This window comes from Perognathus longimembris, chromosome 1, assembly GCF_023159225.1.
Source record: "Perognathus longimembris pacificus isolate PPM17 chromosome 1, ASM2315922v1, whole genome shotgun sequence".
Classification (NCBI taxonomy): domain Eukaryota; kingdom Metazoa; phylum Chordata; class Mammalia; order Rodentia; family Heteromyidae; genus Perognathus; species Perognathus longimembris.
In genome coordinates, this window is record NC_063161.1 from 135,747,736 (window position 1) to 135,854,182 (window position 106,447).

At 40.7% G+C, this 106,447-nt stretch overlaps 6 protein-coding genes and 1 long non-coding RNA gene across 8 annotated transcripts; 2 read left to right on the forward strand and 5 right to left on the reverse strand.

Moving 5' to 3' along the window:
* Positions 1–6,996: 6,996 nt before the first annotated feature.
* LOC125346048 (bile acid-CoA:amino acid N-acyltransferase-like) lies at positions 6,997–23,750 on the reverse strand. Its single transcript, XM_048338231.1, has 4 exons — positions 23,540–23,750; positions 20,587–21,103; positions 10,054–10,256; positions 6,997–8,344 (listed from the first exon to the last, which is right to left on the reverse strand). The coding sequence occupies exons 2-4, from the start codon at positions 21,050–21,052 to the stop codon at positions 7,751–7,753; spliced, it is 1,263 nt and encodes a 420-aa protein (XP_048194188.1). The 5' UTR covers positions 21,053–21,103; positions 23,540–23,750; the 3' UTR covers positions 6,997–7,750.
* A 1,112-nt stretch (positions 23,751–24,862) lies between these two features.
* LOC125346067 lies at positions 24,863–42,693 on the forward strand. The gene is made up of 3 exons (XR_007209859.1): positions 24,863–24,875; positions 25,859–25,864; positions 41,756–42,693. It is a non-coding gene; the product is annotated as an uncharacterized LOC125346067 (long non-coding RNA).
* Positions 28,962–33,513, reverse strand: Mrpl50 (mitochondrial ribosomal protein L50). The gene is made up of 2 exons (XM_048338271.1): positions 33,036–33,513; positions 28,962–29,898 (listed from the first exon to the last, which is right to left on the reverse strand). Exons 1-2 carry the CDS (start codon positions 33,212–33,214, stop codon positions 29,511–29,513), a joined length of 567 nt encoding a protein of 188 aa, XP_048194228.1. The 5' UTR covers positions 33,215–33,513; the 3' UTR covers positions 28,962–29,510.
* Znf189 (zinc finger protein 189) lies at positions 34,442–41,566 on the forward strand. Its single transcript, XM_048338247.1, is given in 3 exon segments — positions 34,442–34,469; positions 34,472–34,489; positions 39,796–41,566. Coding segments are annotated over 3 exon segments (1,758 nt in total). The 5' UTR covers positions 34,442–34,456; the 3' UTR covers positions 41,523–41,566.
* Positions 42,694–46,837: 4,144 nt separating the features above from the next.
* Aldob (aldolase, fructose-bisphosphate B) lies at positions 46,838–58,927 on the reverse strand. Its single transcript, XM_048338259.1, has 9 exons — positions 58,772–58,927; positions 55,432–55,553; positions 54,471–54,682; positions 53,606–53,660; positions 52,663–52,823; positions 51,724–51,807; positions 50,344–50,518; positions 49,732–49,931; positions 46,838–47,287 (listed from the first exon to the last, which is right to left on the reverse strand). The coding sequence occupies exons 2-9, from the start codon at positions 55,541–55,543 to the stop codon at positions 47,192–47,194; spliced, it is 1,095 nt and encodes a 364-aa protein (XP_048194216.1). The 5' UTR covers positions 55,544–55,553; positions 58,772–58,927; the 3' UTR covers positions 46,838–47,191.
* A 21,629-nt stretch (positions 58,928–80,556) lies between these two features.
* On the reverse strand, positions 80,557–91,557 carry Pgap4 (post-GPI attachment to proteins GalNAc transferase 4). Of its 2 annotated transcripts, none has more exons than XM_048338289.1 (2): positions 91,380–91,557; positions 80,557–82,548 (listed from the first exon to the last, which is right to left on the reverse strand). In XM_048338289.1, exon 2 carries the CDS (start codon positions 82,472–82,474, stop codon positions 81,263–81,265), a length of 1,212 nt encoding a protein of 403 aa, XP_048194246.1. In that variant the 5' UTR covers positions 82,475–82,548; positions 91,380–91,557; the 3' UTR covers positions 80,557–81,262. The 2 variants fall into 2 exon arrangements, with proteins under 2 accessions (XP_048194246.1, XP_048194256.1); XM_048338299.1 differs by lacking the exon at positions 91,380–91,557 and adding an exon at positions 91,050–91,169.
* LOC125352922 lies at positions 91,448–104,459 on the reverse strand (the record flags this gene model as incomplete). Its single annotated transcript, XM_048348319.1, is given in 5 exon segments — positions 91,448–91,650; positions 96,577–96,664; positions 97,335–97,532; positions 100,040–101,068; positions 101,070–104,459. Coding segments are annotated over 5 exon segments (4,908 nt in total), but the record flags the coding sequence as incomplete, so codon positions are not given.
* Positions 104,460–106,447: the final 1,988 nt, after the last annotated feature.

Consider the following 106,447-nt stretch of genomic DNA (forward strand, 5'->3'; position numbering starts at 1 on the left):
TCTATTCTCACAGAAAGAGTTTCAGTTGGGCAAGTGGTTCTCATTTGTAACTCTAGCTACTCAGACGGTGGAGATTCAGGAGACAAAAGTTTCATACCAATCTTGCTGAAATGTTAGAAAGACTTCCCCACCTACATTCCTATTTTAACCAATAGCTCCTGTAGTCCTACATGCCTGTTACCCATCTATGTGGATAATATAAATAATAGGATCACAGGCTCATATCAACCCATGGGAAAACATGAGAACCTATTTAAAAGTATCTAATACTAAAAGGTTTGGGCATGCACTCCAGTGGCAGAGCACCTGTTTGGCAAATGCAAGATCCTGCGTTCAGACCCCAGTATTGAAATATGGATACTAGATCTAAATGTCTCCATCTTGGTTGGGATCTTGGTGGATGCTAGGGAGTTTCCAAAAACTCTAGAGGTAAAATTCCCCTTCCCCACCCTTACTCCCAGGTAATAGGCATCTGAATTCCTAGAAACAGGAACAGAGACTGGGACAATAAATTCCCAGACCTGCCAGACCTGTATGGCCAACTCAAGAGATTCTGAACTCTCCAGCTCCTTGTGACTCTGCCCCCCAACCTGACCCTAGTTAGGCCCCTCCACCCTGCTGCCATTGCACCAAGCCTCCTGTCTCCTGAGTCTCCTCAGGCCACCACGGTGTCCCTCTCATCTCTCCACTAGAGTTGATCTGGTTTGGTGAGATTACTTTTCTACTGTTTCTTTTCTACCCTCATGGCTCCTAGCCATATTAAGTGCATTTGAGGCTACAAGTTCATGGGAGACACGTGTCCGCTCACAGTCACTGGCTTTCTAATAAAGACACCGGATTCAACCTCTCAAAATGAGGCTTTTCTGTTTCTTACTATTGAATTCCTGTATAACAGTACTACAAAAGAAAAAAAAGTTCCATAGAAAAATGGAAGAGGTAAGGACTTTCCAAAAAGGGAATTACTCATGTGAAACTTTGTATGCACCATTTTTTAAGCTTTATTTTTCTTATAATATTGATTCTTAGTTCAATCCTTAAGGGGACCTGAAATTACTATACCTTCTCAAGAGAGTTTTTAGAAAAATCTTGGTTTTTTAAACCTACTCTTTCACACCATACTCACTCAAGGGGCTAACCATGGCATGCACTTGTAGTTTAGAATAGTGTTTATTTTTAATCATACATTTTGTGATAATGTGTCTAGAAAATATGTTCTGCATCTGAGTTTTAATTCAACCTCACCCTCTTGCTTCTATGCTTGCAATTTTACAATGTAAACAATCTTATTTTGAAAAAGACCTATAGGAAGAAAATAAAACTCAATTAGAAGGTAAAGAGTTATATAGATAAATACAACTAATACAACTAGAAAGAAATGCAAGATGATAAGTTTCAGAAGGTCACAGTCTGAGAAAATCTGTCTTGAAGCCAGAATTTTATTGTCAGATCTCAGGATCAAGATGACTATTGAATGCTTGATGTTTTGTCATTCTGTTTTTCTGGAGGACTTTTCAAATGCATCAATTTATTGATTCTGATTTTTTTCAGAAATTTCCCATGATGCTTATTGCTATTTTGATTCTAAATGTTTGCCATTCACATTACGGTAAATGCAACAACTAAATCAAAGTGAAACATACGAGGTTTAAACACCAAGCCATAAAACAGTCGAACAATTCACTTGATCAGTTAACAGTGGCTGGGAATATAGCCTAGTGGCAAGAGTGCTTGCCTCGTATACATGAAGCCCTGGGTTCGATTCCTCAGCACCACATATATAGAAAAGGCCAGAAGTGGCGCTGTGGCTCAAGAGGCAAAGTGCCACCCTTGAGCACAAAAGAAGCCAGGGACAGTGCTCAGGCTCATGAGACCAAACCCCAGGACTGGCAAAAAAAAAAAAAAAAGAGATCAGTCAACAATGTGTATTCTGAAGACTGCCTCAGATTTCCCAACCAACAAAGACTAGAAATAAGCCATATATGATCAGTAACCTCATAGTCGTTGCACCTGCAACAGGTGCTAAACAAAGGCTCTTTCTTTCACTAGTAGACAATGCAGAGTGTGCCTTCATGAAGGTTTGGTAGAGATTCAAGGAAGAGTTCAGCAGATCACTTTTCTGCAATTGCCCTGTCAAATCTCCGACTTACCAGGCCCATCTATTATCTGTTCTTAATATACCAGTGGAAACAAGAAGAAGCTAGGATTAAAATACACAACACATCAAAGATTTCTTGCCTGTATACCAGTGATTCTCCATCAAGAATCTGAGAATCCCTACGGTCTTACAAAATGCTACTAACTTCTCTTTAAGAGCTTTAAATTGACAACAACATCAACAATAATAATAAAGGAAGAAAAAACACTTTGTGGATTTTGAGAGTTGTGTGGTACTAGCGATCACAATGAAGAGTGATTTAAGCAGCCTTCTTGGTAATTTCTGTACAGGTTTTTAATCCATCTAGCAAACCAATGCTCCTTTGGTTGAGTCTGTTCTAAGTTTCATATCCAAGAAAGAGGAGGTTCTTAAGGATCAGAAAGCAATGCATTCATGGAGAGGCAAGAATAAGCTGATGATTTTTGCCTTTCCTTCCCAAATTTACCTCACATGAATTTTCCTTACATTTAGTAGAATGAGTTAAAGGACTGAACAACCTTTACTGGTGTTAAGCATAAGGAAATTTGCATTCTTGAGACTGTATTATTCTGTACAGGCACTCAGTCACACTCTTGCCATGACTATCACTGAAAATAGTTTGAAAAGCAAAAGAGCATTGTAATAATGTGTAGCTTGTGTAGAATTTCTCTCACTCAATGCTAAATAGTCAGCACTTGCATTTTTTTTAATGTTGGTTGGTCCAATAGGTTGATTTTTTTAACTCAGCAAAGGCAAAGTTTACTCTGTGGAAAGATGAGGAGTCACCAGCCAAAAAGCTGGCAAGCAAGAACACAGATCAGGCAAGCTTTTTCCCTCTTTACTGCAGCTGGCCCTGCCCTTTGAGTTGGTTGCACTCAGGCTAATTTGAAAAGGGTAAGATATATTTTCATAAGTTGCCTATTGAAAGACTTGGAAGTAAGATGAATAGTACACAAGCAATTTCAAAACGTATTCACATCCTCTGCTATTTCTTGAATAATTCTGAGATGTGTCTTCTGAGGCATGTCTTCATTCCATCTAGGAACAAACGCCACATCTCCCACTTTTTTTTTTTTTGCTAAGGGCAAATAATTATTGAATATTTACTAAAAGCTAGCTACTGGATAAATAATAAAGTCTTTTAACTTTTTAGGTCCTTTCAAATTCATTCTTCTCTTGATCCTTACAACAACTTTGTGAATATTTTACAAAGCACAGTTAAGACACAACCTTACATTTCCAATAGAATGATTTTAAAATGTAAATTTAAAATTGAAGAGAACTGAAGAACTAAGGAGAATTCTCATAAGATTACAGATGTATTACCATCTTCTAGTCCACTCCTGAGAGATCATGAACTCAAATATTAATGAAGCTATTTACTGATAGGATTTGCATTATTTCATTGCACATAGTCTAATAGTTTTTTTAATTAGAAAAGTACATTATTAGTTCCAGGAAAAATAATTATATTACAGTAATTTGGCAAGTAAAATGGCTAATTATTTTAGATGGCTATTGGACCTATAACCACCTAGTATCATGAGTTCTAGTCCCTCAGAGAACCTTGTTATTCTTTGCCATGAGAGAAACACAGAACAAAATGAAAACAGCCTCTCCCAGATTCCTGCAAGCAATGATTTCAGAAAATAGGCCATTTTGATTAAACAATGCTACACTCCCCTACCCCCAACCACTCTGAATTTAATTGCAAAGGCAGAATATAGAAAAATGATTTGCTGAGCTTAGATGCCAACTTAGAGGCATGGGGTTCTTACCTTCAATCTCCAATTTTTATCATTCAAAACATCTCAACTTGTTGATGCAAGTTGAAGTGGTCTCCACAGACACCTCCAGCTGATGGCCTTCTGTTTTAGGTCTCAAGTGTTGTTGCAACAGCAGGCACTAGTAAAGACCAGGCAAGCAGAGCCTCTCTAACTCCTTCTCATGCTGTTCAATCTAGAGTTACATAATGCAGTCTAATCTTTCATGAAAAGAAGTTTCCCTTGGCTCCTCCTCTTAGCCCCTGGCTGTATTCTCTTTCACTTTTTATTTCCTTCTCTTCATCTGTCTCTAAATCAGCAGTCTCTTAAGATCCCTCTGTAATATAAAGGGTCCCAATGATCCATCTTTGGAGCAGGGTGAGCAGGTGGCAAAAGATTCACCTGAGGAGTCTATTAGCCAATGATTCTTTTCCCCACACCTTCTGAAAAAGAATTCTGACTTAACATATCTGATATAATTTGCTGGAGGTGTTAAGATATACTATAGTAGATCACACACAAACTCTCTCACATACACACACACATGCACACACGCACACATACATACACATACATCTTCATGATTTCAGGCAAATAACTTTTTTAATCTTATTTATTGTCAAAGTGATGTACAGAGAGGTTCCAGTTTCATACATTAGGCCTTGGGTATATTTCTTGTACTACTTATCAACTACTTTAAATACCTTGATATTTTAAAAGTTCCTTTTAGAGTACTTTTAGAGTAGGTACTATGGTAAAGACTGTTTTCAATTAACACCATTTATTTTCTTTTCCTATTAGGCTGAGTTACATTTTTTCCTCCTTCCTTGCAACGAAGCAAAGCCAAATCACTGATAACTCTCCCATAGAAACTGAGTGTACTTTTGGGTTGCAATAACAAAATATCTTAGAATGGGTAATTTCTAAGTAATACTTATTTCTCACATTTTGGAGTTACCTTCAGCTTTTTTTTTTTTTGCCTATTGTAAGCTGGCCCTGTGTCCCATAAAATACACCATACTGCTATAGTTCATCACAGTGACCTTCACCTTCTATGGTTCTATCTGTATTCTGATGGTTAACACTTAGGTAATTTCTTAAAAGATTGAAGCTTTCTCTACAGCTCTACTCTTCTCTGAAATTTCACCAGAGTCTCAAAGAAAGGTATCTCCATACTCTTCTGGCCTTTATCCATTACCCAGTCCCAAAGCCAATTTCCACATTTTAGTATTTGTTCTAAGAATGCCCTACTTCATACCACTCTCTGTCTAAGTCTGCTCTTTGGCTATAATAAAATATCTCATATATCACAGTAATAGTTCTGGAGACTAGAAAGTCCAAAAGTGCTAGCAGATTCAATGGCTAGTAAAGTTTCTTTCTTTGTTTCATAGATGGCACTTTGCTTCTGCATCTCCCCGTAATGGAAGGAGCAAAACAGCTTCCTTTAACCTTCATATCAGAACAAGAATCCCATCATAACAGCGCAACACTTAGGAGTTAATCATTTACCAAATATCAATATATTGAGGGGTCGGGGAAAGATAGATTTCAACATATGAAATTTAGAAAGACACCAACATAATATCATAGGAGTGGCTAAATTTCATGTTTGAGCCTGTTCCCTACATTTGTGGAACCCAGAGCAAGAATGAAAATGGAGATTTACATATACTATCATGACTATTAATACGTGTATTGGAACTAGGGAAGGGAAAGGGAATACCAGAACCGAGAGGCAAAGGATAAAAAGACAAACCATTGCAAAAGCAATACTTACAAAACCAACTGTAAACCAACTGTACAACTCTTGGCGGGGGAGGGAGAAGGGGAGGGGGGAAGCAGGGGGAAATGAGGGAGAAGGTAACAAGATAAGAAATGTACTTGCCTTATATATGAAACTGTAATCCCTCTGTACTTCATTTTGACAATAAAGAAAAAAATTGATCCATAAAAAAACAAAAGAAATAAACCAATGTGGAAAAGCTAATTAAATATTTAATAATCTTACCTGAAATATGTCTTAAGACAAAAAACGTATTTGGCTATCACTAGAAGTCATTCAATATAAAGAATACACAATATCTATAATACTATCTAGGTGGACTTGTGACGAGTCAGTGTTATGGTTGGAATTTGAGATGTCCCCTGGGAGACTGGTTGCCAGTTGATGGACTTTTGAGAATCAGTGGATTCATCCCTTGATGGAATGATACAATGATGGCATTATTTGAAAGTAGTAGAGACTAGGAGGTGGACAAAGTTGGGGGAAATAGGGCACTTGGGAGTATGGCCCTAAAATATATATGCCTTGTCCCTGCCCTTGTCTCTACAGCTGTCCATACAGCTCTTCCCTCTCTTCTCTCTCAGTCTATCTATCTGTGTCACTGTCTCTCTCTCTCCTTCCTTCTCACTGTGAAATGAACAATATTCTCTGCCCCATGTTCCTACCACCATGATACTGTCTCACCGTGGGCAGGGCCTCCTCACAGCAGAGGAGTCAGCCCACTAGAGACTGAGACCTAACTGTGAGCCCAAATAAATCTCTTGTCTTAGTTGTTTCTCTCAGATATTCAGTCACAGCTAGCAATGTGTCAAGTACGTAATTTACATCTTCAGATTAAATACCGACCGTTTGTGAGAACAGAAGGAAAAGAGTTTAGGCAGACATAGCAGAAGAGGTTCCTCATAAGCCTTCCACTTTGAATTCTTTACTGGCTCACCCATCGTACCTCCAAAATGATCCAAAATGGTTTCTACTGATTCATCTTTACTTATTACCTTTCACTTTCGTTGCAACTCAGTAACTCAGGAATGTTTGAACTACAATTTTCCCTATTGAGAAGATACCTCAAATGTGACCTTGGGTTTTGTCTGTACTCAGAGCCATTGAATTCATTAGGCCTCATGAGCCCAGAAAATATTTTGTGTTGTCTGTAGGTTAAGAATAGTCTTTTACATTTGTAAAATCCTTGAAGAAAAATGCTATTTTTGTGACAAATAAAATTTATACGACAGGAAAACTTTATTGCTCTTAAATAAATGTTTGATTATAATGTAGACACTATCATTCATTACATATTATCCATGCTGCTTTTGTGTTAAAGTATCAAAGAAAGACATAGTAATCTAGACCTCTGGCCTAAAATATTCATTCCTCAGTAGTTTACAGAAAAAAAAAATATGCTGGCTCCTAATTCAGAAAGGCAACTAGTTCCCAATATCATGACTACTTCTCTGAGATTTAATTTTATGGGTCTTGATTCCTCCTTATAATTGTTGAAGATACAGCCTCTTATACATTTTGGAACACAAACATAATTTTGTTAGCTTTCATTAAATTATTGATCCTAAATTATTCAATGATCTCCTAGATGTGTTTACATATTAACTTAAAATACTCAGCTTGAGTTTTATAATAACAATGAAGCAACTATGAAAATACGCGTGTTGTTTTCATGAAGCAATTACAAAAGTATTTTGAAATGTGAGCCATCTATGTATATTTTAATTTGAATTTTAGGAAATGAATGGCATGTAATTGTTTTCCGGTTTGTCTTTATAAGGTTAAGATTTCTGTGATTGATCATTGGTCATCTTTATTCTCTTGGTAATTGCTATGGCTGAGAATTGCTATGCTGACAATATTTAGGGCAGGTTGATGTCTACAAATCTGGGATTGCCAATGTATATTTGGTTAAGTGGAAATCATTTTCCCCTTTCTCAGTCTTTCTGCCTTTTTCTTGTTCTAACCTCTTCATTACCAGAATAGATCAAAGCTATTCCTTCATAAAAAAGAAGACAAGGTGCCAATAAAGACATTTACTTCTCTATTTCTACGGACTCTCTAGTCTTTTCAGAGTTGACTGGGCCCTGCTGGCATGAGGTACTTCCTGAGAAATTTCTGAATCTCCTGCCAAGAATGTTCCTGTGCAGCTGCATGTGGGATAACCTCTCCACCCCAGTGTATGACTGTGGACAAAGAGGAGAGCCTTGAAGCACGGCACAGTGGAGCATAGGGAGGTTCTATCAGATGTCCTGCCCCAGGGTAGGATAGCAAGGTCCAGTTGTTCTTCCCATGTCTCCTCAGTTGTTCTGTGGCTTTCTCAGCATGTACTTTGCTGTTGAGATTCTTATCTTCTTCTCCCACTATAAAGAGGAAATGTCCCTGAGCCTTTTCAATAGGAAGAAAATACCGGCTGTCCTTAAACCCTGTTTCATCATAAACTCGATAATATTCTGTAAATCCAAAGACATCAGTGGATTCCAGGTGTAAACAGAAGGGCGTGGGCTGTAGGATCTTGTCACGGTATATGTGCGGTACGTCAATAATGAAGTTAGGACCATTAATGAGTACAGTGGCTGTGACTTGTTTTAGGTGAATAGCTGCAGAGAGCCCAATCTCTGCTCCTCTGCATATAGAGATTATCCCAACACCTGGGCCCAAAACCTGAAAATAAAATGGAAACAAAATGTGACTATCCTTTAGTTAGGAAATGCACTATCTCAATCAAGAAGTTAAGGTGAGACATGAGAGCAAAGTAAGCAGAAAAACAATTCTCATCTATATATTTATATAAACCATTTCTAGAGTACTGGAATACAGAATTCTGTATTACTGAATATTGAATTCTATGAATTTAAAAAGAAATATTCCTTCAAATATTACAGCCACTATCACACTTTACTAAGATTGTGGATTCAACATTCTGTTTGGTTATGAGTTTAAGGTGCTTCTGAGACATCACAATATAGAAGAGTAAACAAATTAGTATTGTGAACAATGGTCAAGGGGTTACTGATGGATAAACGTGGTTGCACAAAATCTGAGTCTCTAGAGATTCAGAGGAGTGGGCACCTTACAGCAAGAGAAGAGAAAGAAGTTAGGAAGACAGAATATGAAACTTGAACAGAGCTGTTAGCTTGCTTGGTTTCCAAAAAATTCCCAAAGGTGTTTTGTTCAGCTTTTCTTTTATTGTCAGTCATCAAATAAGCACTAGAAAAGGCATAATATCTTATCATTGAGGAATTCTCTGCCAGATGGAGAGATAGGAGAAAGAAAGAAAAGTAGAGATAAGCAGAGGATTACAACTTCTATGACATAAGAATGCATACAAACAGCCTACCAAGGCTTGTGCCAGGAAGTGTGGCATCAAACAATCTTTGGAAGACATAAGCAGTAAGTTGAATTTTCATATAAAATTGGAGCCAATGTTAAGGGATAGTGTTCTGTACTGAATATAGTAGACACTGTTGATCACCCATACAAGACCCATAATTTCAAGGCTAACATGACATACAGACATTTTGAAATAATAGTATACTACTATCAACTATATACCATTATATATGATCAGAACTTATTCTTCCCATTTTACTGAAAATTTTTACCCTTTGTCTAAATGTTTCCATTTTCCTAACTCTTCCTCACTTCTGAAATTTTATGTCTTAATATAGTTATGGCAAGGAGAAATAGAAAAACAATGTCTTTGGCTCTGAAAAATAAAGTAAAAGCAGCTATAATATAAATGAACAAAAACAGTGACTCAAATATATGCAGACTTTAATTCACTTCTGCTCCATGGAAGAACAATAACTTATTATATCTCTGCTACCAAATCTGGAATCTGATTTTCACAGAAGTTACTTAATATGTCTAGGTAGAGAAATAAGAATTTAGAAGTGGTAACGCTGATCATTGTGCAAATATACACATGAACTGACATGTTGAATTAAAAACCCTTTTGTACAACTGTTAAAGGATATGTGACAGCTGGGGATATGGCCCAGTGGCAAGAGAGCTTGTCTCGTATACATGAGGCCCTGGGTTCGATTCCCCAGCACCACATATACAGAAAACGGCCACAAGTGGCACTGTGGCTCAAGTGGCAGAGTGCTAGCCTTGAGCTAAAGGAAGCCAGGGACAGTGCTCAGGCCCTGAGTCCAAGGCCCAGGACTGGCCAAAAAAAAAACAAAAACAAACAAACAAAAAAAGATATGTGAAAAAAAGTGAAATCTGTGCCAATCATTCCTCAGAAGAGATACTGTGAAACACAGTTAAAGTTACTCAGAGCCAAGGAAAGAAATTTTGTTTCCGGTCTATGGTAGTCATTAGGTAGCTAGTTTTGTGACATTTTGAGAGCAGTAATGAAAAATTACCTTAGGATGTCTCAAGAGTAAGTTAGCAGCTTCCTCAAAATACTCCAGATCTACCTTTTCTAGTGGAAAAGGCAGGTCTTCATAGCCATGATAGGCCAAGGCCAAGGCAGCAAAGCCATGACTGGCCAGGAGACTGGCCCGGAATTCAATCAGTCCTCCAATACCACCAAACAAATCAATGACCCCTGGGAATTGGCCCTCTCCTGAAAATATAAAAGAATTAAAACACAAGTAAAAAGCACAGCACAAGTATGAATGAAATATGAAACCACAAGGAAGAAGTGCATCCAAATTTTGAAATGAGTGTATATGTCTTCAAATGGAACCTCCAAAATTTCAACCTTATATCTGGGACAAAAGTGAGATCTACTGACTATATAATGAAACACACTCTCTAGACATTTTCTTAGGAACCATGTCCCTAGACATGTTTAATCCCTGAAGCCAAGGAAAATGGGGCTCATTTCTATAGTTTTGTTCAAAACAAAGCCATAAAAATGCTATGTAACTTCTAAAATACATACAAATAGATTTCAGGAAACCTACCAAAGTCCTGAAATGAGATACTAGATATGGTATGTACATTCCTATGTGCAGTTTACTGATGAGAGATGCTCTAGGGTCTGGAATGTCCCCTCAAAGACATGTGTGTTAAAGCCTTGATCCCAGGGTAGTAGTACTGGTGTGTGCTGGTACCTTTAAGAGTTGAATTCTAATGGGTGACCTTCAGGTCATTGAGAGGATACTCTTTCATGGGGTGGAAGGACCCCAGCCTCTTACTCCTGACTTTTGCTTCTTAGCCACAAGGCAAGCAGGTATTTCCCTACCATACAATCCCACCAGAAGGTGCTGCTTTGCCCAAAGCAATGAGGCCAACCAATTGTGGATGAAGCCTCTACAATTGTGATCTAAAAGTCTCTTTATGTATTGTTTATCTCAAGTATTTGTTACAGTAATAGAAAGGGTCTGTCACACAGGAGGAATCCACAGTTTTAACTTTTCAAATAAATATATGACTTCAATATTTTAAAGTAAGTACACGGACTAAAGCCCAGATGGAGCACTACTCCGTTACCCTTAGCTGACTAAACAGTGAAGGGATCTTCCATCCAAGCAGATGTAAACAATGAATCCTTCATTCAATAACAGAGTATTACTGTATTCCTGGCAGCCCAATACATGGTTAATGAAAGAAAGGCTGTTTAGAGTATCTTTCTACCTACTCTCTGGATGTGTGTGCATGTGTGCGTGCGTGCATGTGTGTGTGTAATATATGTGTGTCAGTATTGGGACTTGAACTCAGTGCTTGGGTGTTGTCCCTTAGCTTTTTTGCTCAAGCCTGTTGCATTACCACTTGAGCCACAGCTCCGCTTCCTCCAGCTTCCTCCATTTCCTCTTTGTAGACGGCTTATTTCCAAAATAAAGAAGTCCACACCCTGAAAGTAATTCATAGTCACTTATGTGAGTCTACTATCTTTGTAAGTGTATTTTCAGTGATATCCATTTAAAAGAGATTTGGGAGATTGCAAGATGGCGCCATCACAATAGGGAGACACCCCAACTCACTCCAACGGAATAGTGAGCTGGGAACTCTGGGAACTCCATCACCCAACACCCCATCAAGAATCCAGCAAACCCAACAACCAGAAGCAACAGAGAAAGACAGGAAATGAAAAGGAACAAAAAAAGAAGAGCCTATAACCTGCACGGAGCTGGAAAATCTCTGGGGTATGCTCCCCCACCAACCGACCCTGGCCCGAACAGGGCTAGGCTGGGAAAGGGGACCCGGTGCCAGCAAACAAACAGCCAAAAAGTCATGCCAGGAGCACAGAGTCCAGACAGCAGGAGCTCCACAGACCCCAGACGGAGCACAGACCAACCAAGACAGACGGTGGCAGCAAGGGACTGGAGCTGCAGGACCGGCCGGCATCAGACGTAAGCAGCAGGAGAACCTGCAGTGCAGATGGGGAGAGCCAGGACCGCCACCACCAAACAACCAATCACCACACCCCAGCACCACAGTCCCAAAAAGCCCACAGCAGTGCGGGACACACACACAACCCAGGACCAGTAAGTTCCCCATTACCCCCCCCACCCCCAAATGGGAGACCAGCTCTAGCAGAGACCCGAAACCTACAAAGAAGCTAGAGCTCCCTCCCTCCCCCTCCCTACCCCGAGGGAATAAAGCAGCCCCATATCTGTCGGTGCTAAGACCTCTGGGAGGACACGGGAACTAACAGAGGAGGAGCAGCACCAAAGCATCCCCCCCAAAGCCCCAGCAGAGGAGCCAGAACCTGGCCGCACCGGCCCCACCCCCTCCCCAGCAGGGGCCCGGGGACTGGTAGGCATTGGAAGCCCCACCTGAGGCACCTGGTCCTCGTGGACTTTTTGAACAACAGTCACAGGCTCGCTGGTGTGCAACACCAGCACAGCAGGGACACCTGGGCCCAAACACATGCCTCTCTCACAGCGGAGGCACAGAGTCTGTGGAGACCGACCCACGCCCAGACACTTGATCCTGCTGGGGTCCATGCATACGGCCCCCAACAGCAAACTCGCGAGAGGGCACAAGCACCCTCCAACAACTCGGGGTAGCACGTCCCCAAAGGAAGCACTAGAGTGCACACACATGTGCCCCCCGGAGGGCCAATGTGGGCCAGCGTGCTAGCCCTCCAGCAGGAGGATCTCCTGCCCAACCCTCCGCAGGAGCGCACAAGCAGGCAAGCTGCAACACCCGCTCTGATAGGCACACCCAGCACAGGTGGGCGGGCTGCCCCTCAACAGCAACATCTGCTCTGACAGGAGCAATCCACACAGGTGGGCAAGCCGCCTCTCAGCAGCAAATCTCAATCTGAGAGGTGAGCTCCTCTGACCAAGGTACTGAGTGGATAAAAGAACCAAAGAAGAGAAAAGCCTCCACGCCACGCTGAATCAGCGACCTGCAAACCCCCACCAGGGGCATGCTAGGGTCAGCACAACACAGCAGCAGGACACTACCCTGCAGAGAAAGACACAGAACCTACCCACCCCCAAGTGCAGTGAGGGTGACCACCCCGGCAACAACCGAGATGGTCACACTCACCCATTGGGCAGTAAGGTTCAACAGCCAAACTCAAACCCAGAGCCAGGACACAAGTCTCCCACTGATGAACCAGCAGGAACCAGCACAAAGCCAACCCAAGGAAGCCACCTACAGATCTCCAGATGTGCAAATCACAAAGAAATATTACAAATTACATGAAAGGGCAAGCCAACTCGCCAGCTCCAAAAAGCAGTACGACCGAAGAGGAGATGGAGAATAAAAAAGCAACTGAGGCTATGATAGCAGAAATGATGGAAAGCCTCAGGAACAAAATCAGAAAACAATTCCAGGAGTTTAGAATGGAAGTCTCGAAGTACCTTCAGGAAGCCAAGAAAGAAAAAATGCAAACCTCCGTTAAAGAAGACCTTAACATCCTGAGAAGTGAAATGCACGAAAAAATATATTTAAAATACAACTCTTTAAAGGAAAAAATTTCCACGATCAGAGCTGATCTGGCAACCATAAATAGCTCCCTGACATCAAATAAACTCCACACTTGAATCCACAGCGCAAAGAATTGACCATATTGAATCCAGAATCTCTCTCTTGGACGATGATGCACCCAACAAAGACCAGAAAATTACCACACTCCATGAAACGGTAGAGCTCCAGGGCAGACTAATCCAGGAGCTAGTGGACAAAGACAAGAGATATAATCTGTGCATAAATGGAATAGAAGAAGGAGCCGAATACCAGAGCAGAGGGCTTCAACATATTTTCAATAAAGTGATTGAAGAAAACTTCCCCAATCTCACAAGGGACCTCACCCAGGTAACCGAAGCCTATAGGATGCCTGGCAGACCAGACCCTAGAAAATCCTCGCCCAGGCACATAATAATCAAGACTTCAGATCTCAAGAATAAAGAGCAAATTTTGAATGCAGCCAAAGCGAAGAAAGAAATATATTACAATGGGAAAAGTATCCGAATAACAGCTGACCACTCCACACAAACCTACCATGCGTGAAGAGAATGGAAGAACACCATCCAAGTTCTACAGGCCAACAATTGCCAACCCAGAATAAGATATCCAGCGAAGCTAGAATTCATATTCGAGGAAAAAAACAGATCTTTCCATAGCAAAAAAGATCTAAAGGAGTATGTGAATAAAAAACCAGCCCTACAGCGAATTCTAAGAGGAACCCCACCCAACAGAAATCGTACAGGACACACAGACAGAAACAGAAAGAAACTACAATAGCTAGAGCCCAGAAAGAGCAGCTCACTAAAGACAAGAAAAAAAAGAGAGGAAAAACAGCCTAACAGGAAAATGGAAGGGGAAAAAACACTCTAATCTTTGATCTCTTTGAATATAAACGGTATAAACTCTCCAATAAAGAGGAGCAGACTGGCAGAGTGGATCCGCAAACAAAAAGTTGCCATCTGTTGTCTACAAGAGACCCATCTTACAGCAAGGGATAAAAACAGGCTCCGAATGAAAGGATGGAGCAAGATCTTCCAAGCAAACGCACCTACCAAAACGGCAGGAGTAGCCATCCTGATCTCAGACAAGCTGGACTTCTCATTAAAATCAACTCAAAAAGACAAAGAAGGACACTACATTTTTTTTCTCAAATTTTTATTATCAAACTGACATACAGAGAGGTTACAGTATCATACGTTGGGCATTGGATACATTTCTTGTACTGTTTGTTGCCTTGTCCCTCATGCCCCCCTCCCTCCCCCCTTTCCCTCCCCCCCCCAGGTGTTCAGTTCACTTACACCAAACAGTTTTGCAAGTATTGCTTTTGTAGTTATTTCTCTTTTTTTACCCTGTGTCTCTCGAATTTGGTATTCCCTTTGAATTTCCTACTTCCAATACCAGTAAACACGGTTTCCAATATACTCAGATAAGATTACAGAGATAGTGTAGGTACAAACATAGGAAGGTGATACAAAACATTATCAATAATAGAAACTACACATACACATAGGACGTTGAAAGTAGTTACAACTGTGATATATCACTTGTTTCCATAACATGGAGTTCATTTCAATTAGCATCATTTTATGTGTTTCTAAGGGTATAGCTATTGGGCCTTGTGATGCTCTGCTATGGCTTGCCTAAACCTGTACTAATTATTCCCAATAAGGGAGGCCATAGAGTCCATGTTTCTTTGGGTCTGGCTCACTTCACTTAGTATAACTTTTTCCAAGTCCTTCCATTTCCTTACAAATGGAACAATGTCATTCTTTCTGATAGAGGCATAAAATTCCATTGTGTAAATGTACCACATTTTCCTGATCCATTCATCTATGGAGGGGCATCTGGGTTGGTTCCAGCTTCTCGCTATGACAAATTGTGCTGCGATGAACATTGTTGTGCTGGAGGACACTACATTTTAATACAAGGAAAAATCCAGAATCAAGACATCACGGTGATAAATGTATATTCACTAAACAAAAGAGGCCCTACATATGTCAAGCAAATTCTCACAGAACTACAGAACAAGATAGACCCAAACGCAGTCATAGTAGGTGACTTTAATACCCCACTCTCTCCAAGAGACAGATCCAACACCCAGAGGATTATCAAGGGAGCTGAAGACCTAAGTAACACCATATCCCAAATGGATCTGACAGATCTATACAGAAACTTCCACCCTACAAAGACCCAATACACCTTCTTCTCAGCAGCCTATGGATCATACTCCAAAATAGACCATGTCATAGCCCACACAAAGAACCTCAGCAAATACAAAAGTATTGACATCATCCCATGTATTATATCTGACCACAGTGGAATAAAGGTAACCCTCAATAACAACAGTTACCACAGAGGCTATACACATTCTTGGAGGCTAAACCCCTCACTGTTATCTAACACTTGGGCCACAGACCAAATTAAAGATGAAATTAATGAATTCATAAGACACAATGACAATGAAAATACATCACAAAGAAACCTATGGGACACAGCTAAGGCAGTACTGAAGGGAAAGATCATTGCCCTCAGCACTCACATTAAAAGAATGGAAGCAGAGCAGGTGAATAAACTCACGAAGAAACTAAAACAACTGGAGAAACAAGAAATGATCGAACCTAAAATGACTAGGAGGAGAGAGATCACAAAGATTAAAGAAGAGATAAATCTGATTGAAAAAAGAAAGACCATTCAACAAATAAATAAGACTAAAAGCTGGTTCTTTGAGAAAATAAATAAAATCGTTAGACCCCTCGCAAGACTTACAAAAAAAAGAAGAGAAGAGACTCATATACATAAAATCAGGGACTCCACTGGAAAAATTACAACAAATACACACGATATTCAAACAATCATAAGGAACTATTTCCAGAACCTGTACTCACTAAAAAACAATAATTTTACAGAAATGGATCAATTTTTAGAGAAGCATAAACTCCCCAAACTGAACTAAGAAGAAATAAATCATCTAAATAAACCAATAACTTACAGCAAGATACAGGGGCTAATCAAGAGCCTCCCAACAAAGAAAAGCCCAGGCCCAGATGGATTCACCAACAAATTCTATAAAACCTTTAGTGAGGAGCTAATACCAATACTCCTCAAACTCTTCCATGAAATAGAAACAGAGGGAGAAATCCCAAACTCATTCTATGAAGCTAATATTATACTCATCCCCAAACCAGGCAAGGACTCAACAAAAAAAGAGAACTACAAACCAATATCACTAATGAACACAGAAGCAAAGCTCCTCAATAAAATATTAGACAACAGGATCCAGAAACTGATCAAGAAAATTATACATCATGACCAAGGAGGCTTCATCCCACAGTCACAAGGATGGTTCAACATCCGTAAATCAATCAATGTAATTCACCACATCAACAGAACTAAAATCAAGAATCACATTGTTATGTCAGTCGATGCCCAAAAAGCCTTTAACAAAATACAACATCCATAGTTATTAAAAGCTCTGGAGAGAACAGGAATAGATGGAACATTCTCAAAACAATAAAAGCCATATACAACATACCAACTGCTAACATCGTATTAAATGGGGAAAAACTAAAATCATTCCCCCTAAACTCAGGAACAAGACAAGGATGCCCACTCTTCCCACTTCTTTTCAATAGAATGCTGGAATCCCTAGCCATAGCAATAAGAAAGAGGAGGACAGCAAAGGATCCACATCGGCAAGGAAGAAATCAAGGTATCCCTATTCGCAGATGACATGATCTTATATCTGAAGGACCCAAAAAACTCAGTACCCAAACTCCTACACTTAATAAACCATTTTGGCAAAGTAGCAAGATACAAAATCAATCCACAAAAGTCAGCAGCTTTTCTGTACACCAGCAATATACAAGCAGAAAAGGAAATTATGGAAATAATTCCTTTTACAGTAGCCAAGAAAAGAATAAAGTACCTAGGGATCAACCTAACCAAAGACTTGATGGACCTATTTAATGAGAACAATAAAAATCGAATAAAGGAAATCAAAGAAGACACAAGGAGATGGAAAGACCTCCCATGCTCACGGGTAGGCAGAATCAATATAGTGAAAATGGCCATATTGCCCAAATTGTTATACAAATTCAATGCAATCCCCATCAAAATCCCAGATACATTCTTCACTGAAATAGAGAAAGCAACCCATAAATTCATATGAAACAGCAAAAGACCTAGAATAGCCATAGCAATTCTAGGCAAAAAAAAAGCAGTGCAGGAGGTATCACAATACCAGACTTCAAGCTCTACTATAGAGCCATTATAACAAAAACAGCCTGGTATTGGTATAAAAACAGACCTGAAAAACCAATGGATTAGAATTGAAGATCCAGAAATAAAACCACACTCTTACAGTCAGCTGATATTCAACAAAGGAGCTAAAGACATACAATGGAATTAACATAGCCTCTTTAACTACTGGTGCTGGGAAAACTGGGCATCCGTATGCAGAAAACTCAAAGTGGACCCTAGCCTATCACCATGCACCAAGATCAACTCAAAATGGATCAAGGACCTCAACATCAGACCTGAATCCTTGAAACTACTGAAGGACAGAATAGGAAAGACGCTAGGACTTATAGGCACAGGAAGGCACTTCCTGAATACAGTCCCAGGGGCACAACAGTTAGGGGAGAGACTCAACAAATGGGACTACTACAAAATAAAAAGTTTCTGCACAGCTAAGAACATAGCCACCAAACTAGAAAGACAGCCAACCATATGGGAAAGGATCTTTACCAACAACAGACAAAAGCCTAATATCTATCATGTACAGAGAACTCAAAAAACTAAGCCCCTCCAAGCCCAGTAAACCAATTAGGAAATGGGCAAAGGAGCTAAAGAGAGACTTCACAAGAGAAGAGATAAAAATGGCAAAGAAACATATGAGGAAATGTTCAACATCCCTGGCAGTAAGGAAATGCAAATAAAAACAACCCTGAGATACCACCTCACTCCAGTTAGAATGGCCTATACTGTGAACTCAGACAACAACAAATGCTGGAGGGGGTGCAGGGAAAGAGGAGCCCTTCTCCATTGTTGGTGGGAGTGCAAATTAGTACAACCACTTTGGAGAACAGTATGGAGGTTTCTCAAAAAGCTCAACATAGACCTACTCTATGACCCAGCCATACCACTCCTAGGCATCTATCCTGAAGAGCAGGTCCCAAGATATCTAAAAGATATTTGCACTTCCATGTGTATCGCTGCACAATTCACAATAGCCAAAATATGGAAACAACCCAGATGCCCCTCCACAGACGAATGGATCCAAAAAATATGGTACTTATACACAATGGAATACTACATAGTGATTAGGAATGGTGAAATATTGTTATTCGCAGGGAAATGGTCAGAACTTGAACAAATAATATTGAGCCAGACAAGCCTAGAACACAGAAAACAAAGGGGCATGACCTCCCTGATATATGACTGTTAAGGAAGGGGGAGGGGGAGACAGTAGAGACCAAGTCTGCGAAATCAAAAACTTCTTGTCAAATGGTATTTCCTACAGGTTTGGGTCAGCGACCCTACATTATGTAACTAAAACCAAACAACTACTCAACATATAAAGGTCAAAAATAGACCTCTCAGTGGATAACAATAGCTCAAAACCTATGTATGTACATTCATATAAGACTATTGTCGACATATTGTCTACTGTCAACATTACATTTAAAGCCCTAGGCAAATTTTCTTTGGCATAGGCCACGTGGCTACTGTATATGTTCTTGGTACACTGTGTATTGTATATATGTCTACCTGACCTAGGGAAGGGAAAGAAAAACAGGGTGTAAGATATCACAAGAAATGTACACACTGCCCTACTATGTAACTGTACCCCTTGTGCACAACACTTGTCAAAATTTTTTGTTTAATTAATAAATAAATTTTAAAAAATAAAAGGAGAGGGGCTGGGGATATAGCCTAGTGGCAAGAGTGCCTGCCTCGGATACACGAGGCCCTAGGTTCGATTCCCCAGCACCACATATACAGAAAACGGCCAGAAGCGGCGCTGTGGCTCAAGTGGCAGAGTGCTAGCCTTGAGCGGGAAGAAGCCAGGGACAGTGCTCAGGCCCTGAGTCCAAGCCACAGGACTGGCCAAAAAAAATAAAAAATAATAAATAAATAAATAAAATAAAATAAAAGGAGAGATTTGGTTAAAGGTGAATTGAGAATTTAAAAAAATTACTTTGAAAAAGAAATAACAAGATAATTTATTTTTATTTAAAATGTCATTTGAGTAAAACAGTAATGACTCTTTTGCCTTTTCTGTAGAAAAGGAGGAGACCTTTACCTGGAAATAAATGCCCCTTGTTTTGCCAGAATATTGAGTTGAGAAATGTTTTGAGACTTTTGAGCTGTGTATGCTTAACCTCTTTCTTACCACATGCATTGCATTCCTCCCTTGTGTGCCCACAGAACAAACACCTGAAGCAAGAGTCCTAGCACATGCAATGTCCCTGAGAGTTAACAAATCACACATTATGAGTCAGCACTTCATCCCAAATTCAAAGGCCTGTAATAACACACAATTTTTTTTTAACAGGAGTGGAATACTAGAGGAACAAAAGTTTGTGCTACTTACTTTGGGTTCTTTTCTTTGACCTTTTACTTTTTGTAACAGATTTTCAGGCCATCACATCATAAACTTCTTGTGTCAACAATGTAATAATATGAAGTGTTGTTTAACAACACAGTGCTGGGACATAGTTGTCCTATCAACATGAGAGCCTTCAGGTAGTCCAGCTTTAATAAAGATAAATTTAGCATAATATGCAAAGTTTTGGAAATCTCAAAAGGAAGGACTCCATGAATTACATGATATCATATCCTTAGACAAACTCTGGAACTAGATGAAATTTATATTTAGAGTGCAACTATTACCACTCTCTTGTTTTGACCTAAAGTGATCTCTAATTTTGAGGGCAGGAAATCAATTCAGCTCAATCCTTGGTAGAATAAGACACTTGAAAGAGGATAAAGATAAGGGCAACAACAACTGGAGTCATTTTACTCACCTGGAGGGAGAAAAAGGGCTCCCCGAAGACGACCTTCCTTTACAAACACCCGTGTGACCCCAGGTGCCACATACCACCTTTCCAAAGTCAGGCTGGCCTTTGGAACCTGGGCAGCTTTTGTTTTTATTGGCAGTTGTGGATCAGAAAGTTTTAATTGTATCTGGAAGGGACTATTCATCACATTTTTCTTCAGCAATCGAGTTAATGGTTTTTCAGGTTTCAAGGACCAGAAAAGACCCATGGGGTGGATGCCCACATAGTCACCTCCAAGGGCAGCATCACGCTCCAAGTCTATTTCACCATATTCGTTGGCCCTATAGTAGGCCCGAGAACGAAACAGGTCCTCCTTCTCATCTTTCACTGATGCATGAAAACACATTGTCTGATAAGGAGTCAGGCCTGTGACGCGGATTCGCACTGGCTCATCCGCAAGAGCACTGAGGGGTGTTGCTGTCATCTGCACCATTTTGGCAGTGTGGCTACTTGGGTGATTCTTCAGAAAGACCTTCAACAAAGCTTCAAAAGAGATAGGAGTAAGGATAAATGAAAAAAGATACTGGTGAAATTGATGGTGAAATAGCAGGGCAATTATACCTTTTAGAATTGTTTTAACTTTCTAACCATTTTATCAAATATCCTGCTATAATCTTAATCTTGCAGTACAAAACATAAGAGATTAAATTGACAATTTTTTAATATTATTTTTTGCCAGTCCTGGTCAAGGGCCAGAACACTGTCCCTGAGCCTTTTTTGTTCAAATATAGCATTCTACCACTTGAGTTATAGTTCCATTTGTGGCTTTTTTGGGGGTGGGGGTGAAGAATTGGAAATTAGAGTCTTATGAATTTTTCTGGCCATGTTGGCTCCAACTGTGATCCTCAAATCTCAGCCTCCTGAGTATCCAGGATTATAGGTGTGAGCCACTAGTGCCTGACCAAATTGATAAATCTTACAACTTGAGGAAGCAGCGATCTATATTCACATGATGATGTCAGTACATCAAAGAAGATATCAGGCATAATGGAAGATAGGACTGAGATGCAGGGTTGAAATCAGAGTGGATTATCACACAGGGACTGAGATGTAGGGTTGAAATCAGAGTGGATTATTGCACATCTCCCTATACAGAAAAGTAGGCTCCATTACCTACCTTCTCTCTGAGTCTTACATACACTATGGAAAGGTTTAACTCCAACAGATCATTTTTTTTTAAAGGCCAAGTCTTTTTAAAAGAATTAAGTAAATGTTAAGAATAATGCTGTTGTGTTTTTCTTCCTATAGAAAAAGTATCCACTGCTTTACACATAGGTTTCACCAAGTCCGAAAGCAAAACTAGAAGCTAATAAGGTCTTTGGGTCTACAATGTCTTACTGATATTTTTATAACCTCTTCCTTTTATAGCTTCACCCTTCAACTTTTGGTATGTGTAAAAAGTCAGAAGATTAGCCACTAACAACCAAACGTAAGAAGACAAACTACAAAATTAAATGTAGTGGGTTGAAGTTGCTGTCTTGGCTTTTGCTACAAATCATCAGATGACTAAGGCTGCTAAGAATCTTAAATGAATTAAGTGACAAGGTACTCATGGGAAACAGGAAATTTTCCTGGCTACATGCTGAGTTTCAATGATGACCAAGTAGCAAAGGAAAAACTCATATAGAGAAAAGAAAGGGGAAATAAACATAAATGTTAATGTAAATTTTTTAATGGATGTGTGGCAGCTGTTTGATGGATTCGAATTCTGACGAACTCCAGCCATGGTGTCTTTCTCCATCTGCCAACTTTTTGTAGAACGTCACTGAGTGTTTATAGATAGCATATCAAAGAAGAGAAAGACAGGCATTGAAGAAATACTTTTTTAAATGGCTGAAATGCCCCCGCCCATTCCACAGTTGCAAGAAACTTGACAAATACAAGGAAAGCACAAACCAAGAAAAATCACAATTCTTGCATTTTAGTCAGAAACTGATCCTATAAAGTAAATCTTAAAAGTAACCAGGGAAAACAGAAACACTACATACAGGAGAAAAATAATATAAATAACATCTTCTCTCAAAATAAAACAGAACAAACAATGAATGGCAGAACACTGAATAGCTTTACTGCCTCCCTGAGTAGCTGGGATTACAGCTATGTGCAGTCAGGCCCAGCTCCTACACATATACATTGAAAGTAGTTAAGCACGAACCTATAAGGAAAGTGCTGGTTAAGAAATGAATTAATAAGGCATTACTTCTGTTTCCTGAGAGGCTTAAGACAAGTGTCCTTACAGCTCAAAAATACTGTTTTATTTGTTATTAATAGTCAAGAAGTTGAATACTTAAGGTTACACAGAATTATACAGGAGCATCAGAGACACAATTCATATCTCCAATTCTTAGTCAAAGTGATTAGTAGTTTAATAGAATTTATCAAGGGTCTACATATGATAGTTATTAGAAGACTTGGTGACTAAACGATTACGTTCTTAAAAAGCTCAGGGTGTAGAATTCTTTCTATACATTAATCTATTTAATCTATTTAAGCCTGAACAGAAAGAAATAAGTTGGAAAGCCATTAATTTTAGTTCATTTGTATTTGCTTTGGTGTTTTCTATCAAAATGATGATTGCTATAAGAAAACATTCCTGAGTTGCATAAGTGGTCTAATAATAATAGTCAGGCTTTAAGAAATATTTTGTAGAGTTTAATTGTAGTAGGTCATTAATCTTACCTTATACTTATCTGGCAAACAAAATATAAACAAGAACACAATTTAGCTTTCCAGACAGATTTTTCTAATATTTTACAAAATATCATTACAAAGAGGGAAACGCATTAATGGATTAGGAAGGATAAAGTGATTTCTGGTACTTACTCCTCAAAGAACATAATTGGAGGTTGGTACTCTCATTATTAGCAAGTTCCTGTCAAAATCCATTCTAAATAAAATCTGAATGAAAAGCCACCCTTACCTGAGCGCCTTCAGATACTCCAAAGCTTTTTGAGTTAGAGAAATCTAGTTGGCTATTAGCAGAAAGACTATACGTCTTTGTAAACTGATAAATTCTAAAAACTAAACAACCTGATTTTAACCTATTTGCAATAATAACAAGAGTCCTAATTACAAACTAAAAACTCAAACTTGTTCTCTTGAGCTTTCTTTCCAGCAAAAGGTTGTCCTTATGTAAAGCCAAAGCTCATGTCTTTTATAGCTTAATAGCACCATAGCACCAGTGTCAACACCCACTCCTTGATCTAGTCTACCATTAACTCTGAAGTTTTAGTGACCTCAGCCCTGTCCTGTTTTTTTATTCTTTTCATTCTGTATCCTCCAAATTTCTTCCTCTTACTCATTTTTCTTTATAAACTAATTTTTGTTTGATCTTTAATTCTTTAAAAAATATGTATATATATTATTGCTATTGTAAAGGTGATATACAGAGGGGTTACAGTTACAAAAGTCAGGTGATGAGTACATTTCTTTTTAAACAGTGTCATCCCTTTCCCTTGCTCTCTCCAAGTTTTTCCCTCTCATCTCCACCCACAAGTTGTACAGTTCATTTCCAACATAGTATCTAGTGAGCACCACCGTAGCATTTGTTTACCCTTTGTCCTATCCTTTCTATGCCCCCCCTTACCCTTGACAAGACAGATAAACTTACAAACAAGACAAAAGGTACAAAAAGCAGGAACAAAGAAAAACTCTGGTTTCCATTTCTTGGAGTTCTTTTCAATAACTATTGAGCCTTTGTGATCCTCTGTTATGAATCTCTGTGTGAATGTCTAGAGACTTGTATATGGCCCCTGTGTAATACATGTGCTGATACGTTTTCTATCTTTTACCATCCAATGTGTTTATTTGTAGATTCCTGCTGGCACTATTTGGGCACCTCTGACCTACAAATAAATAAGTCAAGGCAACACAGGAAAGGGCTATGATTTGCAATGGTTTTTACACTTTGTAGAGGCCTCAGCAACTGGGAACTATAAATGTGGTCACAGTAATGAAAAACAACTACTTTTTCTAGGGCTTGATTCTTCTCTCAGAATTTGAAGATACTTAAATCTAGCAATTCCCACTCTTTTCTCATCTAATTTGCAGGTAGTGAACTAATAAGAAAATGAAAGAACTCTCTCCATTAAAAAAATGAATAAAACCAACAACAAAAAGTCACTTGGGGCTTCGTCTGAAGGAATGGGTAGCACTTAAAAAGTTCAAACCTGAAAAAAGAACTAGTAAGCAGAAAATAAAAGCATCTACTACTGAAACAGAAAATAAATATTAGGAAAAATGTCAGAGAAGTTGCAGTGTTGGAAAGATCAATGAAATAAGCAAATACTACCTGCTAGCCTGACCTAATTAAAACAAGATAGAAAACAAAAATGTACTCAGAATCAGAGAGCTTATCAAGACAGCTGCAATAGACACTAAAAGAAAAAAAAGGACTATTCTGAACACATTTACACCAATTTTGATCACAATTTAGGTTACTGAGTAAATTAATTGAAAAAAATAATACTGAAGAATGGCTTCAGATGAAAGAAAATAGAGTAGTAAAGCTAACTAATAATTTACAACTAGAGAATAATTAAATGAACCGGAACTACTAGATTGGAGATGAAATTGTTTCTGTGTTGCTGGGACAAATCCCCTAGATAAAATGTGGTATATATACACAACAGAATTCTATTTTTCCATCGGAAAGAATGATATTGCCCCATTCGTAAGGAAACGGAAAGATTTGGTCAAAATTATACTAAGAGAAGTAAGCCAGACCCAAAGAAACATAGGCTGCATGGTTTCTTTCATTTGTAATAACTAAAATGTGGCTATAAATCTACAAGTAAACCAAATGGATAGTAAAATACAAATAATTACACCTGGACATAATTAATTAAACAGCAACCTAAACATTCACACAGTGAGAACAAAGGATATTCTTAGGAGAGGGTTGCAAGAGCTCAATAGCTATGTGCATAAGATCACATAAATGATGCTTACTGAAATGAACCCCAAGAAATAGAAGAGGTTTTTTATTATACTGTTTATGGTGTTTTTTTTTTCCCTTTCTATTCTTCTTTGCTTTTGCTGTGATTTATTCACGTCTGTCGCTGTTTTTGATTTCTGTGTCCTTTGTATTTTATATGTTTATCTAATTTGGGAAGGGGAAGCACAGAAATGGTGGGACAAAGAGTAAAGCAAATCAGCCGTGAAGCCCACTAGTCACTACATTGGAAATACAACTTTGGGGAGAAGGAAAGTTGGGAGGAGAAAACTGGGAGAGAATGAGGGAGGGGTTGACACTGTTCAAAAGGAAATGTACTCATTACCTGATTCATGTAACTGTAACCCCTATGTACATCACCTTTACAATAAAGCATTTTTTTTCAATCCCTGAGATTTATTTGTGTATGATTTCAGGCTTCAGCCCATGGTCAGCTGCATTAAAACAATGGAAACCGGGTTCTGTAGCAAAGCAGAACGTAGGGAGCACATAGTAGAACAAAGCCGCTCATTACATGGCAGCCAAATAAGAGGCTGGAGTCCCAGTGTGTGAAGGCTAAGTCCCTAATAACTTGACTTCCTTGCATTAGACCCAAACATCCTACCACTTCCCAATAGTGCCAAATGTTGTTGACCAAGCCTTTAACACATAGCCTTTGGGAACATTTACGATACAAATTGCAACGAATTGCTATTAAGGTCATTACCAAGACTGTTAACATTTTAATATGGGCAGTATATGATTACTGTTACACATCTTAGGATTGATATTTCATGATGACAAGAAGATGCACTGTGCATCAACAATTACACATTAGAATTCTGTCAGGTCAGAAGCTAATCTCACAGGCTACTTTTCAATTCAGAAAACTTTCAAATAAAACCATACCTTTCTACTGTGAAGTAACCTAGTGAAAACATGAAAGGATATAAAAGTAGTTGCAATGCGTTAAGCAAGTGCCACATGCACTGTGCAAGTGGCTCTATCTATATCCCTGCTATTCAGAAGGCTGATATTTGAGAATCACAGCTCAAAGCCAGCCTGGGCAGGAAAGTCCATGACATTATCTCTCATTAACCACTGAAAAGTTGGAAGTGCAGCTATGATTCAAGTGGTAGAGAACTAGACTTATGTAAAAAAGCTCAGGGACAGCACTCAGGCCTTGAGTTCAAGCCCCAGGGCTGCTCTTTCCCCACCCCGCCCCACCCCCACCCCTGCCCCCCAAAGGTAGTCGCGATGACTGAGTTCATGAATTTTTGAGGTACCTACCATTTTGTTTTAGAATTCATAGAATACTTCCTAATGGAATTGGGAGTTGAAGAGGTAGGATCAAGTTGCAGATTTAATCTTTACAGTCAATAAATTTATATAACTTCTGACTAGAAAGGAGTTTTAAGGCATTAAAGAATTTGAAAAGTAGATTAAAAACATAAAAGCAAATGACCAGGGATAATTTAAATATCCAATAATATACTATTAGTTGGAAAGCTGCATAATGTCCAATTATAGAACAATATGCTACTAGTCAAAAAAAATTCTAAGTGCTCATGTGAAGGAATTGTTGGGGGACATGATGCTACAGTAGTTGTTCAGATAGGGAAAAAAAGTATTTCCATTTGAAAATACACAAGAATGTCAAGTGGAATCTAAGGAATGAGATGGTGATGAATCTTTCTGTTTTGTATTTATTGGTTTTGTAAAAAGAATGTGCTGGGGTTTGGTTATTATTGTTTTGTTGTTGTTTCTGCCAGTCCTGGGGCTTGGACTCAGGGCCTGAACATTGTCCCTGGCTCCTTTTGCTCACTCTACTGCTTGAGCCACAGCACCACTTTCAGTCTTTTCTGTTTATGTGGTACTAAGGAATCGAACCCAGGGCTTCATGCATGCTAGGCAAGCACTCTACTACTAAGCCACATTCCCAGCCCCAAGAATGTGCTGTGTTTAATCACAAAAACTGATGTCTTTCTTATACTACTTGAAACATATCGTCTGTATAAGACTGTTTCTATTGGCCATGACTTTTGACCAATTTTGGCTTTTGTAGACATTGAATTTAAAAATTCAATTAAGTACAATTGGTAACTGATACCCCCTTCACATAATCATTGTATAATTAAAATATACAAACCTAAGACATATATGTGGTTGCTTCAGTAAACAAATTAGCAAGCCTACTTTTATTCTTTACAGGAAAACTAAGGGTCATTAATGAAATAACCATTGTACTGGTCTGTAAGCCAAGAATGTCCTTTATAGTTCTGGATGGACATCATTTATTTTAACTGTTGTTTCAGAAAAGGGTACTTTTCTCTTATTTCAACACGAACATTTAGGGCCATGTTACTCAAAATATAAGCAGCATATTATTTAGGCCTTTCTGACATACATAATCTATTCCAGACCTACTCAATCAGTATCCCCAAATGACTCATACATGTTTAAATTTTGGAAAACAATGTCCTAGGCTACAAAGGAGAACTTTCTCTATTAGCAATAAGATGAATTTTGTTGTTTTGTTTTGTGTTTTTAAAGACAAGCCCAAGTTGGACTGGAACTGTAAATCGTCCCCTTCAACCTCTCAAGTGCTGGATTTAGCTATGTGCTTTGAAATCTGGCTTTTGCTATCTACAAAGCCTGTTTTTTGCCCTCATGTCTCCAGTTATAACCAGTTTTCACACCAATCACTTCACTTATTCCTATTTTGCCTTTGCATGGGAAACAAGGCAATTTAATCTTGTAGAGAAAATTCAAATATTCCATGCTGAATCCTGCTCCAAATAGAAGAGAGATAATTATATCAGCTATAATGTCTAAGCTCCAGGGATTTACATAAAGATTTCTGATGTTTTTGAATGAAGTGATTGCCCATGACATTTTATAAGGCATGAGTGTACTGTTACTAATTTTTCCCCAAAATGTTGGAATTTGCCCTTTCCAAAGAAATTACCCAGGGACAAAAAAGAAACGCAATTTTCTTTGCTCTAGTCAATTTTCCTTGAGAACTGTCAGTAGATAAACAATGTAACAAACATCTTCCTGTCTTATTACTCTCTAGTCATTTCTAAAGTCTGAAGAAAAAAACCGTTTTTGGTTTAATCACCAACTTTGTCACTCTGTACCATCTGGCAACATACCCAAATAATTTCCACAAAGGAAGCACATCAAAGTAGACAGATCTGTCACTCTACCTAATAATTCTAAGTAATCTAAGGCCATTTTTTCCCTGAAACTTCCAGCAAAAAATGTTTGAAAAGAAGCATCATGAGAATATGCAATTAAATACAGAATCTTGCATGTTGCTTACAAGGACACTAAACAGTTGCCATATATTCTTACTTTTTACAAATTATAATACTTTACAAATTTCACTTAAAATAAAGATATGACATACTTTAAGAAATTTACTTTAATTCTAAGTGATTAATCATGAGTGCACAGTACATTTTTCATCTATTCAAACAGTAAAGTGACAAAACAACTTTCTAAAATATACTGCATACTTTGACTTTTTAAAATAATCTAATACCTCATTTGTATATGTATTGTAATGTATAATAATTTCATCTTAGATCTAAGGGCCCTAATATGAGGGCATTTTCATGTAACTATTAAGTTTATACCTAGAAAGGGTAAAAGCAACATCTGAATTTGGAATGGCCTCCTATCGTAAACCCAAGTAACAATGTCCTCTTATGAAAATTTTCCATAAATTATTAATGACTTTACTGTATTCAAAAAACAGCTTCAGCAAATGTGAAAAACATGAAAAAAGCCTGCTATTTGTTTGTTGATTCATGATGAGAAAAGAGAAAGCAAGACAAAAATATTACTCTTCTACAGAAAGTTGTTTTATAAAAGGAAAAGTATCAAAAGGTCCAATAAGCATTCAACTTTCTCAGGACAAAATGATATTCAGTGAGTCCATTTTCTGAATTACTCAATAACCCCAGGTGATTTTCAAATTAGGAGGCAAATTGCTGGCAGTAAGTTCATCAAACTTAGAGATATCTTTAACAGGGACTTTATAGAAATCAACAATATCTCTGACTCTGCACATCTGGTGAAGCCTGGAGTTGGGTACTGCATGGCCCAAGTCATCAGCTAAGTGTGCCAGCAGACTGAACTTCACATGACCATCTTCAACGGAGATGTCCTGCCAATCACTAGGAACAGATGAACCCAAAACTTCTTTAAGACGAGATTCCACACGACTCTGGAGATCTTCGGGTGGTGTGTATGCTCGGCTTCGTAAAGGTGGACACACCAGAACAGGTTCTTTTCTTATCTCTTCTACGGGCGCAGCCACCACTGGTTCTTTCTCTTTTCTACAATGTCCAAAAGCAAGCACATCAATCTCTGGTTCACTTTATTAGTGAAGTTAACAGTTGACTGAATTTTGCCCATCAATCAAAATCAGTAAATAATTTGTACATTTACTAGTTTCTGGGCACTGTGGAGAACAGAGAAGCATAAGAGATTAATTCTTTTTCTTGGGAGGCTTATGATTGAATGAGTTAGTACAAACAGAAAACAAGAGATAAGTGCACACTTTATATTCCAGTCCAGTGCAGTGGCTCAGGCTTGTAAATCTAGCAACTCAGGAGGCTGAGATTTGAGGATCCACAGTTCAAAGCCAGTCTGGACAGGAGACTTTTATTTCCAATAAACTATTCAGAAAAAGCTAGCAATGGTGCTATGGCTCAAGTGGTAGCTGTGCTAGCCTTGAGCAAGAGAAACCCAGGGACAGTGTCTAGGCCTAGAGTTCAAGCCTCAGGACTAGCAAAACCCAAAACCAAAACCAAACCAAAATCAAAACCCTAAGAATCAATGTAAGTCATTTTCTCTAGATCCCTAGTTCTCTAATACTTAACTTCAGTATGACTTTCTATAATTACCTCACACTAATTTCCTAGATGCCCTATAGGCCCATTCAAACTAATCTATAGTCCCCCCCCCCCCAAAAAAAAATCTCTATTTTGTTTCCTGATACCATTTGTTAGCTCAAGTTCCATCCTTTTTTGGATGCCAGTATTGTATCATCACCTACAGACAGGTACCTTATTTATCCTTCAAGTCTATCACATTATCTTCCAAGAAAAACCAAAGTGATTCCCTCAATCAAATATAAATTTCTTAGATCTTCTCTTTGTATCACTTTATATTGCTCAAAGAATACATTTCAAAGATATCACAAGTTCTATTTTTTATTTACATTCTCCTTCTCTTACAAGATTAGGATTTCTTTGAGTTAAATAGTTTTACACTTTGGACTAAACAATTCTTGTTGTAGGGGGCCATCCCATTTGCTGTAAGCTGTTTGCTAGCATCTCTGGCCTCTATTAGATGCTAGTAGTACTCTTATGCGCACGTGTATACACACACATATACACACACACAATAATGAAAACCAAAAGACACTGCCAATGATCCTAAGTGAGCAACACTGTCTCAAATTGAGACAATGGTGATTGAGCCATGGTTATATAAGTTCCTGATAGAGACTTGTTTTACTGATTTGAGGGCAGTGAAAAGGGATCTGCCTGTCATATCATTTAAATGCTTAATATAATGTCTGTGAACTACCTAGGGAGTCCTGTTTCCTATGGCTTTGGCATCTGACAGGAATTAATCATCTCTATAGAGATCTGGGAAACAAGAAATGAAATGATGTCTGGTCAAGAATACCACTGTTAATAATAACAATAATAATTCTTCCTTTCCTACTTAAATGATTTCTGTTTATGTGGGAAGCATTAAAAAAAAAATCAGTACAAAGCTGGCCCAAAGGAAAAACTAGGAAACGACCAGAAAAAGCTAAAAGCAAAAGGCTCAGATTGCATAACACCAGTTTGGCAAGTAAAAGGGTCTGCATTCAAACGACAATATTGCCAAAATTATAATTGATATAAATCCAACAGAGTATTAAAAAATAGAAAAAAGCAAAGCCAAAAAAAACTGAGTTGTTTGAAAACACGACAGCTGATAACCCCTGTTTAACTTAAATAAAATCAAAACTGTAAAAGGAAATATAATAGATGCCTCAGAAATATAAGGTACTATAAGGAACACACACCCACATTCCCATTTTTGAGACAGGGTCTCTTTTGCCTTTTTGCCTTGGTCTCCAGGGTGCTGAGATTACATGTGTGAACCATCACACCTGGCTTAGTTATCTTTTTAAATGCTCTAATTTTCCACATAATTTACTACTTAAAATTTGTACTCTGTATTTGGTCATTTTCCTCCCTCTACTAGCACATAGGAGGTCTAAGATTTGGTCTAATTAGCCACTCTATCCTTCACCTAAACTACAGCCTGGCATAGAGTCAACACTAAATGTTGGAAATAGTGAACAAAATAAACTTGTAGACTTGGAAAACAATAACAAACATAAGTGTGTAGACTTAAAAGGTAATAAGTAACAAACACTGACCAAACGAGAAGAGAGAGAGGAGGCTAATACATGAGCTGATGACAAAAATCCTTCTGGACTGCTAAAACTAATTATGAGATTCCATCATATGTTTAGATACCCTTAAAAATTAGGTAGGTCAAATGCCTTTACTTTCGACTGACACCATGCAATGCAGTGGGGAAAAAATAGTAGATAATAAATTAGGACCAAACTCTGTCCTTTCTAATTTTGGGAAAATACTTTTCTGTGGCAAGCCTCAGTTTCCTCACCCAGAAGAGAAAGGGCTTTCATTCCCCGGCTGCACCCTGACGTTTAGGAAAAATACCCTCCCACACTAATGGAGGTAGGAAGGGGGAGCAACTAAAGTCACATTCAATGTACGATATGTAAAAACTGAACTATGTAACGTGAGGGTAAGCATGCGGGGATGGGGGAGGGTGAAGAATAATGAATGGAAGGGGTGACAATGTTCCACACGCATCGTACTCCTAACCTGACTTATGAATTGTAACCTCTTGGCACCAACTACTTAATCATAAGATTTTTTTTTAAAGAAGAAAGAAGCCCTTGCAGGAAAGGCTTTGTGGAAACGATATCAACACACAACCTGGGGAGCTGCGCGGCCTGGCGCAGCCCACCCGAGAAAAGACTCCGGCAGGGCCAGCCTGGACGGAAAGCGCAGTAGGCCCAGCGCGTTCACCGCGCCCGTTTGGGCAGCTGCCCGTTCCAAACCAGAGGTCTGGGCTGGCGCACGCGCACACGCGGCCAACGCTGTCCGCTTCATAAACCGATACCTGAGATGGAAGGAAAAAGGGAACCCTGTTTCGGGACGGAGGGGAGGTGACTGTGGTCAGCCACTACCAGAGACCCCCGCTGAAGCTTCTGATCTTGGAACCCCAATCCACTTGACCTCCATCAGCCTAGGGACCCGCGACCCAATCTTACAGGGCACGGCACGGCCCTCAGATCTCGTCCCTCACTTTTCTCCTTCCTCTCTTTACTCTTAATGAACGTAAGCCACAGGGGAGAAAAATCCTCAAGCTTTACCTGGATAGAGACCAAAATTCTCTGCGTGTGGCTCCCAAGAATATCCGCGTCAAGTCTCTCCCAGCAATGCCGGAGACACAAAACGCCGCCATCTTCAATGACAGCCTAAACCTTGACCTCCCCCTCAAGCGCGATCTGTCTCTCAGCCAATCGGGTGCAAGTTTAGTAGCAGAGGCCATCGTCCTCCACCCTTTGCACGCTGGGAAGTGTAGTCTCTGCGGCCATTTCGGAGGCTTGGCCACCTCGTACCCTCAGGGCATGATGGGAGTTGTAGTTGGAGGGCGTCCGGGGAAGGTTTCTGGGTGACGCCTTCTGGTCCGGGGGCGGACTTCGGTCACGGCGCTGCTTGTCTGTGAGGAGGAGGGTGAGGCGCTGAAACTGGCAACTGGGAGGAGGCTCTAAGGAGGCCTGAAGACGGCCCAACCCAGTAAGGGGAGGGCCTCGAGGGCGGAGGAGAAGCGCGTCCGAGATGCAGCTGGGAACGTGACCGCTCCGGGGACTGAGGTACGACCTGGCTGGCCACCGTCGAGGAACCTCGTCCTGGTTGGGCCTAATTTCCTGCAGCCTGCAAGGCCCCACCAGAGTGTCCTTTCCGTGCGGACGCCCCTCTACGCTGGCCGGGAGATGTCCTCCCCGAACCCCCCGCTGGAGCCAAAGGTAAGTCTAGGGAAGCCCCGTTATCTCGCCACTTAGCCTGGGACGGCTAGGCCGAGTCCTCCCCCTTTGCTGCTCCACATCTCCTGATAGCGAGTGCGCCTCCGGGTCCCCGCCTCCCTCTCTCCGGGTGCTCTGGGGTACGGTCTATTTGCAGATCGCCCACCAGCGCTCCTGTACATTCCAGAGCGTCTCGATATATCGTCTGGAGAAAATTAGCATCGCTCCAAGCTAGCTCTCATTTGTGAGCTTCTCCAGGTGAGCCTTGGTTTGTTTTGTTTTTTTCTGGACCTCCTATTGTCTTCTGTGCCTGTCGATGATGCCTGAACCCAAAAGGTAGGTGCTTAGAGAACCTGATGGATTTGAAGCGGCTTGTACTCCAGTGAGAATACAGTCCGGGAGCAGGGGAGTGAGATAAGGGAAACTTAGAGGCCTTGGGGGCAGTTTACTAAAATGTAAATGTTAGGGTATAAGTATTAAACCCCCAAGACTTTATCCTTAGGCTTTTTACTTCAGAGGACAGGGTTCTAACCCACTTAGCCCTCTTGTCAGTTCCCAGTATTGGGCACCTTTTGGCCTTCTTGGTTCACACATTTCTTCTAGCCTCCTGGCCATAGTAGTGAAAGTACCCTTGAGACAGTAGGAACTGACTGCAGAAACCGTACTGTTTCAGGGGATGCTGACATTTGAGGATGTGGCTGTGTTTTTTTACCCAGGAGGAGTGGGTGTATCTGGACCCATCTCAGAGAAGCCTGTATAAAGATGTCATGATGGAGAATTATGAAACCTGGTCTCATTGGGTAAGGATGTGCTATTTCCCTAAGTAAAATATCTGAGAAGTTATTAGAGCTCAGACCCAGAATGCTTAGACCAGGGCTATTATCCAATCTGCTTTGTTTCAGAGCTCTGATTCAAATCCTTCAGCCATAAATTGTTTCCATGACTCTCTTGTTTCTAGCTTCCTTGCAGTGACCAAGATGTATGCTTTTCTGGCTTCCTGTATTCATAATCTCATTCCCATGTTGCTCTGTACTTTCCCTCCTGGCACATCCTCCTACTGTTTTCCTCCCACCCCTTTTCACTCTGCCTTCTGGAGCCCCTGTTCCTCTTCACACAGTGTTCCTTACCCTTCCTGCCCTTAACTAAAGCTTGGCACTTTTCCAAGGACATCACTTCTTTGGCAGTCCTTCAAGTAGGGGCTGCTTATTCTCTCACATCCTCCTCCTTCCCCATCTTTTGTCTCAAAGCTGGAAGGGCGAAGTCATTGTTCTACCAGTTCTTCTGTGCTGTTCCCAAAGCATTAGTTTTCCACCTTCAAACAAAACCTCTCCTTTGAAGCCCCAGCAGTTTTGCTCAACCCACTGAATTTCTTTTCACCATCATCTGCCATAAACTTTGTCTTTGGTCCTTCACATATAACTTTATCACATTTCAAAATCTTTTCTACTTAACCCTCAACATCACTGACCCAGTCAATTCTTGAGCCTCAGTGGATCTGGATCATATGAATGTCAAGGAACCTGCTTTCCACATGGATTTAACTACTCCGAGTTAATAAGGTCCTCATTTTTTTCATAACAGGCAAATCTGAAGTGGTCATTTTCTGACCACTTATTTATTGACTGACCCTGTGTTTTCTGCCCCTGGTTTGCTTACTACAGTCTAACAATCTATTTCTCCTATACCCTTACACTAAAACCTATTCCTTCACTATGTGCTTCTTACCCCTTGATGTGTCTGGTTTTGCACCAGGGTGTCAATCCTTTTCTCACTTGACCTCCCATCTAAATTACCAGCATAGCATATTGCCATCTGCTATCTGCCATGCTATTCTGCAGAATTCAAATCCTGTCCTTATAAAATCTACCCCTTAGTAGCCTTATGACTATGAGCCCATTACTTCACTCTTCTGTGCCTCAATATCACAGATAGATTGATCGATCGATCGATAGATAGATAGATAGCACCTCTTAGGGTTATTATCAGCATTAATTAAATTAATATATGTATAGCACTTAGGACATTGACTAGTATGTCCTAAGAACAATATAAATATTGATTACTCTTTTCATGTTCTGTGTTAAATTTCAAATTCAATATCTCTTACCTAGATTATTAGCCTTAAACCAGCCTCTGGCTACCAGTCTCCCTTTGTCTTCACATATTCGGTTACCAAAGTATTAATTAATTGCCTGGAATTTGGGCTTCTTATAGCTATAAAGCACAAAAATTTTAGCACCAGTGGCTCACCTGTAATGCTTGCTACTCAGGTGACTGATATCTGAGGACCGAAGTTCAAAGCCAGCTCAGGCAGGATAGTCTGTGAGACTCTTATCTCCAGTTAACCACTAGAAAACTGGGAAGTGGTGCTGTGGCTCAGGTGGTAGGGTGCTAGCCTTGAGCAAAAATGAGCTCAAGGATAGTGCCCAGTCCCAGAGTTCAAGCCCTATAATCGACCAAAACAACAAGACAAGAGGACAAAAATGTTAATTTCTTCTACTGGGGCAAAATACAATATAGCTTTGTCATGGCTTTTATGTCTCTCCTGTTATTTTTTTTACAACACCTTAATCTTCAGCCATATCAGTTGATGATTTTTTTAATTACAATATGCCCATGGTTTCTGTGAGTTACTGCTGGCCTGTCCATACATATAGTATCCTGGTTGATGGAACCAGACCAGTTCCAGCCCTCCTGCTGGAGTATATGTGAATATGATGTGGACAAAGGCATGGCAGTGAGCTCATCTATGATCTTGTGCTTTTAAGCTCTGTTCCCCCACACACACCTATTTTTTTTTTTTGTCAGTTGTGGGGCTTGAACTCATAGTATGAACACTGTCCTGAGCTTTTTTCAAAAAGCTCGAGGCTAACACTACCACTTGAGCCACAGTGCAACTTCTGGATTTTTCTGAGTATTTTCTTAGAGATAAGGAATGTCTCAAGGACTTTCCTGCCTGGGCTAGCTTTGAAATGCAATCGTCAGATCTCAGCCTCCTGAGTAGCTAGGGGCACCAAGGTAGGCTCTCTTCTTTATTTCAACTTTCTACCAATACAATTTTCCATCATCTTAACCCAATCTTGTTCTGTCTCACACAGTATATCTACTTCCACATTACCGTTTCCTTTCCTACTCTCTACTCTAAGCTACCATATTACAAGAACTGTTTAAAGATTGCTTAAAGTTAACTCAACCTAACTTAATCCAACGGTGTGTCTTATGGAACATATGATCATAATTATAGCTGAACAGCAAAAGAGGACTAAAAGCAGAAACTGAATCAATCTGAAGAAGTCAGCTTATTCTGCTTTAGACTGCTCTGAGAAACTGCTGTAGACTAGGTGGTTTAAGTAGCACATTTTTATCTCACAGTTCTAGAGGCTGGGAAGTCCAAGATCAAGATACTGTCAGACTTGATTCCTGGTGAGAGCCCTCTTCCTTACTTGAAGATAGCTTCCTCCTTTCTTTGTCCTCACATACCAGCAGTAGAGCAAGAAGAGCATACTTGTCTTTATTTTGCTTCGAAGCATTGATGATTCCCATCATATGGACCCTACCCTCATGATCTTATCTAAACCTAGTTACCTACCAAAAGTCTCATCTCCAGATACTGACACATTGGGGCTCAGGGCATCTACATGAATTTTCAGAAGAGATACAACATTCCACTCATAGCACTCTATGCTGTTTTTTTCCCCTTAGCAGAATATTCTTTCCTTCTTATGACCATATATTTCTGTCATTTTAGTTTCTATATTGTGGCTAGATTTCAATTCTGGGCATGTTCAGATTTACCTAGGTATTTTAGTTCTCTCTGAAGAGATTCAATTTTAGCCACTGCCTACTGTAGATAAATTAGGTATGATCACAGAAACAAGCACATCATAATAAAGTCCAGGTCTAACAGATAGGTCATTTCAGTGCTGCTCTGTATGAAAGCCTACATTCATTTTCTTCATCTTCCTGTTCCGTTTACCTATTTATTTTTGTCCGGTGTCATTACTTTATTACTTGGGTAGCATTTTATATCTGGCATCATTCTTTAGTATTCCTTTTTAAGGTGTATTTAACCAGTTGCTTGTATTTTCTGGTTCACAGATTCTTGTTTGTTGTTTGTTTACCTGGTTCATATGATTTTGATAGAAATGTTAGCTTCATAGAATAGTTTGGTAAGAAATGTGCTTACAATAGTAATGTTATAAGAGACCTCTTGAATGGCTGGATCTACAGGTATACACCAGCATTTCTGATTAGATCTGTACATTCCTTGTTATGTTCATTCCTGTGCTTACAGTTTTTGTTAATACTGTAAGTACCATATTTTATTTTCCTATAATATTTACTTTTTATTTTGGTGGCAAGATTTTTATCTTGTTGCTATTTTATTTCCATTTGATTAAGAAAGTTTAGGTAGCCATTCATGGTATCATCAAGTAGTGACAAATTTGTCATAGCTCTTTGATTAAACAGCCCCTCCCTCCAAACAACACCTACTATATAAAGACTTTTCCCTTCTCACCAGGAACTTACAGTCCAGATGGAGAGACAAAAACAAACAGTAAGTGCAGTGGAGCTGGTACTGGGATGTAAAGGATGTATATGGACATAAAGCTGAGTAACAGTTACATAACTAGTTGTCAAAGGAACAGAAATAGACAATGAAACTAATTACAGGAGGTCAAAGAAATAGGGAGCAAATTAAAACACTGTAAACAAAACAAAACAAAAAATTGAGGATGATCCAACAGTGTCAGATGCTGCTGAAGGTAATAAGGACTGAAAATTTCCCATTGTATTTGTTGATTTGATAAGATGTGTCCCTGTGTGGTATAATCAGATTTTGTAATAGTATGCAAAATAAATTGAGAAAATATTGGACATAATAAGGAGGAAATAGACTATCACCTAAAAACTTCTTTTCAAAGTTTGGTTTTCATCAAGAAAAAGATTTCAGGTTGAAAATAATAATACAGATAATAATAATTATCTGTATGATAATAGGAATGTATAACTGGAAAATGTAGGTTGAGAAAAGTTGGAAACAGTATTTGAACAACTGCTCATAGGGAAATGGAATCTGGAAAGAGGTAGATGTAGTAATGTTGGATGTGAGTGAAATCTACATGTACTGTTGAAGATAATGTTATAGATAGGGGCAAAAAGTTAAGGAAGTTCTTTTATCCTTTGTTTATTATGTGAAACAGTCCACAAAAGGCAATTTGGGAAGGAACATTGGATAGGCAAAGAATAAATCAAGGTTCTAAGTAACTGCTTAGTAATTCCTGTCAATTATCAGCTTTAAGACACCATGTCACTTCAAGGCTTTATATTTTTGAGACATTTTATATTTAGGAGCTACTTTTAATTTATTGTCATATAATGTTTATTAAACATTCGTTGTAGTTGGTAAGGTACTTCATATCTTACCTTTGCATGTTGGCTCATTACAGTGTCTATATGCTTTAAATGGTTAGCGAATAGATTCTGACTTCTTTTCCCTTGGTTCTTTGTCTTTTATCCTTCCAAGATCCTGTAATTGGTTCCTTTCTGTCAATTATTTGGTCTGCTCACATCCCAGAAATGCTTTCTCATCCTAAATTTTCCTGAACCTGATGGGTTTTTTCTTCATTACTGTTTTTCCTTGATATTCCCACCACTATGTGTTTTGCTTTATTTTTCTTTCATTCACCCATGTTACCTAGCATAATTCCTGTGGATTTCACAACCCATCTGCTTAACTCTTCTTACACCTACTCTTATTTTATGGCTCCTAAACACTTTTCATACACTTCTCAAAAAATTTCTTGTTCTCTTAATCAGATAACTAAAAATATCAAATGGTGATATTAAGCCAGATAAAGTGGTACATGCCTATAGTGCCAGCTCCTCATCTGCAAGATGATTTGGTGAGCCTAGGAGCTTAAGGCCAGCCAGCATGAACTCTTTGATGGGTGAACTAGTTGAATCCTCATAATGATACTCTGAGTAGTAAACTACCTAGTGAGATTCAGTCAATTAATTTATCTTGGTTACCTTATTCTTCTAATAGTTTGTCATTTCCATTAAAGAACTTGGCTGATAGATATTTTATTTACAAATGTTCCAGATGTTTTGAACAGAGATAAAGATGAAGAGCCAATTGTGAAACAAGAAATTGAAGAAATTGAGGAAGATGTGGAACCACAAGGTGTAATAGTTACAAGAATAAAAAGTGAAATTGAGCAAGATTCCATGGACCAAGAAACCTTTGAACTTGTAGGTAGGTTAGATAAACAAAGAGGGATCTTCTTATGGGAAATACCACGGGAATCTTTGACCCAGGAACAGAAAATATTCAGAGAAAACACTAATATTATCCATAAGAGACCAAACTCAGAAGAGAAATGCCATAAATGTGAAGAATGTGGAAAGAGTTTTGTCCGCAAGGCCCATTTCATTCAACATCAAAGGGTCCATACTGGTGAGAAACCTTTTCAGTGCAAGGAATGCGGGAAAAGTTTTAGTCGAAGTTCATTTGTTATTGAACATCAGAGAATTCACACTGGGGAAAGGCCCTATGAGTGTAATTACTGTGGGAAAACCTTTAGTGTGAGCTCAACCCTTATTAGACATCAGAGAATCCACACTGGAGAGAGACCCTATCAGTGTAATCAGTGTAAACAGAGCTTCAGCCAGAGAAGGAGCCTTGTTAAACATCAAAGAATTCATACTGGTGAGAAACCCCACAAATGTAGTGACTGTGGGAAAGCCTTCAGTTGGAAGTCACACCTGATTGAGCATCAAAGAACTCACACTGGTGAAAAGCCTTATCACTGTACCAAATGTAAGAAAAGCTTTAGTCGAAATTCATTGCTTGTTGAGCATCAGAGAATTCATACTGGGGAAAGACCCCATAAGTGTGGTGAATGTGGGAAAGCCTTTAGGCTAAGTACATACCTGATACAACACCAAAAAATTCACACTGGTGAGAAGCCTTTTCTTTGTATCGAATGTGGAAAAAGCTTCAGTCGGAGCTCCTTTCTTATTGAGCATCAGAGGATCCATACTGGTGAACGACCTTATCAGTGTAAAGAATGTGGGAAAAGTTTCAGTCAACTTTGCAACCTTACTCGTCATCAGCGAATTCACACAGGAGACAAGCCTCATAAATGCGAGGAATGTGGAAAAGCCTTTAGTAGAAGCTCAGGGCTAATTCAACATCAGAGAATTCACACTAGGGAGAAGACTTACCCATACAGTGAAACTAAGGAAAGTTTTGGTCCAAATTGCAGTCTTGTTATACAGCAGGAGGTCTATCCTAAGGAAAAATCTTACAAATGTGATGAATGTGGGAAGACATTTAGTGTTAGTGCTCATCTCGTACAACATCAAAGAATCCACACTGGTGAAAAACCCTACCTGTGCACTGTTTGTGGGAAAAGCTTCAGTCGGAGCTCCTTTCTTATTGAACATCAGAGAATCCACACTGGCGAGAGACCCTATCTGTGCAGACAGTGTGGCAAAAGCTTCAGTCAGCTTTGTAATCTTATTCGACATCAGGGTGTTCATACAGGTAATAAGCCCCATAAATGTGAAGAATGTGGGAAGGCCTTTAGTCGGAACTCAGGTCTTATTCAACATCAGAGAATACATACAGGGGAGAAACCATATAAATGTGAGAAGTGTGACAAAAGTTTCAGTCAGCAGCGCAGCCTTGTCAACCATCAGAAGATACATGCAGAGATGAAAACTCAAGAAACCCATGAATGTGATGCTTGTGGTGAAGCCTTCACTTGCCGTATTTCTCTAATTCAGCATCAGAAATTACATACTGCATGGATGCAGCAAATGTAGAGAAATAAATAGTTTCGATTAAATTTGAGACTAACTAAAGTGCAGTTTTTAGTGTGGCTCAATGTGGGTCAGATTTAGTAATAATGCAAATTTTCCTTGACCTCAGGCAAGATCCTCTGAGTAACTACTCGTGGGCAATTGACTTGCAGTTGCTCTTTGCTTTCATAATCATGGGGAAAGATGAAGCATCTTTCTTCCTGTAACCAGTCATTCAGCAGACAAGTTAAACCCAGGTGCCAAGCATTTGGGAGGGTGTCCTGAAGGAGAGAGTTGAGTCAGAGTGGGGGATCTTGTAAGCTGTTAGAAAACTAAGAATGATGGTTTAAAAGAGCTCTCATCTCATATGACGATTCCTCGGTTCCACTAGAATGTTTGGCTATTCATGGTAAATCCAAGTGATTACGCATAGGCATGTGTATATTGTCAGGCAAAGCATAGATATTTTGAAACCAGTATACAAAGCTTTTGGTTCTTCAAGTCAGTTGTTTGGCGTGTGGGTTAATGCCCCATGCTTTGTGGTTCCCAGATCAATGAACTGAGTGCATCATTAATTTCACATGTTAAGAGTATATGATAAGAAACCTACAAGTATGTTATCAAGGAATCGTTGGGAGTGCCTTTCCCCCCATAACCTCCTCCTCCCAAAAAACTGGGGAAATTACTGTTCTTTTGTGTCCTCCCATCTGTGAAAAATGTCCGTAATACTCTATGAATAAGCTTACTCATTCACACCAGGAGCATGTGAAATTGTACATATTTTGAATACCAAGAATTAGAAATATGAACACATGAAGCTTATACTAGAAAGCTGAGATATTTTTGGTATTGCTTCAAATTTTTTGGTAGATTTTTGCATGCTATTTTAAAATCCTGGTTGTAGGACTTCCCTCAATAGTTGTTATAAACCTAGTACTTCATGTGTTTTAATCATTAAAATATGTTTTGGTTTTTGTTCTGCTTAATATTTGTTACTTTAATATTAAAATCAGTCCTATCAAATAACATTGCTGAGATGTTTAAATTAGATACAAAATTTGACAGTAATTGCTCTTATTTGTTAGGTCTGAAACTAGGTGTGTGTGTGTGTGTGTGTGTGTGTGTGTGTGTGTGTGTGTGTGTTTACCTGGGGACTGGTGGATCACATCTGTAATCAACCCTAGGTACAAAGGAGGCTGAGGATTACAGTTCAAAGCCATCCCAGGCAGGACCCTGAGACTCTTATCTCCAATTAGCCACCAAAAAAGCCAGAAATAGAGCTATAGCTATAGTGGTAGAACTTGAGCCTTGAGCAAAAAAAGAAACTAAGGGACATCACTCACACCTTGAGTTTAAGACAGTACTAACACACACACACACACACACACACACACACACATACACACACACACAAAGTCCAGTTTAGTTTCTGAGTATAGAATTCTAGGCCTTTAAGCTTTATAAATTTCCAATGCTTTGATCAGATGACATCTTTTTCCTATATTCCAGCAATTCTAAAACTTGTCTCTGAATTTCCATGTTTATGCATGGATATAAGTGTGGAAGTATATTACATACATAACAGTCTATGTGCACTCCCTTAGTTAAAATTACTCAGGAATACATTTAAGGCTTCAAAAGAAAACTTGTCAGCCAGTGAAAAATAACAAACCACCTGATTCAATAAAATTGTCTACCTACCCTAGTTGTATTTACCAGTGGTTCCCAGACCACAGTCTTAAGTAATAAATGAATTCCCTAGACCTGTTCTCAAGATTTTAAAGAAACTTAATGCAAAGTGTGTTTTCAGTTGAGACACACTGATATATTTGTCTTTCACTGGAATTATCTTGTTTAGGAGAAACTCTGGTGCTTTTTTTAAAAAAAATACTTGACCACAAATTTGAGGCTATAGTTGTATGGCATACTCATATTAGAATTACATAATTTTAACAAATTTTTTAGCAACCAAGGGTGTGAATTTGGAATGACAACTGAAAACTCCAATAGCAGTAGACAACTCTTAATTATATGTTTCATTCATTGCTTATTAAAAACATAGCCAAGGGGCTGGAAATATGGCCTAGTGGCAAGAGTGCTTGCCTCCTACACATGAAGCTCTTGGTTCGATTCCCCAGCACCACATATATGGAAAATGGCCAGAAGGGGCACTGTGGCTCAGGTGGCAGAGTGCTAGCCTTGAGCGGGAAGAAGCCAGGGATGGTGCTCAGGTCCTGAGTCCAAGGCCCAGGACTGGCCAAAATAAATAAATAAATAAATAATAAATAAAGTAGCCAAAAGAGTGATGTTTACTGTAAGCTAGTTATGTGTTCACTTCTCTCCCAAGAAAATCATAGAATTGTGTAGAAGATGCTAGGGAGGGAAAGAACCTAAAGGAAGAGGAAAATGTTTCATCCAGTGATGCTCAAAATAAAACTGATGTGTGTACCAGTGGAGGTTACTGTAAAGAATTCTGACCGACTTGTAGCTTCAGGGTTGAACTCTAGTTTGCTTGATGACTCAGTAATGAAGCAGGAAGAAAGAAGGCCACAGAGCAAAAAAGTTACTGTGCTCAGTAGACTTCTACCTATAGTTTCTGTGGTGATGTATATTTAAGTATGCTTTAGTTTGTGTAGGTCTGGGGGCTGGGGACATGGCCTAGTGGCAAGAGAGCTTGCCTTCCATCCCCAGCACCACGTATACAGAAAACGGCCAGAAGGGGTGCTGTGGCTCAAGTGGCAGAGTGCTAGCCTTGAGCAAAAAGAAAGCCAACGACAGTGCTCAGGCCCTGAGTCCAAGGCCCAGGACTGGCAAAAAAAAAAAAAAAAAAAAAAGAGATTGTGTAGGTCTGGGCTTTTGCAAAAAACAAAACAGTATGCACCATTATATATACCAGCATCCAGCCTAAGAAACAGATTCACTGATACCTTAAATACTCCCCTTGTGTACCTTTCCAAATACTACACACAAGTATTGTAAATTGCCTCTATTTTAACTCAGTGGGTATTTGTAGAAGAATGGGAGGGAAACAATTTAGGACCATAGTTGTTGAACTTTCTTAGGTGTACATTATGCTTCAGAAGTTGTATGTGCAGCCTGGTGCAGTGGTCATACCTGTAATCCTAGCTACTTGGGAAATGGAAATCAAGATTATAGTTTGAAGATGGCTGGGCAAAAGTTCTCAAGACCCTCATCTGGTTCAATAAAACGTTAAGCATGATGCCATTCATGTCATCCAACTACATGGGATATACGCATAGGAAGGTTGTAGTCCTGGCCAATCTAGGCTTGAATGTGAGATCTGTTCAGAAAATAAGAGCCAACTTGCCTGGGGGATGTGATTCAAAGTAGTAGAGGGCCTGATTGGCAATTGCAAAGTTCCAAGTTCAAACCCCAGTACCACCGAAGAATTTCCATGCAAAATTTTTGTCTCAGAAGTATGAGTTGGATGTGAAGAAGCTCAGCAGTCTTACAGTGGAGTAGTTGAGATATTGTGCTTCAGCCGAAGCGAAGGGGATTTGTGGAGTTAGGTTTGATGAGTGCTTATAGACAGAATGAACTTAGTGTTAATCGGAAGAGAAAGAAGACTCCAGGAAAGTGACCTGGAATAGTGCTGCAAGGACAGGGCTGAAGAGTTTTGGACATGGCTGTTAGGAAGTAATTAAAGGATTTTTTTTTTTTTTTTGCCAGTCCTGGGGCTTGAACTCAAGGCCTGGGCACTGTCCCCGAGCTTCTTTTTGCTCAAGGTTAGCACGCTACCACTTGAGCCACAGTGACACATTAAAGGATTTTTATAACAACAGCTTCTAAGTTGAGAGGGATCTTTTTCAGAGGGTTAAATAGTTTCCGTAGAGGAGATCAGCTGCCAACACAGACACATTTTACCATAATTACATTCAGTTGGTAAAAGTAAGGACAGTGTGATGCTTTTGTAAAATTAAATGCCTAATGTTTCTTTATTCTAAGATTAGGCCCTTTGCAAGTGGAAAAATCATTTTTAAAGGAACAGTAATGGGGAGATACACTTGCTAAATGAATGTCTTAGTTGAGAAAAGTGTCAACTTATTTTTTCATTCTTCTCAGTTTTTCTGGTCTGACAAAAGAATAAAGGAGATTACTTGTCTGGATATAAAGAAAGTTGTCTAACATTGTGCCTGATAAATATGCAAAATTATTATTTGTCAAAATGAAATTTAAATGTAAAAAGAGGGCTGTAGATTGACATTAAAGAAAAATGAGACCATTATGTCTTAGAAGATAGCTAATCGAGAGGCTGAAGATAGAGAACAGCAGGAGAAGAACTGATTAAATTATTGGACGAGCTAAATGAACTCTAGCATTAATGGTCCTAGCATTTTGGGACCTTTCTCTTGTTTGAGAGAAAAGAGGTCAGATTTACTAGTGTCTCACTAGGGAAAGGAGATAAATTGATTCATCTGAAATGACTCACATTTTGAAAATAAGTAAATTCATGTTTTGAGAGGGAAAGAGAATTTTCCTTTGATACCTTCATCTATAATCGAATTGGGAATATGCATTTTAATGCTATATATCCACTTCTGTTATTTATTGGTATTGGTATTTGAAGGCTTTGTGCTTGCTAGACAGGCAATTTACAGCCAAGCTATAGCTCTAGCTCTTCCTTACTAATCTATCAAGTTTATGTAATATTCCTGACTCTCTTTTTTCCTCTGCTTTTTCACTTCTATCAGTTTCATCCTTCCTTTTATGTTGTCCAAAGTTATGTTTAAATTATTTTTTGTAATCATGGTGTTCTTTCATACTTTTTCTATAGCTTAGTTGAGAAAATTAAGTTTATACACTATAATTATATGACCATTGTGAGTTGCAAAACTAGATGGCATGTTTGACTGTATAGAGGAAAAAATTCCCTTTTTCACCAGGTCTGGGCACTTACAGAGGAATGCTCCAAGCCTTATCATCACGGTTACTCTCTTACCACCTCTACAAGTTCCAAGAAACCATTGTGCATGATAGCTGGCTTCATACCATGAGTGACAGTGATTCGCACATACTCTCCAACTTGAAATTAGGCTAATGTTTCCAAACTTGGCTGCTCATTGGAATCACCAAGAGAATTTCTTAAAAGTCTAGCAGTTCCAAGGACCCCATAAATAGAATTTCTGATTTAACTGGGAAAAAAGTTTGGCCCGAGAATCTGCCATTTATTTCCAGTGAGGACCCAAAGTTGAGAATCCCAATCGTTAATGCCAGTCATGTCCAATAGAGTAAAAAATAATTATTTACACTAAGTCCATCAACAAAAAAGGAAAAATGAAACCCCAGTCCTAGGGCTGTTGTACAGAACATTTTATTTCTTTGTCAGTTGCAGGTGTCTCCATAATCTGCCAATGCCATGACTTTCATATGATGTACTTCTCCATCCTTGGCTTTTTTTGTACATTTAACTCAGCAATGATTATTTGGACAAAGAAGTTGTTTCCTTTCCTTGGGTGAATACTTTGAAGCATGGAGAAATGCAAGGAAACTTTTGTGTGAAATTTTGTCAGAAGCTAGACATACCTACTCATGTGTCAGTCACTGATTTGAGGTTTCTACTGTGTTTAAGTTTGATCTTTGTCTACTTCCCAGGGGTGATTGAAAGGCTACTCCCTTTTGGCCTCCCACCAAGACTCTAGAAGAGCTGGAGCTGAGCTGGTGGGCATCAGGGCCTAGTAAGTATAGGAGGCAGTGAAAAGTGACTGGGTAGCAGCTGCACCGGAAGAGCCTGTGTGGACGTACTGTCCTTGGGCTGCCTGGCAGTTGGCCTACAAAACAAGCACAAGAGAGGACATGGAGTTAAGGAAATGCAACCCAGACTTGAACCTCTCTAATTCACATTTGAAATGACCTACACTTTCATTTTTCTCTCCCCTCATCACATTGCAGGAACCCCTTCCTTCCAGAATGTTACCTTTATTTTTTTATCCAAATTTTTCTATCATTTCTTTGGCAAGCCTGCTATTTGTGTCTGTTACTGGGAAAACTGCTTTTTCATCCCAAACCATATTGCAACATTATTAGAAAATAAAATTGAGAAATTTTCTACTCATACAATATTGAGCACTATTCTAAGAAACTGCTTATGTAAAACTTTTCCATGTTCTATCTGTCCACAAGAAGATGTAATTTTTATGTAACTGTTACATAGTATCATTTGAATCTCCACCTACATTCTTATGAAAGGTAAACTTGGAATTATGTAGATTTTATAGTGATAGCCAAATGCCACTCCATGGTATATTTCTTCCAGTCACTGTGGCGTTTGTCTCTTCTCTTCAAGATGCTCTATGACTTCGATAACTTCCATCAGTAGTTCTCAAAGAGTCTCCTGAGCTATAAGCATTACTTAGGAACTTGTTAGAAATGGCCAATCTGTGGCATCACCCCAGACTGAGTTAGAAACTCAGTGTGAGGGACTCTGCAACCTGCATTTTCACAAACACTTGAGGTGATCAGGGTATACACTCAAGCTTGAGCACCATTGTCTTAGGTGAGAGATTCAAGTCCCTTTCTTCTCTGTGGATGGCCCTTGCAACCTACCCTGAGAATTATTACTCTATGTTGTGAGTCAGCCACATGCTATCACATACATGTCCCATGGCTTATCACCAAGGAAAAGCACTAGCTCTAAACAGCCCACACTTTTCTAATGCACCCAGAAATGGGTTTTCAGCCTCCTTGGGGTTTCCTTTTCTTGTAGATCCCCATCTCCAAACTTTTGGTTGATTTGGATCTTGTGCTGGTACTCCTCTATGATCAATGGGCCAGAGGAGGCAATCACTAAAATTCACCACTCTTCTCTCTTCAGTTAACATTTTACTCACTTGCCTGGATAGTGCCCATTCAAATCTAAATCTGATCTCTCTTAAGGCCTTAGAGAGTTGTTTGGAAAATTCAGGAACTAGGCTAAGAACCACAAATTTTTTCTCCTTTCAGCTGCTCTTTGCTTGATACTTGGCTATGTCTGACCATAATGTCTGGTCAATTTTCTAGCTGATTTCCTTCAACACCTATGTTTGTCTTTTCCATAGTCAAGATTGAAGTCTCATTTTTTTTATCATTCTCAGAAGGAATAATCAGTGATCAACTGCTTTATCTCTTCATTTCTACCAAACTTATTACCATCCAACCCCATTCTCTTTCTACTTTGCTGCCTTTGGCTAACCTTTGTCTCTACCACCAACAGTGTCACCCATGCTTAATATTTAGTATTATGTGAGCCCATATCCTCAAAATCTTTTGTCTTCAAGAGTCGCTGTCCCCTAAACTATACTCTCTTCTTAGGCTCCTTTTGCTGTAGTTTAATCATACCAACCTCCATCCTATTTTATTAAAATTCCCAGCTCCCTTAAAGAAATGGCTGTGTCTGATATGTTTACCTCAATTGTTGGTTCACAGAAGGTATTTAAAGATAATGGTTTCTGGGCTGGGGATATAGCCTAGTGGCAAGAGTGCCTGCCTCGGATACACGAGGCCCTAGGTTCAATTCCCCAGCACCACATATACAGAAAATGGCCAGAAGCGGCGCTGTGGCTCAAGTGGCAGAGTGCTAGCCTTGAGCGGGAAGAAGCCAGGGACAGTGCTCAGGCCCTGAGTCCAAGGCCCAGGACTGGCCAAAAAAAAAAAAAAAAAGATAATGGCTTCTAGTTGAATAAACCCTTTTTGGTGCTCATTTCTTCTGATCACCTTTAGGAATCTTTTTCTGACAAAGTTCTTAAACAGGAGCCTTCTCTTTTTTCCCTTTATTAAAACTGGTTTGTTGAGTATTGCTGATGTGTTCCTAAATGCCAACAAATGCCTTTTCTCATCCTTTAAAAACTCTCAGTGTTACATTACTATTGTAACTCATTTCTATTTCTTCCCAGAATCTTTGTTTCATCCTATTATTAATTGCTTATTTTCATGTTCATCTTCTCTTGATATAAGGCATCCCAAGTTCACTCCTTGGTCCTCTTCTTCTTTCTGAATCACCTCTGCTGAAACTGTCCAGCAACCTACTGTTACCAACGTGCTTAGCATGATGGAAAATTTCAAAACTTTTTTGTAGCTCCAATCTTGCTACTCATCTCTCATGACACATTTTTAAATGTCTAGTAGACGCTTTCTCTAAAAAACCTTCCTTACCTAAAGAAAGTGATGCTTCTCTATGCAAGAATGTGTGGTCCACATAACAGCTTGACCACATAGATAAGAGGGTAGAGCAACTTACCAGAGCCCGTTTCATAAAAGCATCCTGCGTTGCCTTCTTGTTTGCAGCCTTGCCACTCCAGGCAGCCAGTGCACTGGCCTGCAGGGCCCGTCCATAAGAGAAACTTAGTTTCCAGGGCTTGGGCAGAGGGCAAAGGTTGATGGCATTAAGGTTGAGGGTAGCATCCTCTTCACTCATGCCACCAGACAAAAAGCAGATGCCTGGAAGGAGAAAAGCCATTCCCACTGCATGAGTCCCACCTTATGTGCCTTGCCTGAGAAAGCAAACATGGAGCCTAAAAGAAATGTAATGTTTCGCTCTTTTCTGTACTTGGTTTGCATGGGGCTGCATCATAGAAGTCAATTTGTCTTTGCTGAGGCTAGGCAGGGTAAGGGGAGAAGGGCTTTAATAAATAAGGGGGGGGGGTGAAATACTGAAGACATAAATGAGTGTGAGTCCTTGGACACACACTCAGGATATGTGGCATCGTGGAGTAAAAGGAGCACTGGATGCCTGTTGAGATGGCAGGTATCTTGTATCATGCACAGAAGCAGACTCCACACAAGCACAAATCGGTATGGAACTTTCAAAGGATGAGAGCTGAGACCTAGAGTTAGAGGAGCAAGGCTATACCAGGAACAGCTGCAGGAACCGTGCGGTGGAGAGCTGTGACCGTGGCCATGGCCACTTGCTCTGGTGTATACTTCTTGGTGCAGGCATGACCAGCAGTCACCATGTTGGGCTTTAGCAGGGTGCCTTCTAGGTAAACATGATGGTCATTCAGGGCCTTGTAGACGGCAGCCAGAACCTGAAGGACAAGTGAACACAATGGTGTATTCAGAGTCAGTACTACATGTTTTAGATCAAGAATGCAGACTGAGGGCTGGGAATATGGCCTAGTGGCAAGAGAGCTTGCCTCGTATACATGAAGCCCTGGGTTCAGTTCCCCAGTACCACATATATGGAAAACGGCCAGAAGTGGCGCTGTGGCTCAAGTGGCAGAGTGCTAGCCTTAAGCAAAAGGAAGCCAGGGACAGTGCTCAGGCCCTGAGTCCAAGGCCCAGGACTGGCAAAAAAAAAAAAAAAAAAAAAATGCAGACTGAGTGAATTCCAATATATTGTGTGGCCACAACTTCTTTGTTTAATCCATAGATACATCCGGTGTACTTTGAACAAGCTCAACCTCTCCCTTCATCTTTTCTCTTTTGTTTCTCTCTGTGTGTCTCTCTCCCTCTTTTTGTGTGTGTGTGTGTGTGTGTGTGTGTGTGTGTGTGTAAAGCCCCCAAACCAGCCTTTATACCACTCCTAGTCAGTACTTGTAAACTGAACCTACCAAACATAAGCTGACCTCTCGCCACCACCTTTACTCTAGCTTCCCCTAGAGATTTTTTCTCTGTACTCCTTTAATCAATGTCACCCTCTAATGAGACTTATTCAGCTTGTTGAAGACATCTACTCTTCACTCTAATAGAAGCTAAAGGGTCATAAAAAAGCACATACCTTTTAGGGACTTGAGTGCTTTCCTGTCCCATTTCAGCTATATAATTTTTCAAGTACAGTAATGAAACACTGGTGATATTATGCTTTCTCACAGTGCCTGAGGAAAAGCACTCTCTTTCAAAACTACTGTGACTAGAAGGTTAGATGTGAACAATATAAGTTAGAGTTACACTTACTCAAGTGAGTGTTCTACATTATTTAAAGAATTGTCTTAGCATCCACACAATGACACTGAGGTCCAAAAGAGATATTATGACTATCTCAAGGTCTCACTGTGGGGAAATAGATTCTCCAGCTAAGTCTTCACACTGAGAGTTCTTTTTCATGAGAACCACATACTATGTGCCCCAAAGGAGAAGGGTTGATGAGTGCCTCCCTACAAGCTTCATGCTATGTCACAATTCTAAAATAAAGGGTATTTGAAATATGGCATCCTTTACATTCTTAGTAACAGTTAATACTTAAACAAAAGTTTTTCAACTGGAATTAGTGCCTTTTATACATATGACCTACCTTCTCAGTGACATACTGGCAGTGTTCCAAGTCATGGCTCCCATCAGGAAGTACCTCGGGTTCAACAATAGGTACCAGCCCATTCTAAAAGAGGAAATGGAAGGAAGGAAGAGAAGTGAATCCATGCTGAATGTCATCCTTTCTTTGGAAGCAGAGTCAACAGAACAGTTGGTGTAAAATGAAGCCCTTATGGAGCTGAAAATAGTGAAAAGAAATTGATGGAATATCTAGTGAGACTTGTGGCATAGTCCAAGCAGCACAGCGAGGATAAAGGAAAGGTTTTCAGGAACTGGATGAAAAATAAAATAGAACTCTTTCAAGTCTGTACCTTACTCTAGAAAGTATTCCTGGTACCTCAGAATATCATATTAATGGTACTGTTTTAGGACAGTGTGAGTTAGTTAAGGAATTTAAGCAGAGAGTACAGTCTAACTGGAATTTTCCAGATGAATTTAACTCCCATACTCTGATATAGTATTCACAGAAGCAAACCAAGCTTGACTTTGACCCAGAAATACTTCATCAGATATTGGATGGAAGCTTTGCTATTAAGCCGCCTTCCTCTGGGTAATTATATGGATTGGAACTAGATCCAACATCTTATCTTCTAGCTCTTGATCCAATCCCGGACATTATGGAGTGTATACAAGCATCAGGGCCTCAAAAACCTGATTATCTCTAAGACTTAAGATGTGGGCAGCGGGGAGCAGTTGATGGCATTGGCTTTGCACCTACAGTTTAGTGAGGTGCTATTTGGCTTGTGAAACCAAATATCACCCTATATCATTGAGCATAGCAAAAGCAGTAGAACAAAACTGGCACCAGAATATGCTAGTGAGGGAAGAGGTGAGATTTGTATGATTATGATAAAAGTGGAAAAGTTCTATGAAAAGCTCGTGTCTGCTGTTTGTTAGCCCAAGGGAAAAGCAGATCGCTCACCTGCTGACAGATGCTGGCATACCGTGCCAGGGCGTTGGCATTTTCCTGGATAGCGAGGCTGGAGGGACAGTGGTCATCAATCCTCAGCACAGCACGCCACTTTCCAAAGTCAACACCGTCTTTCTTGTATTGAGCACAGCGTTCTGAGAGACCATCAAGCCCTGTGGATCACAGAAGAGAGAAAAATGTCCTCACACACCGATATCTGGCTCAGGAGGGGCCTATGATAAAGTGAAGAAGTTCTGTCTTGTCTTAGAGTTCAGTCCCAGACCTTGAGAACTAACAACACCTAAGCAAGTAAACATTGTCCATCACAAAACTGGGCCCAAAACTTAATGATGATGCTTTGATGTATGTAATGGATACTCAACATGTAGAATAGAGGGAATTCATAATGTACTCATTAGAGATATGAAAAATGAGGTTCCCAGTGATTGAGATACTTTACCATAAAGTTTGTTCAGCTAATGAATGACCACTGGAATTCAAATTCTGCTTAGCTAAACCAATATCGGGGCCATTATTGTCTACCTGTTCAGCAAAGTACTTTGCAAAATTATTTGGCATGTGATGGAACAAGAATTCAGTTTCAAATATTGGATCCCAAAGTTTGGTAGGCATTCCTCTCTACTGCTGCTGGATTTTTCTTTTAGAATCATTCCCAGAACTAAGTATCTTCTCTGAGAGGTACTATGATACACAGTTTATGTACATTGTGTATAATCCCACAATTCTGCAAAGTAGATGTTGTTAAGCCATTTTAAGATGAGTGGCTCAGTGTCATACCATCATTTTATGTAGAAAAGCTAGGACTGAGAACTACATGTGAGTGGCTCTCAAACCACTGAAATCTTTGTAATTTTTTAAAACTTGTTCTCATTTTTTACTAGCCTTCATTTCTAAATATATGGGGGTGACTCGTAAGAGCAGGCAATCTCCTTACCTTGAATGGTGGTTTCTTTGTTTGTTCCTGCAAGGGGAGCACCTCCTTGGTCCAACTGTGGGTACAAATAATTAAGTAATTAGCAGATGTCAGATATCAGGAAAGCACACAGAGCTCCTTCCACAACGTTTATAATCACTGAGGGTTATAGTTCAGTATGCAGCATAATGGCTATTTCCTAGAAGAAGCAGTATGAGAATGTCAATTCTGACAGTAAGCACTCTCTCCTACCAGACACTGTGGTCAGACAGGAAGGAAGTAAAGAGAATACATATGCAACCTCTACTCTCAAAGGAGCAGAACTTGAACTGAAGAGTTCAAGAGTTAGATAGTCTTGACTGTGTACAAAGTCACATTTTTCCATGGGGTTTTTACATCTCTAAAATAAGGATAAAAACCAACTCTACTTCCACGGGTTGTGCTGAAGATCAGATGAGAGCTTTCTAAGTTTAGTCAGTGCTTGTTTTCACTGGGGAAGTTCATGGATGAATAAAAGATCCAGTTAAAAGAAGAGTGCATGCTTTAAAAAAAAGTAACTGCTCTTGAGCGAGCAGATATGTGATGAGAACAGTTTTGATAACTTACTTCACTCTTGTAAGAACTTTGTGAGGTAGATACAAATGCGCACATTTTAATAAGTGAAGAGGTACAGATGCAAAGAGATTAAGTATCTTGTAGAAAACCTGAAGGAAAGATGGACACAAAAATAAAAGAAGAAAGAGGAACACATTGGAAGAAAAGTCTAAGAAGATGATGGAAAAGGGTGAGAAATTAGATACTAAGAATCTTGAGTGTTGGCCCTACCCTGGCCAGTGTGCCTGCCTGTGCCTGGAGAGGAGGGGGGAATGTGAAGGAAAAATCTCACCTTGATGCCCACAACGATCCCCTTCTCCTTCAGGATGTTTCTGAACAGCTTCCCCTGGCTGTCCTTCTGGTAGAGGGTCTCGTGGAAAAGAATCACTCCCCCAATGCTCTTGTTGACGGAATTGTCCACTGTGAAGAGGATTTCTCGGAACTGCCGGCGGTTCTCTTCGGTGTTTTCAACCTTGATTCTCTGCAGCCGGTTTCCCATGGTGCCTAAGGGATAAGAATTGGCAGCGTTGGGGTGGTGAAGGCAGCATAAAAAACAAGCCAGGGCTTTCCCAGGACCTTAGTCCATACTGAGAGGTTCTCAACAGGATGGAAAATAAAAGACTCTTTTTTTTACTCAAATGTTCATAGCTTCTGATTATTAGTTTGTTTCTTAGGGTACAAACATTTCTTGCTGGATAGGAAGTGTATGTGCTGCACAGATAGGGACCAGGGTCAAGCTACCATTTGATCCAGATGCATATGAAAGGCCCTCAGGCCCCAGCCCTCCCTGATCTGGTTTTCAGTCTCACTGCATGAACTTGAGTGGAAGGAAGGATGCAGGCTCTTGACTCTAGATGATATCATTTCAGGATGGCCTGTGAAAGCTTGCCACAGTTCTGGCCGTGCCATCACAGGATTCCCTCAGTCGTAAATTCAACTGTAGTTCAGGGTGCAGAAAGTTCCTGAACTCCTTGATGGAGCTTTAAACTAAGTTCTCAATGACTTCATCCAAGTTCCTGAGTTCCTGGTCTTGCTACTTGACTAGATTCCAATGACCTCTCTCTCCTGGGAGTCTCTCCTCTGTGGTTTTCTGAAATATGTCTGCTAGACATATGGGATTCACTGAGTCTTCTGTTTTCACTCATGAGTACATAAACCTTTCCGTTCTCCAAAAGTATTAGCAGTTACCACATTACCTCTGCTAAGTGTAAACATGAGAGTTTGCTGTTGTATGACCTGTTTCCCACACTCACCTACAGATTCGTCTGCAGCCAAGATGCCCTTTCCATTGGCAACAATGCGCTGGGCAATTTCTGAGAGCTCCTTCTTTTGGTCTGGGGTGAGGGCGGGAAATCGGTGAGCCATGGTGACAGGTCTGGAACAGAATGCAAGAGAGTCAGTCATGCACCAAAATGTTGGTGGCTGGGATGGATTCATGACCGTGATGTTTCTGCTCATTTTCATAGATGGATACACAAATGGATTCTGTTGTTTTGCCTTTCCTTAAGTAGTCGCAAGTAGTCACAATGGATAAAGGCCAGATGACCAGTGTTCACAGTGATGCTAAACAGAACACTTTCGAGGGCATTTTGGAGATCACTAAGATCACTAAGACCACTAAAATCTGACAAAGGAAGAGAATTTCAACCATGGACCAGCTCTCTGTTTTGTGGATTTGGGGTGCCAAGGGGTGCCCTGACTGGCTAAAGAATAGGACAGTGAGGGCCTCTAGCCTCTGTAGCTATCCCCCACTTTGTTTTAGCCTGCACTTCCAGCAGATTATTTTCCAGGAGACATGTTTGAGTGGGAAACCAATACATAGCCTTCAAGTTAACCTCTTTTCCTGTGGACTAGACAGAGTGAGCTACAAGGTTCCTGCACTCAACCCTCTGAGTGAGACTTGATTAAGACCAGGAAGGATTTTTACTAAATGCTTCTGAGCTGGAGATTCCTCTGGCCATTGAGGAAGCTAATATATGATCATCTTGGTTGCAGTGACTTTCAGCTTTGTTGCTTTAGCAAGGAAAGACTGTGGCTTAAAAACCTCTATGCAAGAAGATTCTTTAGCAGTGCTCCAAGTTTCCAAGATGGCATGAGACAGTAATCTCCACTCAGTCCTGTCTTTTATGACAAAACCACTTCTTCACACTTTCTGCATCTCTTCAGGGCAGGCTTCCAATACCTTGTCCTTGTTAGAAAGAGTCAATGTCTACTGAATAATTTTTGAGAAGGTAAAACTAATGACCTCCTACTTGTTACTCTCCATTTCAACAGAGTTTATGTTTTAACCCAAAGGAATGGAACCATAATGCTTTCACAGGAGTACAAGGAAAAACTAGTAAAACTCAGTTTCTAGAGAAGATACTTTTTCAAGGCTCTGTTACATCCCAGGCACTGGCAGATGGGATTTGCCCTGTTGATAAATTAACTTTTAATATTACAGTCAGGGACCTTTAACTTTGGACATGGAATTTCTATTTTCATCCTGACAAAATCCAGCCTGAGGGTAGTGACTTCAAACCAAAGTACACATTTTCATTCTCAATGCATTCATTTGCACAAAGATCAAAAACAATTTTTAAAAAGATGTTTCCTTAATTAAGCAAGAGAAAAAAATAGCTATTTCCAAGATTTCTACTTGCTTGACATGCATCATTTAATTTATTCCTTACAACAACCTTAGAAGGTATTTAAACACTTCTCTCATTTAACAGATCAGAAAAGAATATGAGAGTTTAAATTATCTGCCCAAGAACTGATAGTAATAAGGTCCACAATTAGGATAAGGGGTGATGGTGATCTTGTCTATTCAAAGGAAAGAGTGAGGTTGGTGAAAGAAATTGGCCTTTAGATGACATCCAGAGAGCACCTGGAGCTGTGAGTCACTGTACTAATGACATGAACAAGTTGCAAACATCTAATGCATCCACATAGAGATTTCCTATTAGTAAATCAGACCGACCTGGGTTCAAAGCCCAGCATTTCCTCTCATAACTGTTACCTGTTACCTTGAGCAAGTTAGGTAACTTCTCAAAGTCTTAGTTTACCATGAACTAGGTGGTGATAGTTAGTATTTACTCTGGTTTTCTTATGAATAAGTAACTCACATGTACCTGTGAACCTGAGCACTGGAGTGACTCAAAATGTATGTGTTGAATTTGCATGGATAGGCATGAAGATGTCTTATAAAACTCAAAATGTAGGTATTAAATTCAAAATATACTATATTAACTCCTTTGTATAATTAACATATGCTAATAAAAAAGTAAAAATAACCATCACAAGCAAAAACACAAAATGCAAATAGCACTATTTCTCTTTTTTCAACTTGTTAAAAAAATCACTTAAAGACTTTCATGTTCCTATTGTTGATCTGTCTTCTTTATATGCTGACTCAGTCAGAGAGAAAAGTCAAACTCATTCTGTTTACAGGAAGTTAAATTTTACAGAGAGAGTAAAGGTCTGTACCACATCAGCACAAATACCGTCCCTCTGTTAATCATAAAACAGGGTCACAGGCCAATGTTCACTACTGGGAGAAAGGAGCCCAGTCTGGAAAGGAAATTGGTAGGTACTAAGTTTTATGTCCCTAAGTCTGTGATCACTAAAGTCTCATATCAACTATTTTAAAGTGCGTTGAAAGTTGTTTACATTACATTATTAAGTGGGAAAGCCCCACAAAGTTTTAGAGACATATGCAATGCATACTATCACCCTATTTTTAAATAAGAAATAAGTACTTACTTGTATACTGTTTGAAAGTCTACATAGGCCACCAGTAATCAGTCTTGGCTTACCTCTGTGGGGTAGGATAAAATAATGAAACCCTCATATTTCACTTCATTCATTCTAGATTTCTTAGCGAGCACATATATATCTATAGAGATGATGGATGATAGATAGATAGATAGATAGATAGATAGATAGACAGATAGATAGATAGAGATACATATGTGATATATACCTGTATATATGACAGGTAATATACATACACAAATTAGGACAAAGTTACATGAGTAGTAAAAATAGAGCTGTTAAGTGACCTCAAAGTCTACTTTAGGAATGAATAAACTGAGGCCCAGCAAGCTTACATCCAGTATCCTTTCTAAATTATATGAGTTATTTGGGCACCTACCTGTAATCCTAGAAATCAGAATGCTGAGAAAGGAGGACCAATTTGAGGCCAGCCTGAGCTACTTAGCAATTCAAGGCCCACTTGAGATATGAAATGAGACCCTGTCTCAAAAACTAAAACAAAAACCAAACCAAAATAAAATTAAAGACTCAGAAAATACATGTGATCTCTCTCTCCCTCTCTCTCTCATACACACACACACACACACACACACACACATACACACACACACACACACAGAGCCAGATTATTTTTCTCAAACCAAAGACTGTTTCATACAGGTAAATAGGAAGCGACAATCAAGCCAGAGTATTTTGTCATCTTCAGGAAAGGTGTGAGAGTCTGCTTAGCAGATACCAATTTTTCACTGAAAGCAAAGGCAAACAAACTTTCCCCTGCCCAGGCTTAACACTATCATTACCCTTCACTGAAGCTGCCTGGGAACTTGCTTTACTTACAGTCTGGGAGGGCAGAGTCCTCTTAGGTATTAGAAGCTGTCAATGAAGTGGCAGCTGCTAAATGGATGGATCTCTGGGAACACATGGTTTTTATAGAGGTCTCACCCAAGTCTTTTTAACTTTTGCCCTTCCCTCTTTATCTTAGGCTAGCCAATAGGGAGGTGTTCATTCAATATCTCTGATTGGCTAATAGGCAACCAACTCTTACATGCATTATGCCTGATAGAATGTTAAAGCTATAAAGGACATTTTTTAGATTATGCAGTTCCTAATTCAGAACTTGCAGGTCTGTTTTACAGGTGAGTAAATTTAAACACACTGGATTATGAAATTCTCCCCTAGCTAGCAAAAAACTGAGTTCCAATGTCCATCAAGGGATTCTGAGAAGAATGTTAGCTTAGCTTTTGTAGTCAATAAACACATGACCTTGGTCAAGGTGTTGTGTTTACTTTAGCTTTTATTTATTTATTTTAGCTTTTGTTTATTTTGCTCTGAACCTTGATTTTCTCCTTGATCGGGGACTCTTCAGAGGTGCATTCAGTTTATAAAATGCCTGTATACAATATGCATCCAAGAATCTTTCCAAATTAGGCAAGCAACACTTTATTTTCATTATTTATCTTCAATGCTTCATTAGTGGTCAGTTCCACCAATTTATTCTGTAATCTGTAGCTAAAATTGAATGTTCTTTTGATGAAATAAATGCAAAGAATACATACTTTTTGGGGGGAGGGGTAGAAAATCAAGTCCTAGCATCTTATTTTGAAGAATCATGTTTTCCCTATCCTCCCCAGTCTTCAATGTATTTTATGCCAGAAGCTACTGTTGCACTTTTGTCATTCTACTTCAGCCTTTATATTCTTGTCTTCAAAGTTGCTAAAAACTAGAATTAAACACAAAGTGATTAAGCCACCAGTACCCCCAAATATAGCACCAACTATGTTTTCATTATACATATTTTTGTCTCTGATAAAACTCCAAACTAATTCTAGAGAATGCAAATAAGAATATTTCTTCCTGAGAGAAACTGTGAATGAGCTAAGAGGGAGAACTCTAAAAGCAATAGAATGACCATAATTGTAGAAAAATACAAATCTCTGGAGCATATTCCTTTTACATAAAATGGGCAACAAGACAAAAAAATACCTGTCAAATACAAATACTGGTTGTATAAAAACCAGACTGCCTGAATACTAACTTTGGAATCTATTGTTGGGAAAATTGAACTTTACTTCAATAAAAGTAGAAACACAGTGAACACATTTTCTGAATTAAAAGTAAAACTCTGATGGCTTCTAAAAGTTCTAGGCTAGACAGTGAATGTCATTGTTGAAGGAAGTACAATTTTATGTTTAAAACACAAACTTGATGTTCATTAGGCCTGGGAAGTTTTGGCCAAGGTCTATCTCAGACACGTCTAGCCCAGGTAAAGTTACCATCAGTCCATTGACTTCATTTGTATCCTCACAATAGGTACATTTTCCAATTCTCTCATCTCCACGTGGTACTCAGACAAGCATGCAGTACTTGATTCCACAAAGTGACTTGATCAGAAGATCTAAGATTTCATCCAGCATGATTTTTGTTAGAACTGAATGGAAGAAGTGGTGAGTGGTGATAAAACAAGGAAGAGCAAGTATAACGAAGGTCTAAGGTTGGAGACAATGTTGGGACGGTTAGAACTGCAGCTCAGACCTGCCACCTGGTGACAGATGTTGTGAGCTCTCATTATCCTTGCTATAACAATGACAATAATATTAAGAGCTCTCTTTTATTTATTTATTTATTCATTCATTCATTCATTCATTCATTCATTTATATATTTATTTATTTATATATTTATTTATTTGCCAGTCCTGGGCCTTGGACTCAGGGCCTGAGCACTGACTGTCCCTGGCTTCTTCTTGCTCAAGGCTAGCACTCTGCCTCTTGAGCCACAGCGCCACTTCTGGCCATTTTCTATATATGTGGTGCTGGGGAATCGAACCCAGGGCTTCATGTATATGAGGCAAACACTCTTGCCACTAGGCCATATTCCCAGCCCTCTCTTTTATTTTTTGGGGACTCTATGATACGTGTGGCTCTTTCCATACATTATCATCTGTTCCAACAACACTCTGAGGCAAGGTTTAGTATTACTCCTATTTTATGCACAAATGAACTCTGGTTCACAGGGCAAGTAACTTGTCTACCTGGAAGCAAAGAACAAGTACATGGAGAGTCTCTCAATGGTCTAACACAGTCTTGCTTACATTCTGGTGACAACGGACAGCATAGATTAACCCTTTTCCTATCCTATATTAGCAGTTTATAATCTTGGACTTTAAACCTGCATTAATCAGAAAGATATGCCTTAGGTTGACAGACCTAGCTATTCCTGGTCATGCTGGGCAAGCATCAGTTCACGTGAACAGCAGCCTGGGCAGGCATGAAGGAGAAGCAACAGTCTGCCTGCTATCGAGCAAAGCCACCTGCTGCTGTTTGTGTGGCATTTGCCACCCCCACAGCTTCACATTCAACTGAAACTCAAAGTCCAGAAAAGTTCAGACGAGCTAATGACTTACTGGACCTTAGAAGAAGGGCAACTGCTGACCAAAACAGACTGCTTGTAGAGTTGCGAAGGTGTGGTCTTAATTTTTTTTAATTTTGTTTTGTTGTTTCTTGCTTGATTTTTTTATTGCATTATTTTGTTCTTGTTTTGAACTTTGGGGGGGGGGTAATGGAGAATTTTGTTTTTGTTGCTATTTTAAGTTTCACAAACCTTAAAATGTTCAAAATTGAGTTTTACAATATTTAGAAATAGCATGAAACTTTAAGGCTGGGAAGCACTTGGAAACTTTATTAAACTTATTGGTTCACATCTTTCATCTGTGAAGTAAGCTAGCAATGCCTTCATTAGGAAGTGATTATGAAATATGAATGCAGTAACATGACTTAGAATGAAACAGCTGGATGAGACTGTGCACATGTGATTTACAGGCTTCCATTAACAGGCAATATGATGCCATCCATGATCATTACTATCAATACTTCCAATAACTCCTTGAATATTGCACAGAAGTGAAATGTCTTCACACATAGCATGGGATGAGAATCCACAAGCATGCATGCATCTCACCTCTCTCACAGTTCTGTAAGAGCAATGCTCTTAAAGGCCACCTCTACACATTGCAGTTGCAAGAATCCTGAAAGAGAATGCTATCCTCTCCACTCTATGGTATAGATATTCCCTTACTATTATATTAAAAGCTGCTTTCATGGTTGCAATGGTTTGAGACTGAAATCAAGAGACATTGGTTCCATCATAGAGAGAGGGCTAGTGTTATTTCAGTATAGCTCACAACATTTCCATTGAGTTTCTTGCTGCCAGGCATTTTGTTAGCTGTGGAGACATTTTGTTGAGGATATACTTTCATTGAGACTATAAAAAGAATAAGATGGCCCTAATCTTAAGAAACTGGACAACTACAGAGATACAAGGAGGGGGTTGAGGTCAGGAAGTATAAACAGTAGTAAGAGCCTGTGATGGTTATGGTTGCAGTGTTCGCAGATGATTCCAAGAAGTAATGTAGAAGACCTACAACAGCCTAAGTAGTGTTTATTCATGGCCAAGTCATGCTTCAGACGGACCAATCCAGCCCATCTTCTAGATGCGGAAGAGCAGGACAGTGGTACTTCACTCTCTTTCAGTAGCCAGTCCCAGGTCTAGAACCCAGTAGGCAACTGACTTTGGTTTAAATAAGTGAATTAATAAATAGATCAATGACTTAATATAAATGTCAGACATGCCTAGAATAACTGGTTTACAATTTTTAACCCTAGGGTCTTTGAAATAATTAATTGGTATAACAGTTCCTTAGAAAACAAAACTAGGTTTTGAAAGTTCCTCTACTTTTGTTCAGTACAGTACATAGTTCATGTTCTAGGTCCTCTGCAGTGTTACACGAGAACTACAGTTCCAAATTTTTAAAAAACAAAGTGCATGATAAAATGACACGTGACATAAAATTGACTTTTTTTTTTTTTACCATTTTTAGGTGTCTGGTTCAGTGGCATTAAGTATATGCATATTGTTATACAACTAAGCCTCAAAACTTGTGTACAATGGACACTTTTTGCTTTCTATTCCACTCTACTTCTAGCTCCTGGAAACTAGGAGTCTATTTTCTACTGCTATGAATTCGCCTACTCCAAATATTTCTTGTAAGTGGAATCATAACATCTTTTCATAACCAGTATTTCACTTAATGTTCTCAACTTTCATTCATGTAACATGTCAGAGTTTTGATCCTTTCAAAGGCTGAATGACTTTCCAGTATATTTGCCACAGGTTGTGGATCCTTTCAGTAGTCAGTGGAACCTTTGGCTGCTTCCACTGTTGGCTATTGTGAATAATGCTGCCAAGAACATAAATGTACAAATATCTTTTCCACAACCTGCTCAATGGGCCTGGAGTTGCAGCTCAGTATACTGCACAGCATTGCCTAGAATGCATGAGGCCCTGAGTTTGATCCCTAGCATGAATGCAAAAAAATAAAAAAAAAACCTATGCTTTCCAAAATAAGCCAAGTATTTAATGATTTCTCATATGTGGAATCCAAAGCACAGGGGTGGGGGGGTGTCATGAAAGTAGAAGGCAGACTATGTGGAAAGGGAAAGAACATTTAAGAATGTCCATATTGTAGAGCCTGGAAATCCCATTCTCCCAACTAGAAATGGAGAAAGAGTTCTCATAAAAGGGGACCACATCTACCCAATGCAACTAGAAGAGTCATGGCTAGATTTTTTTCTTTTTTAAATGTTTTATTTTATTGTAAGAGTGATGTCAGAGGGGTTGCAGTTACATGAGGTAATGAATACATTTCTTGTCAAACATTGCTACCTGCCCTGACTTTCTAAGAGGGCAAAGTATGCAATACTCAATAGCAAAAGATTAGACTTGTTCTTCTTGCCTTGAGGTTTCCTTATGGCTAGAATTAAAAAACAAACAAACAAACAAACATATTTCCCAATCTGTAATACAGATCATTTCATTGTATTCCAATCTGCTTTTGGTGATTGGAATGGTTTCAAGAGCCTGAAACCATGTTCTGTATTCCTCAAGAATATGAAGGATTCCTTCATCAAGAATTCATATACATGGGGCTGGGAATGTGGCCTAGTGGTAAAGTGCTCACCTCCTATACATGAAGCCCTGGGTTTGATTCCTCAGCACCACATATATAGAAAAAAGCCAGAAGTGGTGCTGTGACTCAAGAGGTAGAATGCTAGCCTTGAGCAAAAAGAAGCCAGGGACAGTGCTCAGGCCCTGAGTCCATGCCCCGGGACTGGCAACAAAAACAAAACAAATAAACAAAGAATTCATATACATAAAAGAATGTGTGGTTTTGGAGCTGGGCATGGTCATGGTACCCACCTGACATGCCAACACTCAGGAGGGAAAGCAGAGGATTCAGAGTGTGATGTCAAGTTGTGCCTGTTAGTGAGATCTTTTCCAGAAGGAAGAAGGAGAAGGAGGAGAGAAGAATTTGAGGTTTTCCTTATCTCTAGAAATGTACCCATGCAGTTTGGATGACATACGAATAGAGAGTAGGTAAGAATGTCAGAGTTACTGAAGGACTAGGATTTACCTGACAGGAGAGAATTACACTATGGACCTCCGCAGTCACTCCTCCCCACGTTCCCAACCCCCCTCCCCCAACCCCCTCCCCCCACTGGGTTATTTACAACTTTGCTCAATCATTTCAAAGTCCATCTTTTCTCTCACTATCTAATCAGGTTATTGGTTACTTATGTCATGTATCACCTACCCCAGAATAATACTTCTCACAACTATTTATCTCTTTGGTAAAATTATTGGCCTTTAGGTAGAAAAGCATTACACGTGGCTTTCCCAGAAGCAAAGTTCCCAAGTAGAAAGCAGGAAGTCTGCTTGCTGAGGCCAACCTGGCTTCTGACTGGCGAGAAACAAAGACAATGCAGCCTCCTTCCATCCTCCCTTTCCTGTTGTACACATAGGCCTAGAAAAACCAGTCCTACCCAGGGCTTACATGTTACTGAGATGATGCCACCTGAATGAATGCTTTGCAAACTATAAAGCCCCACAACCTTGTTTACTGTTGTCCACCATGTTACTCCACAGACCTAGACATAATTTAGTACTCTTGTGGTGCTGTGGTGGGACACACACACACACACACACACACACACACACACACACACACCCCATTTGAGAATCAGAAAGCAAGATTTTGACTTAATAGCTAGATGGCATTGTTAAGCTGGGCACAAAGTTTCATACCCTTGCTTATGAAGAAGTATGCCCAGTAGAAAGTATGAGGAGCCAAAATGTAGCAAATACTTTCCCCCTGTTGGGACAAGAACCAGCTGTAATGTACAGAAGGAGGCAGATGCAGTAGAAGCAGACTTGAGGAGAATAAAGCAAATGACACTATTCTTGGTGGAAAGGGAAAAGGGACATGAAGGAGGAGAGGGAGGTGTACAGGCTGGCAGACAAGGTCATTTCATCAACAGCACCCTTCCACGTCAGTACACAGCTCAGCTGGGTGAGACTAGCATGTCCTCTGTGCTACTGTTGAGTGCCCAGTGCTGGATTGCCAGATGGAGGTGTAAATAGAAAGCTGGAACAAGTTATCTCTGTGGCCAGGGGCCAGGGGAGGTTTTCTTCCAATCCTTGCACCCAGCAGGAGGCTACACAGGTAGTGATCCTGATATGGATCTGCTAACAGCTTCCTTGGCCTTCATCTGTTTCCTGACCCAGAGGCACAGTGCCCGCTTCTGCTGTCTTTTTTGAGTCATTTACCACAGGAGAATAAAGTCCCCTTGGTTTCAGGGAGAAATGTGAAAGCTGTCACCTCAAGATTTGGGAAGAATAAAGAGGCAGTGGTTTACTCAATGGAATTACATTTGGGAGTATTGCGATCAGCTCTCTTACTTCTTTAACTTGACTTTTATTGTAAAGGTGATGTACATAGGGGTTATAGTTACATAAGTCAGGTAACAAGTACATTTCTTTTTTAGCTGTTACCCCCTCCCTCATTTTCTCTCACCTTGTCCCCTCCCAACACCCCTCCACTCCAAGTTGTAAAGTTTCCAACAGTGTCTAGTGAGTATCACTACTAAATTGGTTCACCCTTTGTCTCACCATTTTTGTGATTCCCCTTCTCCTCAAATCAGATAAACTTATAGACAAGACAAATGGTACAGAAATCAAACACAGTGACAACAGGGAATAAACCAAAGGAAAGAAAAGAAAGAAAAAAGAAAAAACTGAAAACAGTACAATAAAAAAACCCTCATTTCCATTTCTTGGAGTTCATTTCAACAAGCACCATTTTATATGATCTTATGGACATAGCTATTGTGCATATTGTGAACCATTGTGATCCTCTCCTAAGAATATCCTCACTTGTTCTCACAGTGTGAATGCTTAGAGTGCTGGTTAGTCATGTCCAAGTGTAAAATATTTGTCTTTTACTATCCACTGGATTAACTTGTAGATTCATAGACATATTCTAGTTATTACAAATGAGGGAAACCATGCTCCCTTTGTTTCTTTGGGTGAGGTTTACTTCACATAGTATAATTTTTTCCACATCTTTCCATTTCCTTAAAAATGGGACAATGTTATTCTTTCTAGTGGAAGCATAGAATTCCATTATGTATATGTACCACATTTTCCTGATGCATTCTTCCACTGGGCTAAGTTAGATAATGCTGAGAGGAACATGGTTGTGCTAGTGGCTATCTCTTGCAGAGCTCTAGCTCACAGTATGTGAAGGGAAATTTGTCAGTCCTTTTTTATGTTCCTTTTACTCTTTCTCCAGCCCCCAAAGGCTCCTCTGCCCTGTCTTGTCCCTGAGACCTTTCTTCTCATTTGTTTTGAGGGAAGCTGCTTGTGGTATTTCTACAAATCGATCTCTTTGCAAATCTCTCCAGACAGCAAGTCTAATAGAGAAGACAAAATCATATCTATCTATCTATCTAGAACCCTCTGATATATATATACCAATATGTATTTATGGATAAATATAGTTATATATCTCTCTTTCTCTCTCTCTCTCTCTCGCTCTCTCTCTCTCTCTCTCTCTCTCAGATCAGCTTCTTCTTGAATCTTTAGGTCTAGCAAAGACTGGGTCAAACATTCCTTCTAGAACTTTCAGAGAGTCCAATGCCTTCCTCTAGTTTTAGAGGTATCCCAGTAGTGGTATTGTGTTATAATGTTATGGGGTTCAAAGGAGGGGGTTCCCCATCCCTCCAAGAGTCCACCTCAGAGAGAGTCTCAAGCAAAAAGATGGATTTATTGGGGAAGCATAAAGCAAACTGAATGGCCAGGGAAGCAGCACAGACTCGGGAGCTGAAACTGCAGCAGTGAAAAGTGGACTGACCAGCCAGGGACACAATGCAGACTCGGGAGCTGCCACTGTGACCCTGAGCAGTCCTCAAATTGGGGTTTATAAAGGTAAAAGCATAGCACAGATGTAGGGGGTTGACGCAGGGGGTAGAGCAAGTAACAAACAAGTTAAGCAAGCCATTTACAGAAGCAGAATTTTGGGGTCAGGTTGAACCAATCTACTCCCCCCAACATTTCCTACCATGTTTCCCTAGTCAAGATGGAGTCAGCGCTGCTCCCTACAACAATAAGCTCTCCCTCCCTTTTCTCCTTTTCTCTATCTTCTTTTCCTCTTCCTCCCGTTTCTTCTCCTCCTTTTCTTCCTTTCCCTTTCCTTCTTTTCAGACAATAGAGTCTTATTGTATAACCTAGGCTGGCCTCCCACTCACCATCCCCCTGCGTCAGTCTCTCAAGTACCAGGGTATAGCTATGCACCAACACATCAAGCCTTAGCTTAGAGCTTCTCAGTTCACTGAATCGGTTCAGTCGTGTCCAGAAGTCATAATCCCTAGCTCCGGGAACCAGTCCAAGCCTCACTCTGATGGGAGGCTTAACATTTGCTTCCCATAAGAAAAGCCCTTCCCTCCAAAACAAACCAACCCAGAATTCCATTTGCAGAAACCCATTGTGTGGACACATGTAAAGGTTTAGAGGAGAAGGTGTTACATGGTGGCTAATGAAAATTGAGCATTAATCATTCCTATTCCTAACTATCTTGGTAGCATCTTCCAGGCACACAACTTCTCTCCTCTCCCCTCACATCTTCCCAATCTCCTTTTCCTTCAAAGGTTTCTCTTACTTCTCCTGAGTGGTACATCCCAGGTTAACTCTAACCTTTGAATTTCTTAACAAGTCAGCTTATTAGACTATCAGTCAGGGTCACCTTCTCTGCTAGCAACAAGTGACTCACAGGAGCTTTTAGACTGTGGACACCTTTTACCCTCTTTCAAAGGTACTTGGAGCATTACATCACCAATTCAGTTTCTACTTTCAGTATAATCTAAGGTTGTGTAGAGAAGCCTGGAAGACAAGGCAGAGAGTTGTGCCCAAGTTCAGAAGAAGGGTCTCAATCTCAGAGGCATGACTGAGCTATGAACAGAGAGCTGGAGTGTGCTGAACATGTTCTGTTCTACTATACAACTTTCAGGGCTGTGTGTGTGTGTGTGTGTCTGTGTGTGCTCGTGCGCACGCGTGTGCGCGCACCCGCATGCACGTGCATGCAAGTGTTCATACTAGAGGATGGAGGTGAATACTGAGCTGTGATGAGTAGTTTCTCCATGCCTCAGTGTCATCACTTGTCCCTTTGTGATTGTGAGGATAAGATAGTTCTCAAAACCACCCAGAGAAGCATTAGCAAGGGGCAGGCATTTCTTTATTTCCAGATGATGTGACCTTCATTTTCTTGAGCCAGACATGAAAAAGTGTTATGTTGAAGTCAACCTGAAGAAGGAGCTATACAATGTGTGAGCCCCTATATAAAATTACAAAAGAAGAGAGCAGTGCCATTTAAAGTAGTCAAATTAGCCAGCCACTGGTGGCTCATGCCTGTAATTCTAGCTATTCAGGAGGCTGAGATATGAGGATCGGGGTTCAAAGCCAGCCTGGACATGAAAGTCCATGAGATTCTTATCTCCAATAAACTATTCAAAAAAGCCAGAAGTGGCACTGTAACTCAAGTGGTTGAGCACTTGCCTTAAGGAAAAGAAGCTCAGGGACAGTGCCCAGGCCCTGAGTTAAAGCTCTAGGACCAACAACAACAACAACAAAAAAGTAACATTATCAAGTTCCTTTTTCTTTCATGTGCTTTTTCTTTTCTCTATTTTTTTTATTGTTGTCCTTGAGTAGTTGTACAAAGGGATTTCAGTTCAACATGCCAGTCTGTGAGTACAGTGTATCTTGATCAATGTCACCCCTTTCTATTTATTCCTCATGTCACTTTTATGGCAATGTAATGATATAAGCAAAGAAACCTTAGAATTTAAACTATTTGCATAAGCCATTCATCTTTATATCATATAGTGCCAGCTTGAAATTAAAACATAACATTCAACCGGTATATGGAATCACAAAATTTACAGTTTGCATCCTGTAGTTTGTACATGCATATGGGGTTCATTCTTCCCAGAAGAGAGGAACTGTCACACAAAAATAGATTTAATGTTTCCATTTCACTTCTTGATTACATGTGTTCTATCAAAAGCCTCTGCTCTCACTTGCTGCTGAGTAAGGAAGGACTAAGAGGAAACAGAAGGAAGGGATTGCTTTATTTTTCCTTCTATTCCAACATCATTTTCAAGGTAAGTCGCCAGCTGATTCTAGGAAGAAATACAAAAAGAAAGGGCGTGACAGGGATCCTTTGTTGAATTTCTTACAGTTCTTTTGTTTTCTTTCTATAATAGAAGCAAGCTCTAGATTGAATGGAAAGCCTAGCCTCTCCAGATTGTACATTCTTCCGAATCCTTACGTAGAACTCCTGGAACTCCATCATGGGCTGACTGGAAACCTCTACTCGTAGAGCATTGTCAGCACTATCTATAAATATGGCACCAAGGAAGCATAGTCACACAACTATGTACCTCAGTTGCCTAGGTGTATGCCCCCCTTTTAAGTAGTGTTTCATTCATTCATCTATGCCAGTCCTGGGGCTTGAATTCAGGGCCTGAGTGGGGTTACAGTTACATAGGTCAGTATAGTTCTTTTTGAACAGCGTCACCTTCCTTATTTTCTCCCATTTTTTTCCCTCCTGGCTTCCCTTCCCCCATAATTGTATAGTACATTTCCAACATAGTGCTTAGTGAGTACCACTGCCGAATTAATTCACCTTTAGTCCCACCATTTCTGTGTTCTCTATTACCCTCCCCCAAATCAGATAAATTTATATATAAGACAAAAGGTACAGAAATAGAAAACAAAGGGGGAAACATAAAAACTTTAAAAAAAGAACACCAAAAAGATAAATGTATATACAATACCCAGGGTACCAGGGCACCAAAATCAAATATGTTTATCTGAATTGGAGAAGGGAAGGGAAACAACAAAATGGTAAGACAAAGGACAAAGAGCCAACCAATGCAACAGTGATACTCACAAGACAATATGTTGGAAATGAACTGTACAACGTGGGAAGGGGATAGTGGGGGAAGGGGAAGTGGGAGAAGAATAAGGGAAGGGGTAACAAATTTGACAAGAAATATACTCACCTCAGTTATGTAACTGCGACTCCTCTGTACATCACCTTGACAATAAAACTAAAAATTTTGAAAGTAAAATTTAAAAAACCTCCTGCTTCCATTTTGGGGGTATATTCCCTCTTCTTACTGGAAGAAATACAAAAGAAAATGGCATAATTTCACATTAAAAGTTTTTACAATGTAATATGTATTTGTGTTGTGATTTTACCACCTATTTATACATAATTAGATGGCATTTTAATCCTTTTGTTCCCACTAAGCAATGACAAAAGAGCAAAAAAATGCTATCTAATGATAATAGACTCATAAATCAAGAAATGTTTGATAATTAGATGTTTCTTCTCATTGCTGTAGGTTTAAATCCCAATAAATTTAACCTTCCTAAAAAAAAAAAAAAAAAAAAAAAGTTGGACCGGTGTAGGTAGGTGCCGTTACATACTATGTCCTCTAGAGGGAGCGCAAGGCCGTCTCCTCTAATGTCAATATGTGAAGGGTGGGGGCCATGAGCAAAACTGGCTTATGATGAATGCTCAGGTGTCCTACTCTTGAGGATTTTTCTTGTTTGTTTGTTTGTTTGTTTTAGTCATTTCCTCTTGAATTGCTTCCCCCTTTGCTCCCATATAGCTGATGCTAAAGGAAGACGTTAGATGTCCCTTCCAATTGGAAAAGTTGATCTCTCCATTTAGAAGACTAAGCAAGAAGTGCAGTACAGCTTCTGAGGCAGAAAACGGACTCCTCGTAATATTTTTCTGGTCTAGCTCACAGTGGTAGATGACTCCTCGATGGGCAGTGATTCCTGCCACACTTTATCATCTGCATCCATATTCTCAGTGGTGATCTTTGCCAAGGTAGTGACTGAACGGAAGTGGTAGGATAGGGTTCAGAAAGTTGGGACCCAGATATACTTATCAGACTCTCCCCTACCAACAAATAGGTCTAGATTCTACTTGCAACTGTGTTTTACGACTCTGTGCTCTGGATTTGAAGTTTCATGTCCCTCTTGAATCTTGCAAATCCTGATCTAGCAATTTTCTAAGATTGCTCTCATTTGTCATAGCAACCATGTTTCCCTGGAAGATATTTCTTTTGATTCCTATGTTCTCTTCATCTCTTGGATCTCTCTTCCACTTTTCGGCAGTACTGCAGTTGGGTCCAAGGCTTCGTGTCGGCTACGCAGACACACAAGCATGTGAGCCAGGACCCCTGGAACCACATTTCCAGCCCCTTTTGTTACTACTTTTTCATATACAATCTCAAGATTTTGCCAAGGCAAAAACTTGAACCAAAATTATCCTGTTTATACTTCCTACATAGCTGAGATGGAAGGTGCATACCACCATGCCCAGCTATTTGTCGAGATGGGAGACCTACTAATGTTTTTTTTTTCCCCTGGGGGGGGGGTGGGGGGGTGGGGGGAGGGGGGCTGGATTAGACAGACATTCTGATCTCCACTTCAAGTATGAGCCATTGCACTGGCTTTGTGTCTTTTTTTTATTAGAGAAGTTTATTTAATATTGCCAAAAGGTAATACACATATCTTGAAGGGACTCAGAAATTAAATACATATAGATGTTAGTTTGATAATATTTTTAAGTTACAATATAGTTCTCCAAAACGTAAAGGGCATGAATACCTCATTCATTTGATTGTCTTTACATAGACTTTACATGAGCAGTGAAGACACAACATACAATATATAAACGTCATATGGTAGAGAAACAACATCCATGATCTTCATATTTACAGGAATGTATAAAATCTTCTTCGAAGGAAATGGGCTACAACTTAAACTTCTCATTTTTTTATTATCACCTATAAATGTTTCCATTTGGAAACTTTTGTACAAGAAGGCCTAAGGCAATTTCTGATTTACTTGCATATAAAATGAAGAAGGAGCCTCATAGAATCTGTATGATGTCCACATGGAGTGGCATCTGCCATATTTTTTTTTATTGTCATGTAGTTTTCTTTGCAGGGTAGGTATCAAACTTTCTGGAATGTGGAAGGAACCAGAACGGAGGCAAATGTGACTAGGAAATTCATTTATATACAAAGTAGAACTTCAATTTCTTGATTGCATCATAGTTGGATGTAGATTGGCTCATGTTTTTATTCCTCCTGTGGTAAGGTTGACTTGTTTGATACCAGTGTTCTGTAACAACCCATAGGCAGTGCAGGAGAACTGAACTCAAGATATTGTGAGAGGAAAGAAAAAAAGGCAGAAAGGCAGATTCAGGTTTGAACAATATGGAGTTTACTTTGGACTTACAGGCAGAATAGTGACTGCAAGAGCAGTGGATTTTTGCAAGTTGTGCAAAATGGAGAGTTGTATACATTGCTGGGGATATAATTGATTTCATTCTAGGCAGAGTGTACCTTATTTATATTTAGCTAATATGAAACAGTAACATATATTATGGCTTCCAGAGTACACATACCACTGGAATGTGTTTGTCCTATTTATGCTTCACTGGGAATCATGCAAGAAATAATTGACTGGGATTACTTTAGGACACACACAGTAACTATGACTCAAGATAGCTGTTGAGTACTTAACTAAATCCATACAACCAGCCAAGCTAGTAGCCCAGGTCTATGTCTGGAAGAACCTGCTTGGTATGAGGTTCCCAGGACAGAACATTAGACATCAGTGTTGGTGGTGATTCCAACCCTGTATCCAGAAGATGTTTGTCTCAGCCTTGGTGGCAGGTTTAGAAAGTTTCTGAATTACTTTGAACCACATTTGTAGTACAATGTCAGCTCCTGACTGTAGCCTAAAAGACCTTCTTTCTACTACCTCATCTCGAATCATCTCCCCTTTCTTGCTGTACACCAGACATACTTCTTTCATATTATCTGTGAGTAGAGAGGGAACAAGGGAACAATTATTGGACAGACTGCTGAAGTATGTTGAAGGCTCTGCAGCAGTAGATATTAGAAGCAAAGCATCAATCTCTGTGAAGATCAGATGACAAAACAATACAACAGTTAGAAAGGGGGTCCTTACAACCCAGTAATAATTTATAAATCAGATATACATACTCATAAATACCAAATCATAAGTACTTCATAAATTCCAAAATCTGTTCTGTTTGCCTCTTGCACACACAGGAAAGACCTCCTAAACTTTGTGTCCCTCTTTGTAGTTAAGTAGGGTCCAGATAATTTGTTCTGTCCATTCTCAGCCTGCAGCAGAAAGCTGATAAGCATCAAGTCCTTTTAGCTCAGCTTGAAAGCCAAGCACAGTGAAATCACCCTCAACCTAAACCAATGAGTTGATATCTAAAAAGCAGTTGCTGGAAAGCATCGTCTAGATCTTTCTATTCAATTTTGTGGAAATGAGACATCAACTTGGGTCATGATGAGTCTCTGCGACGTTGGCATCTGGTCTTATTGCATTATCGTCCAGGAGAACTAGTTAGTAACAAAAGCATTGAAAAGCAGGCACTGTGGCACAGTGGATTCTCAAAAGCAGGCCTATATGCAGGAACAAAAGAGGGGCCCTTTAGGGTTAGAGTGCAGGTCGTGTGGACCTGGAAAAGAGGAAAGATAAGATGGATGCCATGTCGTGGGTACAGGTCGGGGTAAGCCATCTCTTTGTAGACTGCCGGTTGTATCTGAGTGCAACTTTTGGGAACCACCAAGAAGGTGAAGTCATCAATGACGGTTCTTTGGAAGTCAGCTGTTTATAAGAATAAGTGTTTGTGCCAAACATTTCTTTTGTTAGTAGGAGACATCGTTGATAGATCGTGTTGTCACCCCCCCCCCCCTCCAGCAAGAGCAGCACTGAAGAGGAGTTGAGAAAGTTAGGGTAATGGAAAACTCCAGTGCTAACCCGATGCTGGTGGCTCACACCTGTGAATCCTAGCTACTCAGGTGGCTGTGATCTGGGGATTGTGGTTGGAAGTCAACCCTGGGCAAGAAGCCTGTGAGATTATTTTCTCCAGTTAACTGCCAAAAAAACCAAAAAAAAGTTGGAAGTGGGGCTGTGGTAGAGAGCCAGTCTTGAGCAAAAAACTCAGGGACAGATCCCAGGCCCTGAGTTCAAGCCCCAGGACCAGACCAAAAACAAAACAACAACAACAACAACAACAAAACTATCTTGTGTGTCAGTGCAGTTTATCCACAGAACCCTGTGATTCTGACCTTTCATGTTGTACCCCAATATATTAACCCCACACCAGTTCCCACAAGATACCAAGCCTTTAAAAGTTAAGAAAGATATCGTAGTGTTTCCATTGGTCAGCACAGTACCTAGCACCCATAGGCAATCACTAAATATAACCAGATATGAGACATGTCACCTAATGCCTTTTTTGTTTTGTTTTGTTTTGCCAATCCTGGGGCTTGAACTCAGGGCCTGAGCACTTCCTGGCTTCTTTTTGCTCAAGGCTAGCACTCTACCACTTGAGCCACAGAGCCACTTCTGGCTTTTTCTGTGTATGTGGTGCTGAGGAATTGAACCCAAGGCTTCATGTATGTGAGGCGAGCACTTTACCACTAGGCCATATTCCCAGCCCCATCCTAATGCCTTTTAAAGAACAAAAATAAATTTGTCTCAAAGGGTTTATTTAGATTTCAATCCTGAATCTTAGTGTGTCTCTGCCTTAAATATGGGGATGGATGTTTGTTTAACTATGACAATCAGGGCTGTTTAACTGAAGAAATTTATTTTTCCTATGGTGTAATTTGGATATATATATATATACATCTACATATACATATATACACAAGAAGGTGACTCTTGAAAAGCCTTTTCTGTTGCAACTATAGGCATTTATGTCTTCAGACTGAGACCTTTAGTTATCAGTCCATCAGAACAAAAAAAAAAGGAAAAAATAGCTTAAGTCATCTGAATGAATATCTTTAACAGGACATAGTCATACATTAAAATGGAAACTACTAAATTTAAATTTGCTAAGGATTGTTTGACATAGGTACTTGCAGAATAATAACATGATCTAAAATTTTGAAGGTGGCATGTCCACCGCTCTTTTTATCTATCTATATAAAGTTTTACATATAACAGTTATTTAGATGTTGCTATGATTTGGATCTAAATGTCCTCCAAAAGCCCTAAAGGCTTCGATGGCACTATTGGAAGTTCGTGAAATCAGTAGGAGGTAGGACCTAATTCAAAGAAGTTGTTCTTGAGGGGAATATGGGAGCCTCAGGGCTCCTCTCCTCCCCTTTCTTCTCCTCTTTTCCTCTCTTTCCCTCTCCACCTATCCCCTCCTCTCCTCTTCTCTCTCCTTTCCTCCTCTTCTCTTCCCTCCCTTCTTTCCCACTTCCCTTCACTCTTTTTCCCTCCAATTCCTTTTCCTCCCTCCCTCTGGTTATGATAGGAACAGGGCCAACTGGCCAAGAACTGAAACAAAATTGGGCAAAATAAACCAACCTTCTTTTTAAGTTGATTGTATCACATATTTTATCCCAGTGATGGAAAACAGACTAATAACAATGGCTTTTCCTTTTCATACTCAAGAAGGGAAATGGTCCACATGGATATTCCAGAACTAAGATATAAACATGCCTTTAAACAAATCATAAATTCGTTAGAGAGGGAGCTAGGAAGAAGCCATGCTTCTGCAGAGCCCTACTGGCTGTGAATTCTGGATGCATTTGAGCTAGAGAAGAGTTTGGTTAAGAAGGACAAGAGGTGGGGCTGGGGATATGGCCTAGTGGCAAGAGTGCTTGCCTCGTATACATGAGGCCCTGGGTTCAATTCCCCAGCACCACATATACAGAAAATGGCCAGAAGTGGTGCTGTGGCTCAAGTGGCAGAGTGCTAGCCTTGAGCAAAAATAAGCCAGGGCCACCTGAGTCCACGCCCCAGGACTGGCCAAAAAAAAAAAAATAATAATAAAATAAATAAATAAAGAAGGACAAGAGGCAACATGAATGTATTGCTAGAAAGAAATCTACAGACTGGGAGGCTTGAAAATAGGAATATCAGTAATGCTGTGCCTTGCTTAGGGTAAAAAACTATTTTAAAAAGGGGGAGAGAAGGCACTCCCATCTCTGTGAGTAGCATGCCTTGAAAAGTTATTTCTGTCTATTTCTTTTCAGGGGAATTCAAATAGCAGCTGAAGTTTACAGAGAAAGCACAGTAGGGAATTAAATACAGCTTTTTCGCTTCAAAATCAATCCTGCTGTCTCTCAAATAGAAACCTTTAGAATATTCAGTCTTCTTGTTTTTATTTAAAGAAAAATGATGATTACTACAGTGCAACTGGGAGAATGCAAACTGGACAGGATAAATCTTAGATAAGCTTCTCATTTCGGGTGATTTCTCTAATTGGTAACCTAACTAGGATGCAAAGGTATTTTAATTGGAATTGATTCCTGTGGGGTTTAATGTATACCACCATGTGCTGTGAGTTACAGCACCACATGGCATAAAATTGGGCAATTTTAAGCCATAGGAACCATTTGTCTATTTTTATCCCTAACACAATGTAACATCCTGAGAAAGTCCCATTCATTGAACTGTTTCCTTGGCTGGATGTTATTTGGAAAAACTTTGGAGTGAGTGATGTCATCCACAGCTGGAAATTTAACATAACTAGGGGCAAAAAAATAAGTATATTGAAAAGTATATATTGAGATATATTAGGGCTGCAGTGGTGGTGTGTTTGCTGGCTTGTCATTTCAACAACTGACCTGCATTAGTGTGATGAATCACCACTATGTAATGAATGGGCTTTCTTTCATGGTCATTTCCCTCAACTCACCAAACAAATGTGGAAGAATGAACTGACTTTTTAAAAACACCTTTGGATAAAATCAGATGAAAACATAAAGGCAAATGATACATTTATCAAAAAGAATCAAGGGACAGATGGTATAGGCTGTAGAGATGGGCTAGCTTTAAACTGTTGGAAACATGGAGGAAGACAGATATCTAGTGAGATAGAGTGTATCCCATCAGCTGTTCTCATGCATCCCACACTCTTTTTATAAATGTTTATATACATCCTATTGTCATGAATTCCTTATAGAATGAGCTTATAGAGAAGGAACTAAGCAAAGTCAATATTTTGCAAATAATATTAATAATAATAATTCATCTTCTAGGACCTGGATTCCCATTGAATTCTGAATAAAATTCAACTGCTTCCATAAATGCCTAGGCCTGATCTGATCTGACCTTTACTAATTTTATGCTTTTTTTTAACCACTCTATCTGCATACTTCACATTCCATCTTCACTGGTTTTCTTCCATTTCTTTGGACTTTCCTACACTGGTTCTTAATTGCAAAGACTTTGAGCCATCTGGAATGCTTCTTGTTAGGCTCAGTCTTTTCACATTAATTCAGATTAATTTTAATCCGCTCTGTAAGTATTTCCATTCTATTTGAAGTAGCCAGCCTGGGTGCATCAATTATCCACCAACTAGAAACACATGTGATACCTATGAATGGATGAGTGAAAATAGAACTGCATTAAAAAAAAAATCAGGAGCCGTTGACAAAGAGAAATGAGACTTAAAAAATAAACAAAAACATGCACTCCAGGTTAGAAGAGTTAGTGGTATAACATTTGGGAGGTTTTATATATAGATTTTATGAAGGAGTGAGATGTGCAGACAACTTTTATAGCACTGCACCCGCTACTTTTCACTTTATTACTACGGTTTTGCTTTCTCAGTGTGAGGAACAGGTCCCTTGGGATTGCTGTTTGAGGGAAGGCTGAGATTTGTCTTTTGGGCTACAGGTGTTGGCTTTACCTTCCTGGACACTAACACCACTTGTGGGAGCCTCACAACCAACCTCACAAGGATGTTTAGGCTCAGAGGTGGGAATGATCACCACCAAGTACTGAGTCTATATTGGTGAGGCGGGGGTGGTCTGGTGGTCCTCAATTTGTTTATACCTAGAAAAAAAGATGTGAGGCTTGGACTATGATGGTGGTTGCTTATACAGTCAGTACTTTTGAATGGCTTAGACTCCATAAGCCTGTGTGTAGGTGGAGGGGTTCTGCTTGCCACATGAGAAAAAAAAAATCCATCTATAGAAAAATGACAAAGTCTTCTTTGAAAGCCACAGCAGAATGGGGGCAATTATTTTAGCTTGCATGTTAATGCAAATACACTCTGCCACAACAGGAAGCTTCTTAGGCTGGATTATAATGTGAACTGTGAAAGGTGGGTGTGATTGTTAGAGACCTCTACCACCTGCCAACCTATGTCCCTGATATGGCAAGAGTATTTCAGTTCTCCTATAGCCTCTTGCTCAGGAACTAAATGAGACCTCAGCTAGGGTGGAAATCTGGCCATTGTCTTAATCAAGGGTATCACATTAACATTTTAGACTTGAGGAATAATAAGTAAAATAGAAAGGATAAAAGGGCAGAATGGAACTGATATATGGCGAAAGTGTTCACGAACTGAACACTTCAGTAAAGTCAATGGGAAAAGACCTCCTGGTGTGTAGGTGGAGAAAATGGGTAAGAGAGGTTATCCCTAGCCACCCACAAGAGCAGATAGGGAAGGGATATTCACACGCAGTGGACAATTGAATTAGGAAGAGCACAAATCTAAGGCAGTAGTGATTTCCCTATCTTGGGCCTGGCTAACTTAGAGAATTACTCTCATGTCATTGGTCTGGCCAATCTTTAATGTAATGAAGTCGTCTGAGTTCCAAGTTGGTGGTGGTTCAGTTCTAAAATTTGATGATGAACCAGTGCCTGAGGGAGGAGGAATGGAGAAGTGGAATCTGATCACCACAATAAGGTTATCTTGTAGGTCTGATTACTTTGGACATGGCTAGGGGATTCCCAACAGCTTGGAATAACAGAACATGCAATTATTCCACAAGACTACCTTGATTTCAGTTGCAAGTGGATTTTGCAAAAGAGACTTTGACCACATAGAATGAATGTGGTTGTGGAAAAAAAATAGAGGAAATGGAAGTCAGAAGAGCTAAGGGCTTGTCCCCTCTGCTGCTTTTCAGCTGTGTGAATCTAGTTCCCAATTCTAAGCCACAATTCTTCATCAGCAGAGCATTGCTCCATCTCTACATTCTGTTAGTGTTCATGAGCAGACCTCAAGACAGAGTCTCACTATGGAAATTGAAAAGCAAATAGAAAATGTGAAACAAACTGCACAACTTGAATTATGTCTAATGCCATTGCACATTCCCATTAAGGGAACTTGCTGGCTACTCATTTAATAAGGTTTGTCAAAGGACATTTGGTGATAGTCTTGGAATAAGTTCAATTGGAGTCTTGGTTTATTTCCAGTGTAAATGAACAACACAATTTTGGCTTGGTTGGAGATTGGAGGGGGGGGGGGGCAGGCGGGAGCTATAGGTGAAAACAGAGTGGCTAGGCCTTTAGAACACACAATGAAAAGCTAGTCTCAATCTTAGATGTGGTTGGTCTGAACCAGCTGCTGTACAGGTGGCTGCTCTAGGCTGCGTCACCCTTTAACCAACATCACTAATATATTTATCTAAAAAGACACTGAAATCCTATGTGCTTATTACAAGAGAGAAATGGACATCTGACAAGTATACTTCATGGGTTAATCATTTGTAAGCTGACTTACATACATCATCATTTAATCTTTAGGGCAACCTTAAAAGGTAGGTACTATGTCCTCCATTTCATAGGAATGGAGACTCAGAGTGATTCTATGACAGGTCTAAGGTGATATCAAGAAGGAATGACAGAGATATGAAACCAAAGTTTGGGACTTTTGACTTCATGGTCCATGCTTTTTGTTCTATACTATCAGACGAAAGAGAAATGAGCATGATCCATTAGCCAGAAAAGAATGTCACATGGGGGCTGGGGATATGGCCTAGTGGCAACAGTGCTTGCCTCATATACATGAAGCCCTGGGTTCAATTCCCCCAGGACTGGCAAAAAAAAAATCAACAAGGCTGGGAATATGGCCTAGTGGCAAGAGAGCTTGCCTCATATACATGAAGCCCTGAGTTCAATTCCCCAGCACCACATATACAGAAAATGGCCAGAAGTGGTGCTGTGGCTCAAGTGGCAGAGTGCTAGCCTTGAGCGAAAGGAAGCCAGGGACAGTGCTCAGGCCCTGAGTTCAAGGCCCAGGACTGGCAAAGAAAAAAAAATGGTAGCTGTACACACCTTAATAAAACAATATAATTAAAAAGAAAAAAAAAGAATGTCACATTTCACATTCTGAAATGCGCCGATGCCAAACAGTCAAGGATCTGATAGAAGTTTGCAATCTGAAATCACTCTCAAACTGAATCAATCGAATGTGAATGATTCAAAAAGTTCTTCTAGATCTTGCCTGAAATGTCTCGTGTCTTGTTGCACTCCAGGTATACGGGGAAACAAAACACCAAGTCAGGCAGAAACCTAATCACCTGGCCCCCCAAGATATCCAGCACCACATAGGTTTTATCAGCTTTTATTTCATCAGGTCAAGGAAACATCTAGAATATATCAACATGGTCTTACTTCTCTGGGCATATACTTTTAAACATACATACGTTCTCATTCCTGATGAGAAAGACCATTTAAAAGGATCTCACTCTCATCAGATTCTACCCTTAAATCCTAAAACAGTCAATTATCACTGTGCACAAGACTTCTGGCAGTCACAAGCTCTATCACAAGGCAGGGCTTACAAACAAGTGGAGAACGTAACTGGCATTTGCATGCACCCTCGTTGGGTGGGGCAGACTGCATGAGGTGTGGAGCTTCAGACCTATGACTAACTGCTGCTCCTGCCAGCAGTTACCAATGTCAAGGCTCTTAACACACGTCCCTTGGGTGTCCCAATGCCTTTCCTCCTAACAACATTAAAAAATGGAATTGTCTGCAAGCAACCATGTCTAAATAAAGAGCTTGATAGGCAAATCTCCAGGAAGTGTCCAAGTTCAGAAAAGCATTTCTTTACCCTAGAGCAGACTGGGATGAAAGTTGTACCGGAGGCTGGAGAAGAGCCCAATGTGTTTCACAAGGTTGGGCTCTACCACATAGGCCCGCTCTCCCTTGGCCCTCAACAACGAATACAAGGCCATGTCCTTGCCAAAGCCCTTGTGGCAGTACACCTGGGACAGGTAGGTGAGGGTCCGACGGGCGGCAGGGGCAGGGAAAAGCATGGCTGGTGTGCAGCACTGAGAGGCAGGGACCACGCTGTACAAGGAAGGACTCAGGCGCCGCAGTTCCAGGAAATAGTGACGACCCACCAGTTCCACCAAGCCCATGCTATAGAGGGAGAAGAAGAGCATCACAGGCCAGCTGAAGCCTGGACGGCTGGCAAACCTCATGTAGATCCAGGTTAGCAAGGGCCCCAGCAACATGCCCACGCCCACCCACTCCAGGATGCGCATGGGCTCTGGGTTGATGTAGTGCTGCAGTCTCTCGGGGTGGTAGAGCTTCAGATACAGGGCATCTCGCAGGTGTGGCTCCGAGAAGCGAGCCCGCAGGAGGTGCTCCAACACTGGGAAGATCTGCTCTTCGGGAATGGCGTCATCTTCTACCATTAGGACGTAGTCTGGATTGTAAGTCTGCAAGGACGATTCTAGGCAATAGACATAGTCCTGCTTCTCTTTCTCAAATGAGTTGGTCGAAGGGTCATCGCCATAATCATCCTCGGTGCCCTCATAGCGGTTGGCCACGGGGACATACTTGGAGAGCAGCTTGGCATCCACGTGGCTCACGCTGCGCTCTACATTGCACAGGAAGAGCTGGTGGCCCTCACACTGGGGGCCACACTGCTGCAGGAGCCGGTGGAACTGGGACACCACCTGCAAAACATAGTGGAAGCCAGGCTGTCTATCCACAGTGATGATGGTGATCACCAGCCAGGGGCGGGGAGTGGCCTGCCAGACAATGGGCACAGATCCATTGGCAGAGGGCAGCTCCTCAAAGTAGTGCAGGGCAGCCTCCCCCTCCTTCAAGCTTTGCTGCAGAAACTCTTGGCTCATTTGGTTCAGATGCCAATGGCGCAGATAGAAGTACGAGTGGAGAAGGCGGTGACAGGCCAGGGGAGCTAGCAGGCCAAATGTGACCACTGTCAGGATAAAGAGCTGGACAGCAGTGCTGCCCCAGGACAGTCGCCGCAGCCTCCGAAGAAGCATTGCAGCCGGAGTGGTTGGCACACTCATGAGGTCAACTTCTGGTCAGGTCTGATCCCAAGAACAAACCATCCTGGAGCTCTGGCAGGAATCACAAGTCAAATCTAAGGAGAGAGGGAACAGGGAATGGTAAAGATAGCTTAATCACAACAATTACCCCACAAAAAAACCTTAAGATTTCCTAAAATGGAATATTTGGGATTCTGTTATTTAATGTCATCTTCTAATCAGGATTCTGTGTTATTTTATGCTATCTTCTACTTATATTTTTTATCTGATACAATATATTTTATATTGCATATTCACTTAATCCTAATTGTGCTCTTATTTTATTTTAATTTGTGTGTGTGTGTGTTTGTACAACTGTGCTAGTATTATGGCTTGAATTCAAGGCCTTACACTCTCATCTGGCTTTTTTACTCGAGTTTGGTACCCTACCACCATACTTCTACTTCTGGCTTTTTGCTGGTTAACTGGAGATAAGAGTCTCAGGAATTTGTTTAACTGGATTGGCTTCAACCCTCTATCCTCAACTGTCAGTATCTTCGTGTAACTGCCAGCTTCTTTGTGCAGCTAGAATTACAGGCGTTAGCTACCTGTGCCAGGCTCCTGTTTTATTTTCAATAAACCTCTCAATGGAACCAATGAGAGAAAATACCACTCTTATACAGGCAATAGTATTATTGTAAAAATTAAACATGTTAGGGAGTAAGTGCAGGATAAACATTTCATTAAAATATGTGCCTATGTTCATACTCAATGTACTATTTTAGAAGTAAGGAGATTCAATTTTCTGATAGAAAACAGACTTGCACCAACCAACAAAATTAGGACAAAACTAGCATAAATACAGTAGAGTCAATGCAAAACTAATTATATCAATAGCATTAAAAATAAGTCCTGTGCTGGGCTCTGGTGGCTCACAACTGTCATCCCATTTGGGAAGCTGAGATGGTTCTAGGTCAGCTAAAGCAGAAAAAATATAAGACTCCATCTCAACTGAAGAAGCTGGTTGTGCTGGTGTATGCTTGGGAAGCAAAATACATACATACATACATACATACATACATACATACATACATACATACATACATAAATAATAAAATTTTAAAAATAGGAGGATCAGGACTATGTTCTAGAGAAGGAAGCAGGACTCTACCTCAAAAACAACCAGTGCACCCAAAGGGCTGAAAGGCATAGTTTAGCAGTAGAGTCTGCCTAACAAGTGTAAGGAAGAAAAAGAAAAGAGAGAAAGAATAGCCCTTAGTCAAAATAGTGACCTTTGTAGATGACATTGCTCAACATAGAGTTTGAAGATCAGACAGGCAACTAAGAAAATGCAAAGAACACAATAAATTCTATATACTGAATATAATGTTATGTGGGGTTGAAATGGGAGACCTGGTTGATGTACAAAGAAGACTTTTAACCCCAGGTAATTTTTCTAACAAGGGACAATAAAGTTATTAATATACTATAAAGCCCCCTAACTTCAGTTCTCTCCAGTAAAGAAGAAAGATTCAGCTCAAAGAACTCATGATCTCTGCCTGCAGTGACCTGCTCTTACAGGGTCAAGAAACAGCTCAGGTCTTCATAATGGATGATAATGACATGCAATTCTTGCTCAGAAATCTGTGAGCAGGTAGGTGTGGTCCAGCTGAATTCAGGTCCAGAATGGAGGCTGGAAATAAACCATTTGACATGTTTTCCCTTCTGGATCAAAGTGCAGACAGAGGAAACAGCGACTGAGGCAAGCAAGCTCTATGCTGGATAGAAGCTGAGGCCTCAAACCAAGTAGACACATTTATTTATATCCTTGTTTAAAGTGTGCCTAAAATTGAGCCCACACACAACTGTCTACTGGCCTAAGTAGTGAGGCAGGCAAAGTGTCTCCTCCCACAGAGCAGAAGTGAAAGCTCACAGAAATGAAAAGCAGACACAGAATCATTTCTAGATCCTTAGGAAAAAGGAAAGAATCTAACAATCTGCTCAAAAGCAGAATACTCATGTGGCTAGGGTCCTTAATATCACTGTATGCCCTAAGAGTCCGAATAGGCTTCAGCAATGATTTCCAAAACTCAGTGTTTTCTTCCTTTTTGGATACGTGTGAAGCAATGAATACTTTTACCTTAAATATGCCCCAGAAAACAACAACAACAACAACCATATGAGAAAAACACATTTTTCCTCTTATATTGCTTTAATCAACTCTTAAGTAAATAAGTCTCATCCTAGAATATTAATGATTACTTTGATTTTTTTTTTTTTTGGTGTGTGTGTAGTGTATCTGTGAGTACTGGGACTTCAACTCAGGGTCTGAGCACTTAAACCCTTTAACTCAAGGATGGTGCTCTCTCCTATCTCTACTTCTGGCTTTTTTCTGGTTAGTTAGAGATTGGAATCTTACAGACTTTTCTGCCTGGGCTGGATTTGAACTGCGATCCTTGGATCTCAGGGGGATTACAAGCATGAACCACCAGCACCAGACCTAAATTGTTTTGTGGAGAGGAGACAAATACAGCCCCGTCCTCCTGCGCACACACCAAGAGAACATTATCTACTTTAGAAGCAAAATCTCTTAATACATAGATTTATCTACTCATACTGGTGTAGAATAAGGAGAAATATTCCAGTTTTTCCAATTCCTATAACTCCCACATAATATATTGCGTTCCCTTTGTTTCTCTGTCTCCGTCTTCCTATCTCTCAAGAGGTAAGCCTTGATCTTTTTCTTGTCATTTGCCCATATGAGTCAATTGTGCTCCTATTTCATGTTGTTTGCACTCCAGGGAGGTATAATTTCCCTTTTTTGGACAGTGTTTGTTTTTTTGACAGATAGAAAAAGAAAGAAGCAGCGTGCCATAAGCTAGTTCCCCAAGCTACTGCTCCAAAGTGACACGCATTATTTCCACTCACATTTTACTGGCCTAACGAAGTTATATAATTCCTCAGCAGTTCAACAGAGCAAAGATATGTAATTTTCCTACAGGAATCAGTACCAAAGGCAATGATTGGGGAGAAAAATACGGATCTCCCCAGGGAGAGGCAGAAAAATTTTTGAGTAACACTACAGCTAGCACACCCACCTTGGACCACAGGAGTTAGGATTATATCCTTCAAGCACTGAAAGACTGGATTGGCAAAAACTTCATGAGTTACATAAGCATTAAAGAGTATGTTCAGGGATGGGAATGTGGCTTAGTGGTAGAGTGCTTGCCTAGCATGCATGAAGCCCTGGGTTTGATTCTTCAGTACCACAGAAAGAGCCGGAAGTGGCACTGTGGCTCAAGTAGTAGAGCTCTATCCTTGAGCAAAAGAAGCTCAGGGATAGGACCTAGGCCTTGAGTTCAAGCCTTGAGACTGTAAAAGAAAACAAAAAAGAAAAAAGTCTGTTCTTGTTTTGCCTTTTAGAATATTTTCTTAAAAAGATTTGCACAGCCTGGAGTGTCTGTCATCACCTATAATTCATTTTATTTTACAGACGTAGTTTTAAGGGAAGTGGCCTTCATGGAACAGAACAGAAACAGAGGATTTTCACTGGTAGTCTGAGGAATTCTTTTCTCTCAGCTTGCTCATGGGGGGTGGGGGTGGGCACAAGAGGGCTGTGTTTACATGATCACTCCCATGGCTTTTTTCCAAAGTGCATGATATTACCTGCTCAGTCCCAACCTCCAGCACCCAGTTATACTGCAGAATAACGAGGTGAGTTTCCCCAGTAACAACCACACCATTATATTCCAGTTTCTATGGAATGGTGTTTACTGAGCTCTTATCTATGCCTGGAAAGTACACCTTTGAAACACAACCATTCCCTAAACTGGATCTGCCTGTTTACCAGGTGTAGGGTGTAGAGCTCAGATAAAGAATGAAGGACAAAGATCCCAAAGAATAAATATGAATAAGGGCTTATGAATTATGAATAAATGCAGTGACAATGACTTACATTTTAGAAAATTAAACTGAAGCTGAGCACTGGTGGCTTATGCCTGTAATCTTACCTACTCGGGAGGCTGAGATCTGAGGATAGCAATCCAAAACCAGCCGGTGGGGGGGGCGGGGGCTGGGAATATGGCCTATTGGTAAAGTGCTCACCTTGCATACACGAAGCCCTGGGTTCGATTCCTCAGCACCACATACACAGAAAAAGCCAGAAGTGGCGCTGTGGATCAAATGGTAGAGTACTAGCCTTGAGGAAAAAGAAGCCAGGGGCAGTGCTCAGGTCCTGAGTTCAAGCCCCAGGACTGGCAAAAACAAAACAAAACCAGTCAGGGCAGAAAATTCCATGAGACTTTATCTCCAGTTAATCACCAGAAAACCAGAAGTGGTGCTGTGGCTCCAAGTGGTAGAGCCTTGAGCTGAAGAGCTCAGGGACGATACCCAGGCTGAGAATTCAAGCACCATGACCCTCCCTCCACACCCTCCCCCCACAAAATAATAGATTTTTTTCTATATTTTTCTGTATGTTTTTCTGACTATATTTTTCTGTAGTGACCATTTATTAAACCCTAATAGGAGTACTTATTAAGGGTCTAAGGTGTGCTAAACCTCTAGAATTATGTCCTTCCAACCAAATTAGAAACTCTTAAGTCTGAGTAGAATTAATTCCACTGAGATGATGAAAATAGATGTCAGAAAACTGAAAGCAGGAAATTGAAATACAAGACACATTGCAAAATCTATGTGTTGCTGAGGATGCATTATTGCCTCCCATGGCTTTATTCGGGATCCTTGCTTTATGCTCCAATAGGATTTTAAAATATCTTTGTAGTAGATGTAGTCTGAATTATCTTTGATATCCCCCAGCCCTCTGTGCATCAAAGAGGTGCAATGACTGTTGAGAAAATACAAGATCATAGTCTTATTACTTCTATGGACCTCATGAGCTACATGACTGGGAATAGAGGCTGATCTCATAATGTTTAGAGACCAACTTATTTGTAAATATCTGGTGGACACTTACATGTAAAGCACAATTCTAGCATCTCATTGATCTTCATTAAAAAAAAACTATGACTAAATATTAAGCCCATTTCAACTCTGAAAAAAAACAACAAACAAAACCAAAACTAAGGCCCAATTCCCTTTTATGCAAGGTAACCAAAACTTTCAATGAAGTGGCAAAACTGTGTCCAGAGAGGCTGATTCTAAAACCCTATAGGCATCACTCCCTAGCACAGACCAGAACCCAAGAAAAGCAGCTGAAAAACCACCAGAAATGGTAGGAAGCTTTGGGGATATAGCAGTACATACCGATACACATACATTATCACTCTGATTACCTATGTACATGTGAGCACACTATTTTATAAGCATAAAATACTTTCATCTAATCAATCAAAAATTAATTCTTAGGAAAGAAAATTCCAGCCAAAATGAAAAAAATCCTAAAACACCTAGGAAATACACAAAATACATAGACATATCACAGAATTCTACTAAAGGAAACTGTGAAAGTCACTAGTAAATGAGGGAAAAGAACATTTTTTTCCCCACTAGTAATATTAAGTGGGGGCTTTCTCCAAAATTGTTCTCTATATTTAACACAATCTCACTTCACTTTACTTCAGGAGGAAGTGGTAAGTGTCAACAAATGAGTGTTTGCCTATGAAATGGAGCAGTCATTGCATCGTCTTTGATAAAGTAATATTACTTCTAGGACTACGCCTGGCAGAAATGCCTGCAAAAACTGATCAAGGATTTTCACTTAAGCTTTGCTTGTACTAGAAGGATAACAGGAAAGCGAAGGGGAAAGGAATTCAGAAAGGAAAAATGAAGAAAAGTGCATAATTTACAGGAGGGATGAAGGAGATGGCTTAGTTTCCATCCCTCTACAAAGAACACATTAATCACTTTCATGATCTTTACTCAACATTTGATTCAACAGGGGCCTTGAGTCTGGCACTGGGAATGTGACAGTCAGGAGCCTAAATCCATTCTTTTAGCCCTAATTTAAATATATATTTATTATTAATTATTTAAATTTATTATTAAATGTTAGTTGTTTAAATGTATTAAATATATTTATATATTTAAACATAATTTAACTTATTCCATTCTTTGTTATGTGTAGGCTGCCCGTGAAGTCTGTTTACCCTGGGCTCTGTGTATCTCCATTGACACTTAGCAACAAGTTAAGCACAGCTACATACTGTCAACACTGTTAGTAGTAGTAAATCTTTATTGCAAACCCTCTTCTAATGTTTAATTCTCCTTTAAATAAGCAAAGTTTTAGTGGCCAGATTCGACTCTTTCGTTGCCAGTTGTTAGACACTCTTCTTGCCCAGCTGCCTTGGGCAGAGAGCTATCCCCTGAATAGCTCCTCTGGAGCCAGACAGGACTGCCATTATAACACCATAATGTGTCTGCATAAATGCCTTGAGGAAACTTAAACTCCAGCTACAAGTGAGGATTCCTATATGGAAAGCTTTGCTCCAACCATGATTGTTTCAGACAACTTGCATCAATTTTGACCATCACAAGCCTTGGTGAAAGTCTGAATGACTTTACCGTTTTCACTGGAGAGGAGGGAGGAAATACTTTCTTCAGTGACTCAACAGAAAGCTTACGGTTAGTGCAATTTGAAACCAGTGATTGTTCTTTATTCAAGGATTGTCATTTGCTCTATGTAAGGTTGGTGAATGCTATAGCTAGAAGTTGTGTTATTGGTGTATAGTCCTACAATTTTCATGTCAGACCAATGCCACACTCTGCCCTTTTCTTATATAACAGGCTATTTTACTCACTTTTTTTTTTTTTTTTGCCAGTCCTGGAGCTTGGACTCAGGGCCTGAGCACTCTCCCTGGCTTCTATTTGCTCAAGGCTAGCACTCTGCCACTTGAGCCACAGCGCCACTTTCGGCTGTTTTCTATATACGTGGTGCTGAGGAATCGAACCCAGGGCTTCATGTATATGAGATGAGCATTTTTATCACTAGGCCACATTCCCAGGCCCTATTGTACTCACTTTTGAGAAGTAGCCAGGAGGTCTTTTTCTTTGTGGCTACCCTGGGGTTGTAATAAAAGACATTTCCCTTTTTAAAAATATTATTGTATATTTTTATGCTTGCAAATTAAAAAGCATGCATGCATACATACATAGTCTTGTTATAAAGTTCACATCACTCTTACCCTCCTGAGTGCTGAGGACTAGAGATGTAAAGTATCATGCCCAGCTATAGGTTTATGCAATCACCTCTGTATTTTTGGTATTAGGGCCATGCTATTTTAATTAATGAAGCTTTATAACAGGTTTTAATATCTGATTAGGTAGGTTCTCATGGCGTAATTCTCCTGGCTTAAGAAATATATCAATTTGACTATGGCATATTTTACATAAAATACAATGTACCATTTAATTCAATTTTTCAACTACTTTTGTCAAATTCATACACCCATATAACCACCACTACAATTCTAAAATAACAAAAGTATTCTAAAGATTATCTGCAAGATATCTTACTTTATTGCAACATAAGATAGATAATGGCTGCTTTCATGTATAATATGTAAAGAACACTTAAAAATCAGCAAGAGAATCTCTAATTGGAAAAATAAATGAGCAAAAGCATTATGTCAATTCACCCAAAGAAAAATACAAAAGACAAATACACATAGGAATAGGTGTTGATTCCTGAGGGTAATCAAGGCATACAGATTGAAACAAGATACCAGTTTTCTTTTATGGATTCAAAACTTCAAATGTGTGTATGTAAATTTTAAGATGACAAGAAAACATTAACAATTTAGAAGATGGAGCTTAAAATGGTCCTTATTTTCTCTTAGGTATTTTTGTTTCCTGAATGTTCTATTACTATTTGTTCTTTAAAATTTTTAATAATTTTAAATTCCTAATAACTGTCCTCATGTTAGGTATTAGACACAATTTTCTCTTCTCACCTCAAACAGTGTTGATGCATAAAGTACCTTTAGAAATCTGCCTTAGAAATGATTCCTCTTTCATTCTCCTGGGGAAATGCACTTGCTCACATGCGTGCACGCACACACACCTGCAGTTTTTGCCAGTGGTCCGCATAGTGAGATCATCATTGGAGCTGCCCCGCAGTCAGCCTCATGGGGAGAGCCCGGGGAGGATCAGGAGGTGTCCAGGTCACCCCGACCTGCAGAGGGGCTTAAGTTCCCAGGCCACCATGAGCGCAGTGCGGCACAGGAGACGCCCAAGCCCAAGGTCCCTGGGCGGGAGGCAGGGCACACCCAGGAGGTCCTGATTAGGAAGTGAACAGGCTCTAGCATCTGCCTCTGACCTTGGACAGTCCCCATTGCCCTCAGGCCTCAGTTTCCCCACTGGGAAGGCCAAGGCTGACAGGGGCCATCCATTGCCTGGCTGGATTCCTTTAGCTGGTATTACCCGGGACTGGAAGGGGCTCCTGCTTTACTCAGGACACCTCCCCACCCCCCAAGTAGATTTCAAATAGGAGGACCCCCCTCCGCCCCCCGAGGCTGCAGCGGAGCTCTGGGTGCATGGCCTGGGTGGGGGGGCGGGGAGGGGGAGTGCAGGGGAACGCGCGGCGAGGGTCCGTGGCTCGCGGGCGGCCATTAGGCCATGGGCTCCGGGCACTTGGCACGGCCAGGCGCGGCGGGGGTCTTACCCAGATTCCGATACCCTAGTCGCATCTTTCCGCAGCGACACCAAGAAGGCCCCCATCCATCCCCGCGCGGTCCCGGCCCTTCAGCGCGCCCTGTGGTCCTCCGACAGGAAGCGGCGGCCACGGTGGGCAGGGCCGCGGCGAAGCCAGCCAGCCGGGGCGCACAGCCGGCGGGGGGGGGGGGGGGAGGCGGGAACACGGGCCCTTGTCCACTCTCCCCCGCCCCCCGGCCACCCGCAGCCACCCCCACGCCGGTACCCTCGCGGGATGGGAGCTCCGGCCACGGTGCCAGAAGGGTTGGGCAGGCAGAACGCGCAGCGCGCGGACACCTACCGGGCGGAGGCGGTCAGCGCGATGCTGGGCGCACCCCGAGGTCATCCGCGGTGTCGCCCGGGCTGGCTCTAGCTGGCTGATGGCCGGGAAAGCGCCATGGCCGGACGCCGGGCTCGGGCATCTGGGATCCGGGAGGAGCGGGCGCGGCACGGGTAGGCTGCGCGCCGGAGCCTCACCTCCGCCCGCAGCGCGGCTCCAGCGCAGGGATCCCCTCGTTCCGGCAGGCCATGTGACCCGTGAGCTGCGGACTGACTGCGGCCCCGACGCGGGCCTGCGGGGGAGGGGGGCTGGCCGGAGGCGCCCACTCGCGAGCGGCGGGGGAAAGGCACCCCACCCCACCCCACCCCCAGCCAAGTGCTCCAACTGGGAGTGGGAGCAAGTCCCCTGTGATGCCGGAACTAGAAGCCAATGTTTTATTTCATCTGGTGGACATGTGCTAATTGATTCAGGTTACTGAAACATCTCAGTTGGGGGGGGGGGGGGCGGCGGTTGAAGGGGCCTTTAGCAAGCAGTTTCTCTGTTTCTGATTTCCCATCTTCCAATAAACCTATTCAAACAGAAGTCGCTGAGAGACTGGAAACCCTGCAGGTTGGGTTAGCACAGTTTCTGAAGAACAACACTGACAAGGAATGATCCCAGGGAGGAAAATTGTCCATGGCCAAAGAAAGTAACGACCAGCTGTATTCTCTTTCTTTCTTCCTCTTACTTCCCGCCTGCCTTCCTTTCCTTTTTTTTTTTTTTTTTTTTTTTTGTCAGTTGTGGGGCTTGAACTCAGAGCCTGGGAGCTGTTGTTTAGCTGGTGGTTAACTGGAGACAAAAGTCTCATGGAATTTATTACCTCCATTGGGCCTGTTTCAAACCACCACCTGAGTAGCGAGGGCTTTCTGCCAGGATTTTCACCATGCAGTGTTGTTGCCTTTCTCATTGCTTCTAATTCTAGGTCAGTTTGTGTGTACTAAAAGACGACCAGTATTTTGAGACATGAAAAATACAGCAAACTTGAGTTTTGGTGATCATAAGTTGTGCTGGACCACAGTTATTATTTATATATTATCTATACTATCACACAAGAAGAGTAGAGGTGGTTGTGATGGAGCTCTATAACTCACGAAGCCTGTAGAATTTAATACTTGATTTCCCAGAACCTGTTCTAAAATGTCTGATCAATAGAAAGAGAAGCATTAAATCTAGCAGATGCTCATGTGATTTCTTCTTGTGTATAATAGTATGATCAATACTGTATAGTAAGTTCCCCCAAAGCTTACATCCATCAACCAAGCATCCTTTTGTCCTCGATTCTTTCAACTAACTTTTATATTGAAGAATTTTTTTCTGACAGAGTCAACCCTATAGATAAAAATGTCATGTAAGTCTTGTACTCCAGAGATTTATCTTCAGGAATGTTGAGCTGTCCTCATAAGCTGGGTAACATGAGAGCTGGATGAGCATGGAAGGAACTTGGGAAGGTGTTTCCATCTCTCGGATAACAGTCTGATACTTGGAAATCTAAGGATTGTGATAAACCTCAGTGGAATTCCACCCTCTGGGTTCCAGTCTGTTTACTGTGCTCAATGTCCTCATCTATATAACAAGGACAGTGATCTTTCTTTATGGTCTGTTTAAGAAGTTATCATGCGATAATGTAGATACAGTACTAAGAACCACAGCTGGTGCTAATCCTTTGTATTAACACTAAAACATCTAACATTCAATAACTGGTGGAAAGTTACCCATTTGTTTAATTCAAGTTTACTAAGTAACTATGATGTTGTCCAGTCTGGGAGTACTACCACCTAGAGTTATTGAAATTTAAATAATTAAAAATGAATTCGGGGGCTGGGGATATAGCCTAGTGGCAAGAGTGCCTGCCTCGGATACACGAGGCCCTAGGTTCGATTCCCCAGCACCACATATACAGAAAAACGGCCAGAAGCGGCTCTGTGGCTCAAGTGGCAGAGTGCTAGCCTTGAGCGGGAAGAAGCCAGGGACAGTGCTCAGGCCCTGAGTCCAAGGCCCAGGACTGGCCAAAAAAAATGAATTCGGGGCTGGGAATATGGCCTAGTGGCAAGAGCACTTGCCTCGTATACATGAAGCCCTGGGTTGGATTCCTCAGCACCACATATATAGAAAGCAGCCAGAAGTGGCACTGTGGCTCAAGTGGCGAGTGCTGGCCTTGAGCAAAAGGAAGCCAGGGATAGTGCTCAGGCCCTGAGTCCAAGCACCAGGACTGGCAAAAAAAATAAAATAAATAAAATCAAAATTTAAAAATCAGTTGCATTTCAAATACTTGTGGTTAACGATTACTGTGGGTAGATAATTGCAGATATAGAACATTTCTAGATGCTAGCGACTCAGCAATGAACAAAATCAAGTCTTTGTCTTTAGGGAATTGATATTTGAGTGAACAGTAGGTAATGAAGAAATACATATAATTTGTCAGGTGCTAATAAATATGGTGAGTAATGAAATAATTTTATAGGACTTTCTATAACTAACATTGTTCTGAGTATTTTTTAAACACTACAATAATACCATGAGATAGGTAAGCTAAGTACCCTAATCAGATTTCTAGAAAGAGCCAGAAGTGAAACCTGTGTTATGGAGCCTGAATCCAGAGCCCATTCTATCCATCAATGTATAAAAATGGAAAAATAAGAATCATAAACCAGGTAAAAGAGTTAAAGACTAGGGGCTGGGAATTTTGGCCTAGTGGTAGAGTGCTTGCCTCACACACATGAAGCCCTGGGTTCTATTCCTCAGCACCACATATATGGAAAAAGCCAGAAGCGGCGCTGTGGCTCAAGTGGTAGAGTGCTAGCCTTGAGCAAAAAGAAGCCAGGGACAGTGCTCAGGCCCTGATTTCAAGCCCCAGGACTGGCAAAAAAAAAAAAAAAAAGCTAAAAGACTAGCAGTAGGTATTATTATAGTTGCTACAATGATATTTTAACTTCCATGCCAATATGTCCAGAAATAGTACACTATCAAATTAAAAAAAATTTAAGTGTGTAGGTAGAATTAAGAAAAACAAGGCTTTTTCCCAGTTGGAAACCACTACTAGTATTAGGCTTTCACATCAAAGAACCATAAAAGAATAATTGTGAAGGGGAGGCTATTCTATAAGGACCTGTTACCTTTAGTAAAATAAAGCAGTGAACCTGTGATACATCATTATTAGAGAGAGAGAGAGAGAGAGAGAGAGAGAGAGAGAGAGAGAGAGAGAGAGCGCGCTAGGGAGGAATCAACCCAATTTTATTCTCTTCTTGTCATTTTATTTCCTACTGTCTCTCATTGGTTGAATCTACAAGGTGAGCCATTCATGCACCTAAGTTGGTCAAGAACCCAGGGCACAGAGAAGACTGGATGATTAGGAGGCAAAATACTCAGTGTTTCTCTATTTAAGGGGTTATAGTTGTGCGCCAACCAAAGCAACTAATACTTAAGAGAACAACTTAAGGGAAAGGGGATTACTTTGGTTTATTGTTTCAGAAATGTGCATTCGTCATGATGAGCAGAGTTGGCAAAGCCAGAAACAGATCCTTCCATCTTCAAGTTGTTTATGTCAAGCATTCTGTCACAGTGCTGCAAAATTAGCTAATGCACATATCTAATTCATTATGGGGGAAAAAGGCATCATGGATACTATCTTGTAGTAACTCTTAATGCTGTTATTTTCTTCTGAGGACTGTTGGATTTTTGTGCTAGTAGTCAGTTCATTTGCCTGGACTCTGATTTGAAACTATATGTTTCCCCAGGCAGCAGCCATCTCTGCTGCTTTTTCCTCTGCTTTCCTCACCCTCCAGCTTCTGCTGGTTTTAGACTGGCTCCGGATTTTGTTTCCTATGTCTAAGTAAATGGGTGATCATCTAAGCATTTGAATAGAAACTATACCTAGTTTGGGGTCCATCTGTGTTTTCTTCCTCCTGCAGTTCCTCCTCCAAGTTTCCAGGTGCTCACCTAGTTCTAGACTCTATCCTCTGATACCTAAAGCAAGGAAGTCTTCTGCATTCAGTTGCCTAAAATGTGCACAGACAGAAAAAGATCTTAGCAAACATAAACCAGTGCATGTGTAGAAACCTTCTTCTGATTTCTCTCTCTCTCTCTCTCTCTCTCTCTCTCTCTCTCTCTCTCTCTCTCTCTCTCTCTCTCTCTCTCTCTCTCTCTCTCTCTCGTGTGTGTGTGTGTGTGTGTGTGTGTGTGTGTGTGTGTGTGTTGTTTTGGTTTTGGCTTCCCTTGGGTATTGTCAGGTTGAGAGTAATTTAGTAGGCAGATTCGAGGACTCAGGATTTCTTTATATTCAAATTGTGAATTTCAGTTATTCTGCTACTTTCTAGTCTTTTCCAGGACCCAACTATGTCCTCTTCCATCTCATATGCTCATGCTTGTAAAACTGTGGTTTTCCACTTTGACAACTGTAAAGATGGAAGAATCCAAAAGGTCTCTATTAGGGCTTCAATGTGAAATGTGCCCCTCGTGGTCACGTGTGGAATGTTCAGGCCCCAGCTGGGAGCACTGTTTAGGAAGGGCCTTGAAGCTCAGGAAGGGTGGGTCTTCTTGGAGAAAGTAGGTCACTGTGGGCATGTATTAGAAGGTTATACTGAGTCCACAGTTTCTTCCCTCCTCCCCCTCCTCTGTCTCTCCCTCTCCTTCCTAGCCACCATGTGGTGAAGAACCTTTTCTAGCACAAGCTCCTGTTGCCATGGTATTCTGCCCAAGCAACTGTGGACTGAATTCTTTGAAACTATAAGCAAAAAAAAAAACCCCAAAACGCCAAAAAACACTTTCTGCTGTAAATTGTCAGGCAGTCTGTTATAGTAATGAGAAAATTGATTAATATACAACTTAAAAGAAGCAAGCTCTGCTCCAGTATCTCCCTCTTTTAGATGGCTATTCTGTGCTTTTTTTACATTTTTTTCATTCCTATTTTTGTAAATCATTGATTGAAGAGTTTATTCTATCGGTTCATGCCACCATTACTGGAAACTAGCATTTTAATCAATTAGGTATTCTATTTTTATGTCAAGCAAGCAAAAGGATATGCAGATAATAATCTTACCTAGTATATTTTATAGCTAGTAAAAATTAGATTGGAAATTGCCATTTTTTGTTTGATTCCTTCATACTATAAACTCAAAAAATTGTTTGCTTTTGATCATCCACATTCTATTATAAGGGAGACTTCAAGAAACTTAAGTGTTACTGACAACGATGATGTAGGACCACATTAAAATTTTTAGCATATCAATGAATTTGAGCATGGACAACAAAACAGGCAAAGGTGTCAGCCACTAGAAAGGAAAAACCAAGAATGATGATAGAAATAGGGCAGTTAAGTTCCATGGAAAGCATATGGTAAAAAGAAAAAACACACCTTGTAGATCTTTATTTATATTACAACTGCCTATGTCCCCTAATCCTACACTTCCAGTACGTCGTTTTGAAAATTAGTTGATGGCTATTCAATAATGTTCCCACAAAGAGAGAAAGAAGCCAATAATTGAATAAAAGACGGCAGATTGTTCTAATAGCCCTAAAACACAATAAAAGAACTATCTTTGGAATGCTACCATTCCAAATTTGAAGCTCTAAAAGAAAGGCAAGCTGGGAATGTGGCTTAGTGGTAGAGCGCTTGACACCCTCAGTTCAGTTCCTCAGCACTACATAAACCGAGCAGCAGGAAGTGGCGCTGTGGCTCAAGAGGTAGAATGCTAGCCTTGAGCAAAAAGAAGCCAGGGACAATGCTCAGGCCCTGAGTTAAAGAGCCAGGACTGGCAACAAAGAAAAGAAGGAAAGGTAAATATCACTGATGCCGTGATTTGAAAGAGCTTTAAGTAATGACAATAAGGTTCAATTAATTGATGTGAGTCTTCCTTGATAGTCAAGGAAGAGGATTATATTCTCAATTATCTTCATCAGTTGGATTCACTTTATTTCAGAGTCAGGTGAGAAATGATTTACCTTTACCAGGTGACAAGACTGGGTTTGAAGGGTACATGACAAGGCAATCTGCCCACATGCTGATGGATGTGGTGCAGAAAAGGCTGTAGAAGAGAAGAGTTTTGCATAGGATTTTTCTAACAGCATAAGAGTATGGGCCCAGGGTGCCTCCTGGAGTTCCATCACTCCTTGGCAAGGGCTGCTTACATCCCCCAAATACTGGCAAAAATAATATTAATGGTGAGATCATTGAAAGTTATGTATGCTTGCATTTTGATGTTAATTCAAAATAATATAGCCCATGACAACATATCTATCTACTGTTTTTGCCTTTAATTCATTCCCAATAATCAGTCTCAATAAATCAAAGTCAAGGTGTTTGCAGGGCTTTTTGTTTCTGGATATTCTGAGAAGAGAATCTGTTTTCTCGTGTGCGTGTGTGTGTGTGCGTGTGTGTGTGCGTGTGTATGTGTGTGTGTTTATCCTCTTAGGTGGACCTGTTATTATTACAACTTTGGCTTTCATGCCTCCTTCCTGGAAGGCAATTTGTGATGACCCTGGGCCCACCTGGATAATCCAGGATCATCTTGTCTCAAGTTCCTTAACCTAATCACATTTGCCAAGCCTCTTTTACTATGGAAAGCTATTATTCACAGGTTGGGAGGATTAGATAGGAGGATGTTTGGAATGGGAGATTAGACATTTTACTTTAGTGTTCATGTGATCCAGTATGGTTTTTGAAAAGCCTTTTGAGCCTTGGATCCCACAGTGAGACACCCATGAAGATAAAACAAGGTTCTCCTTTCCCCTTTCATTCTCATTCCCCTCTGTTGAACTCAGAATTGCCTCCTCTTAAAACAAAAATCAAACCCATCTCAGTTTCTTATATCCTGTGGTCTCTCATGTGGGTAAAACCTTTTGTTCTTCAGATGTATTACAAATAGGTTGTGTCTTAGTCCATTTTGAGATGGAGTAATTACTAAGGGAGAAGATGATAATGATTCAGAAATTTAGAAAACTTCCACAGAGAAGGAAAATAGACAGGAAAGATTATTAATCCTGATTTCTGGCTTGGGAAATTGCTCAAGATCTATTTTTTTTACTTAATGAGGGTAAAGCAAAAGGAAAGCTGCCTTTTTCTGTGTCTTCTTTTTCTTTGTTTAAACAGTTTACTGCCGGGCTGAGGATATGGCCTAGTGGCAAGAGTGCTTGCTTCATATACATGAAGCCCTCGGTTCAATCCCCCAGCACCACATATATAGAAAACGGCCAGAAGTGGCGCTGTGGCTCAAGTGGCAGAGTGCTAGTCTGGAGCAAAAGGAAGCCAGGGACAGTGCTCAGCCCTGAGTCCAAGGCCCAGGACTGGCCAAAAAAAAAAAAAAAAAAAAAAAAAAAAGGTTTACTGCCTCTAATGGGAAAAAGTACCTCTATCATGAGAAAAAGTAAATACTGCTTTACTACATTCTACCCCAAAGTATTAATTACTTTCAAAGAATAGATCCACCTCTATCCCTGTGGCTTTTTTTTTTTTTTGCGAGTAAACCTCAGATCTATTACAACTCCTTGTACACAAAGTAATTAAATTACTGTATATGAAGTAGACATTGAAGCTATAAAAGAAAATCAACCCAGACATGGTGGTCCACCCCAAGAGAAAGAAACAAAGTGAAAGGAGAGAAGAAAGTGTTGTGCCAAGTTGCAAGACCACCCCCAAGAAGACCACCAAGATTCAGACACTCCGAAATGCAAAAGCAAGGCAAGGGTTTATTGAACGAGCTGCCAACTCGGGCCTCGTCCTACCCACCGACACAGCGGAGGTTAGGAGGAAGCCCCGAGCTGTGATTACACAGGGCTTATAAAGGCAAAGAACAAGGTTACAACAATCAGCTGTGCAAGCAAGATTAGCACACAGGTACAAATCTGATTGGCTCAGGGTTCGATTCTAAAATGGGGTTCACGTGGTGGGGCCTGACTTCAAAGTCTGGCACCTCATTTCCCCCTTTTTCTTTTTGGTACCTTGGGAGCCAATCATGGCTCCATTCTGTCCATTTCAATGGCTTGCATGTCTAGGGGATGATATAGAGGTAAGGCATGGGCCAGTAGGACCCAATGTAGTAACCAAAGGGCCTGTCACCATTTCTTACAAGAATATTCTCTGTACCTCTGTTCTGCATGTCTCTAGTTTATCCTGCCTCATCTTCCCAAAAACAACTCTGGTCCCTTGATTTTAAAGGGGGGCTGATGGGTGAAGATCATCCATCTTCTGTAATTTCTTCAGGCTGACTCAGGGGCGTTGACCTTACCTAGCCAGGAACCTATAACCTTAGTCTACTTTTCCAAGGGACTGCAGGATTGCTGCAAACTGAAAATTAACTTTCAGCTATACAGACTTACCATTAGCTCTATAGTGTTTAGTATCCAAATGTAAGCAACAAAATAATACATAAACTTCTCAACTGTGCTCTAAGGGTCGGGTGGCTATACCCGTATTCCTGAGCAAGCTCAAAACTACCTAAAATAAGGGGGTCACCTCACTTTGGAGTGAGCTGCCAAAATGACATCAACACTAGCCAGGGTAGTAAGGAAAGAAGGCAAAAAGAAAATTATAACAATATTCAGTCTAACTTTCTTTTCTTGAGGCGAAGGCGAAGCGGCTGAGTTGGGTGCTTGGAGACCTCCCATGTTCCATCACGGTAGTTGTCATCCAGGGCAAAGGGGTCAGCTGGCCTGGCGTGGGAGCAATGGACCCAAGTGGTGACGCCATCTACTTTAAGGGCCGTGGGAGTAGTCAGTAGCACCACGTAGGGTCCCTTCCATCGTGGTTCTAAGGATTTGGAGTTATGCCTCCGGACGAACACCCAATCTCCTGGCCTGAATAAATGGGGGATAGGGACAGAAGCAGAATCATATAATGCCTTGAGTTGGGGCCACATTTTCTTGTGCACGAGCTGCAAATAATCAAGTTTACACAAAAATTCAATATCATCCAAATCAGTGAGCAATTCAGTCTGAAGGCTAGGGATAATGGGCGGAGGGTACCCGTACATTATTTCAAAAGGAGTAAAGCCAAGTTGATAGGGAGAATTTCTTACCCTAAGTAGAGGAAAAGGAAGGAGTGACACCCAGTCTGCGCCAGTCTCTAAGGCCAATTTAGTTAAGGTCTCTTTTAGAGTCCGATTCATTCTCTCTACCTGTCCTGAACTCTGGGGTCTACAAGCACAATGCAATTTCCAATCTGTCCCCAGTGCAGCGGCTATTCCCTGACTTACTTTTGAAACGAAAGCCGGTCCGTTGTCCGACCCAATGGTGGATGGGAAGCCATACCTGGGTAGGATTTCTTCCAGGATCTTCTTAGCCACTATATTCGCAGTTTCATGCTTTGTTGGATAGGCTTCCACCCATCCTGAAAAGGTGTCTACAAAAACTAGCAAATATTTGTATCCAAATTTTCCAGGTTTGATTTTTGTGAAATCTACTTCCCAATACACGCCTGGCCTATCCCCACGGAAGCGAGCTCCTTTAGTAACTTGTTGATTGGGGGCATTGGTAAGCTGACAGGCCTTGCAATTTTTAACAATATTTTCAATAAGTTGATCTCCTTGTCTAATTTTTACTTTGGAATGTCGGAGCAAGTCCTGCATTCTTCGGGTTCCCATGTGAGAAGCTCGGTGGATTCTTTTAAGGATCCCCTTACCTAGCCTTTGTGGCAAGATAAGTTTCCCTTCACCAGTTTTCCACCAGTCATCGTTTCCTTCTCTGTCCAGGGTTTTGTGGGTCATGGGAATTTTTTTTTATCCACTCCAAGTCTTCCTGGGAATACTGGGGTACAGGAGGCAAAGCTCGTGGTCCTGGGTCTACTACAGTCAATACTTCTGCTCTGGGATGGAGGGCTGCTTCCTTAGCTGCCTGGTCAGCCAGATTATTCCCTCTAGTCACCGAATCAACTCCCTTTTGATGACTCGGGCAATGCATAATGGCAATCTTTGCTGGTTCCCATAGGGCCCGGATGAGGCTTAAAATCTCCTGTCTGTTTTTAATGGCCTTTCCTTCAGCTGTCAGTAGCCCCCTTTCTTGGTAAATGGCTCCATGGATGTGTACAGTGGCAAAAGCGTACCGGCTGTCCGTATAGATATTTAGTCTCATTCCTTTTCCCATCTGTAAAGCTTTTGTTAGTGCCACTAGTTCTGCTCTTTGTGCAGAAGTCCCCTGAGGGAGTGCCTCTGCCCACAATATCTCAGTGTCCGTAGTAACCGCCGCACCCGCATACCTTTTTCCATCTCGAATGAAGCTGCTGCCATCGGTGAACCAGGTGTGCTCGGCATGTGATAGCGGCAAATCCAGCAAGTCTGGCCGGAGGCTATGTGTTTGGGCCAGGATCTGGTCACAATCATGCAGGGGCGCTTCCAGATCCGGATCCGGCAGCAGAGTTGCTGGGTTTAATGCTGTTGGTACACAGAAGCTGATACGTGCCGGGTTAAGTAACAACGTTTGGTAATGGACCATGCGGGCATTGCTCATCCATCGGTCAGGTGGTTGTTTTAGCACCCCCTCTAGAGCATGTGGAGTGGCTACAGTCAGATTCTGTCCCAGAGTCAACTTATCTGCATCTTTTACCAAGAGGGCTACTGCAGCTATTATTCTTAAGCACGGAGGCCACCCAGCGGCGACAGGATCCAATTTCTTTGACAAATAGGCGACCGGTCGTCTCCAGGGCCCAATTGGCTGGGTGAGCACCCCTTTTGCTATTCCTTTCTTTTCGGCCACAAACAATGTGAATGGTTTATTCACGTCAGGTAGGCCTAAGGCTGGGGCTTCTAGAAGGCTTTTCTTGATTGCCTCAAAGGCTTTTTGCATCTGCTCAGTCCAATGAAATTCTGGGAGGTTTTTGGTGGCTTCATATAAAGGCTTGGCCATCTCAGCGAACCCAGGTATCCACAGCCGGCAAAAACCCGCCGTTCCCAGGAATTCTCTGACTTGTCTCGCTGACTTAGGCACAGGAATTTTTAGCACAGTCTCTTTACGTGCATCTGACAGCCAACGCTTGCCCTCTTTTAATATGAAGCCCAGATAGGTGACTTCAGGTTTACAAATTTGTGCCTTTTTAGTGGAGGCCCTATAGCCCAAATTGCCAAGAGTCTTTAAGAGCCTAGCTGTTCCCTTTAAACAACTATCCTTGTCTGGAGCAGCTATTAACAAATCATCTACATATTGCAATAGACTTATTTCAGTATTTTGGGAGCGGTACTCACTTAGGTCTTCATGTAACGCCTCATCAAAGATTGTAGGCGAATTCTTAAATCCTTGAGGCAGCCTGGTCCAGGTCAATTGACCGCTTATCCCGATTTCAGGATCGTGCCAAGTAAATGCAAAGTAGCTTTGGCTCTGTGAGGCTAAGGGCAGGCTAAAGAAAGCATCCTTTAGATCCAACACAGTATACCACACATGGCTCGGTGACAGGGAGCTCAGCAGGGTATATGGGTTTGGGACTGTTGGATGAATGTCCATTACTCTCTTGTTAACTTCTCTCAAGTCTTGCACTGGTCTATAATCATTGGAATTAGACTTTTTTATAGGCAATAATGGAGTATTCCAGGCTGACTGGGTGGGCTTCAGAACTCCTAAATCTAATAATTTTCTGATGTGAGGAGTGATCCCTTTCTTTGCTTCTAGTGACATAGGGTACTGGCAAACTCTTACTGGGTCAGCTCCGGCTTTAAGTTCCACAAAAATTGGAGGACGATGTTTTGCCAGTCCCATTCCCCCAGTTTCTGCCCATGCTTGGGGAAACGCCCGTAGCCACTCATTTTCTGGAGACTCGGGCTTGAGATGCTGGTATAGCCTATACTCTTCTTCTAACTTGCTAGTTATTAGTATACTAACAGGCTTTTCTCTTGAGTTCGTCACAGAAATCCCACTGTCTGTGAACTGTATCTGAGCTTTCATTTTCGTTAAGAGATCACGTCCAAGCAATGGATAGGGGCAGTCAGGGATGACTAAAAACGAGTGGGTTACCTGGCCCGCTCCCAAGTCCACTGTTCTTTGAGTAGTCCATTTATAGGGTTTAGTGCCCGTTGCACCTTGGACCCATGTTGTTTTAGTGGACATCGGCCCTCTCGGGGCTAGTAATACTGAATTTTCTGCTCCCGTATCTACCATGAACATGACTGGATTCCCCTCCACTTTTAATGTTATCCTGGGCTCAGGGAGGGGATCTGAACCCCGACTCCCTCAGTCACTGTCCTCAGCCATCTCTAAGGTTGACAACACTCTTGATCCTACTTTATGTTTTTCCTCCTTTTCCTGGGCTAGCTCTGGGCAGTTTCTGATCCAATGCCCCTCCTTCTTGCAATAAGCACATTGATTCTTCCCCATCCTTGGTTGTGGTTTGGGCTTTTGCTCCTTACTTGGAGAGGAGGACTGTCTAAAGTTTCCTGCCTGCATAGAGGTCAGGATTTCCCTGAGTTCCTTCTGTTGTTGTTCCAAAATCCTAGCCAGACTCCTTTCCTGTCTTCGTTCTCCTGTTTCTCTCTTATTATAAACCTTTTCCGCCACTGCTACTAGATCCCTAATAGATTTTTCCCCAAGCCTGTCTAGAGCCTGCAATTTCCGCTTTATATCCGGTGCGGCTTGATTTACGTAGGCAAACATAATCATCTGAGCAGATTCCTGGGTCTCAAGATCATATGGGGTGTATTGACTAAAGGCTTCCATAAGACGCTCAAGGTATGCTGCCGGACTTTCACTTTCTCCCTGTCTGATATCATAAACTTTGGCCATATTTGTAGGTCGGCGAGCCGCCGCCTTGAGACCTGCCAGCAGAGCCTGGCGATAGACAAGGAGTCGCTCCCTACCTTCAGCCGTATTGTAGTCCCATGCTGGTCGGGTCTGGGGAAAATAGGTATCAATCAAGGCAGGATCTGTGATGGGTGCTCCGTTGGGGCCAGGGATAAGTCTCCGGGCCGCTTCTTGAATACGACCTCTCTCCTCATTGGTGAAAAGTACCTGTAAAAGCTGGCTACAATCATCCCAAGTGGGCTGGTGAGTGAAAAGTATAGTTTCAAACAAGCGAATTAAGTCCCGAGGTTTCTCAGAAAAGGGGGCATTTTGGGCACGCCAATTGTAAAGATCACTAGTAGCAAATGGCCAGTATTGGAATTGTTGTCGACCGTCCGCATCCACAGGACTTATAGGGCGTAGGGGAAGGGTAGTAGATTTGTGAAGAGATGTAATTCTTTGGCGCCGGCGAGTTGATTGAGCGGGGCCCTCCGGGGCGGAGGGCACAGCTGAAACATCTTCCTCAGAGTCCTCCTCTTGGAGAGTTAACTGGGGTGGGGCGTATGGAGGGGGAAGCATTTCCTCCTCTGTGCTTCCTCCCTGGAGGACAGGTGGATATAATTTCTTTTCTCCCCTCTTAGGTTCTCTCTTGGCACCCCGTGTTTTTTGAGTGAATATTGGGGTAGGGGAAGGAGTGGAGGAGGGAGTTGGTAAGAAAGGCCGAACCCAAGCTGGAGTGTCCCTGTCAACTAGTTCTTTCCAGGTGTCTATATAAGGAATCTGGTCTATATAGCCTGAACGAGGGGCTTCGATTAGGCTTTGTAAGGTACTGATCTTAATGATGTCAAAGCTTCCCTCAGGTGGCCAATTAACTCTCTCAAGGGTGGGCCATTCTGACTTGCACAGGGTAATCCACTTTTCCTTCTTAAGGGCCACACCTCGGTTCTGAGCTATCTCCTTGATCTCCTTCCAGTGAACTAGAGTCAAATCTAGGGGGCTAGATGGAGGACCCCAAGATAGAACGTTACCCATAGCTCTGATCAGATGTTCAGTCCAAAAGGCTACAAAAGAAAAGAAACCAAAACAATTAATACAGAAGGAAAAAAACATAGGCAAGATCAAGAACAAGAAAAACTGGAGATTTCCCAAGTTGGCCCACACATCCCCCTGCAAGGATGCAGAAAGAGTGAATTCAAGTTGAAAGCGGGGCTCCAGAGATCCCCCTTTAAGGGTGAAGAGTCTGGGACATCCCCCGGTCTCACCAGGATTGTCAAGTAAGTACATCTGCTTCGACAACCCCTTCAAGAAATAAGCAAAAGCAAGACAAACAAACAGGCACATTACAGGACAAGACAAATGAACAGCGCTGTTTTCTTACCTTCGGAGTCTGGGATCTCGGGGTCTCTGGGGCTATCCCGGACGAGCCCCCAAATGTTGTGCCAAGTTGCAAGACCACCCCCAAGAAGACCACCAAGATTCAGACACTCCGAAATGCAAAAGCAAGGCAAGGCTTTATTGAACGAGCTGCCAACTCGGGCCTCGTCCTACCCACCGACACAGCGGAGGTTAGGAGGAAGCCCCGAGCTGTGATTACACAGGGCTTATAAAGGCAAAGAACAAGGTTACAACAATCAGCTGTGCAAGCAAGATTAGCACACAGGTACAAATCTGATTGGCTCAGGGTTCGATTCTAAAATGGGGTTCACGTGGTGGGGCCTGACTTCAAAGTCTGGCACCTCAAAAGGAAGACGGAAAAGAAGGGAGGGAGGAAGAGAGGGAAGAAGAGAGGAAGGAGCTGATTTATCGCCAGGATATTTGGTTGAAATGACAGGACCTTATACTTCCCTGTACATATATGAATATGTATACAAATATGTATATGAATTCATATTTGGTATTCTTGGTCCACTGGAAAAAGTTTGAGTCTCCTTAAGGTTTCACACTTTGCACCATAACTGTTACCAGAGTGATGATGGTGTAGCATTAACAGATACATACACACTGAGAATCTCTTAGAATCTGAGTTGAGCTGAACCTGATGGGTGACAAATGGCAGAACCATGAGAACTGAATCCATTGCCAAGCAGGAAAGAGTCACTTGAAAAAAGAAAGGTGAGTTCTTAGATTTTCATACTCAGGCTTTTTGAGCAGCAAGATGAATAAGACCATTTAATCTTGGATCTCACAGCGAGACACTCACACAGATAAAACAAGTTTCTCCTTTCCCATTTCATTCTCATTCCCATCTGTCGAACTCAGAATTGCCTTCTCTTTAAAAAAATCAAACCCATCTCAGTTTCTTATATCTTGTGGTCCCTGGTGTGGGTAAAACTCTTTGTTCTTCAGATATGTTGCAAATA

Coding starts and splice junctions, on each gene's coding strand:
- LOC125346048 (XM_048338231.1), bottom strand. CDS start 21,052: ATGGTGCAGATGACAGCAACACCCCTCAGTGCTCTTGCGGATGAGCCA. Junction 10,257..20,586: donor AGCCCTTTTTCTCCCTCCAG/GTGAGTAAAATG, acceptor TTATATTTTCAG/GAGAGGGCCAATTCCCAGGG. Junction 8,345..10,053: donor TACTCTTGAGACATCCTAAG/GTAATTTTTCAT, acceptor TTTTATTTTCAG/GTTTTGGGCCCAGGTGTTGG.
- Mrpl50 (XM_048338271.1), bottom strand. CDS start 33,214: ATGGCCTCTGCTACTAAACTTGCACCCGATTGGCTGAGAGACAGATCG. Junction 29,899..33,035: donor GAATTTTGGTCTCTATCCAG/GTAAAGCTTGAG, acceptor TGGACATTGTAG/AAAAGAGAAAGAACCAGTGG.
- Aldob (XM_048338259.1), bottom strand. CDS start 55,543: ATGGCTCACCGATTTCCCGCCCTCACCCCAGACCAAAAGAAGGAGCTC. Junction 50,519..51,723: donor GCCAGTATGTCACTGAGAAG/GTAGGTCATATG, acceptor CTTGTCCTTCAG/GTTCTGGCTGCCGTCTACAA. Junction 47,288..49,731: donor CTTTTATGAAACGGGCTCTG/GTAAGTTGCTCT, acceptor CTTGTTTTGTAG/GCCAACTGCCAGGCAGCCCA.
- Pgap4 (XM_048338289.1), bottom strand. CDS start 82,474: ATGAGTGTGCCAACCACTCCGGCTGCAATGCTTCTTCGGAGGCTGCGG.